The sequence below is a fragment of the Grampus griseus genome (assembly GCF_964374135.1).
Source record: "Grampus griseus genome assembly, chromosome: 1".
NCBI classification, from domain to species: domain Eukaryota; kingdom Metazoa; phylum Chordata; class Mammalia; order Artiodactyla; family Delphinidae; genus Grampus; species Grampus griseus.
In genome coordinates, this window is record NC_139017.1 from 22,738,030 (window position 1) to 22,878,381 (window position 140,352).

General features: G+C 51.6%; 5 protein-coding genes and 2 pseudogenes across 10 annotated transcripts in view; 1 reads left to right on the forward strand and 6 right to left on the reverse strand.

Annotated features, from left to right (window-relative positions):
* Positions 1–3,283: 3,283 nt before the first annotated feature.
* EPHX1 (epoxide hydrolase 1) lies at positions 3,284–43,709 on the forward strand (the record flags this gene model as incomplete). Of its 2 annotated transcripts, XM_082673504.1 has the most annotated exons (9): positions 3,284–3,403; positions 23,385–23,572; positions 26,258–26,438; positions 34,059–34,286; positions 34,868–34,997; positions 35,512–35,717; positions 38,048–38,156; positions 42,185–42,301; positions 42,913–43,707. In XM_082673504.1, the coding sequence occupies 8 exons, from the start codon at positions 23,390–23,392 to the stop codon at positions 43,112–43,114; spliced, it is 1,356 nt and encodes a 451-aa protein (XP_082529630.1). In that variant the 3' UTR covers positions 43,115–43,707. The 2 variants fall into 2 exon arrangements, with proteins under 2 accessions (XP_082529630.1, XP_082529631.1); XM_082673505.1 differs by lacking the exon at positions 3,284–3,403 and having other exon boundaries at positions 23,390–23,572; positions 42,913–43,709.
* Positions 10,898–11,703, reverse strand: LOC309819420 (small ribosomal subunit protein eS19-like; annotated as a pseudogene). The gene has a single exon. The product of its transcript is annotated as a small ribosomal subunit protein eS19-like (transcript).
* A 228-nt stretch (positions 43,710–43,937) lies between the features above and the next one.
* Positions 43,938–76,832, reverse strand: TMEM63A (transmembrane protein 63A). 2 transcript variants are annotated; one of them, XM_082665828.1, is made up of 23 exons: positions 76,725–76,832; positions 71,411–71,610; positions 68,395–68,474; positions 66,405–66,468; positions 65,418–65,455; positions 61,842–61,984; positions 61,062–61,113; positions 60,555–60,663; positions 59,694–59,764; positions 57,630–57,710; positions 57,320–57,443; positions 57,094–57,227; positions 55,680–55,817; positions 54,126–54,279; positions 51,871–51,977; positions 51,642–51,728; positions 51,119–51,181; positions 50,008–50,170; positions 48,989–49,094; positions 47,389–47,556; positions 46,554–46,669; positions 46,141–46,203; positions 43,938–44,902 (listed from the first exon to the last, which is right to left on the reverse strand). In XM_082665828.1, the coding sequence occupies exons 2-23, from the start codon at positions 71,594–71,596 to the stop codon at positions 44,729–44,731; spliced, it is 2,421 nt and encodes an 806-aa protein (XP_082521954.1). In that variant the 5' UTR covers positions 71,597–71,610; positions 76,725–76,832; the 3' UTR covers positions 43,938–44,728. The 2 variants fall into 2 exon arrangements, with proteins under 2 accessions (XP_082521954.1, XP_082521955.1); XM_082665829.1 differs by having other exon boundaries at positions 71,411–71,766; positions 76,725–76,822.
* A 2,874-nt stretch (positions 76,833–79,706) lies between these two features.
* LOC309834061 (left-right determination factor 2-like) lies at positions 79,707–82,717 on the reverse strand (the record flags this gene model as incomplete). The annotated part of the gene is made up of 4 exons (XM_082672674.1): positions 79,707–80,070; positions 80,439–80,681; positions 80,923–81,169; positions 82,468–82,717. The coding sequence occupies 4 exons, from the start codon at positions 82,715–82,717 to the stop codon at positions 79,707–79,709; spliced, it is 1,104 nt and encodes a 367-aa protein (XP_082528800.1).
* Positions 82,718–111,793: 29,076 nt separating this feature from the next.
* On the reverse strand, positions 111,794–115,938 carry PYCR2 (pyrroline-5-carboxylate reductase 2). 2 transcript variants are annotated; one of them, XM_082658607.1, is made up of 8 exons: positions 115,911–115,938; positions 115,675–115,794; positions 115,304–115,374; positions 114,118–114,297; positions 113,802–114,023; positions 113,492–113,584; positions 113,143–113,306; positions 111,794–112,491 (listed from the first exon to the last, which is right to left on the reverse strand). In XM_082658607.1, the coding sequence occupies exons 2-8, from the start codon at positions 115,739–115,741 to the stop codon at positions 112,326–112,328; spliced, it is 963 nt and encodes a 320-aa protein (XP_082514733.1). In that variant the 5' UTR covers positions 115,742–115,794; positions 115,911–115,938; the 3' UTR covers positions 111,794–112,325. The 2 variants fall into 2 exon arrangements, with proteins under 2 accessions (XP_082514733.1, XP_082514732.1); XM_082658606.1 differs by lacking the exon at positions 115,911–115,938 and having other exon boundaries at positions 115,675–115,900.
* Positions 115,939–122,522: 6,584 nt separating this feature from the next.
* Positions 122,523–125,932, reverse strand: LOC309830652 (left-right determination factor 2-like; the record flags this gene model as incomplete). The annotated part of the gene is made up of 4 exons (XM_082667291.1): positions 122,523–122,886; positions 123,872–124,114; positions 124,336–124,582; positions 125,683–125,932. The coding sequence occupies 4 exons, from the start codon at positions 125,930–125,932 to the stop codon at positions 122,523–122,525; spliced, it is 1,104 nt and encodes a 367-aa protein (XP_082523417.1).
* Positions 125,933–134,824: 8,892 nt separating this feature from the next.
* LOC309819492 (deleted in azoospermia-like) overlaps positions 134,825–140,352 on the reverse strand; it is a 5,685-nt pseudogene continuing 157 nt past the window's right edge. The window contains exons 2-4 of the transcript in view: positions 135,746–136,211; positions 135,119–135,581; positions 134,825–134,878 (exon numbers count right to left, since the gene is read on the reverse strand). The product of the transcript in view is annotated as a deleted in azoospermia-like (transcript). The remainder of the gene's footprint in view (positions 134,879–135,118; positions 135,582–135,745; positions 136,212–140,352) is intronic.

Consider the following 140,352-nt stretch of genomic DNA (forward strand, 5'->3'; position numbering starts at 1 on the left):
ATAATTTCAAACTTACAGCAAAGTTGTTGCAAGAATAGTATAAGGAATTGCCATATATGCTTTACCCAGAGTTACTAGTTGTTAACATTTTGTTGCATTTGCTTTGTAATTCTCTCTCTCCATATATATATATATATATATATATATATATATATATATATATATATATGTAGAGTATCTATAGTGTATGAAATGAAAGGACATTTCAGCCCTGACTCCTTAAATAATTCAGTGTGTATTTTCTGAGATCAAGGATATTCACTTAGAAAGAATTCATTCTCAAAATCAAGATATTTAACATTAATATAATACTATTATTTAATTTATAGATTTTCTTCAAGTGTCCCCAGTAGTCCCAATAATATTCTTCATAGAAATGGTGTCTGGTCCAGGATCCAGTCTAGGATAGAGCGTTGCGATTTGTTTTTATGACTCTTTAGTCTCCTTTCATCATGAACGTTTTTATCTGCCTTTCCTTTCCTTTCATGACATTGACTTTTCTGACATTGACATCTTTGAAAAGTACAGGCCAGTTATTTTGTAGAATGTTACTTAATCTGGTGTGTTTTTTTTCCTGATGTTTCCTCATGATTAGATTTATATTATGCATTTTTGGCATAAAAGATGTTTCCTTCCAGTGAATCAGGAATTGATCTACAATTTTTAGCCAAGATTGTTCCCCCCAACACATTATTCTTCATTCTCCCTGATGTACCTGGAAACTCTCCAGAAGTTTGTACAGAAGAACAGCCTTTGTTCTGACTTTTAAAAATACATAATTTATTCTAGAGATCACTTTATACCCATTCTTTCACTCCATAAACCTTTCAACAGCTTTTGACCAAAAGCTGAAATCTGATTGCCTAAATTTTGCCCTGCTGAGTTGGACTCAGTGCCTTGTTTATTTACTGACTGTGTATATATAGACTGTACTTTGAAATATCTTGTACTGTCCTGGATTCCATATTCTAATACTGGAGGAATATCTAACCAAGGAGGAGGATATTAAGATACAGGAGTGAGGAGTGAGGTTACAACCTCAGTGCAGTTTTTTTATATAAAAATAACAGTTTTCTTGAGATATAATTCACATACCATAAAATTCAATAATTCACATACCATAAAATTCATCCTTTTAAAGTGAACAGTTCAGGGCTTCCCCGGTGGCGCTGTGCTTAAGAATCTGCCTGCCAATGAAGGGGACACGGGTTCGAGCTCGGGAAGATCCCACATGCCACGGAGCAACTAAGCCCATGAGCCCGCGAGCCACAACTACTGAAGTCTGCCCACCTAGAGCCGGTGCTCCGCAACAAGAGAAGCCACTGCAATGAGAAGCCCGCGCCCCGCAAGGAAGAGTAGCCCCCGCCTTCCGCAACTAGAGAAAGCCCGCGCGCAGCAACAAAGACCCAACGCAGCCAAAAATAAATTTTTAAATTTATATAAAAAACTAAAGTGTACAATTCAGTAGTTTTTAGTATATTAACAGAGTTATGGTGATACACCATCACCAATATCTAATTTTAGAATGTTTTCATCATCACTGCAGTTTGAAGAGTAACAAATTTGAGTCCCTTGGTAAAATGGCCAGAGGCAGAGCAGCTTCTGTCTGAAAGATGTGGGGGAGGGATGGAGGGATCTCACAGGCTGCACGTTTTCAAGAAGCACAGAGATGCCAGACACTGCAGGGATGAGAGAAGGCTTTTGTAGGAGGGTGTGGAATTAAAGAACAGTAGGATTTCATGTTTGGATGCAGGAGAGCATCCTTTCCAGGCATGCTGCACGAGCAAAGGTTGGAGATGTGATTGAATTGAGTGTGTTTGTTAGCCAGGAACAGCCTCTCTTCACTGAAATGGAGAGTTCTTGGGCCAGGGTGAGCAGTAAGGTTGGAGGCCAAGGGGGTGAACTTTATCCTGAAGTTGTATACAGGGTGACAGTGAGAAGTTTAATATCCCTGTAACAGGCCCTGGTTCTGGTCTGCTGGCTGTGATCTTGAGGACGCCGGGTGTTGAAACTGCATCTGTGAGCACATAAAAACGGTGTCGGAGGAGTTGTGAGGCGGTGACGAGGAGCGATGACAGAGGTGACAGGGTAGGTTTTCTAAGGATGAAGGTCTGGGGATTAAACGCTTGTTGCAGAAGTCAAGAGCCAAGCATCCACTGGCCTGAGCGCCCAGCTTCTGCTGAACTGAAGTGGATTGATTAAGCGCTACTGTCCAGGGGTTGAACTACCCGTTGTAGACCTAATCCTCACCACGAAGACCTCTTTGGGTTTTGTTTGTTTGTTTTTGGTTTTGTTTTTTTTTTTAATTTTTTTAAAATTTATTTATTTATTATTATTTTGCGGTATGCGGGCCTCTCACTGTTGTGGCCTCTCCCGTTGTGGAGCACAGGCTCCGGACGCGCAGGCTCAGCGGCCATGGCTCACGGGCCCAGCCGCTCCACAGCATGTGGGATCCTCCCAGACCGGGGCACGAACCCGGGTCCCCTGCATCGGCAGGCGGACTCTCAACCACTGCGCCACCAGGGAAGCCCCTTTGGTTTTGTTTTTACATCTTTATTGGAGTATAATGGCTTTACAATGTTGTGTTAGTTTCTGCTGCACAACAAAGTGAATCAGCTATATGTATACATGTATCCCCATATCCCCTCCCTCTTGAACCTCCCTCCCACCCTCCCTATCCCACCCCTCTAGGTGCTCACAAAGCACCGACCTGATCTCCCTGTGCTATGCGGCTGCTTCCCACTAGCCATCCATTTTACATTTGGTAGTGTATATATGCCCATGTTACTCTCTCACTTCGTCCCAGCTTACCCTTCGCCCCATCCGTGCCCTCACGTCCGTTCTCTACGAGTGCGATGAAGACCACTTTGAATGTGTCGTACTTTCACCCAGACTAATGCTTCTCAGACTCTGTGTGTTGAAAGACAAATTTGTTTGTTTTTAAATTTCCCAATCTGTCCTGGACCAATACATGTGTAAAATACAATAGCAATGAACGGCTAGAAATATGAAACAAGTCATACAACGTGCAACCTTCGGGTTTGTTTTCTGATTCAGTGGACAAAGTTACTGCCTGAGTTACTAAACACTTCGGCTTCGTTTCTGTCCTCGGGTCCGCGGGCAGCACTTTGAGAGCCCTCTTCCAAAGCAGAGGCGGAGCTTAGGCAGGTGCAGAGATTCGCCCGGGTCGCTCAGGTTCCAGGGGCGGAGCGCGACTGAACCCGGGTAGCCTCGCCGCCCTGGGCCCGGCCCCGGCCCGCCCCTCTGGGAGGCCGAGCCGGGGCGGGGTCAGCGTGGTGTTGGCAGGGGACGCGCGGATAGGGAGCAGGGGAACCCGGGGAGCCAGAGCCGGAGGGACCGCGTACCTGCTGCCGCCGAGCCCGGGAGCCAGGAGCAGACGACCGTAAGCGCCCGGGGGCGTCGTGCGCAGTTTCCGGGGCCCGGGCGGCCGTGACCGCGCTCCCGGGGTGCAGGGGCGGATCGCGATCCCGCGGGCTTGGGGACGCTGTCGGCCGGCGCCGTCCGGCCAGGGCTCCAGGGAGACTTCCAGACAGGCCTCCGCTCCCGCCCGCTTCCCCGCAGCCCGCAGCTCCGTCGAGACCTAGGCTCCGAGCGCGCCGCTCGGCCCCCGCCCCCTCTGGCCCGCAAGCGCTCCGGGCTCCGGGAGAGGCCCGCGTGAGCCCTGCGAGCGGGCTCGGGCCAGCGGGGGAGAGCAGCGGGACCCCGTTGCTTGGCTCTCCTGGAGAGTACCGCTTCCACGTTGCGTCTGGGTCACGCAGTGCAACTGCACTTGTTTGTCACCGGAGTCCTAAAACCGATCTCAGGTCTCTTAGCTGAGACGTGCTCTCTCGCCATCTCCGTGCGCCGCTCCAGTGTTTCTCTCCCTCCCCTTGCTCTTCTTTCGGGAGAGAAGGCCAACCTGCTCAGCTCAGCGCAAGGGAGAGGAAACCTGGGCCCGGGGTTAAGAGTTCACCATGTAGCAGGAGCCCAGGGATGTGATCAGTGTAAGCGCAGCAGAGGCCCGAGTCTCCTTTAGCCTCCCTCCCCGCAGGAAGCTGGGGAATTTAAACCTCCGGCCCCTCACTTGCCCGGCCCTTCTGACGCCTAAGGGGTGGAGGCGCGGTCAGACTCTAACAATGTTGTGATCCTAGTTTTGACTTATTTTGAAGCTTCGTCCCCCACCCTCTTCGCTCTCCTCCACTATATAAACTTCAGGCTCCACAAAGCCTGGGTGGGCCCCTGGCGCCCGGATGCGCAGACAGCCTTCTCTCTGCCCTGCCCCACCTCCCCGCGCTGTAGCTCCGTGCCGGCTCCGCCGTGGAGTAGGGGGGACTTCTGCATTCGGCACCTCAGCACCCAGTACATCGGATTCACGAGCTGTTGCGGGAAATTGCTGAGAGCATTGGGATTTATGCCTGTCTCAGTGCCGCTCCGCAGACTCCTCTGAATTCAGCGTTAAAAATAAACTTCGGCAAGAAGCGGCACCGCTCCGCGAAGTAGCATTGTCTTCTGGCATGGTGGTTGCTTCCTTCAGGGAGTGGGGGCTTGGGGACGTTGTAGGAGCCTTTCACTAGCCCCAGCAGGTCTGATTTAGCAAAAAGCAGTTTTTCCTTCCCACATGTCCACACCTAGGCGTGGGCAGTGCGAGCGTGCTGACCACTGTGTGTAGGCTCTGCCCCTGCACCGGGGCTCAGCAGGGAGCATGCCTTCACGGAGTCTACCGTTCTGCTGGGGGAAAGATGGACGATACGCACAATAGATTTGTAAAATATAAACTATGTTAGAAAGCGATGTGGGAGCAAAATACAGCACTGAAAAGAGAAGTGGGGGGCGGGTAAAAGAAGGCCCCCCTGAGAGGGGATATTTGAATAATACTGAGGAGTAAGGGGGTGGCAGACTGCTATCTGGAGTGATGGTGCACAGGTCAAGCAAGTGCAAAGGCCCCATGGCAGGCGTGTGGCTGGCATGGATGAACTTTATATCTGTGTTTGCTGAGTGTGGGCCAAGCTGCCACCAGGGTCCTTTGGTGTGAGTGGGCTACTGGATAAACTTAACTGGCTCAGCCTGAGAACAAGAGGCTCCCCCCACCTCCAGTTCCAGGAAAGGAAAGTCTTGCATGGGAAATAACTGCTCAGCAAGGCCGCCAGGGTGAACTTCAACACCACCTGCTCCCACCACATGCTCCCTGTGTAATCCCACCTGCCTCCCGGCTATCCCTTAAGTGCATGGGCTGGTACAGACTTATGGGAGTGGGATGTCCGTGGTAAGAGACTGAATGGGGCCTCTTTGGGCAGAGGGACCTTTAGAGAAAGGGCTTCGGATCACTGGAGGAAGTGGAGTGCCTCCCCCAGCCCCCTCCTGTAGTGTCCTCGTTCATGTCTGAGGTCTAAATCCAGCACCAGCTGGAGGGCACAGGGGGCCCCCATGTTATCAATACACGGTGACCCTCCCATCGACATAACCTGACATGCCCAGGCTTAGTGATTGCTGACTTGCACCTTGACTTTCCTTCCAGCATCCTGGCCTAGCCCAGACATGGGAAGGCGGGGGCTGCCCAGATTCCAGTTTTCCATCCTTGAGCTGAGTTACTCAAAGACATGGAACCCAGCTGGGCTTACAAAATAAGGCAGGGCTCAGTGTGAGCTGCTCACTACTGCCGAAGAAGGAGCCCAGAGCATACCCACTCAGGCTGGAGTGGACACAGACAGAACAGGCCTGTGGTGACTTGAGGGGTCTCTAGGATCCCATGCTCAAAACCCACCTCTGATAGGACCCTACATCCCATCATAGTGATTCATTCCTTTGAGAGGTGATACAGTGATGTGGAAAGAGAATTGGCATAGGAAGACTATCTGGCTGGTATCCCAGCTCTGCCAGTAAGTTCCCCTCTGGGGACCTCATCCATGAAATGAGGTTGGGGTATATAATCTGCAAGGCTTCTTACAGATCTAATATGTGATGATTCTGTAGTTAAGAATCCAAAGGGATCTTCAGAAAAGGAAAGAGGTTACTGGGAAGCTGTCAGTTTTGATGGGGCCTAGGTGGTCCTGCAGCCTACGCCGGGTTCGCTGCGGGCCGCGTCAAATAAGAGTGAAGGGCCTGGCCAGGGTGTAGGAGGCAAGACCCCAGGCAGAGGTCGAGGGCCCAGGGTGGAGGCAGAAGAGTCACTACCCAGGTCAGCTGGCCCCACGGGTCACCTGTGGGCTGCTGGTGGGTGGTTCTTGGCCCGAGCCTAGTGGTTTAGGAGCAGAGGCTCCAGGGGCCGTACGGTCAGGTGGGGAAGTTGCAGCAGGGAGATGGCACCCCAGCATTTCCCCCAAGAGGGAACCAAAGCTTTGCCAAGGATCCAGCCCCCACCCCCACCCCCTTCCCTGAGGAGGGAGTGCTGGACGCTCTCTTATCAAGGAGAGAACGGCACGATCCTGCCCTTGGTTGCCTAAGTGAACACGCCATTGTGCAAACCAGGTTCAAACCGAAACTGCCTCTTCTGCCATCAAGGTTACAGTTGGCCCTCCGTATGCCTAGGCTTTGAGGCCGTGGATGTGGAACCCAGCCGTACGGAGGGCAGACTGTACTCTGCCATTTTATATATGGGACCCGAGCATCCACCGATTTTGGTATCCGGAGGGTGCTGGGACCAATCCCCCACGGATACTGAGGAATGACTCTATGTTTACTTCCTGAGGGAGGTCATCGTTCATCCTTTGTCACCAGAGAGCAGCTATTTTCACTGTCTGAAGTCTAGCCTGTGAACATTCCTTTAGACAGGCTCAAGGACCTGCAGTGGAGTCTTCCTGTCCACTGGACCCCATGGTCTGTCTTGGCCTTGCTGTCAGGCAGCGGGTACCGTTCTCATGAGGAGCCATTTGAGTGCACAGTCCAACTACTGCTAAGCCACACCTGTTAGGCTCAACTGAAAGTGCTTGCGGTAGGAAAAAAAAATGCTCTTCTATTTGGGGATTTCAAGGACTTTCTGGAGGAATCTATAGCTAATGGGAACCATGGGTCTTGTCCCGAGTCAAGAGCAGGAGTTTTTACTACCTTTAGCGTTTGGGAAGATTGATAAACAGACTGAATCGAAATATCTTCTTGGCCCTTGCAAGCTGGGTTAACTTGGGCAAACTGTTTAGCCTCTTGGAGCTTCATTTTTCAATCTCTTTAAAACAGAAAACAATTACGCCTTACTTCTTAGGGTTATCGTAGCACGGGGAGATGCTGTGCTTACGGAGTCTTCCCACCACCATGTCCAAGTCCAGGGCTTCTTTGGGCTTCCTCAGAGGAGGTGGTGCTGCCCAGACGCGTCCTCATGTTCTGGAAGGGTTCTGAGCGTCCCCGCCGTGGGCCTATCGGGCTGGCTGTAGCCAGGGTGTGGCCTGCGCTGTGAGCCGTGAGGGCTGCAGGAAGCCAGTGACCAGCAGCGGGAGGCCAGGTGCCTCTGAGTCAGAGACCCGTGTGGTGCTTCTCAGTGGCTGGGCGTGGGCCTTCCCCGAGGACCACCATCTCAGGGTGTCCCCCGGCGGCTCAGCCTGCCACTTGGCTTTCCAGGTGGCATGAGTGGCCTTTGCGATACTGGGTGCGACTTTCTGATTGTACTACCCTTCTTGTTAGAACTGGAGAGACTTGGACCTTTTGGAAAGTAAGAGAAACACTGATTCCAGCACCAAGCTCCATGATTAACCCCTGAGTGCCAAGGGCTCAGGGAAATCTGACGCTCTTACCAACTCTTTAGGAGAAAATGGATGTATTTTCCTGCTTTCCGGGTTTTCTGCCTGTGAACCAAGTTGTCGCTGTGAGGACGCAGGAGCCGGCAGGCTGGCCACCAGGTGGGGGAAGGCGGCCCCCTGCCCTCGGCCGGGTCTGTGCCCCCTTCCCACAGGTGGGTCTCAGGGTCACAGTGATACTGTCAAGATGGAACACCTTAATTTCAGAGTTGCCCCCTGGACCTTTGGTTGAACTTCAGAAGTACTTTCAGCCTTTTTTGACTTTTTATTTCTTTTTGCAACCTAGACATTTCCACAAGCAAACCAACCTCACCAAGACACCAGCAACCCAGAATATTCCTCTGAGCTCAGACTCTAGTCCTTAGGGCTGCAGTACGTGAGGCACAGGGACCCTTTCAGTGCGTTTCAGACAATAAAGCCAGCTCAAATGACTGTGCTGTGGCCCAGCTCGCAGTGCTATCCTGTTACACACTATTGAGGAAGCTTCCAGACTGGGAGCACGTCGCTGAGGAAAAGCAGACTTGGGGAGGGGAGGGAGGAGAGAGAGTGTGGTTAGTGGTGGAAAGGAAATCAAATCGGTGTATTATACACCTATATAATAGGCCCACGCCTATTATCTCCTGAAATAGGAGTCTTTCTCTCCTCAAATAGAGAATGTCACGTATTGAAATTCCAGGAAGGTAATGTTTTTTCCTCATAGGCAGTGAACTGTGTTCCACTTGGGTTTTTTCCCTGGTAATTTAAACCAGTGGACAACTTGACAGAATGCGAGATGGAAAGGATTCAAATGAAACTCCCAGAGCATGAGTGTGTGAACCCTGCAGGGTGGAGAGAGTCTGCTCCCCACTTGTGTTGTTTAACTAAAAGTCTGCATGGCAGCTTGTGTAAATGAGTTTGTGGTGGCCCCTGCTCCCCCAGCTCAGGGGCGTTTAAAATCTGTGGAGGTCAGCATCCCCTCTCTGAAGGTGCTCTGGGCCAGGCAACCCACCCATATGATTCCCCCCCTTCACCCATCCAGACCCTCCTGGCAGGTGCTGAGGCTGCCTTCACTCAGGCCCCAGAGCCGAGAGCCCCCTCCTTATCCTAGGCCGTGCTTCCCTCACTTTCTGCCTTCCAGCCACACTGGCCTTCAGGCATCCTATCCGCCCTGGAACCCTCTGCCTTTCTCTCTTTCAAGGATCGCTCCTAACTTCCCTTCTTGGTTCAGATAACACTTCCTCAGGGAAGGTTCCCTCAGCTTCAGGGTAGGCCTCTCTCCCCGACCTTTAGTGTCCTCAGGATTTAAAAACAAAAAGCGAATGCCTGTGACAGCTGTTCCCTGTGCGGCCACTTTCCCTGAGTTCATTCAGTAAGGGATGTACTTTATTCCACCCATTTTGCAGGTGTGGAGACTGAGGCTCGGAGAAATGAAGACACTGGCCTAAGTTTACCTAGGCTATGGCTGGTAAGGGATAGGGCCAGGATTCAAAGCAGGCCCTGAGTGCCTGACCACCAGCCGAGCTGGCTCCTGAGTCCATAAAGATTTTCATCAGATCAGATCAGCAGTCAGTAATTGTATTCTTTCTGTCTATACAGGTGTGTGTATGTGTGTGTGCATATATATATATATCTCGTTGGGGGCATGGGGATGGGGGCAGGGGGCGGGGGTGACCCTCCAGGTCATACAGTGATGTGCCTTCACTCAGGCCCCAGAACAGGGTTCCCCATAATAAGGCTGCCCCCCCACACTGTTTTTACTTTTTTACTTCCCCTTGTTTTTGCCTACAAACGACATGTTTCTTTTCCTGCCAGGCTGCTCTCCCGGGGCTTGGTTCCAGATCTTTCAGGGAGATAAACATGGCCCTTGTCCCAAGTGCGGAGCATTCTAATCTGTCCAGCCCAGCTGACCTTGCCCATGGGCCTGGCCCACCCCAGCACCGCTGGCCACTGAGGTTCCGAGAAAAGCCTGTGGGTGGAGAGGCTGGTCACGTGCTGGGCTGTGCAGGGTTGGGGAGGCCCTTCACGTAGGGTATTCCCCCATCTATCCTGGGCCAGAGCGGTCTCCGCTACAGTGAGCTTGCCTGGGAGTTTTGGGCATCGCTGTTGGGGAGCCCCTGGGAGCCCCAGGCTTTGGCCAGCCTTCGGTGCACGTTGCTTGGAGGGACGTTCCTGGTCTGGGTGGCCTTCCTTGACATGCCCATCTGGAGTGGAAGGGAAGCCATCTGTTTTCCCCTTTCTGCTGGATATGTCTCTCCCCAGGGAGGAGCAGCAAGGCTGGGTAGGGCGGCGAGGGGCCGAGGCCGAGGAAGCACACAGACCCCAGCCCTGCCTTTCTCTGGCCTGGAGTCGGGGGGCACACAGTGTACCCCTCTGCCCCGCGCTTGTGGACCACTGGCCGACTACTTCCCCAGAAGGAACACAAGGTTATTACGCTCCTGAGTCTGAATCCCTGTCAGGAAGACATCAGACAACAGGCTGGAGGGAGGAATCCCCCGTGCAGGCCACAGCTGGGCCTTCTCCTGGGGCTCAGGTCTGTGTCCACCCTCTCGACCTCTTCTCTCTCTTTTTTTTTTTTTTTTGCTGTATGCGGGCCTCTCACTGTTGTGGCCTCTCCCGTTGCGGAGCACAGGCTCCGGACGCGCAGGCTCAGCGGCCATGGCTCACGGGCCCAGCCGCCCCGCGGCATGTGGGATCTTCCCGGACCGGGGCACGAACCCGCGTCCCCCGCATCGGCAGGCGGACTCTCAACCACTGCGCCACCAGGGAAGCCCTCGGCCTCTTCTCTTGAAGGACATTTGGGCATCCAGCCCAAGGCCAGGTACATGGTAGGAGTTGGAGTTAGCTAGTAGCTTTCTATGACTTGGGGAGCATTTTCAGATTGTGAGTTTCTCACCACCTGCCTGGGTCCGAGGGAGAAGACTCTCCGAGGGCAGGCTGGCTGGCCCACCCCTCCCCCCATCGTGGTCAGCAGGATCCTGAGGCTGAGCCTCATCTTTCTAGATCCCAAACCCTGACATTTACAGTGCGCCTGGGATACCGGCCCATCTCTACAAACTAGGCTCAGAAGTAGGTCGTCTATAATTCCTCAAGGAGAATTCAGCCACTTTTTGCTCAAAAGGTCTGATCATTTTCAACGCTGTCATTCAAAGAACTTTTAAATTCATTCATTCAACAAATTTTTTTTTTATCACAAATTGTCAACAGCACTTCATTTTGTTCGAATGCTTCTTGTTGGCAGCTGCCACCCATCCAGCTTTCTGTCCAGATCTCTCTGTCCCTGAGATGTCAGTTTGTAGCCCCCATCTTGGTCCTTTCCCACCTTTTTCAGCCCCTCCAGGGCTTGGAGAACCCGACAGACCACGCTCTTGGAGCCTCTGCCGAAGTGGCTGGGCATGACACCGTTTCCCTGACACCCACCATAGATCTTGGTCACGGAGCCCCCGCCCCAGCCCCGGGGCTGCCCCAGAGATACAGGTGCCTTGCTGTGGAAGCAGCTCGTGTGTAGAGCCCGTTCTTATCGTAGGGAGTGAGCTCTTTATGCTTGGCCGGCTTGACAGTGTCCACCCATTCAGGGGCTTTCAACTTCCTGGACTTTCTGAGGAAAGCTGCCAGCACTCTGACGAACTCCCGCTGGTTCACGTCTTTTACAGTAACTCCAGGCATCGTGCAGCCTCCGAGCTGCCAGCCAGGGGAAAAGGCCATTCAACAAATATTTACCGAGCATCCAATAAGTGCCAGGCACTGGGGACACAGGGGAGCCAAAGCAGCCCTAGTCTCTACCCTCAAAGAGCTTCCTTCCAGTGGGGGAGACCCCTACCAGTCACATAACGTCATGGACAAACGTGACAGTGACGAGGGGTAGGAAGGAGAGGTGCGTGGTGCTGAAATAGGCTTGGAGGAGGGACACGATCCGAAATCGGAAGGATGAACGCAAGTTAAGGAGCTGAGAAGGGACGGGAAGAGCGTTGCAGACAGAGGGAACCAGCATTTCCGCGAAGCCCTGCAGCTGGAGGGAGCAGGTGAGCACACACGCCTGAAAGGACATGGGGGTCAGGGCTGAAGCCTGGGAGGGGTGTGGGCAGGTCAGACCACACAGGCCTTGAAGGTCACCTTAACCAGCGTTGCTTTGTCCCCAAAGTAGCAGGAAGCTATTTAAGAGTTTTAGCAGGCGGTGCGACAGAGTCAGATTTGCATTGCCAAAAGATCGCTCTGGCTACAGAGTGTATTGGGGGGCAGAGCAGGGGTGAGTGGACCGGCTATAGTCCAGGGAGAGACGGGCACCTGGGCACCTGGGCGGGGTGGTGGTGGTGGAGAAGGATTGGGGATATAAGTTGGGAGGTAGAGCTGCCGGAACTTGCCGAGAGATTGGATGTGGATGAAATGGAGGAGGGGTCTTTCAAGGACATCGCCTGGGTTTTTGGCTTGGCAGTTGGAAGGTGGCTACTGCCAGCTACAGTGAGAGGGAACCCCAGAGGAAGACAAAGTTTAGGGAGACAAGTGCAACTTCAGATGCACTGGAGGAGGTTTTGAGACATTGAGGAACTATCGACTTGGCAGGTGGGTGCCTGGGTCTGGAGCTCAGAGGGGGTCTGGGTTAGAGATGCTCATGTCTGTCATCTGTCCAGAGGTGGCAGTGGGAGCCATGTGCACAGAAAGGACAGCCCCGTTTGGACACCCGTTCTTCGGCAGCCAGTGTTTCTCCCACAGCCCAGCCAGCTTTCTTTACCCTGTTTCACATGTTCGCCAGGCCCCCGGCCCTCAGATGCCCATGGGTTTCTGAGTTTCCGGATTCACCTTTGTCTCCAGGGCTTCTTGGCCACTGGGAAGTCACACCTCAGCTGCTGAGTGCGTTTGCGCAGTTCTGGTGCTGCGAGGTGTCTGACTCACTGTTGGAGCTGGATCACAGGGAAGACTCACTCTTGTGGTTGTCCATATTTTTTAAATGTATAATTATTTTGTTTTGGGGTAGATAGTACATGCATTTGGTAAAAAGAATTTTTTTTTTCAACATGCAAAAGCATATTCAGTGAAAGTTTGTTTCCTCTTTGCTGTCTTTTGAGAACATACCTTTATATGATTGGGGCAGCAGGAAAATGTTTATTTATCATATAAATGTTCCAGAGATGGAACAGTAATAGAGCACTGAAAATTTTGAAGACTGGGCATTTGTTCTTAAGAGTGTGCGCCCTGGGGGAACTTGATATATTTTCTTTCCGCCCTGACTTTCTCAATTAGTTGGGATTATGTTAGGCTTTATATAATAGAAAACTCAAAATAACAATGGATTAAACAATATAGAAGTTTATTTTCCTGTCATACAAAGGAAGTTTGGGAGTAAGCAGTCCAGGCCTGGGCTGGTGGCTCCATGGTGAATGCAAGATCCTTCCATCATCTCTGATTTCCATCCTCAAGATCACTTCATGGTCCAAAATGGCTACCAGAGTCCAGCCATCATGTCTGAGTCCCAGGAAGCATGAAAAGAAAGGGGAAGGGCAAAAGGGTGTGCTTCCCAGCTGAGTCAGGGCTCTCTACATAGTTTTCCACACACATGCAGGACCCATGTACTCTTGTGTAGGTTGTTTACTGGACAAGGATGCCATTCATATCATCAACATCATGGATTTATATTTTATTTACAAGTGCTTTCTAGCATATGGCAAAGCAGTATATTAGATTCATCTTGTGATGGTATTTTGAGGAATGGATGCCTTTTCCTAATCACACAAAGGTACTGTCTGGATCACAGATGGCTCTGCCTCAGATACACTTCCAGCTCTTTGTCAGCACCTAATCACCCTGTCATACTGAGCTGCAAAGAGGGCCAAGAAATGTAGTGTTTAGCTGCGCTTCTCCAACTAAAATAAAAATTCCAGTGCTGAGAACGAAGAGGAAAACATAGCTGGCAGTCTGCCACACTATCAGTCTCAGGGCATATTTGCTGAAGCAGCCCAATCACTAAGGGCAGCTGGGGTGGAATGTTGGTTTTGAGTAATCTCTTGCCCTGGCCACCTTTTTCTCATGCAACCATGAAATACTCACCTCCCAAGTATATTTCCTTTCCTCACTCCCCTTGGCATCTAATTTACAGAAGGGTCATCTGAATTGCAAACACAATTTCTAAGTTAAACTCCTGAGTCAGCTTCAACATGATGAAGTAACAATTCATAAAAGAGATAAGGCAGGGACTCTTTTCAGCTAATATAGAAATTAAATGACTGCACTCCAAAGTTTGTAATCGTCAGCTCTACACTGAACATGGATGTAGATTCTTGTGGTTCTTTGCTTACACCATGCACTTTCTTACTTCCATGCCTTTGCACATGCTCTCTTTTCTCCCTAGATTTATCCCCATTCCACCATTATTTTCTGCCTGGTAAACTCCTATTCATCCTTAAAAACCCTACTCAGTGACCCCCTCCTCTGTGAAACCTTTGTGGCAGACTTACCACTCTAACTTTGCACACTTCTCTTCCATCTGTGCAGATATATTGTATCTATCATTAGAAAGGTGTTATTTGTTCATCTGTTTGTCTGTCCTACTAGAGCATGCACTTCAGCAGGTACAGGACTCTGTCTTGTTCCTTGTGCCTGCAAAGACCCCAGCTCATAGTCATAGGTAGCGTCTACTAAACCGCCCTTTGATCCAAAAGCAAGTTTATACTTACTTTTCCAGCACCAATACAAATCTCTTATTTACTTTAAAAGAACAAAATGACTTCTTGATACTTTACATATTCAAATTACAAGAAAAGAGTTTTCACTTGAACTTTCAGTATCAATCTAAAAGTGAATTGTGGGCTTCCCTGGTGGCGCAGTGGTTAAGAATCCGCCTGCCAATGCAGGGGACACAGGTTCGAGCCCTGGTCCGGGAAGATCCCGCATGCCACAGAACAGCTAAGCCCGTGCGCCGCAACTACTGAGCCTCCACTCTAGAGCCCACGTGCCACAGCTATTGAGCCCGTGCGCCTAGAGCCCATGCTCCGCAACAAGAGTAGCCCCTGCTCGTCGCAATTAGAGAAAGCCTGTGCACAGCAACAAAGACCCAACACAGCCAAAAATAAATAAGATAAAGGAATCGTATGTTTTTCTTTTTAATTCCATCGGTATTTTTATTTATTTATTTATTTATTTATTTATTTATTTATTTATTTATTATTGTTGGCTGCGTTGGGTCTTCGTTGCTGCAGGCGGGCTTTCTCTAGTTGCGGCAAGCGGGGGCTACTCTTCATTTTGGTGTGCGGGCTTCTCACTGCAGTGGCTTCTCTCGTTGTGGAGCATGGGCTCTAGGTGTGTGGGCTTCAGTAGTTGTGGCATGTGAGCTCAGTAGTTGGGGCTTGTGGGCTCTGGAGCACAGGCTCAGTAGTTGTGGTGCACGGGCTTGGACCAGGGCTCGAACCCATGTCCCCTGCATTGGCAGGTGGATTCTTAACCACTGTGCCACCAGGGAAGTCCCAATCGTATGCTTTAAAACTTGTGTTTTTGCCCCAAGCATAACAGAAACACTATACATTCAGTGAAATTATTAGACTGGGTTTCCTTTTAGCAATCCTAGAGAACTAAGCACCCTTTTTACTTGATCTCCTATAGTTAAAATTGTCCTTTTCGAGTAAGACCCAGAGAGACAAAAGAAAAGTAAAATAATAAATTGCTCTATTTGCCTCTTTTAAGGGTAAAGGTCACCATATTGCACAACTGACTTCTTCAACTTGAACTAATTCCTAATTTTTTCCCAAGTTTCAGAAGCGCATGCTCAAAGCTTCAGTATAGAATGTGGGGACTTAAACTTCATATAATCCCATTTCTTATGAGTAGTCAACTGCTGCTCAGATTTACTTCTCAGCTCAACATTTTAGAACTAAATGACCACTGTCCTCCAGTTACTGTGTCTTTAAAAAAATTAGGCTAGTTTACAACAAAAGCTGCATTTTCCTTACTAGACAAACTAATCATTTTTTAAGGAAGGGTACTGTGGCTTCAAGAAAAAAATTGCTTTCATTCTGAAAGGCTACCACCCACTCTCCCGTTCTCTCAGCAAAGTGTTTTGCCAGTATTCTGGAAAAGTGCATTACAAACAAAACAAAACAACAACTTAATCAGATAAAATATATTCTCTGAACTTTTGGAGTAGATGAATTGCCTTCCAGTTTCGGGTGCTAGCATAATAAAGCAGGCACTCTCGTTTTGCATTGTATTACTTCTGAATTTTTCATGGTGTCTCCTAAATATTGATGTTTTGAAGTAGATAGAATATTTTCTACACCAGCAGGAGCTGACCACACAGAAGAGATAAATATAGCTTTCCTTGGAAACGGGGAGGCTTGGTAAACAGAATTCTGCTCCCTTACACTGAGAATGTAACTTCTCAGAAGAGCGGGGACTACCCAGGTGCACGGACTGCAAAACACTGGTAGCCAAGATGTACGTGACCTTGTGCTTTCCTTATCCTTCAAGTCCGTCCTTGGTGAGGGCACATGGGGAGGCCAGCAGATGCCCACGCCATGCACTTTCCTGCTCCCAGCCTGCTTATCCCTAAGTCATCTCATAGGGATAGGGGTCCTCTGGGGTCTCTTCCTGCATGAAGATTCGGCACAGTAATAAGGGCTTTGGGGGAAGGGGAAGGAACACACATCGGTAGAGTACCTGTTTTGAGCCTATGAGATTGGCGTTATCCCCATTTTAGAGAGGAGTCCACAGATGCTCAGAGCAGTTTGGTAACTTGTCCAAAGCCCCCCAGCTGGTAAAATGGCAGAGCTGGGCTTTGAACTACTCAAACAGGGAAGCAAGCTAGAAGATCCTTTACTGTAAACTCCAGAATGTTCCCGGTTCTTAAAGTCAAAGGTAGTCCGAGTTGCTGTTGATGGGGCGATGTCTCATGGAACGGGGGTTCTACCAGGAAAGCCAGGCTGGCTCTTCAAATGGGAACACCCAAGTGGGCCACCAGGCTTCCCCAAACTCACAGGGTGTTTGCATTTCCTCGATGTATGGCGGGACGGGGTGACACTTTGTTCCCAGGGACCCAGTGACTAGGTCTGCCCTCTAATGTCCCACCCTCCTCCAGGAATCAGGCTTACCCGCGGCTGACTTCTGAGTCAGTAGTTCTCACTGAGTAGAGAATCAGAGCCCGGGTGGGGTGCCACAGTGGAGGGGCAGCACACAGGCTTATAGGGAGGCCTGCGACCGTGGTCACCCCACACTCGTGACTGCTCAGCGCACCCCTGCATTGTTAAGTCACACGCCCCAGTCTCGCTCTTGAGGCCTCTCTTTTCTGGGCTACATGCGGACCTGTCCCCTGTCTGCACACTGTATTCACTGGGGAGTTGACAACATAGCGCTTGGGCTCCAGCCCCCATACCAAAGGAAAGAGCTATCCTCAAGTCTCTTACTACAGATTCGGTTTGCTTGTCTATGTCCTTTATATAAGTGGAGTCATGCGGTGTGTGCTCTTTTGTGTCTGGCATCTTTGGCCCAGCACTGTTTGTGGGATTGATCCCTGTCACTGTGTGTAGTTACAGATCGTCTGTTCTCATTGTATGGTGTTCCCTTGTGTCAAGAGACCATCATCTGTGGTGGAAGGACATCTGGATTGTTTCTAGTTTTTGGCTTCTACAGATCGGATCGGATCGTGCTGTTACGGACATTTCTCATTTGTGACTTTTGGTAAACACGTGGACACACCTTGGTTGGATCTATACCTAGGAATGAATTGCTGAGTCATAGCGTTTGTATCTGCCCAGTTTTAGGAGATTCTGCCAAACAGTCTTCCAGAGGGATTTTACGAAAGTCTCCTGTTACATTTTGATTCATCCTAGTTTCTCTCTAGCACTGTTACCTCAATTCCAGTTTTGAGGGGACCCTCCACAGACCCTTCCATCTTAAAGGTCAACGTCTTACCTGAGTCCAGTGGTAGGACTGAGGCCCACCAGCCAGAGGTGGGCCTGAAACCCCAGCCCTGCAGCTTCAAGTGTGTGCCTGCACTGACACTGAGCGCCTCCGTGGGCAGAGCCCCGTGCTTGGAGCCACGGGGAAGACAGAAGAAACAGAAGATCGCAGTCTAGCTGGAGGGGGCGGAGGGGTTGGGGCAAGATAGGAAAGACGCCTGCAAGGAAGGTGACTTGGATGGCGTCTCCCCAGCTTCCTTCCAAGCTCTCGGCAGTCCCCCTGCCCCAAGCAGCCCTGGTGACCTTGAGCAGAGCCATGTGGTCTCCCTGAGCCTCCGCCAGCTCTCTGTCACGACGGGCTTGGCTATTACAATATTCAGTTCTGTGGTTGTTCGGCCACCTGTTACAAACAAGCCATGGTGGGTGGGGGTTTGGGGCTGAAAAGGACAGAAGCCTTTGAGAAGCACACAGTTTCATCGTACAGAAAAATCCTCCCCAAGTAACAAAGCATAAGGAATAGAGGCGGTCTGGGGAAGGGGGGGTTGTGGGTCTGGCTGTCATTATTAGAATCCTGCCACATTTCCTCTCCAACCCCACCCCCTTCACTGGCTGTGATCTCAGCCGAGTTACACAACCTTGGTTTTCTCATCTGTAAAGTGGGACTGTTGTGAGGATTAATGGGTCCAATGATACAAAGTGCTCACAGCAGTGTCCGAGGAAGCCCTCCCTAAGATGCCTGTTACCCTCAGGCCTTGAGCCCACTGGGGTGAGAGTTCAGGGGTGAACATAAATAGACACTGCCATGGGGTCAAGGGCGGCTCACGGACAAGAGATTTTGCGGGCTCCTGAGGGAGGAAGAGCAGGGTTCTGATGGGGGAAATGGAGGGTTGTCCCAGGATTTGGAGGTCTGTTTGTGGGGGACAGAGAAACTGCCTTGTATGGCTTCAGGCTCCAGAGTCGGGGTGCCTCCTGGGGCTGGCTAGGAGTTTAGCCTGTAGCTTGCAGGCTGTGAGAAGGACAGATTATGGAATTTCTCCTCCCTAGGAAAAGAGGGTTGGTAAAATGTGATAGTTAGGCTGCTGAGACTTTCACAGGCCTGGCTGTGGGGGCAGCAGGCCCCCCTGGAACTGTAGCATTTTCTTCAAATTTCTAACTGGGATCTTGGACACCATGGATGTGGAGTCATGGGTCCACCCTTCCCCCTGAGAGTTACAACCAGGAGGGCAGCTTGGGGAATCCAGCTTTCTGCACGGGACCAACTTACCAGTCTGTGTGCAGAGAGAGGCTCTGGGATTGTCTGCTCACCTTGGAGATAGCATTTTCTCTTTGCTTCTTGATCCTATAGAAGGGCCACAGTCCCTCCCACCTCGGTCAGGCCCAAGTGTTTATTCAACAACTGTTGGTGAGATTCCTGCATCTGCCAGAACTGGGCTCGGTGCTCACTGGGATACCTTGGGGAGCAAGACAGCCAGCCTTCTTAGAGTTTATAATTCAGTCTAGAGCAAAGGTTCTCAGAGTGTGGTCCCCGGACCACCAGCAGCAGCATTACCTGGGAACTAGTTAGAAATGCAGATTCTCCGGCCATACCCCAGATCCCTTGAATCGTTTAACAGCTTCTCAGGTGATTCTAACACATCCTGAAGTTGGAACCGCTGATCTGCAGCATGGGTTCTGCACTGAGGGCAATTTCCCTCCCAGGGAACATTCGGTCATATCTGGAGATATGTTTGGTTGTCACACGGGGCGTGGTGGGGTGGGGGTGGGGGTAGGGGAGGAGGTGGAGCTGGTATTACTGGGTAGAGGCCAGGGATGCTGTTAACACCCTACAATGCACAGGACAGGCCTCATAACAAAGAACTATCTGGTCCAAAATGTCAGTTGTGCTGAGGTTGAGAAGCCCTGCCCTAGAGCAGTTACAGTAGAGGGCAGCGAGGGCAGTGGTCCTTTTCTCCCTTTGTTCCAGATGTGTTGCTCCCTGGCCACATGACCTGGGGTGAGTCACGGCCACCCCTGGCCTCAGTTTCCCCAGCTATGAAGTGAGGGGGTTGAACTCACGTTGCTGAGTTCCTCTTTAGCTTGGAGGTTCAGTGGTTCCAACCTAGCAACTGGCCGACCCAGGGAGGTTGGGCTGATGCAGCCCTACTCTTCGTCTCAGGTGCCAACTGGCCTAGAGAGGCCTTGGGGGAGGGGAGGCAGGTAAGGGCTCTGTCATCTGCCTAGTGCTACCGCCAACGCAACCCAGGCTGCGGCAGCCAGAGTGCAGCTGGCCTTGGGTTTCCCGGTGAACGGTGCTTCTCCCCACTGGGGGAGATGGGGAGTCCAACCCCAAGGAGCCCGCCCTGGGGAGGAGAGTCACCAGCTGGCTCCACGCCCTGGCCTGCACTGTGCAGGGAGCTGGGCAGGCAGAGCGGCGCCTTCCCTCCTGAGCCTTAAACTTCCACTTTCCTCATACTCTAAGTAAACCAGCAGTCCTGGCCAAGGAGGGCCGGAGGCCTAAGGGCAGCCGCGGCACCCGGGTAGCCGTCCCGCCGGCGCCCGGCACGCCCAGACTCTTCACGCCCCGGGGGTGGGCGTCTCGGCTCTCCCTCCCTACCAGGGAGCGTGGGGGCGGAGTTAAACCTGAGGACGCAGGGGGCCCCTGAACTCTGATTGGTCGGACTCTGAGGCCCCGCCTCTTCTCGGAGCTCGCTGACCTCCTTCCTCGTGGACCCCCAGCTCCTGTGCACCAGCAAGGGGAAGGTCTTGTTTATTATTTAATTTTTCGGAAAAAAAATGTGCAGGCCTGAGAGACCCACTCGGGTAGACGGCCGCGGCCCGCGTGCAGTCGTGGCTCCTGTGCTCTGAGGGTCCCAAAGAGCAGGTATGAAGGCTTGAGGCTGAAAACATGCTGAAGGGAGACAAGATGGGATGGGGGCGGGGTTGGCAGGAGCAACATGCCCAATGACAGACAGGGAATGAATGCTTTGACTACAAATTCTAATCCTCACAAGTGCGATGCGATTTGGGGCAAGTCCCTTGCCTGCTCTGACTCTTACCTTAAGTGAAAAGGAAAGTCAAGTTCAATGAATTTTGACTCCTTAGTGGGTGGATTTGTATGGGCCATGGTTTATCACATCCCTGGAAAACCCACCTGCAGACAGTCAATACCTGTTACACCTGGCTAACCTAGAGCGCCTTACTTTGTGTGCGTTAGTACCCACCATTAAATAAAGGGCGGTTAATAGGTGGCAGATTAACACACTGCAGTAAAGCTCGCTTTGTAATCCGAGATCAGTGGCTCTAAAGCGCCCTCCTTGAACCAAGGACTAATATTCTTATTATCTTAATTAGGATGCAAGAGAAAGGACTTTAAACTTTCTCCTTGAATCTGTTATGTTGCCCTGGGCTGTGGCCCATCATGGTGACCCTTGTCCTGGTTCCCTGAATTTAGATGCAGTGCTTGAACACTGATCATTTCAACATTCTCTCTCGTGGTTCTGTTTGCTGTCGAAGTCCGGGGACATAACTACGCTGCACACACATCAGATCTGCTAAGTTGGTAGGACCCAGTAATTGTTAAAAGGCAGTGGGGGGGCTTCCCTGGTGGTGCAGTGGTTAAGAATCTGCCTGCCAATGCAGGGAACATGGGTTCGATCCCTGGTCCGGGAAGATCCCACATGCCGCGGAGCAACTAAGCCCGTGTGCCACAACTACTGAGCCTGTGCTCTAGAGCCCGCGAGCCACAACTACTGAGCCCACATGCCACAACTACTGAAGCCCGCATGCCTAGAGCCCGTGCTCCGCATCAAGAGAAGCCACCTCAATGAGAAGCCCACGCACCGCAACAAAGTGTAGCCCCCGCTCACTGCAACTAGATAAAGCCCACGCGCAGCAACGAAGATCCAATGCAGCCAAAAAAAACCCTAAAAAACAAATAAATTAAAAATTAAAAAAAGGCAGTGGGGAGTGAGGGTGGCGCCTGCAGCCGCCCCACCTCTCCTGCAGGCCCCTAACTCCACAGCTCTGCTTCCCTGGCTGCTTCCCAAGTAGCTGATCAAAGGGTGAGAACTCAGAGCTCATGTGGACAAGTGAAAGCACTGGGATAATTCTATGCAGAAAAGGGAAAGTTGGGCATTTATATCCCAGCAGCAAGTGACAACTGTGCTCTTGGCCTCTCTGTGCTTGACAACATCCTGCAAAATTTATCTTATTTGCTTTTACCGTGTATGCTGATTTCACAGATATTGGCAAAGTGCCTTTCTGGGCAGGCATTATGCTGGGCACTGGGGTCAGGGCAGGGACCAGGATAGACACAGTCCTTGCCTTCCCAGCTCCAGACTATTGTGTCGTGACCCTCCCACTGGGTGAACTGTGTCCATCTGCTCCTGCTGCTGGGGGCAGCTGTGCTCTCTGCCTTCTGCCTTTTCCCACGTGCTCCCCAGTGCCCCACAATCCCTAAGCCTAGTCCTGCCTTCGAATACCACAGAGACTAGCAGCTGGCTTTTCTCCCTGTTCTCAAAGGGTAGGATTTCCTGGGAGGGACAGAGCGTCTCTCTGTGGGAGGCGGGAGAAGCCTGTGCATGTTTTCTTTTCTTGGCAGGAGCAAACCTCAGAGCCTCAGCAAGCCCCCAGCAGAGTCCTGTGGCAGATAGAGGGCACCCTAGGGTGGGTTTGCTAGCAGCGTCCTCCTCTTGCCCCAGTTTTCCAAGGCAGAGTCCGGATGGGCCTGGGAAGCGGGTCTGCTGAGGCCTCACCTGAGATCCATGCTTTCTCCTCCGGTGGGGTCCTGACTGCCCTGCATCCAGCAGACCCTCTGCTGGCTCAGGCCCGAGGACGGTGCCCGTATTCACGCACATTTCTCTGAATGTGAACCTTCGGGGGGTTACTTCCCCTGGGAATGTGCAAGATGAGGAGCTAGATAATAATGCTGGGCCAGTGTCAGCCTGGTATTGGTTTGCAGGAACTAAGTTCTTTCTTCCCCTTCTGAGAAAGAAGCAGGGGAATCAGACTAATGAGGGTTAAAAGAGCTGAGCTGATATGAAATGTAATAGGCAAGTCTGTAGAGGCAGAAGGTAGATTAGTGGTTGCTTGGGGCCTTGGGTGGTATGAGGGACAAAGCAGGGTGATAGCTAAAGGGTACAGGGTTCCTCTTTGTGGTAGTGAAAATGTTCTAAAATTGTGGTCATGGTTGCACATATCTGTGAATATACTAAAAACCACTGGGTTGTACACCTTAAACAAGTGAATTACATGGTATATGAATTATATCTCAATAAAGCTGTTGACAATCAACTGAGATATGTAGCCATGTTTGGGCCACTGAACACTCCCCCACCCCGAGTGAACTTAACTTCCCAGCTCTTCACACCTCCCCTCTTACCCCTATGGGTACCCTGAGGACAGACCCCCCCTCAGAGAGAGACAGCAAGGGGCAAGCATGGCTCTATCTCCTCTCCTGAGCCCACCACTCAGAGAAGTCCCTGCGCCTCCCGTTGGGGAGGGTGTCACGAGGGTGGAGAGAAGCTTCTCTGAAGCGTCTGGAGCCAGAGGCCCCTCAGAGAACCATGAGGCCTCAGAAATGCAGGCCCACCACCCAGGGCTGTGCGGAAGCCAACACAGCTTCACCTTTTCCAAATTTGACTCATGAATTTCATAGCTCAGTAGGATTATGGGTGATTTTTGTGTCTTTTCCTGTTGTTTTCCAATTTTTCCATACTATGCTTATAATATTATTTTTTTCAAGTCAAAAGTCGAGGGTTGGGTGGGAAAGAAGTCGGGGATCTGGCGTTTCCGGCCAGAGGTCAAGGTGATTCTATCCCCCTTGCAGGAGTCATGTGGCTGGAAATACTCCTCGCCTCAGTGCTGGGCTTTGTCATCTACTGGTTCGTCTCCAAGGACAAGGAGGAAACTTTGCCACTTGAAGATGGATGGTGGGGGCCCGGGGTGAGGCCCACAGCTGGGGAGGACGAGAGCATCCGCCCATTCAAGGTGGAAACGTCAGATGAGGAGATCAATGTAAGGCACCTCTTTCCAGACGAGGGAGCAGTGGGGAGGGCGGGGAGGTCCCTTCTGGGGCTGCGCCTCAGGCTGGGGCTGGGATGGGGAGGGGCTTGGGAAGTGCTCCTCTGGGGCGGGGGGTGTTTTTTCACCTACTCTTCTCCCACTGGGCTCTCCCGCTCTGCCCACCCATCCCTTCTCCTCCTTCCCTCCCCTGTTTCCGCCTTCCCCTTCCCAAGGCCCCAGCAGTACCCAGGCCGGCAAGTGGGTGCCAGCCGGACCCAAGGGTCACAGAAAGCAGCTGGTTTTGCCTCCTTGGTGCCCCACCTGAAACCCTGGGAGTGAGCTTGTCGGCTCAGGGCCTGGGTGGAGATCGTGAGTGAAAAGCAAGGCCGTGGTGACATAAATGCTGCTGCACAGAGAACCTGGCACAGGGCCAGCCGTGGCCAGGCACCTACTGTGTGTCAGCCCCCTTGTAGTCACGTGCAGTCCCTGCGGTCATGCAGAAAGTGAAGCTCAGAGAGGCAAAGCAACTGACCCAAGGCGACCGAGATAATAAGCAGAGGGTTTAAACTCAGATCTGTCTAACTCCAAAGCCTAGGCCCGTCCTCTGCACGGGGCTGGAATCAGGATGGATGGACATGATCGTGGGGTGGGCTGATCTGAGAGCGAGGCTTGAGCAGGGCCAGGAGGGTGGGTGGGACCTGCGATGTCCCTACTCATCCTTTTTTCACTTTGTGGGTGTGGGAGCACCTACTGTGTGCAGGCCCTGTGCTGGGTGCTTAGAAGAAGAGGGAGAGCCTTCCCTCAAAGAGCTCCTAGTCCAGCAGTTGAGAAATGTGGACAGAGAAACATTAATGATTAATAGAGATAAATGCGGTAAGAGGTGCCGATAAAAAGTCATGGGAGCGCTCAGGAGGATGGGATTAAAGAGCAGAGACAGCTGTACCCAAGAGAAGCCAGACTGAGGCTCCCTTGGTAGCACTTGACGAGGTGTCGCTATTGAGGACAGAGGCTGAGCCCTGTCGATACCTCCTTTAGTGGGTTCCTAGGCTCAGCGTCTGACATTCCTAAAATCTGTGTGGAGGTTACTGCAGTGCTTGGGAGGACACTCTGGGAAGGGTAACACTTGAGAGGCTCCGTGGACCAACTTGAACTTCCCCAGCTGGAGCTGCTCTTTCAGCTTGATGCACGCCTGCCCGTGAGACTTGTACCTTCTCTCCGGGTCTGTCATTTTTATCCTAACTGAGTTAGGATATACTGTATCGTTCAGTGCTGCGTATCAGAGTCAGCAAATCCATCCTGCCACCTGTTTTTTTTTTAATTAATTAATTAATTTATTTATTTATGGCTGTGTTGGGTCTTTGTTTCTGTGCGAGGGCTTTCTCTAGTTGTGGCAAGCGGGGGCCACTCTTCATCCCGGTGCGCGGGCCTCTTACTATCGCGGCCTCTGTTGTTGCAGAGCACAGGCTCCAGATGCGCAGGCTCAGTAGCTGTGGCTCACGGGCCCAGTTGGTCCGTGGCATGTGGGATCCTCCCAGACCAGGGCTCGAACCCGTGTCCCCTGCATTAGCAGGCAGATTCTCAACCACTGTGCCACCAGGGAAGCCCCACCTGTTTTTTTTTTTTAATTTAATTTTTATTTTATATCGGAGTATAGTTGATTTACAAGGTTGTGTTAGTTTCAGGTGTACAGCAAAGTGATTCAGTTATACATAGACATATATCCTTTTTTTTTCAGATTTTTTTCCCATATAGTTTATTGCAGAATATTGAGTAGAGTTCCCTGTGCTATACAGTAGATCCTTGTTGATTATCTGTTTTATATGTAGTCTGCCACCTGCTTTTGTACAGCTCCCATGCTAAGAATAGTTTTTACATCTTTAAATGGTTGGAAAAAAATCAAAAGAAGAATAATACTTTGCGACATGTGGAAATTACGTGACATCGAATTTCAGTGTCCATAAATAAAGTTTTTTTGGAACACAGCCATGCCCATTTGTCCATGTACCATCCACGGCTGTCTCCACACTACAAGGGCAGAGTGGAGTAGCTGCAGCTCAAAAAGCCTAAGATATTTATGATCTGGCCCTTTACAGAAAAGTTTGCCAACCCTTGCTGTATATAAGCCTCGATAAATTAAAGATCTGTATTGTTCATACATTTAAAAACTGAAAGATGAGAAGTCAACCTGAAGTCGAAAGTGAAGAACATATGTTTGGGGAACAGCCACCGCTGTGGGAAGCCAGGAGGTTTCTTCTGGGATAAACCTAACAACCCAGAGCACAAGTGTGCAGACCAGGAGTCTCCTCACCTTGTCTGGTGAAACTTTGCTTTGCCTCTGCTGTACATATTATATATAATATATATTAATATAATTATAATATATAATACATATTATATATCATATATATTAACTATATTAATATATAATTAATGTATTACATATAATATCTAGGATATAATAATATAAAATATATATAATATAAAATAAATATAAATATATATAAATTATAAATATATAAATAAAATATAATAATATAAAATATATATTATACATTTTATGTAATATAATAATGTTATAAAATATATAATATTTGGGTCTTGTGGCTGCAGGGTTTGGAACTGTCTTCTGGAAACAAACGTTCTCTTGTGCTCTGCCTCATTCACCTTCTCTACTTGGGGTCCTGCATTTTGCTCCAGGATTTACACCAGAGGATTGACAAGGTCCGTTTAACCCCACCTTTGGAGGACAGCCGCTTCCACTACGGTTTCAACTCCAACTATCTGAAGAAAGTCATCTCCTACTGGCGGAATGAATTTGACTGGAGGAAGCAGGTGGAGACTCTTAACAGATATCCTCACTTCAAGACTAAGATTGAAGGTATGTTTCCAGAACACCAGCTGGAGGGGGATGTATATCACAGGAACGGCCTTCTTAGGTACTGGACGTGACTTAGGGACTTCCCTGGTGGTCCAGTGGTTAAGACTCTGCGCTTCCACCACAGGGGCATGGGTTCCATCCGTAGTCAGGGAACTAAGATCCCGCATGCCTCCCAGTGCGGCAGAAAAAAAAAGAACCACCTTCCTTAGATACTGGACATGACTTAGATAAAGCCCAGAGACCCAGAATTCAATTATTGGTCACTGAGATGTATTTGGAAGGTATAACGCCACGAGGATGCAAAAATAATGCAGAACTCCAATAAATCCAATGGTCTTTAGAGCTAAACAGGAAAACATATAAATAAAATAAAAACCAAAGAAATGCACAGTCCACTTCAGTGATAGAACAATCTCTGAGAGGATGGAGATAAGATTTAGATCTGGGCGTGGCCTCGGTCAGTCAGCCCCTCCTTGAAGCTTTGGAGTCCATGATGCTGTGACTTTTCAAGGGTGCTCAGCCTGTCAGTCAAGGTCCGAATAAAAACTGTCCTGTCTCTGCAGCTCTAGATCTCCCGTCCCAACAGTATCACAGGTTGTCACCCAACTTCATCTGGAAGGGAAGGTATCTCTCAAAACGTTCTTGGGAAAGTAACCTAAGATCATTTGGGATGAGATAATAGTTTCCTAAGTGGAAAAACATTTTTTTAGCCCCAGAAAGATTTAGAATCAAATATAGAAATGCTTAAGAAAATCAAACTCATGCTGTTAATTTTTACAAATTTATCTGTTTTTAATTATAGTAAAATACACATAACATAAAGTTGACCATTTAAACCATTAAGTGTACATTGTTATGTGTAACGCCACAGTGGAGTAAGTACTTTTATATTGTTATCCAGCCAGCACAGCCATCTATCTTCAGAACTTTTTTTATTTTGCAAAACTGAAACTCTGGGGACTTCCCTGGTGGCACAGTGGTTAAGAATCCGCCTGCCAGTGCAGGGGACTCGGGTTCGAGCCCTGGTCCGGGAAGATCCCACATGCCGCGGAGCAACTAAGCCCGTGTGCCACAACTACTGAGCCTGCGCTCTAGAGCCCGGGAGCCACAACTACTGAGCCTGCGTGCCACAACTACTGAAGCCCGCGTGCCTAGAGCCTGTGCTCCGCAGCAAGAGAAGCCTCTGCAGTGAGAAGCCTGTGCACCGCAACGAAGAGTAGCCCTCGTTCGCCGCAACTAGAGAAAGCCCGAGCACAGCAATGATGGCCCAACGCAGCCAAAAGTAAATAAATAAATAATAAATAAATAAATAAACTGAAACTCTGTACTCATTAAGCAATAATTCCTCATTCCCTCCCTCTCCCTAGCCTCTGGAAACCACCATTCTGCTTTCTGTCTCTGAATTTAAATATGATTCTGAATCTAAGTATCTCATATGAATGAAATCATACAGTATTTGTCCTTTTGACTTGCTTATTGCACTTAGCATAATGTCCTCAAGGTTCATCCATGTTGTAACATGTGTCAGAATTTCCTTTCTAAGGCTGAATAATACCCCATGGTATAGATTTTGCTTATCCATTCATCCGTCAGTGGACACTTGGGTTGCTTCTGCCTTTTAGCTATTGTGAAAAATATTGCTATGATTATGAGTGTACAAATATCTGTTTATGTTTCTGCTTTCTGTTCTTTGGGTGTATACCCAGAAGTGAAATTGCTGAGTCAAATAGTAATTCTATGCTGATTTTGGGGGGGAACTTTAATACTGTTTTTCCTAGCAGTTGCACCATTTTAAATTCATCTTCTTAAAAAATGTTCAGAGAGGTTGTATTTACCTTCCCAAGGCTGAAAAGTGTGGGAATTGCCCAGTTTCCTAATTTTCCACCAGAGGAATATGTGAGTAGAAAAGTCCTAACTGCTTACATATATTGTGTGTGAGTATGTATAAAACTGCGTGTGAAAGAGCTGCATACTGATTTTCATATGAGAATGTTTTGTAATGTAAATGTAATAAATACTACATTATAGGCAAGGACCTCCCTGCATTTGAAGAGTAGGTTTTCATTTATATGTATTTGGGGATGAAAAATAATAAAATGAGTAAATATTTTTTGAAGTGTACAAGATTCCCAGTTTCTCCATATTCTTGCCAATACTTGTTATTTTCTGTTTTTGTTTTTGCAACAGCCATCCTAACGGGTGTGAAGTGGTAGTATCTCATTGTGGGTTTGATTTACATTTCTCTAATGATTAATGACGTTGAGCACGTTTTCATGTGCTTGTTGGCCATTTGTTTTTCTTCTTTGGAGAAATGTCTACTCAAGTCCTTTGTTCATTTTTGAATCGAGTTCTTTGTTTTTTGTTGTTGTTGTTGAGTTTTAGGAGTTCTCTATATAGTCTGGATATTAATCCCCTATGAGATAATGTGATTTGAAAATATTTTCTCCCATTCTGTGGGTCGCTCTACCAATAATTTTTCATGTTGAAGAAATTGCACGTGTTTGGAATTTTAGATATTTGTAATGTTTAAGAGAATTTGGCCTTTGTAAGTAACAGATACGACTTTTCAGTACTAATTTAAAGTGGGTAATTGAGTCATGGATTTAGACCTGTGATTTTATATGAAAATCTTCCTGAGTTTATGTGCAATATTGGAAGATTTAAGCCTCACCATATTTATAAATTTAATTTATTAAAATTCTGAGAGTTACTTAAAGTTTGTGGAAGATATACTGGTTAGTCAAATCAAGTAAAGTTCTTATAAAGGAAATTGAAATTATACAGTGTTTAAGGGAGTGTCATAAAGCAAGTATAGACATGCAGCCCCATTAATCAAAGGTTCCTGGGGAATGACTGTCAACATTTGCTAGATTAAGAAATATATAGAATAATATCTGTAAGTTGAACTCACATGCTTAATGAAGAGCTTTAAATTTGAAATTTGTAACTTCAGAAAGTTGAAGGATAATTTTTAAATCTGTGACTTCAATAAGTAGGAGAATACTTCTAAATATAAGCCAGTTGTTGCTGTGCACTTTAGAGGACTTTGATGCCTTCTGTCATGAGCCTAACAAGGGGATCTAAACCATTTTATCTAAGCCAAAGTACCTACAGGTCCTTCTATGTAATTTACGAAGGTTGCCTTTTGTTTTTTGTGGGGTTTTTTGCGGTACGCAGGCCTCTCACTGTTGTGGCCTCTCCGTTGTGGAGCACAGGCTCCGGACGCGCAGGCTCAGCGGCCATGGCTCCCGGGCCCAACCGCTCCGCGGCATGTGGGATCTTCCTGGACCGGGGCACGAACCCGTGTCCCCTGCATCGGCAGGCGGACTCTCAACCACTGCGCCACCAGGGAAGCCCCGAGGGTTGCCTTTTGGATCCCTGGTGCCAGAGGCCTGGCTCCCTTGGGTTTGACTCAGCTCCTTCTGTTACCCCAGCTCTTCAGTGTCCATCTGGCAGCTATTGACAGGGCACCTCCTGTACCCAAGCATTCTGCTTGTGACACACAGTCAGAGAAGACAAGGTCCCTGCCTTCCCAGCTTACAGGCTCTCGGGGGTGATTATACCATGTGGTAAGGGGTGCTATGAGGGAAGAGGCTCCGGGAACTTTGTGAGCCCCACATGCCACCTGGGAGTGTAAGGGAAGGCTTCCTGGAAGAGGAGGCATCCAGGCTGAATCTTAAAGGATGGATGGGAGTTTGCCAGGTGTGTATGGGGAAGGTTGTCCAGAGGAGGGAACAGCATGTTCCAAAACCCAGAGGCAAGAGGCATTAAAGGGCTGTTTCCTTCCTGGAGGCTTGCAAGCTTGAGAAAGCTTTACCCCACTGGACCGTCTCAGGGCTCCTCACGACATCACAGGATAGCAAGTGTTTATAGCACAAAACCTTCTCAGGGTACAAGTGCTCCAAAGGGGGTAGTTTCTTGCGTGGAGTTTATCACGGAAGCAGCCCACTGTGACTGAACCCGTGTGCAGTTCAGTCACTTCCCTAGGCCTGCAGCTTGGCCTTGGCCCTGGGCCCTGCAGTGTGGGTCCTCCTGCTGGACCCGGCTTCACGTGCCATCTGCCCCCGCCCCCCCTGCCACAGTGCTGAGCTGGCCACCTCCCAGCCCTGGGCCCAGCACGCCTTCAACGTGTCTCTTTTCCTGGCTCCCCAGCCCAAGGAAAAGCCTTCTTGGCCCAAGAAGGCTCCCTCGTCACTCTCTCTGCTGCTATCCTCCTCCCTCACTTTTGAACCTTTTTGGGGTCCTTTCTGTCTCTGCACTGACCCCTGTGCTCCAGGCTGCTCAAGGCTCAACCTCTGACCCCTCCCCGATGTTCTGTCCTCATCTCCACTAGCCTCCTTATTCGGCCTCCCTGTTCCTGCCACTTCCTTGTTCTGTGATGAGCTTCTGGCTCCAGCCCATGTCCTGGGCCTCCTGCCACAGACCAGTCTCTGTTCTCAGAGAGTCTGAGACATTCAGGGGCTTCAGAGGCCTCCGGGGAATGCAGCCCATCGCCTCCAGACGGGAGGGGGGAATCGCCCGAGTCGCAGGGAAGTGGAGGTTCAGGGCCAGAACCCAGCTCTCCAGCCTCCCAGCCTGTCTGTTCTTCCTTCACCTGTGGCCACGGTTTCAGCTCGGGCCCTAGGCTGTGACCACCGCCTCCCCTCACCCCCTGGCCAGGCCCAGTGCTACCCTCTGAGCCCAGTTTGGCTTCTCGATTCTGACCCAGCAGCTTGGGCACAGAGAACCTACCGGTACCACGTAAGGCAACCGAGAGAGTGTTTCCTCCCCAAAGGGAAGGGGGGCCCATAGGGCATATTTTAACATTTTTTTTAATTTTAAAAATTTATGTATTTAAAATTCAAAAAGTACAGAAGGAGACAGAGCTAAAAGGAAGTCTCCCTCTTGTCCCTCCCCAGGGACAGGGTCTGCTTCCGTTAAACACATGCTTCCAGGGGTTTCCCTGGTGGCGCAGTGGTTAAGCATCCGCCTGCCGCTGCAGGGGACACAGGTTCAAGCCCTGGTCAGGGAAGATCCCACGTGCCACGGAGCAACTAAGCCCGTGCACCACAACTACCGAGCCTGTGCTCTAGAGCCCGCGAGCCACAACTACTGAGCCCACGTGCCACAACTACTGAATCCCGCACGCCTAGAGCCCATGCTCCGCAACAAGAGAAGCCACCGCAATGAAGAGTAGCCCCCGCTCACCGTGACTAGAGAAAGCCTGTGTGCAGCAACGAAGACCCAATGCAGCCAAAAATAAATAAATAAATAATGAATAAATAAATAAATAAATTTATTAAACAAAAACATATGCTTCCAGGGATAGCCCATGCATACACAAGAATGGATGTATATGTGTGTTTTTTTCTAACTTTAAACTCAAATGATAATGTGATTGATAGAATTCGAATCAAAAATAATCTCACATCATGCTCTGTGTTCCAAAGGAGATAAAATTACCTACTAAAATAAACTTTAGGAGTAAATTTAGCAGCATAGAAGGACACCCAGGATATATTGTTAAGTGAAAAAAATGAGGTTCCAAAATAGAATGTATGTAGGGTTCTATTTTTGTTAAAAGAAAGTTATGTTCTCTCTTTTTAAAAAAGTCTTAACTGTCTGAATGGCCAAAGAGGAGCCTAAGGAGACATGACAGATAAATGTAATGTGTCCTGGATGGGATCCTGGAACAGAAAAAGGACATTGGGTAAAAACTAAGGAAATCTGAGTAATATTCCATTGTTTGTATGTACCAATATTATTCAGCCTTTAAAAAGAAGGAAATCCTGCAATATGTGACAACATGGATGAACTTTGAGAACATTATGCTCAGTGTTATAAGCCAATCACCGAAGGACAAATACTGCCTGATTCCACTCATATGAGGTATCTAAAATTGTCAAAGAGAGTAGAATGGTGGTTGCCAGGGGCTGGGAGGTGGGCGAACTGGAGAGTTGCTAATTACTGGGTACGAAGTTTCAGTTACAGGAGATAAGTAAGTTCTAAGGATTCGCTGAAGGACGTTGCGCCTGTAGATAATGATACTGTTCTATATATACACTTAAAACTTTGTGAAAAAACAAACAAACAAAAAAAAAAACAAAAAAACTTTGTGAAGACAGTAGGTCTCATGTTAGATGTTCTTACCACCATAAAATTAAAAAAATTAAAACTTAAAAATAAATAAGGAAATCTGCATACTTAAAGTATGGACTTTAGTTATTAATGTATCAGTACTGGTTCATGCATTGTAACAAATGTACCATCCTAACATGAGATATTAATAGTAGGGGAAATTGAGTAGTGGTATATGGGAACTTCCTGTACTAGCTTCACTATTTTTCTATAAATATAAAATTGTTCCCCAAAAAAATTTGTTGTAAAAAGTTGGACAGACAACACAATGTTCTCTTCAGATCATGGGGTTACAATGTGATTTTCCCCCCTTTTGATTTACCTTTGTTTCCTGTTTTCTATAGAAAACATGTATTGTTTGTATAATGAATAAACAACAGACCTTGCTATCGGTGCCAGCCCTCATGGTGGAGGGTTCCAGGTGTGCCAGCAGCCCTGGCTGTGTTTGCCTTGGACACCCAGGCACAATCCAGGCCACTTGCCTGGGAAGGGGCTGCTATCAAAGGGACTCTAGTGGGGCCTGGAATCCACTCACCTGTCCTTGGCCAGGATGGTGTTCCAGTGCCCAGCACTCTACCTTAGAAAAATTTTCTCCACTTAAAAAAAAAATAGTTATGCATATGTCCATTGTAGAAAAATTTAGTAGTTCCTATAACACAAAAAAGACAATAATTTACTTGAAATTCTATTGCTCAGAGAGGACTACTTCTTATATTCTTGTAGTTTATCTCTTCAGACTTTAAAATTCCTATGCACACGGTGCAAACATATGCATACATGTGACTGTTTATGAAAATCGGTCATACGATGGATATGGCTTGGTAGTTTGCTTTTACCACTTAGCCGTGTATACGGAACTGATTTCCATATTCAATACACGTCGACACTGTCATTTTATTTTATTTATTTACTTTTTGGCTGCACCGCCCGGCATGTGGAATCTTAGTTCCCCGACCAGGGATTGAACTTGTGCCCCCTGCAGTGGAAGTGCGGAGTCCTAAGCACTGGACCGCCCGGGGAGTCCTGACCGCCAGGGAAGTCATTTTAGATGACTGTGTTATATTACAGCATACTGTTAAACTATAATCTATTTCATTCTCTACTGCTGGATATATAGGGCTTTTTCCCCCCGCAATTTGTAAATTATTAAAGAAGTATTCATTGAGTGCTGCCACGAGCCAGGACCTATTCTGGCCTCTGGGAATCCAGCCGTGCGTGAGCAGCCTGGCCTCGGCCTTACAGACAGAGCTCACGTTCTCACGTGAGAGGGGCACGCTGCAGGTGGCCGTGAGGCCGAGCGAGCTACCCGGGTATCTGGAGCTCCGTGTAAGCACTCAGCCAGCACTAGCGGTGGCGACTGTAGTCAATACCATGGGGGCGCCGAGGGTGGCAGCCCTGCTGTGGCGATGCAGAGCCTGATTGGCTACCCTGAGAGCTGGGACTGTGGCGTCCACAGCCTCAGGGCCCTCTCCTCCTGATCCTGACTGTGCTCTGTCTCCCTAGGCCTGGACATCCACTTCATCCACGTGAAGCCCCCCCAGCTGCCCTCCGGCCAGACCCCAAAGCCCTTGCTGATGGTGCATGGCTGGCCTGGCTCCTTCTACGAGTTTTATAAGATCATTCCGTTGCTGACTGACCCCAAGAACCATGGCCTGAGCGATGAGCATGTTTTTGAAGTCATCTGTCCATCCATTCCTGGCTACGGCTTCTCAGAGGCATCTTCCAAGAAGGGTACGGGCTGCTGCAGGCTGTGTCACTGCCCCAGGGGTGGGGAGTCGGCTGGGACAGCTTCCTTCAGAGCCTAAGGTGGCTGAGGAAGGAGGGGTCTGAGACCAGAGGGAAGAGAAGCAATGGGGGCGATTTTATTGCCAGAGGGTCAGTGCATCTTCTCAGGATGTGAGGGGCGTGGCAGGCGGGGGACCGGGCCGAGTCACGACTGTCCAGAGCTGGCTCAGGGCCTGGACTCTCGTGTCCTCAGGAGCTGCCAACTCAGGGCAGGTCCACGTGTGGGCCCTGCACTGTTCCGGGCCAGCGAGGCCGACTAAGCCCCGCACGCAGCGTGGGCCCACGGACGCTCAGCCGGACCGGCCTGAGCCCATCACACGCCCTCACTGTCTCCTGCACCAAGGCCAGCACCAGGGGCACTGCCTTCTGGGCACCGGGCACCCCACCCTTGGGCTCCAGGATTCCTTCTCACCCCCTGTGAGCTGCTCTCCCCTCAGCCTGGGGCGGGGGTGCTGAGGAATCTCAGAGGGCCTGGGAGGACCCAAGGCGTGACCCCCACACGGTTCTTCTTTCCCCTTTACAACCAGGCTTCGACTCAGTGGCCACTGCCAGGATCTTTTATAAGCTGATGCTGCGGCTGGGCTTCCAGCAATTCTATATTCAAGGCGGAGACTGGGGAGCCCTGATCTGCACCAACATGGCCCAGCTGGTGCCCAGGTGAGGGTGGCTGTCAGGCGTGTGTGTACATGTGCAGGTGTGTGTGCACAGCCCATGTGAGGTGGATGTGCAGGGAGGCGGGTTATGCACGCCAGGCCCTGCCTGGGAGTAGTGTCTGAGCCTTGGAGCAGGGCCCACACAGGCAGGATATGTGTGGACCCAGGGGAGACAAGGGAGGGTCCCTGTCATTCAGCTCTGCCTGGGGCACTTCGACGTGGCTCTTCCCTCCACTTGATGTCACACAGGATTGGTGACTCTGGGCCAGGTTCCCAGGCAGAGAGGGCCAGTTAGAGGAGGGGAAAGTTGGGGAGTATACCTTTCTGATGGACCAAGTCCCAGGAGAGGCCTGACCGGGACCTGCCCTTCCACCATGTGGTCACCCCAGGGGGCAGACGCCGAAGAAGGCTGGCCCTGTGCTCTTCAGCCCTGTGGCCTCTTTCTCCTCCATCTCTGCCCCTGTCGCTTCCCCATCCTTGATGCCACCCAGCCTCCCCTGGCCCTTCTCTGCCCTCAGCCACGTGAAAGGCCTGCACTTGAACATGGCATTCATTTTAAGAAATTTCTACACCCTGACCCTTCTCCTGGGACGGCGTTTTGGGAGGCTTTTTGGCTACACCAAGAGGGATATGGAGCTGATGTACTCCTTAAAGAAGATCTTCTTCAACTTATTGATGGAGAGCGGCTACCTGCACATCCAGAGTACCAAGCCGGACACCGTAGGTGAGTGGGCAGGCGGAGGGAAGCCTGGCTCAGTGGTTCGGGTCGGGTGGGCTTACATCCATTCCATTCAGCAAGGCTCCCAACCGGGGGGAAGCCTCACCCACCCCAGGAACACGGTTCACGGGGTGAAAACCTCTTGTGAGAGACTCAGAGCTCCTTCGACCCTTACATGGCATTTCTCCACAGACACGAGTGATGCGTGGTCATAAAATTCCCAAACAACTCCATTGAGCGGCATCAGTGTTCCTGTTGGCTTTGACCCCTGGTCCCTCCACCCCTGAGCCCAAGTCCTACAGTGAGAAGCAGAGGGATGGACAGGGATGGAGGGAGGACGAAGCCTAGGGCTCTTTAGGCCTGGGGCTTTGGGGGCAGGAGGGTGCCCCAGGGCCTCGGGGGAGTGTCCCCAAGACACTGAGGAGGGCCCAGCAACCGTTTCTGCCATCAGGGCCCTGTTAAGGAATAATTTTTTTTTTTTTTTGCGGTACGCGGGCCTCTCACTGTTGTGGCCTCTCCCGTTGCGGAGCACAGGCTCCGGACACGCAGGCTCAGCGGCCATGGCTCACGGGCCCAGCCGCTCCGCAGCATGTGGGATCTTCCCGGACTGGGGCACAAACCCGTGTCCCCTGCATCGGCAGGTGGACTCTCAACCATTGCGCCACCAGGGAAGCCCAGGAATAATATTTTTTTTAAGATATTAATCACACAGCTATACTTTGTGTGTGGGAGGGGTATACTATATTTTTTGTCAATAAAGTAATTTACAAATGTAAATTAAAACCCCCCAAATATTTAAAAAGATAAAATCATATAAATAAAAAATAAACACGTGTCAAAGATTTTATTTAACTCATTAATTAATAAAGGAACTAGTAAAATGTAAAACAGAACAGTTTGAAGGCAACTGGGAACACTAAAGTAAATTTGCTAATAGATGCAAAACTTGTCAAAATCCACAGGGTAAAACTCAAGTAAATCTCCACGGGACAAATTTATTTTTCTTTTAGTTTTTTTGAGATATAACTGACATACAGCACTGTATACATGTAAGGTGTACAGCATAATGACTTGACTTACATCTGTTGCAAAATGATTAGCACGATAAGTTTAGTTAACATCCCACATCTCATAGATACAAAAAAAAGAGAAAAAAAATGTTGTTTACTATGTGATGAGAACCTTTAGGATCTACTTTGCTTCTCTGTGAACAAGAATCATTTGCATTCCTATCAGTTTTCAACAATTTACAGAGCTGTAAAAATAGCTCTAAGACAAGGGAAGAGGGATCCCCTTGACAATCACATGACCCCAGAAGGGTCCACTAGAAACTCTTCGAATTCCACTCAGAGGATACCCAGAAATTGTTTTGCCCATTTCCAAGTCTTTTAGAGTTTCCATGACAGTCTCATGCTCACACACGTTAGGCAGCTCATGATAATAATAACAGTGTTTTATAAAACCAGTTTTTTTCCTCTGATTATAAAAGTAATCCATGTTCATTGTCAAAAAATTGAAAGATGCAGAAAAGCACAAAATAGAAAAGACAGTCACCTGAAACCTCTCGTCCTTCACTACCTCTCCTCTCCCAGACCTGCAGAAGAACTTGCTAACATTTTGGCTGATGAATCTTCGCAAATGGGATCTGTCCATGTAACCAGCACGCACTCAAGAAACAAAGCATGACCAGCAGCCCAGAAGCCACCTGTACCCTCTTCTGGACACTGCCCGTCACGCCCAGGGCAGCCAGCCTCCTGACCTCTGACAGATAGATTGCTTTTGCCTGTTTTTATACTTTATATGCCTTGGAATCCTCAAATAGGTGCTCTTTTGAGTCTGGCTTCTTTTGCTGCATATTGTGTTTGTGAGATCCGTCCATGCCATTTTTAATGCTTGCTCAGTCTTTGAGCTTATGAGTGGATCAATATTATCTGTAACTGGTTCCCTATTTTGGACTTTTAGGTTGTTTCTAATTTTTCACTAATCACAGAATAGAAACCAAAAAAAGCCCACTTTTTAAAAACAGCATTCATATGTATTTCTCATTGGGATCCTACAAAACCTGGAGTCGTAGACCCTTCAGTTTGAAGGAAGTTGCCCATGTAGCGTATGGATCCCTAAGAGGTAGTGGGAGAGGTGTTACCCCTTTTGCCATGAAGGATTCCAAGGCCAAGGGTCAAGGAAGTGAGGTGCTCCTAGAGTTAGGGCAGGGCTGTGCTCTGACGCGGGCTTCCTGCCCACGGTGCCGCTCTGGGGGACCGGCACCGCACCTCTGTCCTGCTGGCCAGCTCCCTGGCCCCAGGCCTGAGCCGCTCGCTTGCTTCTTCCCGTGTCAGGCTGTGCTCTGAATGACTCTCCCGTGGGACTGGCTGCCTATATTCTAGAGAAGTTTTCTACCTGGACCAATCCAGAGTTCCGAGACCTGGAGGATGGAGGCCTGGAGAGGTGAGACCCCGTCCACCCCTGCTGCTGACACCGCCTTCCTTACCCACCTCCCTTCTCGCCATCTTCATCCCTGCTTTATCTGCTTTATCTGGGTGGGATGGTCAGCAAGTTCCATCTGTTGCTGGATGTCCCACAAATCCTCACCCTGTGGCCAGCCTAACCCTGATTTTTGGATAAGGAAGCTGAGGCCCAGAAAGGTCTAGCCTCACAGTGGAGGGGTCAAGAATAGGATGCAGGGCTCAAGACTGTTCTGGTTGCTAAGCAGCCTCCTCCTGGGACCGGGGCGTCCAGAGGGCAGCAAGAGCCTCTTATTGGCCAAGATGTGGGAGCAGCCCACGGCCCCTCCCCCCAAACCCCGGAAGAGCCGGGCCTCATGGCCGTAGGAATGCATGCTCTGTGGAAGCTGGTCCTGCAGGGTGGCTGCAGAAAGAGTGGGGAGGCCGTCCTGTCTCCCGAAGCCTTGGAGCCTGCAGCCTCGACAGCGCAAGATTCCTGGGTCCCTGGTCTGACCTAAGCTTCATCAAGGTTGGTCTTGACCCACCTTCTCCAGGGCCCATCCCTTTTGTTATTGCTTCAGAGACACAGAGAGTGCCCAATACAGTGCTAAGATGTGGAAAAGAGTGAATGGATCTGGCCCTGGAAGTAGGGACTTTGTCTAAGCCATGCCCTAGCCCCAGCACCTGGAACAGCACTGGGCATATAGTTGGTGCTCAATAAATACTTGTCTAATGAAATGAGCTCTAAAGATACATGCCAAGAACTGTGGGGCATAGAGAAAGGAGGATTCACTCTGTTTAAGGGACAGGGAGGGGTAATGACTGGAAGAATCTATTTGATCTGGGCCTTAAAGGATTAGTAGGAGTTTGCCAGGTGGAAAGGGCGAAGAAGGGAATTTAGGCAAAGAGAAGAGCAGAAGCAAAGGTTGGAGTGATTAAAATGCATGGTGTACTTGGAAGGGGTAACTTGTCCAGAGGCTGGAGCAGGTACAGTGGAGCCAGACCACAAACTCATTCCTACAGGCGGGTCCTGCAAGAGCCTCACCCTGGGATCTGTCTCCCCTGCCCCACACTGGGCAGCACCCAAAGGTCGATGGAGTGCCACCGGGAGCACCTTGGCGAGGGGTCCGGCCCTGCTTCTTGCACACAAGTGCCTGGAGCCAGATGTGAGGCCGGCCAGACCGCCTGCGGGCTTCCCCCTTCAGCTTCTGCTTGGCTGCATACCAGAGCACCAAAGCTTTGAGCAGGGGACAGACGTGATCAGATCTGTGTTCCATAAGGGACACAGATCTTTTTGCAGGAGGGTGGAAATGGTTGCTGTGGTAGTTTTCAAGCTGTGGTCAGAGCTGTAGGGGTGATGGAAGCACTTGGCCAACTTGCCAAAAGCCAGTTCACCAGTTTATTTATTTTTAAAAATTTATGTATTTATTTTTGGCTGTGCTGGGTCTTCGTTGCTGTATGTGGGATTTCTCTAGTTGTGGAGAGCGGGGGCTACTCTTCATTGCGGTGCGCAGGCTTCTCATTGCGGTGGCTTCTCTTGTTGTGGAGCATGGGCTCTAGGCACGCAGGCTGCAGTAGTTGTGGCGTACGGGCTCAGTAGTTGTGGCACGCGGGCTCTAGAGCGCAGGCTCAGTAGCTGTGGCGCACGGGCTTAGTTGCTCTGCGGCATGTGGGATCTTCCTGGACCAGGGCTCGAACCCATGTCCCCTGCACTGGCAGGTGGATTCTTAACCACTGCGCCACCAGGGAAGTCCCAGTTCACAAGTTTAAATGCTTCTTTTAACTGTTCAGTTTCCATTGACTGGTTTTCATTTTGTTATCAAAATTGCATTTAAAAAGACGTTCAGGACTTCCCTGGTGGCGCAAAATGTGGTGCTAAGGATAAAAATGTAATTGACCAACTGCATCTAAATAGCTGAAGCAAACAAGTAAATTAAGCAAACTGACCATTTTGGGCCAATTGGCTTCTGATGAATCAACGAAGCTAACTGCATACAGCTGAGGAGCCTGACAGGCGGAGCAGCAAATGTTCTTTTTTATTTTATTTTATTTTATTTTATTTATTTATTTTGCAGTACGCGGGCCTCTCACCGTTGTGGCCTCTCCTGTTGCGGAGCACAGGCTCCGGATGCTCAGGCTCAGTGGCCATGGCTCATGGGCCCAGCCGCTCCGCGGCATGTGGGATCCTCCCGGACCAGGGTACAAACCCGTGTCCCCTGCATCGGCAGGCGGACTCTCCACCACTGCACCACCAGGGAAGCCCGCAAATGTTCTTTAATCCAGGCAGCAAGGATGGGGTGGGAATGCAGGAGTGAGGGCAGCAGGGCTTGGCGGGGACACAGACAGGCTGAGCTCATTTTCGTCACAGACATGCCGAGCGGGGATGCTGGCAGGATGCCCGGACGCAGGTGTCCACTTGGTAACTGGGCTCACAGATCTGGAGCTCAGGTGGGGGGTCGAATTGGAAGGAGGTATTTCCACTGTCCTCTTGGTGAGTTAGTAGCTGGAGCCACAGGGTAGATGTCCTCAGACAGAGCGCAGCAGGGCAGCATCCAGGGATGCTGGGAGGAGCCTTATTGGCTGCTGAAGGACCAGAAGTGAGAGAGTCTGGGAGGACAGACCTGGTGAGAGGGCCCTACCTGCGAGGCCTGGGCAGCAGGGACAGTTCCAGTGTGCAGGGTCAGGAGGCATGGGAGAGATGGCAGGGGCGGGAGAGAGGGGCAGGGGTATGGAGCGAGGGGAAGGCCTGAGGGCATCCGGGGTTGGGGGGGCGGGTGACTGACGTTTGGGCCTGAAGAGGCAGATGGAGGCATTTAGGGCCCAGGACAAGGGGCGACAGCTCTCCTAAGCCCCAAATCTGGACTCAAGCAGGGAAGGGTATGGGGGGTGGGAGCTGCTGCCCCATGAACTTGGATTTCCTCAAAGAGGCAGGCAGGGCAGGCGGGAGGCTGTGGGTGAGCACACGGCCGTCAGGACCTGCTGAGGAGGTGGCAGCTGAGGTTGGAGAGCGTGGCGTCAGTAGTGCTGGAGTCCCCTCACGTCTGTGGACTGTTGGGTGGGCTCAGGGTGGCAGAAGGCCCCCAGGGTGAGGGTACTGAAGGGGTGAGTGATGGCAGGGGAGCGAGAGGGCAGGGGAGGCCATATGGAGGGCTCCGGGGGCTCTGGACGCAGGCCGGGCTGAGGGAGCCCAGCAGCAGGAGAGAGAGGGGGCCGGGTGGGCCCAGGAGGAAGTGGGGCTTCCAGAGTCTACAGGCCACGTGCTCCAACATTAGGTACCAAATGATTATTTCCTTCCAGAGTGTGGGGCTCTGCAGTCTGGGTGGGGTTCACCTGCTCAGCAGTTCCCAGGCTGGAGAAGAAAAGGGGTGTCCCCTGCTGAGTGGGTGTGGCGGGTCTCTGCAGGAGCCCATGGCTCCCTCCTGGAGTGACACAGGTTTGGCGGGAGGCAAGCTGGGGGCTAGTGAATAAAAATGCCCCAGGAGCTGCTGACCCTGCCCTGCTTCTCCTGGTGCCCGGTCAGGGCAGGATCGGGGCTTCTGAAGCCTGCCTGGAGATCAGGTTTGGCTCAGGGCCTGGCAGGGTGGGCCCCCCTGAGGATGGTCTGAAGGTGGCCTGCACTGAGGTCCCAGGAGTGGGCACCACCTCTGAGCAGGGTTTGCAGCATCCTACCCACCGACCTCCTGGCTACCCAGCGGTGACCAGCCAAAGCCTCTGGGTTCAGTTGACCTCACCTGCTTCACCCCTTCTGGCCTGAGCCGTTAGGCAGGTCAGGGAGGGGGCTGGCTGACACCACCCAAGATGACAGCCTGCCTTGTACATGGCCATCACTCTGCATTACCTGTCGTCACGGTTATGGTGACGCTGGGCCAGGCCTGCCTGTGGCACGGGGATAAGATCGCCAAGCTGGCAGTGAGGCCTGAGGAGGGAAGCCAGGAGGGCATAGCGCCTGGCGTACAGCTTGAAAGTGGCGGCCCTTATTTGTCATACAACTGCACCTGGCACTGAGAGGGGCCTTCTGGTCTGCTTTCCCAGGAATTTCTCCCTGGACGATCTGCTGACGGGCGTGATGCTCTACTGGACGACAGGCACCATCACCTCCTCCCAGCGCTTCTACAAAGAGAACATGAGGCTGGACAATAGGCACGAGGGGTAAGTCCGGCTGAGCCCGGAGCGGGGCTTCTGAGGAGGGTGCCTCCGAGGCAGGGAGCAGGGGAATGGCCTGGCCTTGGACTCGAGGGAGGACGTTTGATGCGGTAAAGTACAGCCTAGCCTTAGGTGTGCACCGGGAGTGTAAGATGAGAACACAATTGAAAGGCCAGGGGCGTTGGGAGAGATTCCTGTCATTAGAAGTAGCTCATGGAGGGAACACCAGGCCTGGCCCCCAGACATCCCGAGGGGCTCCCGCAGGGCCGGGAGGCTGTCCTAGGGTGGCGGTGATGGCTCTGGGACTTCCCCGGAACCCTTTCCTGATCTCACAGGGAGACTCTCAGGCAGCAGCAGAGGGAAGGGGGGGGACAAAGGTGGGAGTTAGAGGCTGTCCCACCCCACCTCGGTGACGCTGTCCAGCTGGGGCAGCCCTTCCAGAAAAGAGGGCCCCAGAGAGGGCTGGAATTGAGGCGGGCGGTTAAAACCCTGGGTCTGTCCTTCTATGGCTCCACGTGGGCGAGCGAACTGAACCCCCAGCCCCCTGAAGCCCTGCCTTGGGGGAGAGGGGGACCAGGACACAGCTTCCCCCTCAGTGGGATCTCTGTCTCTTCCAGGATAAAGGTCCACGTGCCCATGGGCTTTGCTGCCTTCCCTTGTGAGGTAATACACGTCCCAGAAAAGTGGGTGAAGTCCAAATACCCGAAACTCATCTCTTATTCCTACATGCCCCGTGGGGGCCACTTTGCTGCCTTTGAGGAGCCAGAGCTGCTCGCCCAGGACATCCACAAGTTCGTGGGGCTGCTGGAGCGGCAGTGACCCCGGCGGGGACCGGCTGTCACCTCGCAGGCAGCCCCTGCCCTGGCATGGCAGGCTTCCTCCCGACACCCACTGTTTTCCCCGGAAGCCCCCGGTCTCCCAGCCCAGCTCCCAGTAGAAGTGAGGCTGGCAGGGAGGCCCCCTCCCAGTCCTCTGTTGGCGGAGTTGCCCCTTTCCCCAGGAATGTGCTTGCTTCCATCCCCTGCCCGTGCTGGGACCCCGTGCTCACCCCTCCACACACACTCCCCACACACTTTGTTAAGCAACATGGCTTTGATGATAAATGATTTTCCTTCTAAGAGCGGCTGGAACAAGTGACATGTTGAGCCCCTGCCCCACGTGGGGTGCCCCTTCCAGCAGAGCTGCCAGGTCTGCACTGGGGCCCTTGCTCCAGCCTGGCCAGGAGAGGCAGGATGGGCCGCTGGGGCCGGCGGGAGGCCACTCTGTCTTCCCAGGTGCTGCCCGAGGCAGCTCTGAGCAGAGGCAGTGAGGCTGAGTGACTGCCGGGGACCTGCCCACCTCGCCTGGGCGGGGATGGAAGCGACCTCCCAGCTCTGCCCACCGGCACCCATCACACCAGCTTGTGCCTCTGGCAGTAGGGAGGCAGCTTCTCTGGCAAGTGCCCAAAGGTGCGTCCCAAGCCGCGGGATCCCGTGGGGCGAGAAAAAGCAAGAGGCGGCGCCCCTCCTTCTGTGGCCATAGCTCTCCCTTGGCTTCAAGGAGGCCCTGAGCACTGCTCCCTTTGGAGGGAACAGACAGATGGAATCAAGGGCTGGAGGCTGAGCCCCACGCACTGGGCCCCGAAGAGGCGGCATCTCACCAGTCTGGCTGAATGGGCATTTTATTAGTGGTCCTCATTGTCTCTGCCAGCTGCAGGGGACCCTAACCCAGCCACAGTGTCACTGGCAACGTGACAGAAAAACACAGAACCATGGCAGGGACGTAGAGGAGACTGGGGCAGCCCAGCACCGGCCCGCTCCCGTCCTGCGCCCTGCGGCTCGCTCCTGGGGGCCAGGGGCAGGGGTGTGAAGGGCCTGATAGCCAGAAGGGGAAGCTGGGATGGACCTGGACCATCATCTGGCACCCATCTCAGGCCTGTGGTTGCTGCAGACTCTTTGGTTATCAGTTGCATGTGTGCCCGGAGGAGGGGGGCAGTGTCTGAATGCTCAGAGGGAGAAGGTCTTCCACATGGTACCTCCCCCTCTTGCTTGATACAGTCACCACACTAATGGGTTGGAGGAACACAGTGCCAACACACGATCCTGCTGAAAAGCGTCAGGGGCACCATCCCAGCCACAGAGCTGAGCACTGATGCAGAAGGGGGACTTGGAAATAAACAGAGCCTCGGGCAAGCAAGGGAGAGTCCAGAGCTGCACATCCTGCCCTTACCACTGCTAGGACTGGAAAAGACCACCACCTGATGGCAGTCCCGCACTTCCGCCTCAGCCAGGGGCCAGAGTCCCTTTCTGCTCCCATCTTGTTAGAGCTGTTGTGCTTAAAACAGGTGGAAAGAAGTCCTGACTTGGTTGAGGTTGGAGTCAAGCCACTTCTCCACCTGTGTCTCTTCCCCTCCCCACTCCCCGGGTCTGGACCAGCCCGGCAGCTCCCCGGCCCTCAGGCCTCCTGGCGGGCGGCCGCCACGCCGTCCGCAGGGCTCTGATCCAGGCACTGCCGTGGGACGGTCCCACTGATGTTGTGGATGGCGATGGCACCGTAGGTCTGCTGCTGCTGCGGGGACAGGGCTGTTTTCTCCGAGGACAAGCTGTTCAGAATCCGGGGCACGTAGGACTGCCAACAAATGGTGGTGTTAGTGCTTGGGTGGGGTGGGCACGAGAGTCCCTATCCCGTTCCTCCCCTACCGCCCCGCCTCCCTGCAGCCGGAAGACACACAGAATGCTCGTGAAGGACACATAAAGAAATAACATCAACCTAGGACATCAGGACCTAAACTACGCCAACTGCAGATTTTCCTAACAGCCAGAGCAAATCAGAACACACAGTCACAGTTCTCCTGGTCATAGAGAAGAAAGCGCACACACCAATTTCTCAGAGGAAACAAAACTCTTCCTGGCACTGGATTCTAGAAGAACTTCTCACTCTATGTAGGAAACAGCTCTGTCTACACAGGGCAGGCTTAGAATGCTGTCAGCGGGACTTCTGAGCAGCTGACCGACTCTGCAGGTTCTGTTTCCTCTTAATCCCAGACTCCAGCTGCCGACCTGAACCAGGCTGGGAACGAGGGATCTGCATCATCCCCCTGCCCTGTCTGGCAGGCACAGTCACAGGTGTGCCTCTGGGTAATGAAGCTTCCTGAAACCTCCTCTGGGGCTGGTCCAGAGACAGACACTGACACCCGAGAGGGAGCCACTGGAAAGAATGCCGCTGCTGATCTAGATCGGCGCTGTCCCAGCCCTGTCTGTCAGGCCGGGCGGTCACAGCTCCGGGAGCCTGTGGCTCCACGCTCCTTTCCCAACCCCACCCTAGGAGCAGGACCCTGGAGGCCGGAAGCAGGGAGAACCAGGAAGGAAAGGAGTCCTGGTGTCTCTCTAACACTGTGCCTCCCCTCCATAGCAGGTAAAATGTTCATTTGTTGAATTCAGAGGGGAGTTAGTGTGACACCCTCTAGGTGCCTAGCAAAGGACCTCACACAGGCAGGTGCTGGCGAAATGCTCTGATAAAGCTTCATCAAACCGCAGGGCCTTGCCATATGGCTTCGCTAAAGGCCCAAGCTCACCAAGCATTAAATATGCAGAGAAGGAAAGTGAGCAGGCAACTGAAACCGAGGGAGATGGGTATACATCAAGGCAAAACTAATTATCTTCTGGTGATGGGTGTGGCTTCACACATGCAAGAGAAAACATCCGGAGGGACCAGGGATTCCTTCTCAAATGACGTTAATTCAGAAACCCGCCTGGCACGTGATCAAGGGACTTCTGTCTTAACAGGAGAGGATCAGAGCAGGTTTGCAGGGCCCATCTGGTCGGGGCCGGTGCAGATGCTCACGCTTGGCTAAGAACCGCACTTACTGTGAACGGTGATGGCACGTGGGCCCCTGCCTCACTTCCTTTGTCACTTGCCGATTCTTCCGTCTGCAGACAACAGCAAAAACTTGCGATGATAAACAAAACCGATCTTCCTGAACTAACACCCTCTAAACAAACAGACTATTAACACCCAGAATAATAGTACCAGCTGGCACAAAGCTCCCCGCGGCAGCCCAAGAGAGGATGGTGTGGGCAGTGCAGGGAGCAGGGAAGGGGGCAGGGAGGGAAGCTACACATCACACCCAGCTACCCACGCCTTGCCCGTGGATAAATAAAATCTGGAGAGGGCCGTTGATCTGTTGATCTGGGAAGAGGTGGAGACGGGATGGAGAAAGAAGCCACCATCTTCTCCTCCCAGACCCTGGCTGGGCAGCAGGGGGGGAGGGGCCCTTTACCTTGTAGTTCAGAGGGCTGAGGTGCTTGAAGCATCCAAAGCAGGTGTAGGCCAGGCAGACCAGGATGGTAAGCAGAAGCACCAGGAAGGTGAACACGGTGAGGGGAGCCTTCAGACCTGCGGACAGAGAGATGCCAGCCTTGGCGGGGGGGAGGTCACACCTGGTGCAGGAACCGTGTGTGGCTTCTCCCTCAGGCCGAAGACGAAGAGAAGGCATCAGCCACCCCCTTCCCACCATCTCCAGCAGCTGGGATGGCATCTTCACAGGCAGGGGCACAAAGAGTGACCCACTGAACAGCTGGCGTTATCCCTGGTCGGATTTCAGGTACTGGGGCACCGGGTCAAAGGCAAGTTGCCAGCTTCCTTGCCGGGTCAGTTCCCTCCAGTCTCCAGTGCCCTCGGCAGAGTCACACATCTCTTCTGCCTCTTCCTTTTTCTCAAGAGTGGCAGTTCTCCCTCCTGCGTGTCCCCACTGCCTCCACACCGTGAAGTGTGAGGACCTGGGCCCATCCACACCCGCAAAGAGCATCGCGGACGAGCTTCCCCCTCTCTGGTTCAGCCCCTTCATAGCTGGTAAAGGGACCATCTTCTCTGTCAGGCTGTCTGGGGCAATCGCCCTGGCCTTCACCAGGTTACACCTGACCTCAGGATAGCTTGGAACTGGGCTGTCGGCGCTGTACCCAACCAGCCCTCACCCTTGGGGTACCACCTTCTGATTGGACACCGAGTTGATGCTCTTAAAACAGGAAGGGATTTGAGTGGCTGGTGTGGATGCGGGAATAGGAGGCTGGGTGTTGCCTCCTGCCCTCCACCCCCGCCCTAGTCAGGCCACTCACCCAGGCGCAGGAAGGAAAAGAAGTAGAGCCAGAAGAGGCACAGGATGGGAGCGGCCAAGGCCTGGTTCACAGCTGCGAAGTGGATTCTCTTCTCCAGCTTTGCCGGGAGGTAGGCAAAGTAGAGGTTGTGCCGGTCGACCATGTGCTTGAGCAGGATGTAGATGAGGCCTGCAGGGCCAGGGCTGTGAGCTGGACGGTGGCTGGGCCGCAGGGGCCACTCGACGCCCTTCCTCCTGGAGGTGGCTACTTGTGCCGGGAGCTGGGCTGGGGCTGCGGCTGGGCTACGTGCACACGTGCACGTCCTGGCTCCTACTGCTTTTTCTCCTTCTCTTTCTCTCCCCGCCCCGCCCCGCCCTGTCCACCTCTCCCCCTCTCTCCTTTCCCCACCTCCCCTCCCTCCCTCCCAGCCTCTTTCTGACCCAGGGAGTAGAGGTGTCTGTGCTGCTGTCCCCACGGAACATTGAAATTCTAGGACCATTTTGGGGAAAGAAGCGATTTTACACCCAGAGGCCTGGCCTCAACTTCCTCCCACGCTGAGCCCCCCTCCTCTTATCCCTCAGTGCTCCCATGCTCCTTTCCTTCTCCCACCCAAGCTGACCCCCTGTACCGTCCCTGCCAACAGATGCCCAAGCGTCTAAACCCAGGGATGGCACAGGAGGTGGGTGGGTGCTGCCTTTTCTATCATGTCAGGTTCTTTAAAAACATTTTTTGTTGTTGTTTTGAAGGAGTAATACTATCGTAGATCTTTAAAAATAGTACGAGGGCTTCCCTGGTGGCGCAGTGGTTGAGAGTCCGCCTGCCGATGGCAGGGGACGCGGGTTCGTGCCCCGGTCCGGGAGGATCCCACATGCTGCGGAGCGGCTGGGCCCGTGAGCCATGGCCGCTGAGCCTGCGCGTCCGGAGCCTGTGCTCCGCAACAGGAGAGGCCACAGCAGTGAGAGGCCTGCGTACCGCAAAAAAAAAAAAAAAAGTACAAGAGTATACAGGGAAAACTAAAACTTCCTCCTTTCCCTAAACCACAGCTATCACTGCCAACAGTCTCCAGGGTGTTCTGTTTCCCTCCAGACGCTTCCATTTGTCTGCCAGCTCCTGATGGTGTATTTTAATTGCAAGACCTTGACCTTGTAAGTCAAACAGTCCTAAGTTCATATCTGGGCTCTACTCCTCACTAACAAAGCGTTAAGTGCTTCATCTGTGAAAAGGGGACAGAAACAAGACCTGCCTTGAAGGATCGTGAGAGAATTAAGTGTGACAGTCCACGTGGAGAGTGACAGTGGCTGCTAGAGCCAGGACACAAACACGAGAGCCTCCACCAGTGCTGCTGGCACTGTGCTAGCCGCTGCCGGAGGGTCAGCCAGGAATGAAGTGGTCAGCCGGCAGAGGCCCTCAGACCAGGAGGGGTACTAAGAGAGCTCGCAGTTTGGAAGGCCCGCGGAAGGAATCCACGGGAAGTGAAATTAAATGTGGCGTCCCCTGTGGCTCCCTGGCAGCTTCTGGTTCCTGTGGCCACAAGAGGCCCTCTGTTTGTGGGGCTCCAGGACGCCCTGCTGATGGCTGTCAGCCATCCGCCTACCCGGGGACCGGCCCCAGGGCCACTCACCGAACGGCACGATGATGGGGCAGGTGATGCTGTAGGCCATGATGACGGTGAAGACGCAGAGCATCCACGCGTACATGGCTCCAAACTCGTACTCGAAGGCCTGGTTCTGGGAGGGGGAGGTGGTGAGGGGCTTAGGGGCTTGGTCCACACCAGCCCGCCTCTGTGCACTCCAAGTGGGCGGGGAGAACACAGTGCGGGAGGACTTTGGAAGTGGGAGGCTCACCGCGCCCCTCACCTCTCAAGGCCCCTTCTGTCCCTCCACAAGCCTCCTCCAGCTTCACCTGGCTCACGCACAGACCTCGAAAGGCACAATGACTCGTGTTTTCGTAGTGTTTCTCTTGTTCTAATCCTGTCTACACAACAGGCCTGTGAGCCCCCAAAGGGCAGAGGGGCTACATCTGACTGTAGAATGATACTCCACAGACTCTGTCAGACCCAACATCACTCCGCCCCTTCCAGCCGTGTGTCCCGGGCCAAGCACTTGACCTCCAGGTGGCTTAGTCTGTGCGTCTGCAAAGCAAACTCCAGTAGCGCCCATCTCACGGCGGGCTCTGAGGATTAAATGACAGGATGCAGGGCTTCTCCTCTTATGGTTCCCACAGTGGCAAAGGAGAATAAAAGAGAACCCCACACACCCAATTTAGAGAGTCCTGGAACAAATGCCACCAGCCCAAAATGCCTTGACCTCTGTAGTAATCTAAGAATTTATGCAAATGAAGGTCCATGGGAAAGGTTTGTGTGTGTGTGTGTGTGTGTGTGTGTGTGTGTGTGTGTGTGTGTGTGTGTGAGATCAGCCCGGTTAAAATGCAAAAATCCCCACTCTCTCCTCCAGCCCGAGTCAGTGTGGAGGATGACCTAGCCAGGCCCTCACCCAGGCTCCTTACACCTCCTCTCCTCACAGCCCTGGGCCCAGCTGAGAGGCCCTGAGCAGAGTGCCCGGCACTTAGCAGGCGGCTGGGTGAACGCGGGCGGCGGGGAGGCTCTGGGACGAAGGCGGCGCCCACACCCAGCCTCTGTACCTGCTTGATGTTTCTGCGGTCGGCTGCAGTCTTGGCCATGACCATGCGGAAGGTGTAGAGGATGAGGCCGGGCAGCCGCAGCAGCTCCATGCCGTTGCCAATGAAGGCCGAGGCGATGACATAGTTCACAAAGAAGGCGCCCTGGTCGGGCAGGAAGACGCACCTGGGGAACCACCGGGTGGGCGAGCTGAGCGCCCCGAGAGGGAGAGGGGCCCGTGACTGAGCAGAGACAGGACTCAGAACTGACCACGGATTTGGCCATCTGGAAGTCACTGTCAACCTAGACCCGAGCTGGTTGGGTATGGGTGTGTCTGTCTGTGGCTGCCAGCTCCCAAGTCCTCAGTTTACCCAGCGAGAACCCATTTAAGAAAATTCACTCTATCCTTTCAGATAGGCACGGCCAGGCTTCCCTGTGAGCAGTCCTTTGGAAAAGTCTATCTTGGACATTCGGGCCTACATTAGGACTTAAAGTATAGTACAGTAGGGGCTGGGAATGAATCCCAGCTCTGTCTCTTAACTAGCTGGGTAGCCTTTTTTTCTTCAGCATGTCTGGGCCTCAGTCTCATCTGTAAAATGGAAATAGTCAAATTTCTGACTCATAGCTTGTTTAAAGATTAAATGAAAGAAAGAATCAAGCATTTAGCATAGCATCTTCTTAAATAACCGCTATTACTATTAAGTGGGTTCGGTACAAGTTGAAAATACTAACGAGGACACACATTAGAAATAAGTTCAACTCCTCTCTCCTAGCAAAAATAATCCTGGACCAGACAGTCATTCTGGTTGCAGTGTTAATTATTATTCTCCTTCCCCCTTCCCTGGCACCACTGAGACCCAGCAGTTCCTTCTCCCCAGGCGGTTCTGTTCTCAGTAAGTAAGTTTCAAAGAATGAATGAGAACGCCACTAATTGAGTTTCAACCTAAAAGATTAACCACATTTCTGCACTTGTAGCACAAAGTGGGTCAGTTCCCCCGGTGCAGCCCCGTCAGGAACCTGTAGTGGTGCGGGGAGTCCACAGGCCCTGAAGGACAGACAACCCTCCCCCCACTGCAGCCCCAGCCCCAGCCCCTGGGGGACGTGGCTCCAAAACTCAGCGTGGCCGATACTTACTCCAACCTGACAGAGGCCTCCGAGGAAGTTTTATCAAAGAGCCACCGGAAGAAAAAATCCAAACTGAAAGAAAAATGAATCCCGTAAGAACTTATTTCCAACAGTCCATGTGATCACTGCATATGTTTTCATTTTCTTCTGCTTTTTTTTTTTTTTAAAAAAGGCCAAATCTCAAGATCTACCCTGGTTCTCTAAGATGCTACTTATTATACCATAACTCATCAGGGCCTGCTTTGACAGAAACTTCCTTCCTCAAAATAACCAAAGCCATGATGAGACCCTCTCCCTAAGTGGAAGGTCCATGGTAAGTTTCATTTTCAAGCTTTTTTTTTTTTTTAAGGCAGAAAGATCATATCTCTGGAAGAATCAGTGGGCCGGCACAATTGCATGCCAAGTGAGTGTGACAGGTTCAAATGTCGTCAGGAATTTGCAACCACTCCCAAAGCATCTGCATTTTCTTGAGGACAGTGTTCTCTGTTGTGACCCTGGTTCTGAATTTAGAGCAGGAGGTGGTAATATGTACCTGGTGAGGCCCAGGGAGGGCAGAATCAGCACCATGAAGATCAAGAATATGTAGACCTTGGTCATCATGATTCGGTTTTCCCCTGACCTGCAGGAAGTCAGAGGTGAGCCGTCACAGTCCCTCAGGTGCACCGGGCGTCCCCAGTAAGGCCCCGGCTGTATGCCCATCGTGCTGGCGGGGAGGGGGCATCAGAGACACCCACCTCAGGGGCGAGCCCCAGGGAACTCACTTGGTCCAGTGAGACTCCAGCACCGTAGAGTAGTAAACGACGGTGGGCAGCAGGGCTGAGAAGGACCACAGGAGGAGGGTTGGGAAGAACTGGCTGATGATGGGGTCCTAGAAAACAGTCCACAGCAGAGAGAGCTGTGAGCCCTGGGGGCTTTGGGCCATGACCTGTTGGCATGGTGACTCAGTGACCTCTGGGATTTTGGTCACTTTTGTCCCCCAGAAGCAACACTGTACCTGGTACAGGGTAGATAATGTCGGCTGAACAGACAATAACAGCACCTGACATTTGTACAGTGCTTTCTTTTTCTTTTTCTTTTTTTTTTTTTTTTTTTGCGGTACACGGGCCTCTCACTGCTGTGGCCTCTCCCGTTGCGGAGCACAGGCTCCGGACACGCAGGCCCAGCGGCCATGGCTCACGGGCCCAGCCGCTCCGCGGCATGTGGGATCTTCCCGGACCAGGGCACGAACCCGCGTCCCCTGCATCGGCAGGCGGACTCTCAACCACTGCGCCACCAGGGAAGCCCCAGTGCTTTATTTTTCTTATTTTTATTTAAAGAAGATTTTTGGCCACGCTATGTGACATTTGGGATTTTAGTTCCCCCACCAGGGATCGAAACTGTACCCCCTGCAGTGGAAGCATAGAGTCTTAACCACTGAACCTCCAGGGAAGTCCCTTTATAGCTCTTTAGAGTGAAGAATGCAACTTCACATACAACTGAACTCCACTTGTCTTACTGACCAGAGAGATAACCTCCTCCATTCCCTATAGAAAGCCAATGACGGACGCCAAAGGAAGACAGAGCACTGACGGCCAGGGCCCTTCCCCAGCCACCTGGCCCAGTCGTAGCTTCCCAGAACTGCTTCGTGATTGTTCCCAATCTCATCTATGCCTGTTGTACTTGTTATTGCAATTACATGGTTCGATTAACTTATTACCTTCTCTGATAAAATGAGCATAGCAATAGAGAGATTTCTTTGAAAACTAAGTTGGGTACATTGGAAAGACTTGATAAAGGCCAATTTCTCAAAAACGCTGCTGAATTAGATGAGAGTGAATTAACTGTAAAAGACCAAGGGAAATGAAATCTAGGAGGGTTCTATACTTTGAACGGCTTTGCAGGTATCTTTAAGTTCTTGCTTGACTGTGAGAAAGCAAAACTAGAATCACAAACAATGAAATAAGCGTGTATTTTATATAAAATACACAAAGGGGAAATCCAGTCAGCAGATCCTTCCTCAAAAGAACAGGCCTTGACCATACATCAAAAGACTGGCAAAGGAATAAACATGTAGATGCTTTAAATCTAAACAAAACTTACATATTTTTTATTATCTATTGAGTCATTTGATCATCACAACGGCCCCATGGGTATAACGTAGCAGAGTGTTATAGAGGACAAAGCCAGTTTTTAGAGGAAAAACCAAGGCTCAGAATTCCTCAGCTAGGGAATGGCAGAGCGAGGACCAGGCCCTCAGGCCCCCCAGCCCACTGTGCTCTCCCAGAGTGTGATTAACCAAATGCCAAGTGGAACTGAAGGAAAAAGAAAGGATGTGGAGTGATATTTCAGCAAAGCCAATTGTGGGAAACCAAGTTGATGCCATTTTAGGGAGTGTTCAGCTGTTATCAATTCATCTAAGGTCCTTAAAAATCATTCATTACCTATCTAGAATAAGGACCTTTACAACAGGATTATCAGAAACTGAAATATAAAAAGAAAACTTGATTCATGACCCTGCCACCCCAACCAGAGAAGCGCTTTGCATTCTTCGCTACCCACTCCCCGTAGCAGCCATCCTGCACACACATCACTGGCACACCACTCTAACCACTGCTGAGAGAGAATTTCATATTCTGCTTTTATCGTAAAACCCCACGTCTGCCACAAAGTCTATACAATTTTTTAATGGATGCTTAACAGTCTGTCAGACTGAATATACCTCATTCAACTCCTAATTTTACCCCTACTGTTGAACATTTAGATTGATTCCACTGTATCTATGTCTCTATAGTTAACACATATACACACACACATACATACACTTACATGTACACATAAAGTATATACACACATGTATATCTACATAACGTTACTATAAAGACATTGTAATAAATGTGGCCACGCCTGCTCAGGGGCTTCAAAGCACATGAGCCGAGTGACACGGCCTCTGGCTTCAGCGGCCCCCGCGGCTCTTGGTCTCATTCCTCCCGCACCCGCCATGCCCTCTTGGCAGAGGCCCTGCAGAGTGGTCACTCACATTTAGCGCATGGATGGGTTTGGTGACGTTGAACTTGTCCATGGTGGACAGGATGATGGAGGGCGTGGTCAGGAAAAACAGCCCCAAGAAGAGAGTGAAGTTGATGCCCAGCCATTGGAACCACCAGCGGAGGCCCTGGATAGAGAGGTTCTTCCTGCAGAGGGGAGGACACAGGCCTTGGAGGTTTATCTCTCAGGCTCTGGCCACCTATGACACCTACAGTGCCCACGGCTTGGGTGAGTCAGAAGGTCAAATTTAGGCAAGGCAAGAGACTAGACTGAGGGCTCTGGCTGAGGGCCCATCTTGACCTTGGGAGCACAGGCAAGTGTCCTGCACTGACCTTCAGCTATAGGAAGGTCGAATTTGGGGTCCCTATGAGCTCAGAGGGAAAACAGGTTATCTGCAGCTAGAGTCTGGGAGCCAGAACCTACTCGAAGAGATGCCATGAGCCCCCCAGCAGACCAAACAGGCTGCAACATGGCACTTTTCAGACACACTAAAGACACGTGACTCCCCACGGGGCCATGAGCTGTGGTGTGAGCTGGAGGGAGGCGGGGGACAAAAGCAAAAGGCGCAGCTGGAACCCGCCCTGGCTTCTCACCCCACCAGGAGCAGACCGACAAACCAGTCCCAAGTTTAGAAAGCTCAGTGAACCAAAGAGCAGAACTGCCAGGGGCTGAAGTACAGCCCGGTGGAGATGAGCGCCCAAACCCTGCTCTGGACCAGGAACTGAGGCCAGGCCGGATGGCGAGCCATGCTGGGGCCTCTGCGGGGCTGTCCTCACCCTCGGCATCGTGCTTAAGGCTCCTGTGAACACAGGTCGGCTCACCAGCTTGGGGCCCAGGCTAGAGAGGCGGCTGGCACCTAACCCAGGGCTGCACTGTCTGTTACAGCAGCCTCGAGCCACAGCAGGCTACTGCGTGTTGAAATGTGGCTGGTGCAAACAGAGATGGGCCAGAAGTGGCACATACATGCTGGATCTCAAAGACGCTACGTATGAAAAGGAGACTAAAACATCTCAATTAAAAAAAACTGATTACATATTAAAATGATAATATTTTAGATACAGAGGGAGAACTCTTATTAAAGTTAATTTTAACAGTTTCTTTTTTTTTAAGACCTGTTTTTTTGTTGTGGTTTTTTTGGTGTTTTTTGGCCTCACCGTGCACCTTGCAGGATCTCAGTTCCCTGACCGGGGACTGAACCTGGGCCATGGCCGTGAAAGCCTGAAATCCTAACCACTAGGCAACCAGGGAACTCCCCAGTTTCTTTTACTTTTTTTAATGTGGCTAAAAGGAAACTTAAAAGTACATACATTGCTCCCATTATAATCCTACCAGACACTGCTGATACCGGGGAGAAACAATGGAGTGAAGTCCTGGCTGTGGACACACCACCCACCCCCATCACACCCTCCACCCCCTGCCCAGAGGGGTGCAGGAGAGTCTGAGTGTCTCTCTGAGTGCCAGGTCACACCTGTGCTTCCAGGTGACTTGGGCAGCCCTGCAGGGCTCCCAGGCCCCATTCCCACCCCTTGCCGGCCTGGGGGCTCACCAGCAGATGTCTTCGGGGTAAGCGGCGAAGCTGACCGTCCACTTGGAGATGCAGAGCTCTCTGCTGTGGGAGGATGGCTGCGGGTCACTTTTGCACTGAAGGCCCTGACACTTGCAGGCGTTGAAGTCCTTCAGGATGCTGCCAGGAAATGTAGAAATGGCCAGGGTCCAGACCCCTCGGGGTACCACGTACCCACACAGCAAACAGGACCGTGTGAGAGTGGGAGCCCCATGGCACAGGACCTTTGCTTTATTATTAGTTTATTATACTTACGCTATAATTAGTGCTATGAAAGAGATGCCATTCTTAGCACATTATGTGCAGAATTTTGCTGAATCCTCAGGACAACCCTCTAAGCCGGGGATTACCATTCCCATTTTACAGATGAGGAAACTGAGGCTCTCAGAGTTAGGTTTTGCACCCTGTCTGTCTGACCCCAGCTCCCACGCTGTTGGCATTGCCCCAACATAGGGTTCCTCCTTGCGGCCCCCCTCTGCCCTGCCCATGAAGCTGGACATCCCGCTGCCAGGCCCGGGGCCTCACTTTTCCACTCCCTCACCTCTTCCCAGGCCCCATAGCAGCATTAGACTGCATCACCTACGACTCCAAGATGCCCCTCCCTAGGACTCCCACCCCCACCCTCTCCACACCTTCCCTCTTTAGTCTCCCAAAAAGAACCCACCAGCACCCCTACTCCTGTCTCAGAACACTCTTCCTCTTTCCACCGGCCTCGTCCCCACCCCAGCCTCACTTGAGAGTCTGCAAGGCACAGCCAGGAGTCTGTTCCCAGGGTTCACGATGCACAAAGCAGGGAAGGCAGGGGAAGGAGCATTTGCTGGGCCAGCTCCTTTCCGTCTCCCTCTACCGACCCCATCCCCTGCTGCCCCCGAGGCGAGACGACATGGAGATCCCAGGCATGAGAGCGTTTTAGGAGCTAGAGCTCATGCCAAGGTGCACTATGAAAACCCACTCCCTTGGGCCAGGCTCTCAGCAGCAGTGAGCATCCTGCAGTGCCCAGAGGTATTCCCCCACAGCAGTGCATTTGTAGGCAGATGGGAAGGCCACGCACAGAAGGAAGATCTGTGGTTCCAGAGTGGGTACATGAAAGAGGGTGGCATCCACCCCACCTGGTGAAATGCTGGCTCATAGAGGCAATGGGATCCCTGGGGCAGCTGGTGAGAGCTCGGCAGTGGGGTAAGGCCATATCAACCCAAGAGGGGCTCAGCTGGAATCACAAACATCAGCCAGGCTCCCCAAGGGAGTGGGTGTGGATGGCTGCCCCCAATCCCAGCCACACCGGCAGAAGGAGATGGAAATGCTACAAATCCCAGCAGTGGCGGTTCAGCAGCTCTGTCTCTATCCAAGAGGGACAGCAATTTAGCTGGAGGCAGACAAGGAACATGCCCACACTCACTAGGTGGCCATGGACTTTTCCTGGAAGGTGACGAAGGCCATTCCCAGGGGCTGGTCCTGGACCCTGCATTCCTCTTCTGTGATCCTCTCCGTCAGCCTGTCCTTCATGCGCGTGTAGTAGGCGATGGCGTCCTCCTACCAGAGGACACATCCCCTTGTGATGACATGGCCCTGTGCAGGTCTCGGGAGACCCAGCGCCCATGTTCCCGGGGGGTGTGGGCCCTCACCCACTCACACCCCTTCACTTCACAGCAGCAGAACTGGCCACAGGGCTTGGGGTTGATGAGGGTCTGCTGGCCTGTCTTCATCTGCAGGTTTGTGTAATAGGTCAGGCTCTTCTCTGTCTTTTTTCTGCAGTGGGAGGGACAAACTTCAGACTCGCAATCCTGTGGTGTGACTCACAGAGCCACTCCCCTCCTTTCCTCCCTAGCGGATCCGAGGCCAGCAAGGAAGGAAGATGGCATCTCAGAGGGAAGGAGTCAGAAAGGTGCAGGCCAGCTCGGCCCATGCCCGCCCACCCTGCCAGCCCTCCCTTACCTCTCCCTGCACAGGTAAATCAGCTTGGCCACGTTGTAGCACAGCTGGACCTCCACCACTTCACACGTGGGATACGCGTCCCTGTGCCCAGGGCAGATCAGAAGCAAAAGATAGCCATTGGAAAAGAGAACCCCCCCAGGCAGGAGAGACCCCCAAGACTCCAGGGGTGGCAGAGCAATTACACTGCTCATTTCTGTGCCAGGGGAGACCTCTTTCCTCTTTGTCTTTTATCAAAGGGGGAAATTTTGAAATGTAATACAAAGAGGTCCTTTTAAATAGCGTGAAAGTAACTGCCTGAAACTGACAAGTTTATACCCACTTGGCTTTAAATCAGTCAGTACTTCTCCTGAAGAAAAAAAATAACACTATTCATTACCTCCTCTACCCATGCAAAGGAGCAAATTTACTGTTTGCTCTAGGTCATTTGTACTCTGGACCATCACTGAAATCCTATTCAGTTTGTGACCCTTTTGAAGATCACAGACCTTTTTGGTCTCATGAAAGCAAAGGACCCTCAGCCCAGTAAATGCATTAACTTATTTGATCCTCGCCATAACCTGTGAGGTTTGTGTCCCCATTTTACAGATGAGGACAATATGTGTCGGAGAGGTAAAACGACTTGTGCCCAAGATCACACAGCTAGTGAGTGTCTGAGCCAGGAAGTGAATCCAGGCGGCCCAGCTCCAGGGCCCATGCCTGTACCCAGCGTACGATGCTCCCTCACCATATACGCAAAATCCTATGTGCAACTCCTGGGCATTCCTGAACCGTGTACATCCCCACCCACTACTTGCTAGGCACTGGGATGGAGCCTGGATAAGTTTACATTTTAGTGAGAGAGAGAGAGACAGCCCATAGACATGTCAGGCAGACAATTTCAGGTCCCATTACGAGCTTTGCGGAAGAGAACAATGGCGTAAGCATCCCTTCTACAAGGCAGATTCACACATCAATCCCCATGGATTGCAGCAGTGTTCACTAAAAGGGCTGCCTGAAATAGGAGAAAGTGTGATTCAGTGTTTGTAATGGGAATGAGAGGACTTTTTTTTCTCTTTAAGGTAATATATTAAGTGGAGCTACTGTTTCCAAATGTTGCCTAACAGGAAACTTCGGGGAGCTGTTTCAAGGAATAGAGAAAAATGATTCCAGTACCCAATGTTTATGTATAGAAAAATATTTCTAAAATACTTAGAGTTTCTAAAAGAGAGGTTCGTCAATAAATTTTAAACATTCATTTTGCAATTCTGTTTATACTAATAATTTGCTTCATAAATAGTGCCAAGTCAAGCCACAGCCAGCCCCTAATCCACACTACAAATTAATGACTGCTGATGAGGAACGAATACAGCCTGAAACCTCAGCTCCCTAGCCCAGGTGCAAGTCCTCCAGCCCAGGGTCCTGGGAGCCTTCCCGGCCTGCTCTCCCCCGACCATCCCCTTTCCCGAAGCTCCATGAGATGCCCTGCATTCATCGCACCGTACACACAATTTCCTTCTCACAGGAAGGCCCTTCCTCTAGCCTCCACCTGCAGGTATCCCCGGTGCAGGTGCTCAGAGGAGGCTGCTGGAAAGGAGGTTCTGCTGGGAGAGCTGTGAGAGAGCTCTGTGAGGACAGGGCTCCGGACCCGGAGTGCTCACTCAAGAGACACGTGCTGAGCAGAAGACTGAACCACGAAATGCAGAGCGGGGCCCGGGTCCCTCCCCGCCTCCGAGACTGCTGTCTCTCGGGCATCTCTTACTCTGCAAAGCCGACGCAGAGAAGCCCAGGGTGAATCCTTTTCTTTTTTTTTTGTTTGCAGGGAATGTGTGGGCGTGTTGTTTCTATGAATCTTTTTCTCTGCCCCTGAGCTCTCAAGATGTTTATCTGCCCCACACCCTGGCCTGTATTCTGGCTACTGCGTTCACGTGGGCAGCCGTGGCTGCCGGCAGAGGACGTGCCGCCCCAGCCCAGGTCCTCACAGCCCCAGGAGAGCCTGCCCAGAGCAGCATCCGCGGCTCTGTGGCTGGGCCAAGTCCTCCTAGGGCGTCTCTCCCCTTCCCTCCCAGTGTAAGCGGCCCTGCTCACCGGAAGTGGCTCTCCACAGTCTCCTTCTTCGCATCTCTGGAGAGTCCTGTGATGAACAGGGTCCGTCTCACCTGCGGGAGAAACACACCAGGGAGAAAAGTCACCAGGGCAAGCCAGTCTGCCAGGGGGACACACCCTGTTCAAGCCTCCTCAAGGAAGACGATGGGGACTCAGAGGCTCAGGTGCTTGCCTTCCTGGCCTGACAGAGCCTTGAAGTCTCTTCTTTACATAGCATCTTCTTCTAGGCAGTCAAGAATAAATTTCCAGGGAATTCCCTGGTGGTCCAGTGGTTAGAGCTCTGCGCTTCCACTGCACGGGGCACGGGTTCGATCCCTGGTCAGGGAACTAAGATCCCGCATGCCACGCAGTGTGGCCAAAAAAAAAAAAAAAACATTTCCAAAGCAATTTCGATGAGCCTCCTTTGCATGACAAGAGACTGAGAAAGAACCCAGAAAGGGGAAGTGACTCAAATGAGGTCACACAGCAGATCAGAGGAGGCCCCAGGCCTGGAACCAAGTAATAGAAACTCCCTCTCCCCCCATCAAGTTATGGGCTGCAATGAGAGAGGGAGCTGCTCTCAATTCAAACTTCTTGGAAGTTACTTAGAATCCGTAACTACACGCCCAAACCCCACAAATCTAAAGGCTAGTTGGCAAAATGGGGGGAAATAGCCAAATCCTAAAACAATCTACCAGACAAAAATTTTAATGCCGATTCTGAGCACACATTTGCAAGCCTGAGGCCCCTCCTTACCCTCACTGCCATCGTGGTGCTGGGGAATGAGCCTGGTGCCACGCCTCCCCAGCTCCCACCTGAGACCCTCCCCAGCACGTGTCCAGCCCCCCACCGCCCCTCACTCACCAGGTTCTCCTCTTTGTACTTGATGGACCGGGTATGGTGCCGCATGAAGCCCACAGTGAGGATGAGGTAAAGGATAGCGAAGACGGTGTGCAGCCAAAGGAGGTCATTGCTGCGGGGGAGGGAGGGACACCACCTGCCATCAGGGCTGGGCTCCCAGGCAGGGAGTGAGGGTGCAGGGCTGGGCACTGAGCTGAGGGCCAAAGGCTTCAGCACAACAGATTCCTCCAACAGAGGTTGAGCGGCCAGTGCCCTTTAGAGAGGGCACTGTCCTGACTGATGAACCCCAGCTCCACGGGGCCCTCTATGTTTCCTAAAACCCGCTGCAAAACAACGGCGGCCTGGGGTGTGTCCATGCCTATAGCCCAGCAGCGGGCACCAACGGCAAAGAGGCTTTCAGACATTAACTCGCTCACTTTGGACGACCTCTGGCCTATCCCGGGCTCCAGAATCCGCCCTCTCCTTGGTTTCACCCATCAGCACCCTCACGCCCCCCAACTTCGAACTCACTCTGTCTGTAGGTTTGCGATGGTCGTCCTCCCAAAGCTGTAAGGGTCTTTGTCTGCAGAGAAGCACAGATACTCAGTTGCAGGGTCACACTAGGGAAGTGGGAGGGGGGCAGCACAGCCTTGGTCTGTGGAGCTCTGAGAAGCAGCAGCATAAGATGTCCGAGAAGTCAGAGGACTGTATCCGGTCTTTTCAGAGCTACACCAACCAAGGCCTCTGCTTTACTCCAAGATGCTTCTGGCAACTTCTCAACCTACCAGGTGGGTAAAGTCAAAGTCTGAATTCATCTTGCTTTGAGAGTCTTGTGGCATTCCTTGAGAAATCTAGAAACACCCTAAGCTGTTCCCAAAACCAAGGCTGGGAATCACTGGGCGTAAGAAGTGGATTCGTGATGGGGACGCTGGATTCCTGTGGGTACTTGGAAATAGAACGCCATGCTCTGATTTTCACTTTGAACATCACAGACATCTTCTGGATCCACGACTTGTGGCCTCCTGATTTGGGTGGGGGCAGGAAACTACAAAACACACTCTGAAAGCCCCCGATCAGTCTTGGGGTCTTCCTCCTACTTAGATATTAGGGGCCCCAGCTCTTGGCCCAGGTTTGGGGTGGCTTCTTCTCCAGATCTTTAAGCAGATGGAAAAGTTCAGAAAGTCACCCTGAGACCTTCTCACATCTGAATTTGAGCATGAATCCTAGGGTTCTGATCCACCACAATGAGGCCCTTTCCCCAGGGCTGCTGCTCTGCCTGGGCCCAACTCAGGCAAGATGAGGAGTCCTTACCCAGCAAGCTCCCCGAGAGGTTGACGGGCAGGATGACACACAGAGACAAGAAGCTGACCACCACCAGCAGGAAGATGATGTGTCTCTGGAACGACAGGTAGTGGATGGCGTCCTCCCCACACCACTCCAGGATCTGGTCATCTCTGGCCAAGACACACATGGAATCCTAGTGAGTAGTGGTAACGGGCTGGGATGATCTCATTTAACCGTCATGACCGTCCGTGAGGTAGGTCCCAATTTGATCTCCACTTTTTTAAATATGAGGAAACAGGTACAGAAACAGCACATTAACTTTTACAAACATCCAGCCTGTAACAGCAGAGCTATGACGTGAACTCCAGAGCCTGGAGCTCTCAGCCCTCGCCCCACACTCCTGGACGAAGGAACCTGCCACCGCTCCACTTTAGGTCTCTAGAAACATCTGTGCCCACGTTTGTGTGTAAATACAATTATCCCTCATCCCTTTCCTGCACCCGTGGACAAGCAAAGCCACTGATAAGAGGGCTGCTGAGAATCTCCCGAGCAAAGCTGTGTGTGTCCAGGCTCACGGCTCCCACCCTTCCTCCCGTCTCCTCCTCAGGGAAACTGGGAGACAGAGGAGGAGCCACTGCCTTATTTTATTTATCTTTGAATATTTATCTATTTATTTGGCTGTGCCGGTCTTCGTTGAGGCATGTGGGATCTCCGTGACCGCGTGCGGACCTTCATTGCGGCACGCGGGATCTTTAGTTGCCGCGTGTGGGATCTTTTAGTTGTGGCACGCGGGATCTAGTTCCCTGACCAGGGATTGAACCCGGGCCCCCTGCATTGGGAGCGCAGAGTTTTAACCACTGGGCCACCAGGGAAGTCCCTGGAGCTACTGCTTTAAACATTCTAAGGCTCAGTCCATCCCGCTGGCCCTGCCTCTTCCCTGTGTCCCTGCTGTGGCCCCAGAGGCGGGGGGCGACCTGCTCCACCCTTTCCCACCCTCAGTGCTGTATTTGGAGGCTCCAGGTCATTTGGGGACCCAGAAGATTCTGGGTTCTGACAGCCAGACTTCCATGCTACAGAGGGAGAAGGGGAGGGGGGTGTCTCCTGTTTTCCTGTTCTCCTGACAGGGAGCTACCCTGAGGATCCTGCTTCCAGAAGACAGGGAAAGCCCTGCACTGGGAAGAAGAGCTCAGGGAAGCAAGGGCCACCGCATAAAAAGGCAGGTGTGAAAGGTGTGGTGCGAGGGCTCTGCAGCCAGCCAGCCAGACCACGGTGGACTCCAGCTCAGCTGCCTCCAGAGAGGGTCACAGCGCCCACCTGAGGCTGGGACCTAAAGCAGGGAGGCTACGACCCGCTAGCTAGCTGGTCACTCAGCAGGTGCACAGGAGGCAGTGAGGATCCAGGCCCAACGCCGTGCCTGGTGCCGGGTGGACGCTCGCAGTACGCTTGCTAATGTTACCCCTTTTTACTGCTTACCTGGAGGACAAAGTTCTGCCACTGACTACACTGTTTTCACTTCTAAATACACTACCAAAATGCATACACTTTGCCACAATACGTGCTTACTAAACAAACATTGGTGAAGATTAAAACCCATAAGTGGGACTTCCCTGGTGGGCCAGTGGGTAAGACTCCACGTTCCCAATGCAGGGGGCCGGGGTTCGATCCCCGGTCGGGGAACTAGATCCCACGTGCACGCCGCAACTAAAAAGATCCCGCATGCCGCAACTAAGAAATAAATAAATAAATAAATATTTTTAAAAAATAAAACCAATAAGTGAGTAATTTTCATCAACAATTTTTTCTTGAGATACACCTCGAATTTCCCTATCTTGCTGGGAAAGGCAATCTGGAAGGAAACTGAGAGGCCTCTTTAAATGTCAGTTGTAACGCTGGGCGTGAGCAGCTGTTAAAATTTAATTGCAGGGCTTCGCTGGTGGCGCAGTGGTTGAGAGTCCGCCTGCCGATGCAGGGGACATGGGTTCGTGCCCCGGTCCGGGAAGATCCCACATGCCGCGGAGCGGCTGGGCCCGTGAGTCTTGGCCGCTGGGCCTGCGCGTCCGGAGCCTGTGCTCCGCAACGGGAGAGGCCACAACAGTGAGAGGCCCGCGTACCGTGAAATAAAAAAAAAAAAAATCTAATTGCAGCCTTAAAAACAGTCAAAGGGTAGTCCTTTCTGTGGCAGGAACAGAAGAGAAAAAACAGTGGGAGTTGAAATGGAAAAATATGTCTGATACAGCATTAAAATGACAAAGCAGAATACGCAACTGTACGGGTATGGCCTCACTCAATGAGAAGTGAGGTCCTCGCAGAGAGGGCTGGAAGGGGACATGGAGTGATAGAAACAGTGGGTATGGACTGCGGTGCAAACCGTCAGCAGCCTTTGCTAGTTAACGTGAAGATGATGAGTCAAAGTTTCTGGCTTTGCCCCACCCGATGGAGGCAGAGAGTGGGGGGCACAGCCCAGGGTAGGGGAATGGCCTAAGTCCCAGCCAGCGGTGCCATGGGCAGTGGCTGAGCAGAGGGAAACATGCCGAGGGCATCTTTCAGAGGTAGGGGTAGGGGTGACTTAAAATTTCTTCCTACGAATTCTGTTCTGTACGTGATGGATTTTTGCACAGAACATGCATGACTTCCGACACTTCCGGAGGAAACGCTGACATGATTTTGGAGTGGGCAGGGAAGGGCGAGGCTGGCAAACCTACCTCTCCCACCTCTGTCCCCTCCTCCCTCCCAGAAACCTCCCCTCCTACTCCAGACCAGAGTTCACTGGTTTCTTCTGCACAACATGCCTTCTGCCAGTTCCCCTGGGAACAACTCTCACCAGCCTGGACTCTTCACAACACGCTCACGCGTGTGAATGCATTTGAACTAGACAGAGCAGGTGTTATTCTCAGCCTGCTTTTATAGTTGGGGAAACTGAAGCCCAGAGAGAGGGACTTACCCAATGTCCTAGAACTGTCACATTTCATCACTTCTAAGATGGCATTTCCATATTTCAACACCTCTGAAATGGGGGGCACCCTGGGATCATAGCCAATCACAGCACAATAGGAAGCATTTTCTCATTCTCGGTGCTGTGCGTCTTACAACGGCGGTTTCTCAGATAGGATGCAATACGGCCGCAGGCAGCAGAGCTGAGACTCGCAGCTTGGCTCTCCCACCACATGCAAGGGGACTAACCGGCTTATAATCACCAAGCGCCTCTTTCAGGATTTCTCTCCAAGGGGCCCAAGTTTTAAGGAAAAAAAGAAAACTTCTAACCACGTGAGCTGAATATATTAAGCAATCATTATTTCTCCACTTTTCACTAATTCAAAGACATGACACTGCCTAGAAGAGCTTCCACCCAAATATATCCGTGTTAAATAGTACGTAGATATAATTCCTGCCTAAAGCAAAAAATTAGCTTTAATTAGCTTGCACAGGGGCTCCCTGGGCCACCTTTATTCTCAGCCCCCAAGTATAGCTTTGGGTCTGAACTGGAAAGTATCTGAGAGACTCCAGCTCAGGATCAGGCAGCTTGGCTCTCTCCTGCTGACGGGCCGAACACCCAAACAAACCCACCCAGACAAAGACACCTCCAGCCACGCGCGCTGTACTCACTGCAGGCGGAAGACCGCAGTCAGCCAGGGGCAGCATCCCTGGAAACGGAGAACAGGGATTAGCTTCCAACAATCTCTGTTTTTCGGAGGCAGACATAATCATCATCTTTGACTTTAAACAACCACCTAACCTCCCGTTTTATAAAAAGCAGTGCTTTTGTCCTAAATTCAGCAAAGCAACCCTCTTGTCCAAACGCGACAGAGTCGGTGTGTTCCCAGTCCTCTGTCACATGCATCCTGTGCCTGGAGATCTTGTGAACGTCTCTCAAGTTTTGACAATTTGTGGAATTATACAGGCTCCTGGGTCAAATGGTGCAACTTGAATGGAGAGCTGATGAAAGTTCAAGGCCGCTCTGGAGAAGCTGATGGGGGCTTCTGTTTGTTTCAAGATGACTGAATGAGATGCAAGACAAAAGCAAGGAACCAAGCCCACTCAACTGGACAGTTCCCTGGGGCGGGGTTTAGAGAGGGAAAGGGTTTCACAGGTTTTAGTGTCCATCGTATCTCTTCAACTTGATACCCCTTCAAGCTGGACTACCAGCTGGGAAAAACAAATATTTGCTCGTCATTCATTTGACAGTCACTTAGCACCTACTGGGTGTCAGGAGGTGGGGAACAGGGCTGGATAAGATTCGGTTCCTGCCCACAGCTGGCTCATAAGCTAGCAAGCAAGTCAATAATTAACTGTCACACAAAGCCGTTAAGTATGATAACACAGACAAGAGCTGTAGCCAGGTGCCTGAGAATTAATCAAAGTCTCGCGATCCTGGATCACGCAGCTGCCACCTTTGCTGTGGTATTTCCCAAGTTCAGGTGTCTTTGTCAAAGCAGAGAAGAGCTCTCACCAGCATGTGCCACTCAAGGTCAAGGGTATAGAGTTAGCGGCTCAGCAGGAGTACAACTGCCCTCTCCCTGCCAATTCATTACTGCCCATCCTGGCAAGCCCCCATCCCGCAGCCACAACCATACCTGCCCCTTAAATACCAACCAGCTCGCTTTCAAAGTCCTGCTGCCCTGAGGAGGAAGATGACAGTCTCTGGAATCTGGACTCACTAGAAACACAAAAGGGAAAAATGGCAGATAATCCTTTTAAAAGGTCTAAAAACTTATGTCTAGTATCTCGCTGCCTCTTAGAGCTCAGGACCAAAGCTACTGGTGCTCGGTGGCTGGAACAAAACATAACTCATCCTGTGAAAAATACAGGCAAGGGCATCGACCGTTCCAAGGTTTGGTGAGACGTCAAACTCTATGTTACGCGGGATGAATAACAGAGGGTCAGGGTATCAGTGGACCATCCTGTGCTCCACACCCTTGAACGTCAGCCCTGTGACTGGTCTACGTAGAGTGACTTCAAAGTGTTGCCTGTTTACGATATATTTCCCAATAGAGCAAATAAAACTTGGAATAAATACTGTATTTTATCAAATCTAAGACACCACTGGTTGTAAAGGGCCCAATTATTTTTTGAACCACTAAGGAGTAAAGGATGCTGTCAATTAACCATGATCACCATCGATAATAAGTTGCACCCAATTTCATAGATGAGAAAATGCCAAACATGAGCATTTTAGACTTGATGAACTGGGGCATTTCACATTGCTAATTCGGGCAGATCCTTGCTTCTGAGTAACCCATAAAAACACCCCGTGCGCTGTGAATTTGAGGTGTTTGCAATATGCTACGTTTTGCTTTTCTCTCTGTTTTCCTACTCCTGGCTTCACCATCCCACTTCTCATGGCATAAGGCCTGGTGAAGCTCAACTTTCAAAGCCTTTCCAGAGAACTGCCTCAATTGACCTTCATGGTAACCCTACGGGCAAGAAGAGGCAAGAGGAAACAACCGAACGAGCTCAGCGTCCTGACCAAGATGACACAGCCACGGAAGTGTGGAGGCCCCTGATTTCCAGGTGCTCTAGTCTCTTGTAGTACTCAGCCCTCCTAGGAGTGAATGTGCCAAAAAGGCACCAGGTGTTTCAAACGTTTCCCCCCAAACAGTCCAAGGCTGGCGCACAGCTGAAGCAGAGGCCCCAGCACCTTACCCCAAGGTTAATACCCTTGGGCTTCCGCAAACACCAGGGTGGAGACTGTGGGGAAAGAAGGTGCATTTACAGACACCCCCATCGCCCTCCTGCACAGACTGCATGTCAACACGGGAACCCCCTGAGGAACAAGGGTGGGGGTCTGCCCGCGGAGCCCCCGGGGAGGCTTGGGCGGGGCAGCCCGGGCCAGTCTCTGTTTCCCCAGTCGCTTCCTATTGCTGCATCTGGCACAAGATCCTGGGGTGAGGGACAGCTAGTTGGAGCTGGAAATTCCAGTTGTGCAGACCTGGAACTCATTCTCCCCCTTCAGGTGACATGCGTAGAGAGCCCAGGGTGGAGGTGGAAGGACGTGAGTCCTGGCCAAGGCAGTCTGTGCTGTGTGACAGAGCGTCCGAAGCGGGTGGATTAGGGCCACTGGCTGACCCTGACCCAGAGGAGAGGAGCAGCTCACCTACGGCCCTGCTGCCCTTCTCAATCCAGCTCGCCTCATCCCCAGCCCCGAACTAATTAATCTCAAAGGAGATACACTTGAAAATGTCCAAGGCGAGAAAGCAAGCTGGCGTCCTCCTCAGCTGATGATGAAAGCCTTAAGTATCTAAGGCAACTAGATTTCTTCCGTAGCCCGAAGCAGCTGGCTCACCGTGGGCCAGCTCCGAGCCCCGGGGGAAAGCTGGGTGTGTGGGCAATGGTTTTCTTACCGCCACCAAGAAGGTACCAAGGCTAATCTCACAGGTCTGTGGTGAAGAGCAGAGAGAACAGTTTCTGGTACAGGCCTGGCAGACACACTAATGAACACAATCTAATATGAGCATCATGTGTGGGCTGTGCCTGGTGGGCCTCACAAGCCCCCAGCCCCATCCCAGCCTCTGTTTCTGTCTCTGTCTCTCTCTCTCTCTCACACACACACACACAGACGCTTGACGTAATGAGTCTTTTTTACCTGTTTGCTTCTGACACCAGGGCAATGCGGCCATAATCCCAGAAGTTTCTTCTTATGATGGAAAATACCAATACTAAAAACTAAAAGTAGAAAAGAAATCAGGTCTTGTAAAAGCATATTGGATGGCTTCTAATTAGGGGCAATTGTCTTAGGGGCAAAGCCCACCCCTCCCCCAACACCCCCCCCCACACCCCGACTCAGGAGGGCTAAAAGGGCCAGAGAAGGCACGGAGCTGCCCCAGGCCGCACAGCTCAAGGGCTCAATGCTGTGCTCACCCCCTTCACTAGCTCCTGTCCCCTGTGCCCAAGCCACAGAGGCTGTCAACACTGACACGGAGCTTGCCCCAGCAGCCCCCTAGTCAAGCACTCAGGTCCTGCTCTTTTAGTCTCAAGGCAGCCCTGACAGACATGGCCTTCCTCAGCCCTGGTTTGCCTGCAGGGTCTCCTGAGCAGGAAGGCCCTCACAGCAGCCCTGGGGACCAGCTCCCTCCTTCACTTTACATAGAGCTGCATTTTTCATTAGAGAACAGAGGTAGCAGAGCTCCTGGAAGCTGAGCCAGAAGTGGTCAGATCTTTATCTTGAGTTTGGTTCTCCTGGAGGCAAGCCGTGGGGACGCCTGGTGCAGAGCACGCGGGGCCCTCGGCAGGCCTGTGTGCCCAACAGCAACGCCAGGCGCTGGACTCAATTCTAACCCCCTTTCCGCTCTAAGTCTGCCGATTCTAGACTGTCTCCTTGCTCCCTCCGTGTCCACCTTTGCAGGTCCTCTGTCTTGCTCCTGCCTGTCTCCCCTCCCTGGACAGGCTCCCTCCCTTCAGGGCTCAGCGTTTTAATCAGTATATCCCTGCCTGCCCTAGTCAGGAACTGTGGTTTTAAATGTGGGTTTTGCGTAAAATAGCTAGTGGGAAGCAGCCGCATAGCACAGGGAGATCAGCTCAGTGGTTTGTGACCACCTAGGGGGTGGGATAGGGAGGGTGGGAGGGAGGGAGACGCAAGAGGGAGGAGATATGGGAACATATGTGTATGTATAACTGATTCACTTTGTTATACAGCAGAAACAAACACACCATTGTAAAGCTATTATACTCCAATAAAGATGTTAAAAAAATTAATGAATGAATTGGCTAAATGGAATTTATAATAAAGAACATTGTATATTTAAAAAAAAGAAAGAAAGAAAGAAAGAAAAAGAAAGAAAGTTGTTGAAGTTAATGAGCACCCAACGCTGCAGTGAATCAGGGCCTCCTACGCTGAGTTGCACATGCAGAAAGGAAACGTGGAAACTGGCATTTTCTCCGTCCTATTTGTCCGTGTTGGACATTCCCTTTATTCACGTCATGATACGCTTTCTGGTATTCCTTCATGCTTAAGCACAAATAAAATTGCTCTGTTTCTCAAGATATAAAAAAAAAAATGTGGGTTTTGGACCCCAGAGGGGCTGAGTTCCAGCAGAATTTTCTCAAGGTGAATCTGGAAGTTGGTGATATATTTTCAAAGGCAGGTGAGTCCTGCTGTCGGATAAACATGAAGGCGGCTTGGCAAGCGCCTGCCCTCTGCCCTGGCTGCTGCTCCCTTGGCTCGAGCGGTGTGGACATTTCCCACGCATCTCTCTCCTCCAGGCCCCTCTGGCTCTTTGGTGGGTCCCTTCCTCCACCCCATCCCCAATCCCCGTAACTTCCTGCAATACAAATCCACCCCCACCAGCACACTCCACCGGAGAGCTACTCTCTCTTCTCAAACCAAGACATACCCACCCCAGCCTGCCTCTCCGGACTTCTCTCCTTGGCCCAGACCCTCCCCTCCCTGGAGACGCTGGATGGATCACAGCTCTAGGGCCACCCTCCTCCATGAATCCCACCAACCCTCACATCCATCACCACTCTCCTGCCTCCTCCCTCCTCCCAACCAAGGCTGGTAGATATGACTGTTCTCAACCTACAAATGGGTTTTGGCTCCAAGACGTGGGTTATTCGGCACTTAAAGAGCCCTTTTTCGTAAAAGCAACATGAGTAGCACACGGGTTCCCACATCTGCCCTTAGAGGACCAACAAATGTAGCAAAAGTCTAAGGCAACAATTTAGACTTTAATCCTAGGGAGGAAAATGCAAAGAGGAGTTAGGACTCCCTTTCCCTCTTCCTATGAACATTTTTCCCCCCAAGCAAACTTGGGTTGGATACCCGCCTCCTTCAGGGACGGGGGCCCTCGGGCTACCCTAACCCCCCTCCCCCAGGCCCCCACCTAACCTCTGGCCCAAAGCAGTCCAAGGGGTCTACTCCCTCCGTCCCCTCTTACCCTGTTTAATCAGATGGCCTCCACTACATGGGAGGAGAAGGTGACAAGAGGGACCAACCATCCCATGGGCACTTGTCAAAAGAAGGTGCCCCTGAGCCCCAGTAAATCTCACCTAGCATGTCTGAGCCAGTCTAGGGGAGAATACGGCATATTTCAGATTGGGTTGGGGGGGCGGTCTTTGGGAACAAGGAGGTCTGAACTAAAGAAAGGCCACCTATGAGGGTCGGCACTGAGCTCACCTTTCCCCAGTTTTCTCCTTTTCTCGTCTGATCCTCTAAAGGCCCAGGGACCCCAGCGGGGAACAGGGGGGTGACATTTATAAATTGGGAATTGCAGCTGCTCTAATGCTCATTCACATCTCTCATCCCTGTGGACTGACCCTTCCCAGGGGCCTTAGACACATGACGGGCTGGTAACTCGGTAACAATGGTAATAATCAAAGAATCGTAATGTGTATTCTTTACACACATTGCCTTATTTAATCTTGTCCCAGAATCTTCGAGGTAAAAATTATTACCTCCATTTACAGAGCAAAAACCTGAGGCCTAAACAAGCTACGTAACACGCCCAAGGTTACAGAGCTGCGAAGTAGCGGAGCTAGGACTTCAACCCAGGGATGTCTGCTGGCTCCTCACCTGAGTTTCCCAGAAAGCCCTGGGGTGGTGGGGAGTTGGGGGATGGAGGTTAAACAAACAAATAACTGACACGATTCCCAAGGAGTCTCACCAGGAAGCAGCTGACGTCTATGAACAGGACAGTGGGGATGCCACCGAAGGTGACCCCCTGGAGCACGGTGCTGTTTTTGGCCGAGTTGTAGCAGTAGGAGTCATTGGGCTGGTCCCCGATGCCCAGCCGCTGGCGGATGGCCACCGCCCTGGATTGCCACAGCTCCAGGAATGGGGAGTCAGTCATCGTGCTGGTCCTCCCTGGAGAATGGGACCCGGCGGAGGGTCAGCGCTCCAAGTCTCCCGTGGTTTCCCAGGCCAGCGCGGGCAGAGCCAAGGGCGGGTGTCTCCTCCAGGGGCTGGTGGGGCACAGGGATCGGGGAGAGGCAGACACTGGCCCCGAGCGCCCGGCAGAGCCTACAGAGAATAGCTCCATTGTGGGAACAGCCCGGAGGGTCAGATGGACCGGGCGGATGGCTCACCCAGGACACAGCTGGCTGCCTCCCCAGCGGGGGTGAACAGGAGGACAGGGGAGGACAGGAGCTGCTGTGGTGCCTGCCTAAGGGGTGCCAAGTTCCTCCAGCCTCAGGGATGACTGCCGGGAAGTCATTCCTGCAGCGGGACCCTGGGAGGTCCGGAGGGCAGGCAGGGGAGACCAGGCAGGGCACAGGAATCAACAAAGGAGGAGGAAGAGTGTCCAAGTGCAACAACTCTTTTTTTTTTTTTTTTTGCGGTACGCGGGCCTCTCACTGCTGTGGCCTCTCCCGCTGTGGAGCACAGGCTCCGGACGCACAAGCTCAGTGGCCATGGCTCACGGGCCCAGCCGCTCCGCGGCATGTGGGATCCTCCCGGACCGGGGCACGAACCCATGTCCCCTGCATCGGCAGGCGGACTCTCAGCCAGTGCGCCACCAGGCAAGCCCAACAACTCTTGAACATCTGAGCCACAGACAAGAGTTCATAGGATGTCAGGCCGGGGCCTCAGAGACAGGCCCACTCCATACACTTGGAAAGCGAGGCTCAGAGATTAAGATTAAGGAGCTGGTCGGGGCAGAACTGGGTCTCAGACCCAGCCTCCTGGGTCCCAGACGCCAGCTCTCTTTCCACTACACCACACTCCTTCTGCAGCCGGCTACACACATGGGTTAGTTTAGTGAGAGATTAAAAGCCAGGAAAGGGGTAGCGGAGAGGAGACAGAGAAGGCAAAAGGGGGTGGTCTAGGGTGAGGAGGATGGGGTCCCAGGCCTCCTCAGGGACCCCTGAGTCGCCCACCGTGCACCGCTGGAGCACTCCCCAGGCTCTGCCCTCTCATTCCTACACCCCTAGCCTTACTGGAAGGTCCAGCATTTCCAAAGCAAATATCGCTCCAGGCTGGTTGTTGACTTTTTCTTCGAGGCTCCTGGTAACCCAGGTGAAACTAATGGAAATCTCCAAACACCAAAGGCCCCAGAGTTAGTAGCCAAGTTCTGGCCTGCTTTTCACACTGTGTGTGGCTGAAGAGCCTGGAGAAGTGCTCAGCAACACCTTCCTCTCAAGGTCCCACCTCCTTAAATCTGGTTAACCTAGATTCCCAGGGGACTTCGGCTAAGTCTGGTCTTTCTACCTGTTAGAGGGACAAAAATCTTGGGGACAAGAAGAGGAGGTACAGAGAACAGACAGATATTTGGACTACCCGGGAATACTGGCAGGATGTGTGTTGGGAGAAGGTGATTCCCAATTCTGGCCCCTGGGACGGCTGGGTTGGGGACAGTCTCACACACACACACACACACACACACACACACACACACACACACGACAGGAAGTGCAGGGTGGGTGGGGGGAGGTGGCAGGTCAAGGGCATGGGAGGACTCCTCAGAAGGCCAAGTCACTCTCTCATCCCTATAAGAGACTGGGCAATGGCCAGAGGACGTGATGGCAGAGCCACAAAAGCTGCCTCGGGCAGACAGATGGTCTTAGCTTCCCTCCTTTAAACCCCACCCCCTGGCACCACCCCAGCGGAACGCCCAGCCTGACACTGATTGGCAAAGGCTTGCCCCTCCTTCCTGTCCCCCGCACTTACCAGATGCCAGGGGAAGGAAGTGTGGATGAGGACCTCAGTTGATGCAGGCTCTAGCAAAGGCAGTGGCAGCCCTGGCCACCCTCCCAAGCTGCCTCAGGTCCGCCACTCATTTCCTGCAGGGCTTTCCTGACTGGGGTCATGGGCCACCAGCCTTTACAGACTTCCCTGAAGGAACACAGACCGTCAGAGGCACGCGGGAGCTGCCCTCTTCCAGTTCAGGGCTTCTGGTCTGAAACCCTGCAGCACACTTCCCCTGCACTCACACGTGCCCCAGCGTGTCGGAACTCAAACGCTCGTGCGGAGCCTGTGGTTCTTTCCAATGCGCTCCCTCCTGCCCTGGCTCTCTCCCCAGACTCCTAGCACTACGGAGGGTCCACGCTCCTCTGTGCTGCCCTGCTCCTCTCTCCTCTCTCTTCCCCAGCACCACCTGAGGGTCCAGCCTGCCCCCTCTTGTCCAACGGCTCAAGGCCCTGCTGAAGCCAGGGCAGTGGACCTCCCCCCACAGAAGTACTGGCAGCTGTAGGCTCCAGGAAGACTGAGTCCAGGACCTCATACAGGCCCCAAGAGGCTTCCCCAGGGCCCCCAAAGGCTAGAATCAGGAAAAAGGAATGCAGCAGAACAAACAAGGAAGGCTTGAAAAGTGAAGTGGAAAGAAAAAAACCACCCCCATAAAATGGTCACAGAGGGAGCATTGTTCCTGGAAAGGGGCAGCTACTGCAGTGGTGCTGGGGCAGGATGAGCCCCACCAATGCTGCTTTGTGTTGAGCTTTGGGAGAGCAGAGGCCCCGCGGGAAGCAGGTACCTAGGCTCCTCTCCCCCCTTCAGCCCCAGTCACACCTCTAAGTCAAACAGGCTCCCCTGGGTGGTTTGACAAGGTTTGATAAGAAGGACTCAGTGAGGTCAGCCATCAGGTCCCAGCAGCCTGGGATGGAACCTCAGGGCTCCCCAGAGGTGGCCTGTCTTGCCTTCCCCCTCCAGGTGAGGGCACGGCTTTGGGGGCCCGCATTCTCCCTCAGAACTTCCTGCCTCGTTGTAGTCTGTTACCCATGGAAAGTCCAGATTCTGCTGAACCATGACGGTCCCTCCAGGGCCAGCCCCCTGCATCCTCCCAAACGGGCACGCTCTGAGAGGGCAGCTGGAAACACACGCACCACAGGGCGGCCCCGCCAGGCTCAGAAGGAACGGGACGAGGAGAGAAGGGAACTCAGCTGGTGGTGACCGGGAGAGAGCTAGCTCAGTGGGCAAAAGACTGGTAGTGCTGGGCAGGGGCCAAACCACCAAGTAGGCCCTGTGGCCAAAGGCGCCCTGCCTGGCGATGTTCACTCATCCCATATTTGTCAGATATGCATGTGTGAATGCCTAGTCTTGTCCATGCCTTTCAGAGAGCTCTCTGCTCATCACCTCATTCAGGAAAGGCAAGATATACTGCTGAGGCCCGGGCGCCAGGTGAGCAGCAGGTGACTCAGGCCCCAACGCAAAGTTCAGCCCACATACACCGTACAGTCTGGTTGTGGCCAGTGAGACTGAGAGCTCAATGCCATGGCTGGTCCCGAAGTTGCCAAAGAAGTCAGCCGCCAAGGCTAACCCCCTGCCCACCTGAGCTGGTAGCTGCTGGCCCCTGTAGCACACCTGAAGACTTTTACGCCGCCCCTGCCAGGAGTGGCAGCACAACGCTGCAGGAAGCGTGCGAGCATCGTCAGCTCTTGCAAATTCAGGGTATTTTTATCATCACCAAATTTTCCGACCTTGTTAGGATGACAAGCAGCTCCAGGCCTTCTGCCACAGGAGGTGACTCTGATGTTCTAGATGGCAGGTTGCAAACCTCTCCTTAAAGCCCCACCAAACAGGGCCCAGGAACCTGGACAACCCTTTACCTCCACAGACACGAGCCCTGGAGCGCCAAGGAAACGGCACAGGGTCTGGCTGCAGTGGGAGGCGGGGGCAGCCGGCAGTCACCTGAGCAGGCTCTGGAGTTAGGGTCTCAGCACCACGTGCCTTTAGACAAGTGGCTTAAGCGCTCTGCGATCTGGCTTCCTTCTCCATAAAATGGGCACAATGACGTCTCTCCTGCAGGGCTGGTGAGAGGCAACGTCCATAAGGCACTGAGCCTTCGTGGGCACTCAAAACCTCCTCTTATTTTGTCACCTCTCCAGACAGTGGGAAAGACAACATGAGGGATAGCAGGACCCCATCTGATATTTTTCCTGTTACAGCCCAGTGAACAGCCAAGGGAGACCTTTGCCCCCAAACTAAACAAACAAGAGGTGAATGAAGGCAAAAGGAGGCCTCTGCTTCTGTACACATCCACCTCAATGCAGAAGCAGACTCAGGACTACCTGACAGCTGTCAGAGGAGGGGAGAAGGTAGAGACAATGGGCGTGCAGAAGGGAGAAGGGAAATATGGGTCGTTTCTCCAATAAGCGACGACCTGGAGTCTTTCCTTCTTGCCAACGACTGTCCACAGCCCTGCAGGAGCCAGGGCCTGAGAAAGACCCCAGGATGCCGCCTTGTACACACTGGGCTGGAGTGGTGAGCACAGTCCACTGGCTTAACCTCAAACCCTGCACGCTGTGGGGCTGGGACACAGCCACACAACTTCAGCGTGGAAGGAAGCTGGCGGGTCATTCTGCGTACCGCTGTGGCCTGCTGCCCTTCAGGACACCGCCTGAGCTGAAAGACAGAGGCCACGCCAGAGTCTCAGGTGGCCGGGCTTCTCAGGTACTGGCACCTCTGCGTTTTGGGTTTCCTGGCAGAGCTCTCCTCGCCCTCCCCACCCCTCCCCAAACCCCCAGCTTCCCTCCTCAGGACTCCACCAGGGCTGCAGGGAGCGGTCACCGGGGAGCAGCCCCAAGGTGCTTTCTACCTTCCCAGCAGCAGGTGACTCAGATGCCTGGCCCCTTCCCAGGCCCACCTCGCAGAGTCGGAGAAGGAAGGGCCCCCAGCCTGCGCTCCGGGTTAGGCTGGGAGGTCGACACCAGCTGAGAAAACCCCAAAGAGAGGGGTGGGAAGAGAAAGGGATCAGCCATAAAAGCGAAAAGTTGGAGCCTTGGAGGGGGAAATCCCGAAAAGTCGTTAGGAAAGTGGAGAGGCGCGGCGCTGGAAGAGGGGCGCGGGGTCTGCGTGGCCCAGGGACGGACCTTCTCCTCCCACCCACCCGGTCACCCCCTGCTCCGGAGTCGGGGCTGCGGAGGCCGGAGGGCCGCACCCCGGAACCGGACACTAGACATGGCACCCTGACGTAGACCCCAGGCCCTGCACGTCCCGGGAAAGGCGGAGGGCGACATTCCCCCCTCCCAACGCTTCTTCCCCTTTACCTGCGGCGGCGGCGCTGCGGCCCGGCGCGGCCCGGGGAGGTTGTCTGGCTCCACCTGGCCGGGCGGGGCGGCGTCCAGACTACTTACAAGTTACAAAGTGAAACTCCGGCACTCGTGCACATGCGCAGACCCGCGCCCACTGCTTGCTCAATTTGCAGCTTCAGCGGGACAGGCGTCTGCGCTGCCGCCGGCTCCCGCGCCCCGGACCGTGCGCCCCTCGGCGATCCTCCGCCCTGGCTTGGCCCCGGGGCGGCTGCTCAGCCCGCGCAGCTCCTCCTGATGTTCTGCAGACCCCGGCCGGGCCGGCTCGCATCCTGGGACCGAGGAGGGCGCCGCCACGGCTAATTCCTCTCCCCAGTCCCCGGCGCGTCCCCCTTGCCCCGGCACCTCGGGGAACCCCGGGCCTAGCACAGGGGGAGGCGCGGGGAGAGCATCAGCAAATGTTCTTGGTTGTCCTGTATTGCACTGAATTTCCGCGACTGGCTCCTCGGCCCGCCAGGGGGAGTGGGAGGATGGGAAGCTCTGCTGGGCTCAGCCCGCACCTCGGCTCCACGCAGTCCGCGGTCACCCGGATCCCAGTGTGAAAGGCCGCGGCTCCCCCACCGCTCTGGGCAGCCGGACGGGGAACGCCCTGTGGAGGGTGGGTGGGTGCGTCCTACGTTTGGCCCCAAACGGAGGTCGCAGTATTTTCAGCGGTCCCCTGGAGCCAAAGCGGGTACTGGCAGGACCAGGCCGCCGGGTGCCACCCATCTAGCCCAGCTGTTTCCTATGAGCCAGCGGCCTCTGCAACTGGACTGTAAGCTCCCCGGGTGCGCCGGGGTGTGCGCTGGGCCACACGCAGGACGGGGTTCAGTGAGGACTCCGCACCCTGTGAAACCGAAGACCACCGCCTGCCTGCGGCACCAAACTGCCCTCTTCTGCAGGCCTCGGTTTCCTCGTCTGCAACACGAGGGGGTGGGACCGAAGCTTCCCCTCAGGTCCCTTCCGGCACTAGAAATCAGTAAATCTTGAACAGGCCTTCACTCCGCACGTGTGCGGCTTTGCAGGGCCTCTGACCTGTCTTCCATTTCTGGACCTTCCTCTTTCCTGGAAATGGTCAAAGTGCTCTCCTTCCCTCCCTGCCCACACCTCCAGCACCAGCCTGGGGCTCTCTGGAGTGGGGTGGGGTAGGGGATGTCTCCTGCTTCTCTAACAGCTCCTTTTGTCCCATCCGGCTTCCTCCCTCTCCTCCACCCCCAGCCGCTAGTTATTTCCCACAGTTTGCCCTTGGCCCCTGCGCTCAGCTCAGCCCGGCCCTTGTCCTTCTGCGCAGGTGCCTGACTATCTCATCTCTCCTGCTCTCACCTCCGGCTGCCAAGGGCCTACGCCTGACCTCCAGCAGGTTCCTGGGTATGGCCGCCGGACTTGCCCCTGGCTTCTCAGACTGCCTCTGTCCAGTCTCTGCCCCCCCCCCCCCGTACGCCCCACCTGCGTGTCCCTATTCCGTCCCTGCCTCAGTTAATGGAGGCCCCCCTGCCTGGTCTGTGCCCTGGGGCCCAGGGAAGTGCAAAGTTCTAACCCCTAACCTGGTGGAGCCACTGACAAAGAGAAAGTTAGGATCCTTGATTTCAGAGAGGGAAGGGATTTCTAAATTTGACTTTCCGTTGGTTATTTCAAAATCAAGAGAAGGCCAAGATAGATCAGGATGTGAGTTGAGATAACCATAGCCCCCATTATGTGTCAGGCAGTATGTAGAGTGCTTATAAAAATACTATTTCTGGGACTTCCCTGGCTGCGCAGTGGTTAAGACTCTGTGCTCCCAATGTAGGAGGCCCAGGTTTGATCCCTGGTCAGGGAACTAGATCCCACAAGCATGCCACAACGAAGGAGCCCACCTGCTGCAACTAAGACCTGGCACAACCAAATAAATATTAAAAAAACAAACAAAACAAAACACTATTTCCTTAAATCTCCAGTAAAAGTACAGGAGTCAGGGACTGTCTCTGATAGACAAGAAAATGAAAATTTAGAGGATATAGAATTTATAGCTAATAAGAGCTGTGCAGCCTGGCTGGCAAGGAATCTAAGACATCCACGCCCCAGGCCCAGATCCTACATCAAACTCAGTTTAAAAGCCAGTGTAATCTTGGCATTCAAAAATCTTATATTCACCATTTTATCATTTGCTCCCTTTATCTGCCCCCAAATCTAAAGGAGTGACCCACATTCTTGTAATACTGATGATGATTTTGATCACAGATTTTTAAAAATTTTGTATCAAGTAGAATTGAAACAAAGCCCACTCCCTGTGCCCAGAAAAGTAAAAATGTCAACAACAATGACCAAAATAAATTCTGCCTTAATCCTAAGAGGACAGGCACCTTAGAATCAATGCGTTTTGATCCTAGCACCCTGTATCACTTAACTGAGACCTCGAACAAGTCTTTTTAAGCTTTTCCCTTAGTTTTCTAATCTGGTTGACCTAATCCCTATAGATTCTGTTCCCTCACAATTTGCAGGATTCTGGGTAAAACACAGCAATACCGAATAAAATCTGTTTTATTTGTTTCTTGCAGAATACCCTTATTATCTGAGTTGGGAATGCACAACCCATACTTGACCCTAGGTTTTAAGTCCAGAGTGGCAGCTGCATCTCCCACCCATACCACAGAGCTCAGCCCAGATCCAGTGACAGGACAAGGAAACAATGAATGACAAATTGTGGTTTCTCCTCTTAGGTTACAAAATCTACACAGATAAGTGCTTAGGATACAGTGCAGTGAATAATGTCAAGAAAAGGTAGACTGGGCAGGGGTTACCCAGTGGCCAGGGAGACTTGTTCCGGGGAAACAAAAATCAGAAAGTGAGCTGACTGGTCAGAAGAACTCAGGAGAGAGCACAGAACATGTGCCATCCACGGTTCAGTAACCCCCATCTCTCCCGGTACCTGGAACACTTCTGACACACACACAAGCCAAGTCCCTCCATGGCTGCACCCCACACCTACGGCTCCAGCTTCCTTGGTACAGGCGCCCCATCCGAGGCACAGCTGCACTTCTGCACCCTCATGTTGGGCAAGCTGACCACCTGGGGCCTGGGCTTGCCTCCCTCCGGGATGCTGACAATCATGGGCAGCGAGGTCGTCTCTGAGGCGATGCACTGTCTCGGCCCCAGAAATGGCCACTTGAAGGCCAGGGGCTCTGGGGACTGCTGGCAGGTGCCCACACACTCATAGGCCAGGAAGCCTGGGGGCTCCAGGACCCAGTTCTCAGCCCACTTCATCCCCTGCAGGTCAATGTACACCTCCCGGCGGCAGCAGTGGGTGCCCTCGGTCGCTGGTACCTTAGGATCACAGTTTCCCTGAGCTCTGTGGAGGGCAAGGAGAGGCAGAGTCAGAGGTCAGCTGGGAGGGCAGAGGTCAGCTGGGAGGGCAGAGGTCAGCTGGGAGGGCAGAGGTCAGGGAGCCCAGGGCGGGGCTTCGTGGGGCATCTGGAGGGAGATTTATGGTCCATCTCTTGTTATGTTCAAAATGCTGGATATTTGTGTAAGGATGGATAACTAGAAATAACCCCCAAATAAATAATTCGATCTGATATTACTCCTAAGACTGTTAGGAGAAATTTTATATATTCATCCATTCCCATAGCACCCTGTAAAGTTGCCCATTTCAAAATAAGTTTAATTCCGCCATTTGCCTCATTATTCGGGTTCACCCATCTGACCCACAGCACCTACCCGTAATCCCTGAGGTCCAGGGTGTGCAGCTCCAGCTGGGGCTCCCGCTGCCCGGCGCCCGACGGCCCCTGCGAGGCGAAGCGGACCAGCGTGTGGGCGCTGGAGGCCAGCGGGCCCAGGTGCTCCCGCTGCACCGACACCTGCAGCAGCAGCGGCTGCCGGGGCCGGCGCAGCTGCTGCCAGAAGTTCACGGCATCCGTCACGTCCAAGGCCTTCCAGCCGCTCTCGTGGATGGACACCAGCCTGCGACACCACACGGAGACACGGGCCCGCGCTGAGGGGTGGGGACTGGGACGGCTGGGGTGGCCCCGGGGGGGAGGCCCTCTCCCTCCCCCTCCCCTCTCCTCCCCCTCCCCTCCCCGTGCAAGGGGCCCGGCCAGCCCGGACCGCGCTGCCCCTTCTCCCCCAGGGCACCCCTCCTCCCGCGCCGGGCCCAGCCCCCCTCCTCATCCCCCGCCCCACACCCCAGCCGCCACCTCCCCACCTGGAGTCGATGAGGGAGGTCCGGTTGGAACCGTCGTCGCGGACGTGCAGCCACTGGACGGTGACTCGGGCGCGGTCGCTGCGCGGGAAGAGCCGCTCGTGGCTGCGGAGCGCGGCCTTAGGAACCGGCTCCTGGAAGAGGCGCAGCACGGCCTGCACCAGCTCGCTGTGGGGCGGCAGCCGCTGCTCCATGTCGAACACCAGCAGGTGCGAGGAGACCTCGGACACCAGGAACCTGCCGGCCACCTCTGGGGACACGAGCGGGGTCAGCGGGGCCCCTCCGGGCACCAGGGGAGCTCTGAGGGTGGCAGGGCCCAGGTCCAGTGAACAGGGTTTCCCCAGTAATCCCTAGGGAGAGTTTGGGGGCTGGGAAACTGATGGGCCAGGCCAGAAAGAGAGCACCTCCACTCCTAGAAAAACGGTTAGGGCCAAGCAGGCTCTCCCCCATCATCTGAGGTTGGGGCTTGTTTACTAGTGGCATCTGCCCTCACCTGGTAGGGGCAGCTTTGAGACATCCTGCAAAGACTGGTGCTTCCAGTGAGGACTACAAACCCACAGCCTTCTTTAGGCAAAGGGGCAGGAGGGGGAATGGAGCACGGGCGGCAGAAGACCCAGCTAGTGAAAATCTATGGTCACCGGCTGAGACTGGCTTTTCCTAAGAGCCAGAGGAAGAGCCCAGAATTTACTCTCATTTCCCTGCTTATGCCCAGTGAAATGTCCCCCAAAGGAGGAAGAGTAGCCAGGGGCCTGTAAACAACTTTTGTGGGACTGCTGAGCCCTGAGGGAAATGGTGAGGATGGGTACAACAGCCTCCTCAGAGGCACCAGCAACAGGTCCCCAACACCTGAGGCTCCGGGTGGGCAGCACGATCACCTGACCAGCCAGCCCCGTGACCACAAGCAGTCACCCCCCCCCCACCCCCAGGTGTCCAGGTCTCCTCATCTCCCCAGACACCTGGCCGGGTCTATCTCTGGGCACTGAGGAGGAGAGCCCCAGCCCCAGGGAGGTGACAGGCTGCAACAGGATTCAGACCTGGTACCTCCCGTCTCATAGAACAGCCACAACTCTGGGAAGCAGTCAGAGCTGCTTTAATCTCACTTCCAGAAACGCAAATAGGCTAGAGTTGTTCGGTGACTTGTACAAAGTAAAACAAATATCACAACTGAGAACTGAACTCAGAGGTTCTTTCTCTCTGAGGCAACAGTCTCTGCTGAGGCCAGCCTTTTTGTCCACCAGCACAGAGTCCCCTTGACAGTCTGTCTTCTCTTCTCTGTTCTCCCCTCTTTCCACTTTACTTCCCTACCCCATGATATCTGGTCTTGCCTTGGCCTTGGTAGCGGGTCCAGCCTGGCCCAGCTCCTGCTGGCCCCGAGGGGGGGGGCCCTCAGTGCAGACAGAGACCAGGGGCCCGGGCCCAGCCTTCCTCACAGTCCATGGTCCCTCCTCATTGCCCTGTGGACCCTGCGCCCCCAGACTGCCTCCCCAGAGCAGCCCCCCCACCCCCACCCCGCGAGGACCAGGCTGCAGCAGGGAGGGAGGGCCTCACCTCGGAAGTTCTGGCTGAACCTCTTCCCCCGGGAGCGGACCCCGTGGCTGCGCTGCAGCAGGGCCACGTACTGGGCCCTCACGTGGGCAGGGATGATCAGCCTCTCCACATCGGCCCCGTCCAGGACGGGAGCCTCGCTGAGGCGCAGCTGCCGCAGCAGGCTGCCCAGGACCCGCTCCTCGGTCAGGGCCGCCCCGGGGCCGGCCAGGGGCAGTGCCCAGAGCGCCCAGCAGAGCCAGAGGGGCCGCATGGTGCTGCTCGGGAGACGCAGGGGCAGAGCGGACGTGTCCCCGGACGAGGCTCCGGGAGGGTCCCAGCTGGGTGTGCTGAGGGCCAGGCTGGGCCAGCTTTATAGCCAGGCCTGGGCTGGGCCTGGGTGGTGGGAGGGAGGGAGCCCGCGAGGGAGGGAGGTCACACCCCTCGGACCTCCTGGGAGTTCAGCGGCCAGACAGGTCCCTGAGCCCCGAGGAGGGGGCTGTCTGGACTGTGGACAGATGGCTATTGTTGTGGGTCAGAAGCCTCTACCTTGGCTTGGGGTCCCTCACCAGTTAAAGTTAAAAGCTTGTTTCCTGAAGCAGAGGCAGGGATCTCATTCTGTGCTAGCTCCCCTGTCCCACAAGTCAAAGAGCAAACTCCCATCCCTGGAGTGTGGACGTAGAGGCCTGTTCCTTGCAGCAGCTAAACCGCCAATTCAACACCGGGACTCTCTGCCTAAGGACCGATCCTGCCTGCCGGGATGAGCGTCTGAGCCTGGCGTTCAAAGGGCTCCCGGGAGCTGTTGAGCTCCTGGGCTGTCCGCGGTTGGAAAACCCATTATTCTCCCCGGTGTTCTGGGGGGTCTTCCTAGGCAAGGGAGCCTGGGATAATTTAGTTCCAATGGGGTTTTGTCCAATAAGGAAGCCCATCCTCTCCCTCTTCCTGGCTGTTCATGGATTCAGAGGTCAGAGTCGAAAAGACCATCCAGTCCATCCCGTCCTCCAGTTTTTGAGCCAAGAAAACCAAGGCTCAGAGAGGCAAGTCATCCCCAGGCTCACAACTGTTCTCGATGGACACCTGCGTAAAGTCAGGTCTGCTGATTCCCAGCACACAGTTCTTTCCACAGCCTCAGCTATTTCCAGCCAGAGTCCTGCTCAACCCCCTGAAGCTAGCCAAGTGGACGCAATCCAGGTGATCAGGGCTGGGCAGGGGCAGGGGACATGTCCCCCAGTTTCCTGAGACTTCCCCACGTGAACGTGGATTTGCCTGGTTGAAGAGTTTCACTGGGGAAATAAAACAGTTGGGCAATCAGCCAGGGATTGGGCTTCCAGATGAAATACCCAACACAATTTGGGATGTACTTTAACAAATGATTTGTTGTTTATCCGAAATTGAAATTTCACCTTTCACCGGGAGTCCTCTATTTTTAGTTGCTAAATCCGGCAACCCTAGCCAGAGGTCAAAAGAAGAAATCGAATGTGGATTGGGAGACTTTTGACAATGGGCTGATTAGCGGTCGGGCGGGAGGGCAGCCCCCATCCTTTGTCATGCAGAAGAAGGAGCCAGGCCTCCCCCACTTCCACCCCAACCTGTGTCTGGCCTAACACCCTGCCAGGTCAGGACGGCTGGAGATGGTTAAGTGGCCCCTTAGCCAGATCTTGAAGGGAGGAGAGGGGCCAAGGGAACAGGGCGTCACTACCCCTGATTACGGGCCAATCTGGACCTGGCCCACAGCCGAGGGTACCCCGGAGGGCAGTGGGCCGGCCGTCTTGGAGTGTGGGCAGCAGAGCTGGCCCCCAGAGGGTCCAGGAGAGATGGATGATAGGGACTGAGGCAGGAGGGCAGGTGAGGAGCGGGGCCAGGTGCCCACTACCACCCTCTTGCCCCTAATAGGGTGGGATTTGACCCCAGCCCGAGTCCAGACTGCCAGCTGAGGGCCGTGAGAAAATGTGAGGTCAGAGGTCATCCTGCAGACTCTGCGGATGGAGACAAACTGGACCAGAGCCTGGGCTTGGAGCTAAAGTGAGCTGTGAGGTTGATGAAGACTGGGGGCCGGGAGCCAGTTCACCTGTGGATTAGAGCATCTGGGGGTCTTTGGGGGAATAGGGACTCCTGTCCCCTTCCTGAGCAGGGCAGGCACTGCTGTGGTGCTTCTGAAATTCCCCGAGGCCCAGCCCCAGGTGCCCTGGGCTGCCCCAGCCCTGCACCTATTATCCTCCCCGACCCCAGACCTGGGGGCCCATGTGGCTCCTTGGGGTCTCCAGACACGCCTCTGGGTGGGCAGTGGGCCTTCCCTGTCCTCCCAGAGCAACTTGGCCTCCGCGTTAGCAGGGCCAAGCCTTCCCTGGGGCTCCCTGGGCTGAGAAGGGTGGGGAACAGGAGAGGACTAAGGACCCATGTTTCTGTTTATCCACACCTTTCCGGCAAGGGTGAGCCCTGGGTTCAGTCCTTGCTGTGCCACTAATCAGCTGTGTGGCCTTAGATGGGTTTTCTATCCCCTTCAATGTAAGTCTCCTCCTACAAAATGGGGATAATGTACTTTTTTTTTTTGCAAAGAACCTGTCAGTATTAGTGAAGATGTCAGCAAAGTGCCTCTCACAAACTCACACACACACACACACACACACACACACACACACACACAATAGGTGCTCAATAAATGGTAGGGGTCTTTCAACTGATACTAACTTACCACGTTTAACTTTTTAAATTTTTAAGTTAACAATGTTTCTTAATTATTTTCTAGTTAATACACATAGTACAAAAGTCAAAAGGTGCAAAAGATGTTCATGAAAAATATCAGCCTCAGGAGTTCCCTGGTGGTCCAGTGGGTAAGATTCCACGCTCCCAATGCAGAGGGCCCGGGTTTGAGCCCCGGCCCGGGAACTAGATCCCGCATGCATGCCACGACTAAGAGTTACCATGCCACAACTAAGAAGTCCACATGCTGCAACTAAAAGATCCCACATGCTACAACTAAGACCCGGTGCAGCCTAAATAAATATATATATATATTTTTAAAGTCAGCCTCCCTGCCTTTGCTACTCATCTCCCACTTCTCCTCCCCAGAGACAGTCTGCTTACAAAGAAACTCAGATATTTTTCCCACCGTATGAATCTTACTAATCTATCATCGTGATCCATACCCCCTTTTCAAAATTATAATTTTATTCTGTAAATGGTACAGTAAAAAGTCTCTCCCATCCCTGGCCCCAGTCTCTCTATCAACCCCCCACCCCCACCCCAGAGGCACCAGTGTTGTTAGTTCAATTGATTCAAAGGGGTTTATTGCTGTCTCTGACACGCTGCCTCTTTGAAATCAGAATTTGTCTCATAATCACTGACAGACAGGTGGCAGTTAGGACACTCTTGTGCAACCACTTTCTGATGACATTTGGTGTCTCAGGCTGCTCTGGCGGCCATAAGAAAATGTTAGTGGGGAGAGGGGAGGGGGCAGTCTTAAACAGCAGAAATTTATTTCCTCACAGTGTGGAGGCTGGAAGTCCAAGATCAAGATGCCAGCAAATTTGGTTTCTTCTAAGGCCTCTCTCCTTGGTTTGCAGATGACCACCTTCTTGCTGTGTCCTCACATGGTCTTTCCTCTGTGCACACACATCCCTCGTGTCTCTCCATGTGTCTAAATTTCCTCTTCTTAGGACACCAGTCAGATTGGTTCAGAGCCCACCCTAAGGGCCTCATTTAATTTAATCACCCCTAAAAGCCTCCTGCACCACCATCTCCAGCTACAGTCACGCTCTGAGGTACTGGGAGTTAGGACTTCAACATATGAATTTGTGACACAGTTCAGCCCTGGTCAGATGAAGGAAGGTCCAGCATCAAAAGCTCTTAGGTTTGAGGAAATACCATAATTTCTTAGGTATCCTTCAGAGATATTCTATGCAAATATATGCAGATACATTTTTTCTTTCCTTTTTTAACTCAAAGATTAGCATACTACACATATTTCCTACAGTTTTCTTCTTTCACTTAGCAATATCCCTCGTAGAATCTTCTATATAGTACTGCCACATTCTTTTATTTTATTTTACGGTTACATAAATTTTTATATAGATGTACCATAATTTATATAACCAGAATCTTTTGAGTGAATATTCAAATTCCATTTCAATCCTTTGCTATTACAAATAATGTTGCAATAAATCACCTAGTATAAATGACACTTTATACATATAAGAATGTATCTTTTGGATAAATGTCTACAAGTTGATACACTGGGTTACAGTGTATGTGTAGTTTTCATTTTGATAGATAGTTAAATCAGTTACTGATAGTTTATATTTTTTATGGTAGTTTATAGTAATAGTTTATACTTTTTGTTTTTGAAAATGGGATCTTTTATTCCACAGCACTGCCAATTATTGTTTGTATCATTGAAGAATGTTGATTTCTATGTACCAATTTTGAACCCAGCCTCCATACTGAATAGTCTTATCATTTGTAGTAGTTCTTAATTGATTCTCTTGCATTGTCTAGGTACAAAATCTTTTTTTTAAATTAATTTTTATTGGAGCATAGTTGCTGTACAATGTTGTGTTAGTTTCTGCTGTGCAGCAAAGTGAATCAGTTTTATATATATATATATATATATATATATATGTATATATCCCCTCTCTTTTTTAGATTTCCTTTCCATTTAGGTCACCACAGAGCATTGAGTGGAATTCCCTGTGCTATACAGTAGGTTCTCATTAGTTATCTATTTTATACATAGTAGTGTATACATGTCAATCCCAATTTCCCAATTCATCCCACCCCACCCCCCTTGATAACCATAAGTTTGTTCTCTGCATCTGTGACTCTATTTCTGCTTTGCAAATAAGTTCATCTGTACCATTTTTCTAGATTCCACACATAAGCGGTATTATTCGATATTTGTCTTCCTCTTTCTGGCTTACTTCACTCTGTGATCCTCTCTAGGTCCATCCATGTTTCTGCAAATGGCACTATTTCATTCCTTTTTATGGGTGAGTAATATTCCATTGTATATATGTTCTAGTACACTTTTTTTTTTTTTTTTGTCCACGCTGCCCACAGCATGGAGCTTAGTTCCCCAACCAGGGATCGAACCCACACTCCCTGCATTGGAAGCTCAGAGTCTTAACCACTGGACTGCCAGGGAAGTCCCTAGGTACAAAATCTCAATGTTTGTTAATAATGATAATTAAATTCTTCTTTTTAAAAATGTATTCCTCTGAGAAATGCAAATCAAAACTACAATGAGGTGTCACCTCACACCAGTCAGAATGGCCATCATCAAAAAAATCTACAAATAATAGATGCTGGAGAGGGTGTGGAGGAAAGGGAACCCTCTTGCACTGTTGGTGGGAATGCAAATTGATACAGCCACTATGGAGAACAGCATGGAGGTTCCTTAAAAAACTAAAAATAGAACTACCATATGACCCACCAATCCCACTACTGGGCATATACCCTGAGAAAACCGTAATTCAGAAAGAGTCATGTACCACAATGTTCACTGCAGCTCTATTTACAATAGCCAGGACATGGAAGCAACCTAAGTGTCCATCGACAGATGAATGGATAAAGAAGATGTGGCACATGTATACAATGGAATATTACTCAGCCATAAAAAGAAATGAAACTGAGTTATTTGCAGTGAGGTGGATGGACCTAGAGTCTGTCATACAGAGTGAAGTAAGTCAGAAAGAGAAAAACAAATACTGTATGCTAACACATATATATGGAATTAAAAAAAAAAGGTTCTGATGAACGTAGGGACAGTACAGGAATAAAGACGCAGACGTAGAGAATGGACTTGAGGACACGGGGAGGGGGAAGGGTAAGCTGGGACAAAGTGAGAGAGTGGCATGGACATATATACACTACCAAATGTAAAATAGAGAGCTAGTGGGAAGCAGCTGCATGGCACAGGGAGATCAGCTCGGTGCTTTGCGACCACCTAGAGGGGTGGGATAAGGAGGGTGGGAGGGAGATACAAGAGGGAGGGGATATGGGGATATAAGTATGCATATAGCTGATTCACTTTGTTATATGGCAGAAACTAACACAACACTCTAAAGCAATTATACTCCAATAAAGATGTTAAAAAAATGTATTCCTCTGGTTTCTTTTTATTGTCTTATTTCATTAGCTAGTATCTTCAGAACAATGCTAAATAAAATTGATGATAATAAATATCATTGTCTTGTCCCTTGTTTTTACAGGGCTACTTTACTCTTTCCCCATTAAGTATGAGCTTTACAGTTGAGATAAACACATTTTGTCATATTAAGGAAGTATCCGAAGTAGGAGTTTCTAAAAATCAAGAATGGATCTCGCGGAAGATTGGTGAAGATCTAGAGAAGCAAGAACTCTCCTATGTTGCTAGTGAGAGTGTAAAGTTCTACAACCACACTGGATAATTCTTTCCCAGTATTTACTACAGTTCAAGACACCAAAAAAAAAAAAAAAAAAATCACATTACCCAAAGACCTAGAAATTCCACTCAGTTGGACAGAGATGCACGTGTATGGGTGATTATAACAGCATTGCTTGTAAGAGCCCAAACTGAAGCAACCCACCAAAAACATCCATCAACAGTGTCACGGATAATAGAATGTAGTGTAGTCCTGTAATGGAATATACTGCAGCAAAGAAAATGAACCAAACTATAGACAATATCGGTGCTGATCACAAACAGAAAACTGAGCAGAAGCCGCCAGACCCGAAAGACATATGATACCATTTATTTAAATTCAAACCAGGCAATACCGTAGTGTTTAGAGATGTATTCCTTTGCTCTCCTAGGAAAGAGAAAAAGAGTTATTTGCTAAGAATGATAATTTTGCTCCTTGTTTCTAATATTTACCTCTGATTTCTCTCTACAGTCACTCACTTGAGTATTTGCAGTCATCGTGTACAAACTTTTTAGGAAATACCTTCAGGCTAGCAGTGATTTTTGACTTATCAATTTCCTTCTTCATACTTTATACTATAATTCTATGATACACATACTGTACCACTGTTCTCTTACCCTCTACCCACCAGTGGCCTGGAGAGAAGAGGGGAGTCAGCCCTATGAAAGCCCTGAACCCCATACCCATCTTCTGTCCATGGTCTACTAAGAACCAAGCTGTTAGCAGTTGTGGTGGGGCCCCATTCCTCGTATATCACTGTCCTCTTGAGGCCCAGCTGAGGGCAGGCCTGGCTCCTGGACGGTGAGTGACACTGGTCCTGCCCTGGTGGAGAGCCTTTATCCTAAGCTGAGCCCCCAGACACAGAGGGTTTAACCCTGGCACTTGGCAAGAGGGGTGGTGAGCGCCCTTCACATGGCATCCAAGACCTTCTACTGAAAACCCCAGGCCGCCCTCCCTCTCTGCTCCACTTCTCCAATATGCTCCCACAATTCCCCATGGAAAGCAAGCTCTTGAAGAAACAACCTTGAGTTGTTCACTGATAGATCCCCAGGACCCAGCATGGCGGCACGCAGCAGTAGGGGCTCCATCAATATGGAGTGAAAACATGTCCTGCCCTCTCCTGCCTCCAAACATATGCTACCATTCTCTGTGAGTCATGCTACCATGGACTGTGTGAGTCATATAGGCCTGCAATTTAAAAACTGTACATCTTCCAACTGAAACCCCACTGTCCTGCATGGAGCAGGACATGCTTCTACCAGGGGACACATCAATGGTTCCACTGAATCCTCAGATGTGACATCTACTTGGCCATTTTAGGCTCCTTATCACTGAACCACCAGGTCAAAAAAGGAGTTACTCCCCTGGCTGGTATGACTGATCCGACTACCAAGGGGAATAGGGGACTGTCACACAGTGATGGCAAAGAAGACTATGTCTGAGGGCTTCCCTGGTGGCGCAGTGGTTAAGAATCTGCCTGCCAATGCAGGGGACACGGGTTCGAGGCCCGGTCTGGGAAGATCCCACATGCTGCGGAGCAACTAAGCCCGTGCGCCACAACAACTGAGCCTGCGCGCTACAACTACTGAAGCCCGTGCGCCTAGAGCCCGTGCTCCGCAACAAGAGAAGCCACTGCAATGAGAAGCCTGTGCACTGCAACAAAGAGTAGCCCCCGCTCGTTGCAACTAGAGAAAGCCCACGTGCAGCAACAAAGACCCAATGCAGCCAAAAATAAAATAAATAAATAAAATTTTTTAAAAAAGAGAAATATGACATTAAAAAAAAAAAAAGACTATCTGAGATCCAGGGAATTCTCTGGGGACCCACTTGGTACTTGCTTCCCAACAGTAGAGGTGAGTTGAAAACTACAGCAACCCCAAAAAGGCAGGATAACTGAGGACTCAGACCTTTGGGGAATGAAGGTTTGGGTCACTCCAGAACCCAAAGCAGCTGAAGTTCTGGCTGAGGGCTAGGGAAACACGGCATGAGTCGGTGAAGACGGAAACCATAGATACCGACTATGACCTGGTGACTGTTACAGGAATGAGCATGGTGGTAGCTTTGTCTCTCTATGCTTGTTTCGTGCATGTACTGATCTGTAAAAAGTAATCCTTCTCCTCTCTCCTTCATCCCTTTTCAAAAAATTGTATACATGAGTTATTGAAGGTCAATTTTGCAATTTAGTGGGAAACAGAATATTTAGTGAGACCATCACCAAATTGGAGGAGGAACTAATAGAGCCCGTGATGGATACAATAACTATTGGGATGGTGGGTCTTCTCATTTTGGAGCTGAGAGAGAATTGCTTCACGGGTAGGAAAGACAGGTGGATCCTGTTAGGGAGAAACATACAGTCGTGTTCTTGTTGTCAGGCGGTTCCCATGTGTAGAAGGGGCACATGGAGGCTGAGTTACAAGGGGTGGATTGTGTAGTCATCAGTTTATCGCCTCAGCTCTGGGTGCAATCTTCAACAGATACTCTGTGATGAACAAAGGAATTTCATTAAGCATTTCCTTGAAAGCGAGCATGATGTTCAGCTCATTGAGAGAGGGCGCTGGAGGGACCCTGCAGGAAGAGGCTCTCCTGCAGTTTCCAGTGCAGGCCGAGGTCAGCGGTGTGGGAGTCCACCCGGTAGAACACTGCCCCAGCCACAGGCCCAGAACAAAGCCCCTCTGTGACCTTGTAGCCTTGGCCTGGCAACCACCTTTCCGCAGCCCTCTCACCAGAAGGCAACCATGGAGGCCTGGAGGGAGAGCATCCAGGCCACAGGACCCAGGCCCTCGCTGAGTGAGATGCTGTGCCCTGACCTTGGGAGTCTCAACAGCTACAGGGGCAGTGGGTGGAAGCTCACTCCAGCCGGAAGGCGGGACCCACATCAGACTAAGCGAGTCAGGGGCACCATGGAGACGCGGTTGTGTGGTCATCTGGGCACCCATTTTCCAGGACCAGGTCTTCCAGTAGGGCTGGGCAGGCTGGGCAGCTGGAGGGGGCGGGTGACTGTGTCACAGGGAGATGTCCAGACCCAGATTAAAGCAATGGCATCTCCTTCACTGCCGGCTGCTTCTCCCACGTGCAGGGAGCAGTTGTGTTGTTTTTCCCCAGCACGAAACGTGTCTCTCAAGAGTTCATCTTTTCCTTTCTTTCTTGGGAGCCTTACTGGGAGAGCTCTCACGCCTCTGCAGTTTTTAAAGCCAAGACATTCCCGGATTCAGAAAATCACAATTGTGATTGTAACACAGGTTGTTTCCTTCCTTCCCCTCTCCCTCTCTTTTCTTTTCTTTTCTCCCCCGCCCCAACCTCCACCAACCTGCCCTGAGGGAGTCGTTAGCAGTATTAGTCTCTGATTTGCCCCCCAAATAAAAAACAGCCAGGGCTTCCCTGGTGGCGCAGTGGTTGGGAGTCCGCCTGCCGATGCAGGGGACACGGGTTCGTGCCCCAGTCCGGGAGGATCCCACATGCCGCGGAGCGGCTGGGCCCGTGAGCCATGGCCGCTGAGCCTGCGCGTCCGGAGCCTGTGCTCCGCAACGGGAGAGGCCACAGCAGTGAGAGGCCCGCGTAGCGCAAAAAAAAAAAAAAAAAAAAAAAAAAAAATCCGAAAAGAAAAACACCCACATAGACTATCCTCAAATCTTGCCCTGAGGAAGGACCTTCTAGAAGCCCTACGTCTCCAATGCTCCTCTTCCTGCCTCTCTTTCTCTTCAATTAATTAAGCAAATGTGTATTGGTGATTTTGCCTCTTCTCTGAAGCCTGGGGGCAGCTGAGAAGACAAAGGGGCAGCTGATACAAGAGGAAGCTTGAGTTCAGTGGGGCTGGAGGCCGTGGGCCAAGGGCACCCTAAATGCCATGCTTTGGGTGGTTCCACAGCCTCACCCCTGCCCCGGTTGGGCTCTCCCTTTGCCTCCCTCGCCTCCCATTTCTCCCTCCCTCCCCCTCTCACCCTTGGGAGGAAGACATTGTTGACATTGCAGGAAGGAGGCTCAGAGCAGTTAAGACCCTGGTCCAAGGTCATAGATCCTTAATGAGAGCACGGAGCAGGGCCAATCCTGGCCGATGACCTTGGACAAGTTCATCACCTTGCCTGCGCCTTGGTTTCCTTATCTGTGAGGTGGGAACACTAATAATATGTATTCCACGAGCTCACGGTGAGAGTTCAATGAGGTACAGGCCCAGAGTAAACACCCCATCCAGATCAGCTACTGTTACCTGGCTGCAAAGGTGTCCTTCCTGGCCCTCTTTCCAGAAGACAGGCCTCTCCTTGCCTCACCCAACTGACCAGCAGACAGCTGTCAGAGGGCTCAGTGATCCTCCTGAGGCCACACAGCCGCCCAGCAAGGACTGAACCCAGGACCCAGCCTCGCTGGGAAGGTGTGGATGAACGGAAACGCGGGCCTCCGCCACACCCTCTTCAGCCCAGGGAGCCCCGGGGAAGGGCCGGTCCTGCTGATGCTGAGACCAAGCTGCTCTGGGAGGGCAGGGAGGGCCCACCTGTGGGCAGGGGTGTATCTGGAGACCCCAAAAAGCCACATGGGCCCCCATGTCTGGGGTCGGGGAGGCCGAAGGGTACAGGGTTGTGGCAGCACAGGGCACCTGGGGCTGGGCCTCGGGGTGTCTCTGGGGTTCCCAGAGTGGTGTCTGCCCCCGGCTGGAAAGGGAACAGGACCCCCCTGGAGCTCCCAGATGCTGGGCTCTAATCTAGAAGGGACCCTGCTCCTGGGCTCCAGCCTTCACTGACCTGAGTCCTCTTTGGTTCTGAGCCCAGGCCCAGGTCCAGCTCATCCCCACCGATGGAGCCCATGGGATGAACTCTGACCCTCATCTTTTCTCATGAGGCCTCAGCTGGCAGCCGGGACTCTAGCTGGAGTTGAATCCTGGCCTCTAGGGGCAGGAGGGTGGTCAGGGCTCCCACCATCCATCTCCCCACAGCGTTCTCAACCTCAGGCCCACGGCCAGGCCCGCAGTCAGGGGTGTTGAGCTTTCCCCCTTCTTCCCCACTCCCTCCCACCTCCTGTCCTCTGGGAGGACAGCAGATCTGGCTTTGGGATGAGTTCACCACCTCTGGGCCTTTTAGGACAAAGCCAGTCTGCAGAGGGCCAGACTCTCCCCCAGACCCACAGCCGGAAGCCAGGCTCCTTCCTCCGCATGACAAAGATTACCCCAGAGGGCTAATCAGTCCATTGTAAGAAGCTTCCCAATCCACACTGACCTTCTTCTGGCTGATCGCCCAATTATTTTACTTCCCCAGCAAAACTCTTGAACCCATGTGAAATCCACATTCAGGAAAGGGGCCTGTGTTTGCAGAGGGATAATAGGTCTGGGGGATTTGCTCGTTGTCTGGTTCTACTGATCAGCTTCCCAGGTCTGCACTCAATCAGTCCCCTGTATTAATGGCGTCTCACCATCTCTCTGACCTCAGGCCAGAAGGGCCCCGGGGCTGACCTGCTATTACAAACAGCCTGAGGTCATGGAAAGAACCTGCTGCTCTTTCTTCCGAAGTGATGCGGTCCAGTCTCCTGGCTTCTGTCGCCATCCAATCGCTGATGGCTCTAGGCTCACACCTTGAGCCTGCCCACTTCACTGGGTACCAGAACCACATATCCAGCTGCCCTTCCACCCTGACCTGTTCCCATCTCAGTAAATGGCTCCACCCTACACCCAGCTAGACCTCCAGACCTAAGGGTGATTCTTGATTCCTATCCCACATCCTTCAGAGTCAATTCCCAGGAAGCCCCGTTGGTCTCACCTGCAAAATAAATCTTGTATTTGTTCGTGACCTTCCATCACTTACCTGAGCGACTGTCACTGCCATCTCCCTGCTCCCATTCCCCAGCCCCTAGTCAATAGTAATCTTAGGCAAACTTTAATCAGATGAACTCTATCCATTAAAATCCTCCAAAAATTAACTCAAAATGCACCATAGGCCTAAATATAAAGCCCTAAACGATAAAGTTCCCAGAAGATAACATAAAAGAAAATCTAGATGAACTTGGGTTCGGCAATGACGCTTTGGACACAACACCAAAGGCGAGATCCATAAAAGAAAGAATTGATAAGCTGGACTTCAGTAAAATTAAAAACTTTGGCTCTGTGAAATACACTGTCAAGAGAACAGTAACATGGGACTTCCCTGGTGGTCCTGTGGGTGAGACTCCATGCTCCCAATGCAGGGGGCCCAGGATCGATCCCTGGCCAGGGAACTAGATCTGGCATGCATGCCGCAAGTAAGAGTCCGCATGCTGCAAGACCCGGTGCAGCCAAAATAAATAAATAAATATTTTTTATAAAAAAAGAGAGAGAGAGAACAGCAGCACAAGCCACAGACTAGGAGAAAACATTTGCAAAGACACATCTAATTAAAGACTATTATTCAGGGACTTCCCTGGTGGCGCAGTGGTTAAGAATCCACCTGCCAGTACAGGGGACACAGGTTCGAGCCCTGGTCTGGGAAGGTCCCACAGGTCGCAGAGCAACTAAGCCTGTGAGCCACAACTACTGAAGCCCGTGAGCCTAGAGCCCATGCGCCACAACAAGAGAAGCCACCACAGCGAGAAGCCCGAGCACCGCCACGAAGAGTAGCCCCCGCTCTCTGCAACTAGAGAAAGCCGGGCGCAGCAACAAAGACCCAACGCAGCCCAAAATAAATAAATAATTTTTTTTTAACTATTATTCGAACTATACAAAAATCCCTTAAAACTCAGTAAGAAAATGCACAACTTAATTAAAAAATAGGCAGAAGGTCCAAACAGACATCTCACCAAAGAAGATATACAGAAGGCAAATAAGTATACGAAAAGATGCTCAACATAGTATGTCATCAGGGAAACGTAAATCAAACCACAATGAAGTACCACTCCTCACCTAGTAGAAGGGCCAAAATCTTGAGCACCAAATGCTGGCGAGGATGTGGAACAATAGGAACTCTCCTTCATTGCTGGTGGGAATGCAAAACGGTCCAGCCACTTTGGAAGACCCTTTGTCAGTTTCTTTCAAAACTAAACATACTCCCTTGCCGCCTGATCCAGCAATGGTGCTCCTTGGTATTTACCCGAAGGAGGTGAAAACTTCTGTCCACAGAGAACTTGCACATGGATGTTTACGGCAGCCTTATTCAAAATCACCAAAATTTGGAAGCAACCAAGATGTCCTTCAATAGGTGAATGAATAAATAAACTGTGGAGCGTCCAGACAATGGAATATTATTCAGCGCTCAGAAGAAATGAGCTATCATGTCATGAAAAGACATGAAGGAAACTTAAATGCATATTTTACCAAATGAAAGAAGCCAATCTGAAAAGGCTACATGCTGTATGATTCCACTATATGACATTCCGGAAAAGGCAAAACTATGGGAATAATATAAAGATCAGAGGTTGCCAGGTTGGTGGGGGAATGAATGGGGGAGCACAGAGGATTTCTAGGGCAGTGCAACTACTTTGTATGATATTGTAATGGTGGATACATGTCATTCCTCATTTGTCTAAACCCACTGAATATACAACACCAAGAGCGAACCCTAATGCAAACCATGGGCTTTAGGCGATTATGATGTATTAGTGTAGGTTCATCAGTTGTGACAAATGTACCACTCTGGTGGGGGATGTTGATAAAGGAGGAAGCTGTGCATGTTGGGGCAGAGGGAGGGGATTATAAGGGAATTCTATTGTGTTTTCCACTCAGTTTTACTCTAAAATAAAGTCTATTTCAAAAACCAAAAACCAAGTAAGCAAACAAAAAACCTCCAATGAGTTCTTACTACCCTTTGAATAAAATTCAAATTTCTTACCATGTCACCAAAGTCCAGGCTGACCTGGGCCGGGTTCATCTTCCCACCTCAGATCCCACCACTCCTCACGTGCTCCCCAAGAGCCAACCACACAGGCCTTCTTACTGTCCCCAAACATGCCATGCTGGTCCCACCTCAGGGCCTTTGCACTAGCTGTTCCCTCTGCCTGCAAGGCTCTGCACGCAGACCTTTGCAGGGTTTAGCTACCTCTTATCATTCAGGACTTAGAGCAACTGTCACCTCCTCGGAAGGCCCTCTCTTGCCCATTCATGGATACCTGTGCAACCCTTCCTGTCTCTTCTAGTCACTATCTCTCCTTTCACCCTGGTTTATTTTTTTCATGGAACTTAGTACTATCTAAAGTTACTCTCTCCATCCATTTGTTTAACTGTTTATTGACTGCTTCCACTTTAGAATGTAGATTCCAGGAGCTCAGTGACTTGGTCTACTTGTTTACTGCTGTGTCCCTGTGCCGAGAACAATGTCCAGCCCTTGTGGTGGGTACTCCGATACTTTTGGATGAATGAGTTAATTAAAAAGTGGGAGTTTTAGCTGTGCAAGCTTTGTTTTTTGTTTGTTGTTTTTTAATAAATTTATTTATTTATTTTATTTTTGACTACGTTGGGCCTTCTTTGCTGTGCACAGACTTCCTCTAGTTGCAGCGAGCGGGGGCTACTCTTCGGTGTGGTGTGCAGGCTTCTCATTGTGGTGGCTTCTCTTGTTGCGGAGCGTGGGCTCTAGGTGCTCGGGCTTCAGTAGTTGTGGCTCGCAGGCTCAGTAGTTGTGGCTTGGGGGCTCAGTAGTTGTGGCATGTGGGCTCTAGAGCGCAGGCTCAGTAGTTGTGGCACACGGGCTTAGTTGCTTCACGGCATGTGGGATCTTCCTGGACCAGGGCTGGAACCCGTGTCCCCTGCATTGGCAGGCAGATTCTTAACCTCTGTGCCACCAGGGAAGTCCCTGTGCAAGTTTTGTGAATGTCTCTGGATCTTAATTTCTTTGTAAAATGAGGGAGATAAACTAGATCTTCCTTCCAGCTCCAAAGCACTGGAAGAGAGAAGAAGGGTGGATTGGGCATCTTCCTGGACAAACAGCCACCAGTGTAAGATGCTGCCAGACTCCTGCCAAGGCTGGTCTCCCCAGGACCAGGAAGGGCTGACCATGTCCCAGCTGTGGGCTTCCTGCCCGGCAGCCCTCTGAGTGTCAGGCCCGTGCCCGCGGGCAGGACTCTTCCTTGAGCAGTGAGCCCCGCTGCTGACGGGGAAGTTTCTGCACCTGCCCAGGGCTCAGCTCCAGCAAGGAATGGAGCTCAGCTACACACAGTGGCCCCAGTTGGCTCTGTGCTGTAAAGCTGACCCGGAGCCTGCAGGATGTTTCTGGTGAGGAGGTGGGCTCAACTTCATCTCCTCAGGAAAATAAGCTCTTCATTTAAGTGGTTGGTCTCCCTGGGTCCAGGAAGGACTCTGGCCACCCGGGACCTCCCAGAGTCACCCTCCACCGAGGCATCTCCTGACAAGAGGGCACCCTGTGCTATTTGTGGAGGCCTCGCTTGGTGAGGGAGACAGCATCGGGGGCCTGGCCTCCCTCAGCCCCAGGGTGGCAGGTCCTGCTGAAATCCGTCTGTGCTACAGCCACAGAGAGCTCCCTGGGCCTGAGGTGGTGAGGGGCTGGGGACAGGGCATGACATGGCATGTAGAGCAGCCCTGGACACCCCAGGGGCAGGAGTCTGGAGACCTGGCTTTGACCTGACTCTTCACCAGCTCATAATGAAGACACTTCTGCGCTCTGGGCCTGAGGGACAGACATCCTGGAATTTCAAAAATAAGTATCTGTTCCCACCTTTTGGAGCAAGAAAGCTGCACTGGGCACAGAGAAAGGAGGGGGGTCAAGCGCCCGTGAGAGGGCGGGGAGGAGGGGCCTTCCCACCCTGCGGCAAGGCCCATCCTCCTGCACTCCCTGGGCCCCAGGGCACAGACCAGGCAGGGGGGGCTCCATTAACTGAGGCAGGGACGGAATAGGGACACGCAGGTGGGGCGTACGGGGGGGGGGGGGCAGAGAGTGGACAGAGGCAGTCTGAGAAGCCAGGGGCAAGTCCGGCGGCCATACCCAGGAACCTGCTGGAGGTCAGGTGTAGGCCCTTGGCAGCCGGAGGTGAGAGCAGGAGAGATGGTCAGGCACCTGCGCAGAAGGACAAGGGCTGGGCTGAGCTGAGCACAGGGGCCAAGGGCAAACTGTGGGAAATAACTAGCGGCTGTGGGTGGAGGAGAGGGAGGAAGCCAGATGGGACAAAAGGAGCTGTTAGAGAAGCAGGAGACATCCCCTACCCCACCCCACTCCAGAGAGCCCCAGGCTGGTGCTGGAGGTGTGGGCAGGGAGGGAAGGAGAACACTTTGACCATTTCCAGGAAAGAGGAAGGCCCAGAAATGGAAGACAGGTCAGAGGCCCTGCAAAGCCGCACACGTGCGGAGTGAAGGCCTGTTCAGGATTCAGAGTTTTAGTGCAGGAAGAAACCTGAGGGGAAGCTTTGACCCAATGCCTTACTTCACAGATGGGGAAACCGAGGCCTGCGGAGCCAGGCTGGAGTCCAACGTCTAGGTCACAGAATCCCCCGCATCTCCAAGCTGCAGGCTGCACTGAGCCCCTCACTCCGTGTTCCATGCAGTGGACCCGCAAGGCTTTCCATCAGGAGAATAGAAGTCAAATTAGAAAGCTTACTATTTCTGGCTCAGCCTCGGAGGCTTTGCTGCCTGGCTCTGTAATTAAAAATGAAAGAACAGGGCTTCCCCGGTGGCGCGGTGGTTGAGAGTTCGCCTGCCGATGCAGGGGACACGGGTTTGTGCCCCGGTCCGGGAAGATCCCACATGCCGCGGAGCAGCTGGGCCCGTGAGCCATGGCCGCTGAGCCTGCGCGTCCGTCCGGAGCCTGTGCTCCGCAACGGGAGAGGCCACAACAGTGAGAGGCCCGCGTACCGCAAAAAAAAAAAGAAAGAACATGCGAAGTGAGGAGGGAGCCGGTCCCCAGGGCTGCCGGGGGACCAGCCTCTCATTTCCTGCAGGGGAAACTCCCTCCCGGGCCTCAGGGCCTCCCGAAAGAGGTTGGAGGCTGTGTGGGAGGCTGGAGTCCTCACCTCGAATCAAAGAACCAGGCGGGAGCACCCCAGCATCTGTTTGTGGGTCAGCGTTGACAAAGGTAGACTTGGGGCTGGCCTTCGTGGCTTGAACTCAAACCAAGAGGGCCTGAAAGAGGGAGTGGACGCAGGACAAGCCTTCCAGCTGTGTGATCTCGGGCAGACCAAGACCCTCTCTGGACCAAGAGGCATTTGACCTACATAATCTTCACATCCCTTCAGACACTGGCTCTTGACCATGGCGGTGTCCTCTAGTCAGGAATCATCCAAGATGTGTCTGTTTTATTTCCACTCCAGTTTTACTGTTGCTGTTTTTCACAAGAAGATCCTGAGATGTGTTAGTTCGGCGTCAGCAGCAATTGGGGAAAAGAGAAGCATCCTCTGGGTGTGCACGTGTGTGTGTGTGTGAGTGTGAGAGAGTGTGAGTGTGTGTGAGAGAGTGTGTGTGTGTGCATGGGTGTGCAAACCCCTCCCTGACTACAAGCTGACCAAGGGCAGGACCTCGCGCTCTGTAACTGCACGATGACCACAGAGGAGCTCATGGTGGTCCCAGGAAATGTTTTGTTTGTGTTTCAGTGGGAAGGCCGGTTGCTCCTGGCAGGTACCCCTGAGGTCCCCAGAATGCGTCTAATAACAAGGCCAGGGTCCTTTGGTCTCCACATGGGAGCGGCTATAGGTAGATTCTAGACATGGACAGGATGCGGAAAGAAAAGGAACCAAACTGGCCCCTTCGGAAATGGTGAACACACCTGGGTTGGGCTGGCGTTCTGGGTCCTGTAGTCAGTAGCTCAGCGGCTCAGTGATGCTTGGACCACCTTTGTCCCAGGCTTGGGCTGTGCTTGAAGCAGACTGCGTGCTGATGGGAGTGGACACACCTGGAGAGAGCCTGCTTCCCTGTGGCCTGGCTTTGCAGCTGGCCACGCCAGCAGGGGTGTGGTCAGTGCAGCAGGCGCCCCTGGCCCCCAGCTCTGGGGAGTGGTCTTCATCCCCACTGATGAAGACACCACAGTCCGCAATGGCAATTGACCAGAGGTGCCTCCACAACTGTGTTGACCTTTGTCTGAAGCAGGTCTGACTGATGCTTTAGCTGGAGGTGTGGCCACTCCAGCCACTTCCTCCTCCTCCCGAGAAGCCTCCCATTTCTCAAAGTTCTGGGTTCAGGAACACAGCCCCGGTCACCCTGGTCCCCTCTCCCTGGATCACCCGGGGCCTCCGTCATTTGCCAGCCTCAAGGCTTCTGTTCCACCCCTTCCTACGAGCTGCCACTACACTCCCAGGATGTCCTCTCCCGCCTCCCAGGCTGTCTCTGGTCTTTCTCCCCTCAGCCTTTGAACCTTCATGATCCCCAGACTGTGCTTGCTATGGGCTGAATTGTACCCCCAAATTCACATGTTGAAGCCCTAACCCCCAGTGCCTCAGAATGTGACTGTGTTTGGGATCTCCAAACACAGTCAGGGCTTTTATTTATTTATTGTTTATTTATTTTTATTTATTTATTTATTTTTATTTATTAATTTATTATTTATTATTTATTTATTTATTTTATCTCCAAACACAGTCAGGGCTTTTATTTATTTATTATTTATTTATTTATTATTATTTATTTTTATTTATTATTTATTTATTTATTTTATCTCCAAACACAGTCAGGGCTTTTATTTATTTATTATTATTATTATTTAAATATTTATTTATTTATTTGGCTGCACCGGGCCTTAGTTGCAGCACGCGGGATCTTCACTGCCGCACGTGGGATCTTTAGTTGCCGCCTGTGGGATCTTTCAGCTTCAGCATGCAGGATCTAGTTCCCTGACCAGGGATCGAACCCAGGCCCCCTGCACTGGGGGCACGGAGTCTTAACCGCTGGGCCACCAGGGAAGTCCCAAGACAGGGCTTTTAAACAGGGAATTAAGGTAAAATGGGGCCATTAGCGTGAGCCCTAATCCAATCTGACTGGTGTCCTTATAATAAGGGAAAGTAGAACACAGACACAGGGAAGACCCTGTGAGGACACAGTGAGAAGGCAGCCGTCTACCAGCCTAGGAAGAAACCCACCCCGCAGACACCTGGATCTGGGGCATCCGGCCTCCAAAATTAGGGGACAGTAAATGTCTGTTTCTAAGCCGCCCAGTCTGCAGCGTTTAGTTAGAGCGGCCCTAGCAAACTACTATTCTGCTTTTCCCACACAGATGCCCACAACGCTCCAGCTCTGCTCAGCTCTAAAGCATGGCGCTGGGTCGCAGATCCACACCTGGCTCTAAAGGCTTCTTCTGAGGCTGCACCTCAGGGGTCTCCACCTAACCCTCACTTCACCCCAAGTGGAACCCCTGACAGCAGAGTGGGGTGAGCACAGGCTCTGGCCTCCACCGCTGCCTGCCACAGCCCCAGGGCAAAGGGGTGAGCCTCAATTTCCTCTTTGTAAAAGTGGGGATCGAAACACCCACTCAGCAGGGTTGCTTGCAAGGATTTGGGAAGATTGTGCAAAGGCCCAGGCCTGGGTCTGACCCTTACTTGGGACTCAACGAATGGCATCTGTTATTTTTATTATTTCTCTCAAACCTGACCCAGTATTTCCCAGGTCAGCTCCTGGAGCCACCAAGCTGGGAGCCTCGAGGGACCTCCACACCTGCAGCACCCTGCCTGCCCCCGCCTCCTGGATCTGACCTGTGTTTGCTTCAGTAACTCAACAGTCCTCATCCAGCACCTACGAAACAACAGCCATTGTGCTCTGCTGAGCGCCGGGGCCTGAATGAAGCCTGTGGGCAGGGAGGAGCTTCAGCTTATCTGCACATTAATAAACAAATTGAGTTTTAAACAATCGATTACTATGGAGGGCGGTATGCTGGGGGAAGAGGGGGAGGGGTCCTTAAGCCAGTGAATCACCTTCTTTGGCTGGCTTGTCTTTTACCCAGATGGCTGCAAGACTCAAGCTACTGTTCCCAAAGGCTTCCAGAATTTCCTTTCTTAAGCAAAAATAGACCCGATCCTTCCCAGCTTAAAATCTTCCCTGGCTGCCCCTGCCTTCAGTGGGCCCTCCTCTACATGGTGCAGCCTCACCTGTCTTCCCGCCTATCTCCTCCAGCACATCCTTCACTCTTTTTTCTTTTTTAAAATTATTTATTTGGTTGCACTGGGTCTTAGTTGCAGCTCGTGGGTTCCTTAGTTGTGGCTCGCCAGCTCCTTAGTTGTGGCATGCAAACTCTTAGTTGTGGCATGGATGTGGGATCTAGTTCCCTGGCCACGGAGGGAACCCGGGCCCCCTGCACTGGGAGCATGGAGTCCTAACCACTGTACCACCAGGGAAGTCCCACATCCTTCACTCTTGCCAGATGAGAGACACTGGCCTCTGTCCACCTCCAGACCTGGGCACAGGCAGTGCCCATCACCTGGGTGTCATTCCTTAGCGCACCTTTGCTCTTAGCTACCTCTTTCTATCTGAAAAACTCCCCTTATCTTTCAAGAACCAGCTCCAACATCACTTCCTTCACCAGATCTTCCCAAACACCTCCTCTCGGCTCCCAAGGCTTTACTGTGTCCATCACAGCATTTATCACCTTGTAGTGTGGAGTTTGCAGCGATTTCTTTCATATCTGTTTTCTCCACTAGATCAGGAACCCCATCAGGGGAGGAAGAGATCAGGTCTGGTTACATTTGCTGCTCCAGTGCTCGCCACACAGGGGCGCTCCACATGTGCAGAGTGAATAAATGACTGACAAAGGCGGGCGAGTCAGACTGAGCCAGATGCTCCTTACACCTCCTCCCATTTAATCCCCACACAGCTGAGGAAGTACAAGGTTACAGGAGAGCCAGCTTCCCTCTCTGCCCTGAATGGCTCAGGATACTGACACCAAACCATGGAGAGTCCTGGTACCTGAATGATTTGCATTTCATATGCCCATAATAAGCTCTAAGTGATACGTGTTGACTGGTGATCATGCAGCTATTCTTCTCTGGTCGTCGTCTTTTTTTCTGGTCTATCTCCATGGATACCCGGGAACGTTGGCTGTGGCCACAATCAGCTCAATTCAACAACCATTTGTCAAGTGCTGGGCTGTGGCTCCCACACTGGCTGAGGCTTGGAATCTCTGATTCTGAGGTTTTAGTGGGAGATGAGGATCTGCCACATTTAGAGAAGAGAAAAGAGAGGGAGAAGGCATTTCCAGTGCAGGAAAGGGGATGAGCAAAAGCAGTGGAGGGCATATGGGTAAGGGTAAGTCTGGGCTCCAGATTTTGGAGAGTCAAGAGTAATAAAATTAGAAATGGAAATTAGAAAATGCTAGTTTCCTCTACATTTCCCTTAGTTAAAAAGGCAGGTGGGGCTTCCCTGGTGGCGCAGTGGTTGAGAGTCCGCCTGCCAATGCAGGGGACACGGGTTCGTGCCCCGGTCCGGGAAGATCCCACATGCCGCGGAGCGGCTGGGCCCGTGAGCCATGGCCGCTGAGCCTGCACGTCCGGAGCCTGTGCTCCGCAATGGGAGAGGCCACAACAGTGAGAGGCCCGCGTACCGAAAAAAAAAAAAAAAAAAGGGCAGGTGACCAACTGGTTTGAGAACCAGGTCTGGAGTCAGTGGTGCCAGGGAACAGGGGCCATGCGCACACCCAGACCTGAGCCTGACTCTGGCTCCGCCAGGCCCTGGCTCTTGGGCCTGTTCTCACGCTTAACTTCTCTGAGCTTCAGGTTCCTGAACAATTTTAGTAAAAACAACAGCACCTCCAGTCATTAGCACTCACCTCCTGCCAGACACCAAGCCCAGCCCTTTATCTCATTTAATCCTCATCTCAACCCTTCAAGGTGGGGACTGTTATCATCCTTATGCAGCAGATAAGTGCCTGGAGGGTAAGTAACTTGCCCAGGGTCACAGGACCACTAAATGATCTGACTCTCAAGGCCGCTTGTTTTTCTCCCCAGTTTTATTGAGATATAATTGGCATATAGCACTGTGGAAGTTTAAGGTGTACAGTGTAATGATTTGACTTACATACATCATGAAATGATTACTACAATAGGCTTAGTGAACATCCATCACCTCATATAAATATTAAATATATTAAAGAAATAGGAAAAAAATTCTTCCGTGTGACGATAACTCTTAGGTCTCTCTTAACTTTCATTTATAACGTACAGCAGTGTTCCCTTTATCACGTTGTACATTATATCCCTAGTACTTATTTATTTAAGGCTTCTTCTTGAGCAAGGCTGGTGTGTATTGACTGAGATGACCTATGAGAAGCCTGGACACAGGGGCCCTCGAGAAGGCTCCTCTCCCTCAGCCCAGGATGCCCAGGGGAGGGACCCCGGTGTGGGCAGTCAGGTGTCCCGCTTTTCCCACCAGGGATGATGATGCTGAGGGGAAGAGGGCAAAGGCTGCTCAGAGGAAGATGATTCAAGTGCTTCCCTCTGTAACCAACACTAAGCTGCTTTGTTATGTGAATACATGAAATCACCTGCTGCAGCTGGCACGCGGGGCACCGAGCTGGATCCGTGTTTCTGACCGAGTTTCTCCCCAGGGCACAGGCGTTCCGCGTTTTGCAACTGGAATCAGGCGGCCTGGGTGCTCAGCGGCTGGCGCCTGGCGCCCTCTAGTGGCGCGATGGAGCCTTTCCTCTGCAGCTGAGCCGTGGGGGCCCCGGGCAGCCAGGACAAGCTTTCCTCAGGGCCTACTGTGTAAAGGGTATTTTTAGGAGCCACCCACTGTCCCTGAGAACCCATCTGTGAAATGAGTGGGGGAAACCGGAAAGAGGACTTGGAATCCGAAAGCTGGGACCTAAGGCCCCCGGTTGCTTTAGCTCTTCCTGTGTGAGATGGGGATGCTCATACCCTCCCCACCTGCTTCCCAAGATCTTGTGAGAATCCTATGGGATGTGATGGGTGACAGCAAATTACTGCGTTCATAAGAAAATGACCAACAGAGTGACGTCCAGGATGCTAAGGACCAGTGAAGGGCTGGGGCAGAGGGCTGAGGAGAGGGGAGGCAGTCGAGGGATGGAGTGAGCAAGACGGTGGGGGGCACGGGGTTCAGCAGAGACAGGCACATGTGTGCAAGGCAAGGGGAGACTTTGGGGGGAGATGTGGGCAATGGCGTTGGAAAAGGAGATGCGTAAATACTCATTTCTCATTCCTTTCTCTTCATTCAAAATGATGGTTATATTTGCTTCCATACTAAAATGAAAAAATTAAAATATCTACTTCTCTGAGTGGCTTTCCCGTGGCTTGGTACCCTCAAAAAAAGGTCCCTACCCCCGCTGAAGGCTGTAATGAGGCCAGTCCTGACCCCGCCTCTGTTCCAGGTCTCCTTCCCGGGCACCCGCCAGGGACCCCTGTACATTATCCCCCGTTTGCATCCCCCCTCAGCCTAGTTTTCCGGTCGTTCCTTGTGTTCCGGCAGGAGGGCCCCTCAGTTAGAGCAATGAGGAGGGCAGCCATGCCCGCCTGAGGCAGGACATTCAGTGCTTCAGAAAAAGAGTCTTGGTTTCTAGCATCCAGGCTTTTCCCTTCATTGGCTTTGTTCCTAACATCTCCAAACCTCAGTATTCCCATCAGTAAAATGGGGAAATAATAACTACATCATAATTACTCAATTAAGATTCAATGAGATCATGTATATTGCATATATAATATTGTGCCTGGCACTTAGGAAGAAAATACATGTTAGTTTATTAAGAAAGTTTCTATGTTTTAGGTTATAAATGAGAAGCTGCTTGACAAGGAATGTCAGCCAGGCTTCCCATCTCAGGAAAGAGGAAACCTTGCGGCGTGGGATTGCAGAAAGGGTTGGGGGTGGGGTGGGGTGATGGGAGGGAGACAGGAGGGAGGGGAGGGGGGAGGGGTGGGAGACACACCACTGTGTCCGGGCAACACTGTCATCTGCCGAGGTGCCACCTGGCTGCGCGGTGACTCAGCCTTCACTAAGGCTTTACCCAAAGCAAAGACCACCCTGGGAGAAGCACATGCAATTATTATTATTTTTCCATTTTAATGTAATAATAATAAATTGAAACCAAAGCAGATGAATGACTTGTACGAGGTCACCCGGCCAGTGAAGATTAGAACCCAGACCTTTGTTCTTTCTGTTACCAGAAATGCATTAACCAAGCTGGCAGAAGGAAAACAATCTTTACTGTGATGTAATTGAAAACATACTACAAATGAAATTCCAGTTCAATATTCAGGTCTTACAATTCAGGGTGACCAGTACCCGAGAGGTGCTGGGGTTTCTCAGCTTCTCCAGGTCACCACTATCGACGTATCTTGATTGACAGAAGAAGTCTCTGATGTCTAACCAAATATATTGCTGCTCCAGCCCACCGAGTGCATTCCTGGTTGTTTTTATCTTCAAGGAAGAGAGAACACTTATCCATGTAACCCTTTCTAAAATTGAAAGCTGTTATGAAATTGATTTCCATCCCAATCCCATTTTACCTAAACATTCCTGAGGTGCTTCCCTCTTACCTAAGGAACCCCAGAGCTGTATGAAATTACAGATGGCTTTGAGGTGTCCACATGCTGAAAAAGCTCTCAGGCAGCCCTGAGGGAGGAACAGGGTGAACTATTAGAGATGCCCCCGAGACAGAGTGGCCAGGATAGAAATTCACTAAGAGTTCCCCACAACCCAGCCAATCTAGCACGAGCACAGCATCTCAGAAGTGCTCAGCAAACACTGGCTGATTGAATAAAAGAGTCAGAACTCAACAGTTGAGGGTCAGGCTGGGAGCTGCACAGGGCTTTCACCCCAGTAAACCAGAAGCTTCTCGAGGCACAGCAAGTAAGAGCCCAAACTGACATTTAAGCAGAAGAGTTGTCATTCATTCATTCATGACTGTATGCATTCATTCAGCTGTGTTTACTGGGTATCAAGCATTAGGACCAGGAGGGATGGCCTACAACCCAGCCTGTTCCCCATACCTGGAAGCACCCAAGTTGGTGGTGGAAACAGACAGGAAAACAGATGATTACCACACGACGTGGTCAGTGTCACTGGGGAGGAGTCCCAGGTTCCACAGGAGCCCAGAGCTGGGCTCCGGCCCACAGTGACACAGAAGGTGGGCCCAGGTGGAAGGAAGAGGCTGGGCCCAGAGCACCCATTTGTCCACCTTTGCCAAGGAGGACACACTCATGCCCAGAGTGTTCCTGGATGAAGCGCAAGACCAGAGTAGGGCACTCGGGTCGCTCCAGCCCTGACTGACCGCCTTGGGGCAATGCGTCCTGCTAGAGCACTGCACAGCCAGGGCAGCCCGGCAGCCCCCTGAAGGTCTACAGAATGTATTTGGTGACTAGGTAACACCCTCGTATGATTCCTAAATCAGTACACTGCAAAAAGGTTTATAATGAGATGTTACTCCTGTCCCTGTTCCTGTCAGCCTCCTTCCCTCTGTCCCCCCACAAGTACCCCTTCTTGGTGTCTTGTGTATCCTTCTAGAGTTTCTTCATCCAATTTCGTATTTCCTCCTTTTCTTACATAAAGGTAGCAAGCTATCCACACTGGCTTGGACCTTGAAAAGAGGTGCATTTCATTTTCAAAACACTACTGATCTCAAGTAGACACGATATCCATTCTGCCTACGTTCTGGTTTATTGGTAAACCAGAGCACAGGTCAAGGCTTTAAGTATTTGACTAGATATGCAGAAAGGCCTGTCTATACCATCTCGAACGGTGAGGGAAGAAGCACAGTCAGGCTCTCTGGTGTCCCTCCCCAGAGCGTTGCTTAGTAATGGTCACGTGCGGACAAGGATGAAGAAGGGTGTGTTTGTGCCCCACGCGGCCTGCCAGTGGGGATCAGGGGAAACATTTTAAAATCTTTTAACTATGGAGATCATGCCTGCTTATTGCAAGCAACAATCTAAAGCAAAATAAACAGAGAAAGAAATCAACTGAGAAGTCAACCTCAATCCCACTTCCCCAAAGTAACTATTGCTAACTTTTGGGCCGGAGGTCTGTGCCCCCATTTCACAGGAGAGCAAAACTGAGGCAACAGATGAGGGAGTGTTTGGGGGGTCCTGAGAGAAGTCAGTTATGAAACGAGGGCTGTGCCTGCTCTAGGCCCGGCTGCCCCCAGAGTCCAGGTGGAGAAGCAGAGAGTGGGGGAGGGCGGGCAGGGGGTTAGCTGGCGCCCTTCCTCACTCTTACCCATCTCCGTGCTTCCTTTTCCTCTGCCTTCCCGTGTTTTCCACTTCTCCTCCCTGTGTCCACATCTTTCCTCGGCCCTTGTGCAACTCAGAACAAGGACCAAGTCTTCCTGACTGCGGCACACCCCGGCCTCACAGGGTGCTCGGCGCAGAGGGAGTGCTGCGCAAGTGTTTCTTGGGAAGGCTGCCCTAGCCTCTCACACCAGCTTTTACTCCTACAAGGCGTCAGGAAGCATTCACGGGCTTTCCTGGTGGCTCAGGCCCCAGCCGCTAGACCCTCTGTCCAGGGTGTCCTCTGCAACTCCATCCCCCGCACCCATCAGCCCTGTGAGGAGGCGGGCAGCTGAGAGGGGCCGGCCTGAGGCCCCGCAGAAAGGCGACCGGAACTGGTTTCCAAGGGGGGGCCCTCTTCGCCTACGCCCTGGAGGCCTGGGGCCGCAGCCACCTTGGGTGAAATCTAGTCCTGACCACACCTGGTCAAAGCTCAGAAGCAAAGGGCAGGGGGTCCTGAGCAGGTGGACTCACCTGAGCCAGGTGGACCCTACACACCAAAGCATGAGCCAGGGCCTAGCAGTTAGTAGGTCCTCAGTAAATGTATGTTGGTGGATTTAGGCCTGGGAAGGAGGTGGCCTTGCAGGGGGGCGGAGGAGAGGAGATGAAGGGCAGTCTCCTGTCACCTAAGACAGCTTGCCAGCAGGCTAGGTGCAGAAAGGACAGAATTTGGTATCAGACTTGGATTTGAGTCCTGGTACCACTTCCTAGCTAATTAAACCAGGGACTGAACTCGGGCCACAGCAGTGAAAGCCCAGAATCCTAACCACTATGCCACAAGGGAACTGCCTATTTCCTTTTTTTTTTAAGTTTTTTTTTTAAAATAAATTTATTTATTTATTTTTGGCTGTGTTGGGTCTTTGTTTCTGTGCGAGGGCTTTCTCTAGTTGCGGCAAGCAGATGCCACTCTTCATCGCGGTGCGTGGGCCTCTCACTATCGCGGCCTCTCGTTGCGGAGCACAGGCTCCAGACGCGCAGGCTCAGTAGTTGTGGCTCATGGGCCCAGTTATTCCGCGGCATGTGGGATCTTCCCAGACCAGGGTTCGAACCCATGTCCCCTGCATTGGCAGGCAGATTCTCAACCACTGCACCATCAGGGAAGCCCCTTTTTTTAAAGTTTTATGAAGTGTAACTTACATATCCTAAAATTCATGCACTTTAAGTTTACGATTCAATAACTATGTCCAGAGTTGTGCAACCATTGCCATAATCTGATTTTAAATCACTTCATCACTCCAGAAGAAACCCTGTCCTTGTCCCATTCCCACCCCAGCCCTAGGCAACCAGTCTACCTCTGTAGAGTTGCATTTTCTGGACATTTCATGTAAATGAAATCATATAATTTGTGGCCTTCTGCAAGCAACCTCCTTAACATGATGTTTTTGGGGTTCGTACGTTGTACCATGTGTCACTACTTCCTTTTTATTACTGACATAATATCCATTGTGTGGGTATAACACATTTTATCCCTTCACCAGTTTTTCAGCATTTGGGTTGTTTTCACTTCTTGGCTATTTTGAGTAATGCTGCCACAAAGAATCATGAGCAAGTTTTTGTGTGGACATCTGTTCTTCTCTCTCTCGGGTAGGTATCTACAAGTAGAATTGCCTGGTCATACGGCAACTCTGTTTAACCTTTTGAAGAACTACCAGCCTGTTTTCCAGAGTTGCTGCACCATTTTACACCCCTACCAGCAATACACAAGGGTTCTAACTTCTCCACATCCTTGCAACATTCGTTATTATCCTTTTTATTTTTAACTAGAAGTCACACAGTGGGCGTGAAGTGGTATCTCACCGGGTTTTGGTTTGCATTTTCCTCATAACTAATGATGTCGAGCATCTCATTTGCCATTTGTAAATCTTCTTTGGTGAAATGTCTATCATCTTTTTGGGCCACTTACTTAACCTCTTACTCTTAATTATACCCAGCTCCTAAGGCCATGAGACTTTATGTAGAGGGTTTGCAAAGGGGCTGCCATATAATGAGGGCTTAAAGATGACAGCTTTTAGTATTGTCGTACTCGTCACTTTGGTCCCCTAGGAATACGCTGGAGTTGGGGCCCAGCTGCCCTCCCTCCTCAGGGGAAGGTGAAGGATGAGCTCCACTGGCACAAGGGTCCACATGTTCTAGATGTTCTGCTGAGCAGCTCCACACGATCTCATTTCATACCCACCAGAACCTTTTGATGAAGCATGACCTCCATATTTCTAGGGATGAAACCTTGAGGTCCAAGATATTCAGTACCTTCTCCAAGGTCGCCTAGTTGAAAGCGGTGGGAACTAAGATGTGAACTCAGAGCTGATGTTGAAGCCAGTGCCACAGGCAGGAGCTGGTGGGGGCAAGCACCAGGGACACGGCCTGCAGGGGGAACCTCCGGGCTCAGTCCGGCTGTGTAGACGGCCCCACGACTGATGAACAACTCAACTGGAGTAAGTTGCTTATCCCCTTCAGGCCTCGGCATCCTCTATAAAGTCAGAAAAAGAATAGTTCCTCCCTCGGAGGGCACGTGTCTGGATCCGATGTAGCGCCCGGCCCAATACAAGCAGGCAGCTTCCTCCTTTGTGGCTGGGCTGCGGCCAGCCCCCCACCAAGGCCACTTGGCTCTTCTTTGCCCTGAGCTTTGGCCCATCCTAGAACACAATCTCCTAACCCTGACCCTGACCCTAGGGGCCGGGCTGGAGCAAGGTGTCATTACAGCTCTCAGGGCCTGGCCCCTTATTTCCTCTCATCCCTACTTCTTGCCTTTAGGCAGTACTCTCCCGAAGCTGGAGCACCTGGAGAGGGCCTCGAGTTCTCTAGAATGATGACTTAAGATAAAGCATAAGAAAAGCAGGGTAATAAAAAATAAAGCTTTATTAAAGCAGCTAAGCTTAGCAGCACTGAATAACACACTTTCAATGGTATACCTCGGAAGCAAGAGTTAAATAGAACAGTCTAATAGGTGCATTTCTGATTAACTGTGATCATTCTAAGTCACTCTCTTCTTTTCCATTTACCGATTCAAAGAGAAAAGCTCTTGTCATGTTTTGTACCTCTTACCTCCTTGACTTGGCAACAAACTGACCCTGCCTTGGGCTCCAGCCAGAGGACCCCAGTTGAAGGGGTCATCAGCTGAAGGTCTCCAGACCTCCCTATGGAGCTGGGGCTCTGACTGGAGTCCCAGCCTCTCTCTCCTGTAACCGTGTGAGGTGTGCAAGGCTGCATCTGGTTTCCAGCATCCACCACCCCTTCAGAGCACCTTCTAACCAGAGACAGGAGGGGAAACTAGTGCTGCTTGGTCTGAACAGACTTGAGGAGGTTTTATCACAAGGACCTGAAGACTGACTGAGTCTACCCCTGCACTACACAGCGTCCCTCATCCGAGGGCTCCAGTCACAGAGAGAAGGGCAGACCGAGGCTGCCTTAGTCTCTTTTGCCTCCTGGGACTGGGCTTCTCGTGAGGAGCTTCCCTGAGCTGGAGGGGGTCAGTGAGGTCACTGTGCGGGAGTCCAGCTTCACTCTGTCCAGGAGGGTCTTCTTGAGGGCAGCTGGGGAGATCTTTTCTTGGTCGGCCATGGACTGCAGCTCTCTGCAGACAAAGCCCCAAGAGGTTGAAGGAGGAGCCAGAGCTGCATGAGGCTTCCCCATTCACTTAACCCCCAACCCTTGTTGACTTGGTACCAGCCAAACTTAGAACCCCAAACCAAAAACTCCCCTAAGCTTCCTAGAAGTGCTATTTAACTAAGTAGGGTTACTACATAGATGTAGAGCTTTAAGTGTTATCTGTGATCAGATGGGGAGAGAGTGTGGAAAAATCACAGGACTGGAGGTCAAAGACTTGAGGTCGAATCCTGCCTCCATCACTTACTAGCTGTTTGACCTTGGGAGAGCTGTATCTCTAAGCCTCGACTTCCTCATCTGTAAATCAAGCTAACGCCAGCTATCAGAACTGTGTGAGAATTAAATGAAGGCCTACAAACCCTTACCTAACAAAGTCTAATAAATCGTGGTTATTAACAGAGCACATAAAAATAAATAAATTTTAAAAAATTTTAAAAATTAAAAAAATAATAATAAATTAAAAAATAATAATAAATTCAAAACAAAACAAAACAAAACAGAGCACAGACTCCAGCATTGGTAATGGGACCAAAGATGGCAGATTCTGCAAGATGGTGTGCAGCCCATACTGGGGCTGGCAGGGAGTAGAGGGCCTGGGCAGAGGAGGAGAGAGACCCACCGTGTTTGGATGCAGGAGGCCTCAACTGCGTTGATGAGCAGGGAGCGGAAGCCCCCGCTCTCTAGGACGTGCAGGGCGTGGATGGTGGCCCCCCCAGGGGAGCAGACATTGTCCTTGAGCTGGCCCGGATGCTGCTCTGAGTCCAGCAGCATCTTGGCAGCACCCTAGGGCAGGAGGGAAGCATTAGAGCAGAAAACTGCTGGTGCCCCTTGAGATGAGCTTCTCCACACCCACTGCTCCTCCCCAATCCTTATCCCAGCTTCCCAACCAAGCCGTGCCCCGGCCCAGTGACCCCTAAGAACCCCATCCCCACACTGTGGTCCAGAACACGCAGGCGGAAGATACTGACCAGCAAGGCCTGGGCCCCCAGTCGGACAGCCAGGCGCCTCGGCAGGCCCATCTTCACCCCACCGTCGGCCAACGCGTCCAGGGCCATGAACGCCTGTGGAGACACTCACTGAGCCCTGGGGCAGCAGGCACTCAGGGGCACCCCCTAGGGTCTACTTTTCCTGATGACTGGAACTAGCTCCAAGGGTTGACCTCCTCCACCAGCCTGCCTTGCCCAAGAGGTGGGTGATACCCCCAGCCCAGGCCTGCCTGCCAGCCCATCTTGCGCCCCTGGGTCCCCGGAAGGCTGCGTAAGTATATGAGGGCCTCACATAGGCAGGCCCGCTGCCGCTGAGCCCTGTGACGGCGTCAATCAGGTCCTCCTCCACCTCAGTGCAGAAGCCCACGCTGCTCATGAGCTGCTCCAGGAGCTGCCCATCCTCCACCAGGGCATGGGTGCCCGTGGCATACACTGTCGCGCCCTCTCGCACCAACACGGGCGTGTTGGTCATGCAGCGGATCACCTTGGGGGCCGGTTGGAAGGCCATCAGCTTCTGGGGTTAAGGCAGAGGGCCGAGTGAGTGGCCAGTCCCACTAGCACCCACCCCTCCTCCCCTCACACAGGACTGCCAGGGCTGAGATGGGCACCTTCTCGACAGAGCTGATGGTGACACCTGCCGCGCAGGAGACCACAATGTGCCTGGCCTGAATGTCGGCCCCGATCTCGTCCAGGATGAAGGGGATGATGTGTGGCTTCACGGCTAGGAACAGGACGTCACTGTGCCTCACTGTCTCCTTATTACTCCGGGTCAGGTTCACACCCATCTTCTGCGGGAGGAGACCACTGGGCTCACAGTGTGCAGCCTCACTAGGCCCAGGAACTCCCAAGGAGCAGCTGAACCCCGCAACAAGCCTGGAATTCCCTGCCCCAGCCCCTCAGGGTCTGCCCCTACCGCCACCGGCACAAAGTCTTCCAATGTTGCTACCGGGCAAGTGAGCATAGGTGCTGGATGCGGACAAGCTTCCCCATGGCAACCAGGAAATAGCTGTCCCCCATCCCCACTTCTCTGGCACCCAAGGCACCCCTCTGCCAGGTAAGAAGTCTCCATGGCTGGAAAGTGGCAAAGGGAAAGGTGAAATGCTAGTAGTGCCCAATGGTCGGAAGCGAGGCCGTATTCCAACTCCAGACACTTGTTCATCAGAGTGCAGTCTCTGTGTGGTCCAGGGGTGGGCTGGAGGATACCCATCTCTCTAAGACTCCATACGGAGAAACAGGGCCCTCCAGTGCTGGTAACATCAGCCATCCCAGGCACAGACACTGCCTGTCGCCCGCCTCATTAGACATCCTCTCCCACACTGCTCAGGTTTGGGGTGAAGACTTGGGATATTCTTTTTTTAGACAGAGGAACAACTAACCTGCCAGGTTCTTTCCCAACACGCTCTTTTATGCCTCAGAATAATTCAGCTACGTGGCTATTGTGGTCTCCATTTTATAAATGAGGAAACTGAGTCTCAGAGTAGCCGAGGACCGTAAGGCCACTTAGCCAGTGGATGAAGAAAAGTGAGTATTTTATTGGATACCTACTATGCGCCAGGTGCTTTCCATACATAAAACCTCAACTAACCTTCTAACCACCCCAGTATCTGGATTAGAACCCAAGTCTGTCTGCCTGGGTGCTCCCACCACCCTGAGCTGCCCCATGTAAGGTGTAGGATTATGCTCCTGGTGGGTAGGTCAGCGCCGACCATGGACCAGCACAGGGGCTCAGCTCATCAGGCCATCCTTCTCCTGGGCCTTCACCCTCTTCCCCAGTTACCCCCCTGCCCCACCTACCCTGAGCGCGGACACTGTGGGCAGGTCCATGTCCGGGGAGCTGGCTATTATCTTGTGAGCCGACAGGATGCCTGGAGAAGACAGGGCTTTTCAACTGGGGATCATGGCCCACCCGGTTCCCATGCTTTCCCTGGGAAAGCAGAGTCAAAACCCACGACGTTCTGACCGATGTGGAGACGGCTGCTAGTGTCCTTCTCCCCGCTCAATCCCTTATGCGGGCATGACTCTCTTGCTGCTTAAGAGGAGTTTCCTCTCCCCCAGCAGACACAAATTCCCCTTTCTTCATTCATTCACGTTCGTGGGGTGGAGGGCGGTTCACAGGGTAGGCTAGGAACCGTCCGCACATCCGCCTCCCGCCTCCCGGCGCTTACCTGCGGCCGTGAAGCCCCGCGCCAGGGCACAGGCCAGCTGGCCAGCGCCGATGAAGCCCACGCTCATGGTTCCAGGCTCTGCGTCTGCCGGGCCGCCGCAGAAGTCGGCTCAAAGGTGCCCTAAAAGAAGAGTGGAGAACGGAGGGCCCAGCGGGCGCAGAGCCCCGGACCCGAATCCCGGTAGCTGCCCGCAGCTTCCGGGCCGGATCCCGCCACCCCTCCTCATTCACACTCACCGACTGCGCCGCAGGAGCCCAAGTGTCCCCGCCCCTCCAGGGCGACCAATCCTCGGCCGGGACGAGGCCGTGTGCCCGCCTCCTGCGCACGGGATTGGCGGGTGGAATCTCGGACGCGGCGGATGAAGCCGGGATTTCCGCCTTGTGTGGGCCCCAGCCCTGGAGGCCCGAGAGCCCAGCCATTGGAAGCTGCGTGGGGCTCAGCGCTGAGGCCGGGCAGAGGTCTGGCTAATGTTATTCTTGGTGCTGGCCATGAGCCGCACCTCGAGGGCAAGAGGAGCTCTCCAGGTTGCTGATTTGTGGGGACGAATGTGACGCTCTTGGCGGGGCTTCAGACAGGAGCTTGGGGACCTGTGGGCTCCGGCCCGCGCGGGGAGGCAGCGGGGGAGCCGCGGTTACTCACTTGAACTTGCGTGGTTCACGCGATTGGTCTTATTAACTATATTGCGAATAGGGTCAGTTCCTCTGTTTAGGAAATGATGGGCTCCTTAGAGCCTGACTAAAGTAACCCCGACCACCGCCACTTGCTTTAAAACGCTCCACAAATGTGATGTTTACGTTTTCATCAGTAGTAAATATAAGTAGTACGGGGGACAGGTGACAGAGGAAGGAGATGGCATCTCAAGAGGGAGGCGTCTCAGAACAGCAGGAGAGACAGTTGGTTCACCACCGCCTCTCTCAGTTTTTCTACAGGCCTTTCCGTATAATCCACACCCCACCCCCAGGCTTTCTGCAATGTTCCTCCAGTTGATCACGTCCAGGAGGACAAGTCCCTGGTTCTTGAGTTTCTGGACCCTTAAAAGTGAGGACCAGGGACTTACCTGGTGTTGCAGTGGTTAAGAATCCGCCTGACAATGCAGGGGACGCCGGTTGGATCCCTGGTCCTGGAAGATCCCACATGCCCACATGCCGCGGAGTAACTAAGCTGGTGTGCCACAACTATTGAAGCCGCGCGCCTAGAGCCCGCGGGCCACGACTACTGAGCCCGCGTGTCACAACTACTGAAGCCATAGCAATGAGAAGCTCGTGCACTGCAATGAAGAGTAGTACCCCCCTTTCTTTGGCAGCAAAGAAAACCCAACGCAGCCAAAAATTAATTAATTTTTAAAAAGTGAGGACCAAATATTTACTGTGAAGCAAAATTACATTTCTATAACTTTCTCTGATTAGGAAAGTAATACATGCATATTGAGAAAAAATTTAGAAAATACAAAAAAAGGAAAAGTCAAAATCACCCATAGCCATACTTCCTAAGGATCATTTTCTGCAGACATTTTTTGTGTGTTTCCTTACACATTATTTTGTATGCATACATACCTTTTCCATCGTTGGAAATAAATGATATACATGTAGTCTTGAAATTTCTATACTAGATATACAATAGTTTCCAATGTCACTGAAAAGTTATTTAAAACAAGATTTTAGTGACTACTTAGCCTTCCATTAAATGGATGCACTGTACTAATTTAGCCATCCTCTCAAAGATCAGCATTAGGTTTATTAATTCATTCAATATATATTTATTGAGCCAGTTTCTGGGGATCCAGCCATGAACAAAACAGACAAAAGTCCTTATCTTCATAAAACCTATATCAATTTTTAAAATTATTGTTCATACTACTGTGAGAACGTCTTTGCCTAACTCTTTGACTATTTCCTTAGCTTGGATCCCTGAAAGTGAGATCTTGTGGTTCTGTGTGTAGAAGCCTTAAATGCTTCCCGTAGTGGCCATGTTGCAGCCCAGCCTAGTTGTCACCAGCGTGGGCTCTGACACCAGAAACCCTACAGCTCACACTAGCTGAAGGAAGAGGGGGACTTATGACACAGCCCTTAGGAAAGCTGCCGAGGAGCTCACTAACCAGAAGGAACACCTACATCACGAGGACCTTGGGGACTGGAACCAGAACTTCCTAACGGTGCCTGTGCTTCTGAGGGATGCTCGGGTTCCCCACGGTCCACTGGGAGGCTGCAGGGCCCCCTGGCCGTCTGGTTCTGGCCTGCAGTACAGAAGGTTGTGCGCCGAGTGTGTGTGTGCGCGTGAGTGTGTGTGTGTTGGAGTGGGGTGAGGTGTAGGAGACACCAGTATCTCACACCTGTCAGTCCCCTTACACACATCCATCCCTTACCTGATTGCCTTGGTAACTCCTGCCTCGGCTTCCAGGAGTGGAGGTGAAATATGAGGAGGACTGGAGAGCCTGGGAAAGGAGGCCGAGTTGGTGGCCCCCAGTGCTGGCTTGATTCCCAGCCAGGGCAGGCCACGTAAGACAGGAAGCAGCCAGAGCACTTGGTCCTCCTGACTAAGCTTGAACATGTGAACTCCTGACCAGAAACTGGCTTTTTTTTTTTTTTTTTGCGGTACGTGGGCCTCTCACTGTTGTGGCCTCTCCCGTTGCAGAGCACAGGCTCCGGACGCGCAGACTCAGCAGCCATGGCTCATGGGCCCAGCCGCTCCGCAGCATGTGGGATCCTCCCAGACCGGGGCATGAACCCATGTCCCCTGCATCGGCAGGCGGACCCCCAACCACTGCGCCACCAGGGAAGCCCGAAACTGGCTATTTTTAGTGGTACTTTGTGATCTTTTTTTTCCCCAAAGTTTAAAGTTTATGCGTACAAAGTTTTAAATATACATTTTAATTGTAGGCAGTCCCATTTCATTTTCTTGTAATGACCTTGCTGATTCTAAAGGCTCATTTCGTCTGCACAGCGGCCCCTGCTGTGGCTCCCATGGCCATTACGTTTGATGCCTGTGAAGTTCCTTTGGGTACAAGTGTTGGATGGATGAGATGAGATGAGATGAGAAAAGACCCGTCCTCCCCACCCGGCCACTTAGGACATACCCTCAGGAAGCCTGGTGCTGCCATTCTGCCATGGACATATACTCTCCTTCTCTGCCACCTGCCTTCTTGGGTGCCTACTCTATCACTTTACTCCATCTGAACAGACAGAGAAGTCCAGAGAGAAAACGGGGAGTTCACTAAGCTTCCAGGACTGCCCACCTCACTCCTCTCCTCTGATCCTCGCATCCACCAGTCAGATGGGTTGGGCTGTTCCTGCCCTTCCTCCCTTCTCACCCCCAACCCCACGGTCCTGCCCCCTCTTCACCTCCAGCTGTCCCAACAAAGTGGACAGTGCTTCATTTCTGCTTTCACTTGTCCAGGGTCTTCACTCTCAAGGCTTCAGGACATCCTTCCTGGTCTGTCTCTGGATAGCAGGCTCATCTTCCTAAGAACGGAGATGATTCAGGGAATGAGGGCGAATCCTGAGCTGCTCCCAGCCAGTCAAATGGCAGGTCCCCTTGACTCCTTCCCGATATAGGAATCTCCAGGGAGTCACACTTTGCATGCATATTTGCCTTGTTGTTGTTGTTCTTATACCAATAATCCATGTTTACTGTAGAACAATTAGAAATTAGATCAAATGGAAAAATGAACACTGCCTTTAATCCCACCACCTAAAGAGAATCAATGTGACTCTTTTGGAATATGACTGTACACCTCTTTTTCATATGCGGTAAGGCACACCTTAACCTTGATTTTTCTTTTCTTTTCTTTTTTTTTTTTGGCTATGCCACGCGGCTTGCGGGATCAGGCTTTTTCCCCGACCAGGGATCGAACCTGGAGCCCTTGGCAGTGAGAGCGCTGAGTCCTAACCACTGGACCGCCAGGGAATTCCCTTAACCTTGATTTTTTAAAACAGGTACGTACTCCTGTTGTATGTAAACAGGTCAGGTTGTGTATGAACAGGAGATTCAAAAACCGAAACTATTTTGTTTTAGGATGGTGGGATTATGGGTAGTTTTCAATTCATTCAAAATTAGCTGTAATGTTGTTACTTTATTCAGTGGAAAAAAATTGTAATTACAGCTCACTTCTAATGGGATTTGGTTCACTGTCTGTATTAGTTTTCTGCTGCTGCCGTAAGAATTCACCACAAAGTTAGCAGCTTAAAACAAAACGGATTAGTTATCTCACATTCTGTGGGTCAGAAATCTTAGTGGGCCCAACTGGCTTCTGTGCGCCAAATCAAGGTGTCAACTGATCTGGGTTTTTATCTGGAGGTTCTGGGGGGAAATCGGCGTCCAGTCTCATTCAGGTTGTTGGAAGAATTTGGTTCCATGTGGCTGTAGGACTGAGGTCCCTTTTCCTTGCTGGCTGTCAGCTGGGAGTCATTCTCACCTTCTAGAAGTTACTCACGTTCCCTGGCTCATGGTCCTTTTCATCTTCAAACCAGCATGGCAGATTGAGTCCTTCTCAAGCTTTGAATCGCTTTGACCTCCCCTTCTGCCTCATCTCTCCTGCCTCCAGCTGGAGAGAGTTCTCTGCTTTCATGTGATTAGATCGGGTGCACCTGCATAATCCAAACCAATCTCCCTATTATTTTTTTTTAATTATTATTTTTTCTTGCGCTACGCGGGCCTCTCACTGCTGTGGCCTCTCCCGTTGCGGAGCACAGGCTCCGGACGCGCAGGCTCAGCGGCCATGGCTCACGGGCCCAGCCGCTCCGCGGCATGTGGGATCTTCCCAGACTGGGGCACGAACCCGTGCCCCCTGCATCGGCAGGAGGACTCTCAACCACTGTGCCACCAGGGAAGCCCCAATCTCCCTATTTTAAGATCTGTAAACTTAATTACATTTGCGAAGTCCCTTTGCCATGTAACAGAACATACTCACAGTTTCTAAGGATTGGAGGGCATGGACGTATTTGGGGAGAACATTTAGTCTACCACATTGTCTCCCTGTGCTGATGAGCACATCCTTACTTTTTGAAATGAAGCCGATTTCCTAGGTATTTTTAGCTCGCATGGGATGATGTGAGCAGGCCCATCCTTGCCACTGATTTCATGTGACTGGTTGGGAGTCCACAGACCTTTTAGAGCCACAGATACGTCACTGAGAAGCTGGTAGAATTCTTTAGATGATTTTGATAACATTCTTGTAGAGAAAGCGACTGTATGCCCTGGTACTCACAACATGCCAAGTGGCAGTTCTTCATTTTGATGTCTTATAGAGGTAAGATAGCCATTTACAAGTCAGAGACAAATCTTCTCTCCCCATCTCCAACAATATTCTTGCCAAGTCCTCAAGTCCTGGCTGTCCACAGACTAGCTCCTTTTCCCCTTTGCTATTCAGTTGCTATTAATTAGCTTTGTACACCAAAATAGAAAATCCATGAACTTCAATAAGTCAGGCATGAGGAAACCCCGTTGAGCGGGAAAGGTAAATGTAGGGGAGTTGCCAGATGTGGCAGCTTCCAAATGACATGTTAACTAATGCCTGTGTCATCAGCAGAGCATGGGGCATGCTGAGCTCTACCCCATAGATTTGCATTGCCTCAGCCTTGATTTCTTCATCTGAAAAATGGGAATAATAATACCTACCTCAAGGAGTAGTTGCAAGAATTAAGTCGTATAATGTATATGAGGTTGCCTAGCATAGGTCCCAGGTTCAGAGTGAATGCTCAGTAAACATTCGCTTGCCTTCCCTGTCCCCAGAACCACTAATACAATAATTGTTTACAATACTATTTTTGGAATGAGAGTTGGAGGGATATAAATATTACAAATAAAAGCAGAATCTAAACCGTTATTACAGTCTTCAGCGCCACCTAGGGGTTGGGGGACCTTGGTCACGCCCATTCTTCAGATCCTTATGTCGCTCTCATTCCCCATTATTGCTCCCTCTCTCCTACGTCAAGGACACTACAAATTAAATACAGAGACACAGAGTGAAACATCACTTTTATTTCAGCAGATTATCTACATTCGATTGTTTTCTTTTTGCTAAGTTAAAAGAAACAAACACGTAAATACACGTGGGTTCTGGTGATAAGTTCTCTAAAATAGTGGGGGAAATAACCTACATATGCACAGGCAATGCTCTGTCTCTGGAGGAGCAGAGGAGTGGGTGAGTTTAGGGCTGTCTGATCCCCAGGGCAATGAAGTCCTAGAGCTGAATCCCAAATCCTCCTTTTTAAAAGGAAATGGTGGCCCAAAGGCGTCTGCATTTGTTTGAGGTCACAGTTTATGGCCCTATTAGATCCAGAAACCAGGTGTCCTGATACCCTGTCCACTGTCCCTAGCCTAAAGCCCTTCATCCTCCCTTCTAGCACCCTCTCAGGGGACTGGGGACCCAAGTATATGTACAAAAGCCCAGAGCGGATCAACATTTTGGTGAATGGGGCTTCTTTTTAGACCTCCTCCCTACCTAGGGGAAACAGAGGGATTTTTTGTTTTGTTTTAATTCATCGTATAATAGAGTAAATCAGTCTGTTTTCCCACTTCTCATTGTGGGGTCTGTTGTCCCATACTCGGTTGAGAATCTGCTAGAGAACAGAAGCTCCTAGCTGACAATCTGTCCCTGCTCAGCTATATCCTTTAACAAGTAGACTGGGATTTCCCTCTACAGCTCTGCAATTGGGTTGCATTAATTACTCATGTAAGTGCTTAGGGTGGGTGACGGACAGGAGAGCAAGAAATGGAAGAACACACGAGACAGGTAAAATAGGGGCACTCAGCTGGGGCAGGGGTAACTTGCTAAGTAGAAAATTAAGACCTATGTTAAGACCTGCTTTGTGCACGTGTCTAGTCAGAGCCTCCATGGCTGCACCCCACACCTACGGCTCCAGCTTCCTTGGTACAGGCGCCCCATCCGAGGCACAGCTGCACTTCTGCACCCTCATGTTGGGCAAGCTGACCACCTGGGGCCTGGGCTTGCCTCCCTCCGGGATGCTGACAATCATGGGCAGCGAGGTCGTCTCTGAGGCGATGCACTGTCTCGGCCCCAGAAATGGCCACTTGAAGGTCAGGGGCTCTGGGGGCTGCTGGCAGGTGCCCACACACTCATAGGCCAGGAAGCCTGGGGGCTCCAGGACCCAGTTCTCAGCCCACTTCATCCCCTGCAGGTCAATGTACACCTCCCGGCGGCAGCAGTGGGTGCCCTCGGTCGCTGGTGCCTTAGGATCACAGTTTCCCTGAGCTCTGTGGGGGGCAAGGAGAGGCAGAGTCAGAGGTCAGCTGGGAGGGCAGAGGTCAGGGAGCCCAGGGTGGGGCTTCGTGGGGCATCTGGAGGGAGATTTATGGTCCATCTCTTGTTATGTTCAAAATGCTGGCTATTTGTGTTAAGTGGTGAATGAATAAACACATCCAAAACATAAATTATAAATCAGTTACTGTTCACTAAAGGTTTCCTATTATGCTAGGCACTGAACTAAGTACTTTACATATATTATCTCAGATGATACTTGCATATCATCCTCAGATGAACCTTGAAGAGGTTCCAGTATCATTCCCATTACACATGAGGACACAGAGACCCAAAGGTGTTAACTGACATGCCAGAGTTCCTGCAGCAGTAGAAGGCAAAGCTACATGGACCCAGACTGTACGATTCCAAAGCCCTGTTATTAATCACCCTACTACACAGCTCCATCCACTCCAAATAGCTAACTTGTCCCAAGAAGAAAGAATTCACCAATGCCAGAGGAAAGCTGTTTAACCCTAGTAACCGCTAATGCTAATATTTTTCAAAGAATTAATCAGGGAAGAGGGTGGAGTGAAGACAGATGATTACAATAATGTATACGTATCAATGACAACATAAAGCTCGTTGAAAATACCTGAAGTTTTTTGGTTTTTGGTTTTCAGTTTTTGGTTTTGTTTGTTTTCTTTTTGCCAGTTGGTTGGCTTACGGGATCTTAGCTCCCCGACCAGGGACTAAACCTGCCCCCCCTCTCCCCCCGCCCACAGTGAAAGCAATGAGTTCTAACCACTGGGGTTCCAGGGAATTCCCTGAAGATATTTTCAATAAAATATTTGAATAATAAAAATTCCTACCATTAGAAACTCTTAACATGTAGTGGGGAATCAGTTGCATCCTGGGGCTATCTGCATCTGCCCCCCAGCTTGTCCCCGCCACAGTGGGCCTGGACCACCCAGTCTACTAGAGTCCTGGCCCTGCACCTACCCGTAATCCCTGAGGTCCAGGGTGTGCAGCTCCAGCTGGGGCTCCCGCTGCCCGGCGCCCGACGGCCCCTGCGAGGCGAAGCGGACCAGCGTGTGGGCGCTGGAGGCCAGCGGGCCCAGGTGCTCCCGCTGCACCGACACCTGCAGCAGCAGTGACTGCCGGGGCCGGCGCAGCTGCTGCCAGAAGTTCACGGCATCCGTCACGTCCAAGGCCTTCCAGCCGCTCTCGTGGATGGACACCAGCCTGCGACACCACACGGAGACACGGACCCGCGCTGAGGGGTGGGGACTGGGACGGCTGGGGTGGCCCCGGGGGAGGGCCCTCTCCCATCCTTCTCCTCCCCCTCCCCTCCCCCCCAGGGGCCCCCCGCGCCGCCCCTCCTCCCCCAGGGCACCCCTCCTCCCGCGCCAGGCCCAGTCCCCCTCCTCATCCCCCGCCCCACACCCCAGCTGCCACCTCCCCACCTGGAGTCGATGAGGGAGGTGCGGTTGGAACCGTCGTCGCGGACGTGCAGCCACTGGACGGTGACTCGGGCGCGGTCGCTGCGCGGGAAGAGCCGCTCGTGGCTGCGGAGCGCGGCCTTGGGAACCGGCTCCTGGAAGAGGCGCAGCACGGCCTGCACCAGCTCGCTGTGGGGCGGCAGCCGCTGCTCCATGTCGAACACCAGCAGGTGCGAGGAGACCTCGGACACCAGGAACCTGCCGGCCACCTCTGGGGACACGAGCGGGGTCAGCGGGGCCCCTCCGGGCACCAGGGGAGCTCTGAGGGTGGCAGGGCCACTGAGGCGGTGGCCAGGAAGGGAGAGACCAGCCCCTGTTCTGTCTCCCTGGGCCAAGCTCAGTTACCTGAAAATCCCCCTATGTGTCTGGGCCTTGTTTGTAACAATCTCCGCCCAGCAGGAAGGCTGGCAGGGCTGACAGGGCTACCTCAGCTGAGATGCTGAAGATCAGAATCCTCCCCTGGGGGCACCTGGCCTTGGGTCTAGCTCTGGGCACTGAGGAGGTGAGTCCAGGCCCAGGGAGGTAAGAGGCTGAATAGGACTCAGGATGGCTGCATCCCTGACAGCTGAATAGCTCGGCGTTACGCTACAGTGTTGTCCCGACACCTTTTCATCCACAATAACGCACTTTAATATTCACAGCGCTGGGAGGTGGGTCGGCTACAGTCACACCAGTGCTCCGGAGGAACAAACAGAGAAGCAAAAAGATGATTCTAAAACCATTTGCTCGGGCTTCCCTGGTGGCGCAGTGGTTGAGAGTCCGCCTGCCGATGCGGGGGACATGGGTTCATGCCCCGGTCCGGGAAGATCCCACATGCCGCGGAGCGGCTGGGCCCGTGAGCCATGGCCACTGAGCCTGCGCGCCCGGAGCCTGTGCTCCGCAACGGGAGAGGCCACAACAGTGAGAGGCCCGCATACCGCAAAAACAAACAAACAAACAAGAAAAACCATTTGCTCAAGGTCAGGCTACTGGTGGCAATGTGAAAACGGTACCCCAGAAGCCCTGACTCTACGCCTCTCCCTGAGACTGTGCCAGGGTTCTTGCCACACCCACACGCTCCCATTGGCTCTGCTTTCTCTTCTCCATCCTCATCTTCTCTGATGCCTTAGCTTTGGCCCAGCTCCTCCTGGCCCCGAGGGGGGGGGGCCCTCAGTGCAGACAGAGACCAGGGGCCTGGGCCCAGCCTTCCTCACAGTCCATGGTCCCTCCTCATCACCCTGTGGACCCTGCGCCCCTAGATTGCCTCCCCAGAGCAGCCCCCCCACCCCCACCCCGCGAGGACCAGGCTGCAGCAGGGAGGGAGGGCCTCACCTCGGAAGTTCTGGCTGAACCTCTTCCCCCGGGAGCGGGCCCCGTGGCTGCGCTGCAGCAGGGCCACGTACTGGGCCCTCACGTGGGCAGGGATGATCAGCCTCTCCACATCGGCCCCGTCCAGGACGGGAGCCTCGCTGAGGCGCAGCTGCTGCAGCAGGCTGCCCAGGACCCGCTCCTCGGTCAGGGCCGCCCCGGGGCCGGCCAGGGGCAGCGCCCAGAGCGCCCAGCAGAGCCAGAGGGGCCGCATGGTGCTGCTCGGGAGACGCAGGGGCAGAGCGGACGTGTCCCCGGACGAGGCTCCGGGAGGGTCCCAGCTGGGTGTGCTGAGGGCCAGGCTGGGCCAGCTTTATAGCCAGGCCTGGGCTGGGCCTGGGTGGTGGGAGGGAGGGAGCCCGCGAGGGAGGGAGGTCACACCCCTCGGACCTCCTGGGAGTTCAGCGGCCAGACAGGTCCCTGAGCCCCGAGGAGGGGGCTGTCTAGAAAGGGCACAAAGGGCTGTCTGGATGCCACACGGGCCTGGGGCCTCTGACCGCTGCTGTCTGGCAGCTCAATAATAATTTTAGTGCCTATTGAATTTGCCTGACCCCACCTCAGTCCTAGTCTATGAAAAAGTGAGCCTATTCTGTGGAAACGAGTGTCCCATTAGCCGGCTGCTTAAATCTCTTCCCTGCAGGCCAGTCTGGGTCTAGGTTTGCTCACTGAGAGGAAGGAGGGAAAGTGTTCTGCACTCCTGCCTGTTCTGGTCCAGGCCCCGTTCAGGGCACTTTCACAGAAGCCCCTTGAGTCGCCTCCCTCCATTCTCCAGTCCCTGCAAGCCCCCTCCTGCTCATCTCCACAGTCCCTCAGGTGACCCCGTCCTCCCCGTGACAGAAGGAAGCTAGACGCTATCAGGACAGGGAAGCTGGCAGCTCGGCTCTCTGCCAGTCCCAGGAGAAGCGATTTCTGCACATGTCTTTGCAACCACAGGACTGCAGTGAGGGAGCCCTCAGGTGCAGCATCCTCCTGGAGAGCCAGCCCTCTGCATGGTGAGCCGGCCGCAGGCTCACAGCAGCAGCGCAGTCTGAGCCCAGGTCATGCCCGGATTCAGAACAACAGAGCTGCCCAGAGTCACGTTGGTGGGAGCCCCCAGTGCCTCCTCGCGCACACATCTGAGGCTGGCTGGGCTCAAGTAGGGGGCCTGCTGCTCGCTGGCTATTTGGCCTGCTAACAAGTCCCCCAACTTCTCAGTGCCTCAGTTTTCCTCTGAAGGAGGGGGCGATGACAGGTCTACTTCACGGACCAGTGTGAAGATTGAGTGGATTACACGCGTAAGAGGCTGGGTGCAGCGCCTGGTGTGGTGAGCACCCTAGAGGGTTTGCTCTGGTTACATCTGCCTGCTCTTGCAGTCTCGGGGGCACCTTTCTAAAAATGACGATGACAAGAAGAGCAGTCATTTCCTGAGTGTCGCTCTGTGCCAGGCAGTGTTCTGGGCCCTGGACGTGTTTTCATAACAGCCCTAGGAGGCAGGTGTCAGCATCTGCAGATCTTCCAGATGCGAAGTCAGAACACTGCGCAGCGAAGGAACCTGCCTGCGCTCGCTCAGCAAGTCCCCGACGCCCCTCCTGGCACAGGGGATTTGAGTATGCGCAGGAGGAAGCCTTTCCCGAAAGGAGACAGCCTCACCTCCCCGTGTCCTGTCACGTGGGAGGTGAGCAATGACGGTGGAAGAGGACGGTGGTTGGGGGCCGAGGGGTCCAGTGTGCAGGGAGCACCCCTGAGCCCTTTCCCAGCAGGGGGCACTCTGGCCTCCTCTGTGGGTATGCTGTGTCACTGACAGGTCTCTCATGCCATCCCCCTGCCTCTGTGCTCCTCACATGTCCCAGGCAGAGGAAGAGAGAACCTTCTGCTGCTCGAGGGTGGAATTCCCCATGGATGAGAGCACAAATTGCACCATACGCCTATGTGCGTACATATATATAGATAGATAGATAGATGTATGCATATACCTGCGCATGTGCATTTGCTTGGGTTTTAGTAGTAAGGGGGGGGCTTTGAATTCGAGGAAGGGAGAAATAATAATAACGCTGATAATAATCATAATGGCTAATATTGTTTATGGGCTGCACACTGTTCTGAGTGCTTTATATACATTAACTCTTTATCCTCACAATTTGCCATGATTGTTCCCATTTTATAGATGAAGAAACTGAGGCATAAAACTGGGTACCTGACTTGCCCAAGGTCATACAGCTAGTAAGTGGCAGAGCGCGGGTTATTTGAAGGGAAGGAAACAAGGATTCTGTCAAACATGCTCACAGGACAAGGTAAGAGGAAATACAGAAATCCTGATAGTTGAACGGGGTAGGAAGGGTAATGGATGGGGGAGGGCTGGGAGCCTCTCAGGGGGCAACACAATCATGACCTTTACTGCTTCTCTGCTCCCCTTTCCTTCTCTTGCACCTCTGTTTCCTCAGCATTTGTGTAATTCACAAGGCAGAATTCAAATCCCATCTTGGAGTTCATATATCACGTTGTTCTGACACCCCCTGAAATATAAGGCGCCACCTCTGGGTCCGGCCTGAGGGGGCCCTCCTGCTCTCCCTGTGAAAAGTGTAGCCTTCTTCAAAAGGAGAGCTGTTGCCTTTCTTTGCAAGTGATTAGCAAGGAAAAGACTTACTTGATGCAAACATTTGGGCCTTAAGTCAGGCCAAAAGGTGCAGAAGTGTCACATTTACAGGAGACCCAGGACTTGTGGCCCTCAGTCCCTGGAAGTTGTTCCATAAATATGCAGTAGTCCACCACCCTCGCTGCTGGGTGAGAGGAAGAGATGTGGCTTATCACTGGCCAGGGTGGTGCCAAGGATATAACACCCAGGCTGCCCTTGCAAGCCGAGGCCCCCTCTCCAGGCCCCCAACATCTAGACCCCCCGGAGCTCCCCGGGGCTGGAAGCTCATGATGAGGCCTTGCAGGGCCCCTGTGCTGCAGCTCCCTGAGATCCAGTGCGCCGAGGAGATGCCTCAGGGCTGAGGACCTCTGGGAGTCCCCCTGGTCAGAAGCCGCTTCTGCACCTGGAGTAACTGACCAGTTAAACTGAAACTTAGTTTTTCAGATAAGAAAGTAAAGTGGAAGCACCCTCCTCTGCTGGATTCTCTGCCTTTCCCAGGTGTCTCACTGGGCTCCTAGGCTGGCCTCCCAGCACGGAGCCGACTCTAGACTGAGTCCTTCATGGGAACTGGAACTGACCAGGACCAGTCCTGCCTTCGTGGATGGGCTTCTGGGGTCCGGTGCTCAGGGAGCTCCTAGGGCCACTGGTGCCTGGGTAGATGGTCCACGGTTTGGAAACTGAGAATCCGTCCCAATCTCCCTTAAGGCGCGAGAGCCTGGGAGCATCTGTCACCCTCAGAGGATTTGTCCAGCAAGGTGCCCCATCCCCTGCCTTTTCCTGGCTACTTTGTAGAATCAGAGGGCTTAAGGCTGAAGTGGACCACCCCATCCATTCTCTTGCCCCCTGGTTTTTAGAGCTAAGAAAACTGAGGCCCAGAGAGGTGACAGCATCTCCAAGCTCACACAGGTAATGATGGATGCCTGCATAAAGCCAGGTGTTCCGATTCCCAGCCCCAAATCTTTCCACACCTTCAAACTATTTCCAGCACATGGTCCTGCAGGACCCCCTGAAGCTGTCTGGGAGCATCCATAAGCCCCAGGCAAGCTGGGGACTCAGTCAAGCCAGGGTCGAGTCTGGGCTGGGCAGGGGAGGCAGACAGACAGAGGGCAAGTCCCCCAGACTCCTGAGGCTTTCTGGACACAGCTTCCTAGTCCTGCAATGTGGATTCCAGGCGGACTGAAGAGTTTTGTTGGGGAAATAAAATAATTGAGCAATTAGCTAGTGGTGAATGTGGATTGGGAGACGTTTTTCAAGGGACCTATTAGTTGCAGGGAGGAAGGGCAGCTGCCCTTTGTCATGCAGAGCTGGGAACCAGGCCTCCCCTCCGACTGTGGATCTGGGGGGAGAGTCTGGTCAGGCAGTCTGTGGGGTCAGGTTGGGCTTGAAAAGTGGAAAAATTGTAAAATAGCTTCCACTGACCTTGTGGGAGGGGAGACTACTTACAAAGCTGTCTGATTTCTCAGGTAGAAGGAGTGCATACAGTTTACGAACCTGTGTCGTTAGGGGTTTGAAAAGTTTGTGAAGACTTTTTTTCCCAGAGATAGTACGTTGTGAATGCTCTAAGTGTAATCGTGTGAATTCTGTACAAGCATGCAATTACTCCACCTCCGTCTGTTTTGTTGGCATGTTGTTGGCATGCACGTGCGTTAGGACTGGGGACATTTACGACCAGTCTCCTCCCCGCCCCCGGTGGCCTTTAGATAACCTAGACTGGCAGGCTTCCTCTGTCTTCCCCAGACCAGAGTCCACAGCTCCTGCCGCTTCCCCTGACCTGGCGTCACCCGGCCCGGCCACCCAGCACAGCTTGGCCATCATGGGGCCACAAAGCCCGCAGCCCCTGAGTGTTAGGAGTGGCGTCCCCATGCCTCCCCTCCCTTCAGCCCCAGACAGCTTCTCTACAACTCCCGTTCGGGCACCTCCCACCTTCCGCCAGGTCTGGGTGTTTTTCCACAGGAGACTCTTGGGGGCAAATCATCTGAGGAGCTGGTGTTAACTCTGGATTCCTGGACCCCAGCCCAGACCTCCTTAAGGGCTCGGATGGGGGTCCGGGGCCAGGAATCTGAATGTTAGAGCTTCTGCGCGTGCACATGAGGGTGCAGCAGAGCAGGGTTGGGTGGCAGTGCGATAGCAGTCCTGTGGGAGAAAAGCATCCCATCCTACCATTAAGGAGAACCATAACCCAGCCCTTTCCAGAGGGTTCCTCAGCTTCCTGATTGCCTGTGATGAGAGGGAATAAAGTGACCAGAAAAAAAAGGGAAAAGAATTTTTTCCCTGAGGTCTTTTCTGGGCTTTCCCTGAACATTTGAGAGTCAGAGCAGGCAATCAGAAAGGTTTTTTTTTTTCTCCCTCTGGTAAAAAGCCTTTTTGTGTCTTTCCCCACAGCTTCAGTACTTCTGAATATTTTCACATTCAAGGACCGTTACATAGGACACAGGAGCCCAGGGTGCTGATTCTGAACCGTGCCTCTTTGCCCAGGTGACGCCTAACTTGTCACTCTCGTGGCCACACGGAGCACAGAGGTTCCTCCCCCGAGGCCCAGCCCGCTTTCCCACCCCCGCGTCCTGCCCCTCACATCACCCTCCACTCAGCATTCAGGCCTCTCACAGAACACCCCCTGGAGGGTCATCTAGTGGCTCATTCTTCATCTCTCTTTTATCTTTGAAATGTTCTCATCTGGCAAGTCTCAGCATAAATTTCACTTCCTTTATGAAAACGCTTCCTAATGTTCTGAGCACCCCCATCTCTCCCTGCCCAGTTCATCACTATGTTCTCTGGATGCCCTTGGTCTCTCATGAAAACAGGGGGATGACACTCCCTGTGACATTCTGGAAAGAGATGCTGGGGTGCAGCTCTCCCAACAGAGCACGTGCTCAGCGAGGGACGGACACCCCTCTAGGTGTAATCATGTCTAACATGGTGCCCGGCAGATAGTTTGTGCTCGAACTGCACTTGCTGAAAAAAGAGAGAGGCAGGGGGTGGGCAGCAGGGGAAAAAGAGAAGAATAGATGAATGGAAATTAGACACATGAGATCTTACTCCAGATTAAGGCCACTATTGATTCAGGAAACTAATAGCCAACACATACAACGTTAAAGTTGACAAACTTGGCAGATGGACAGACAATGAGAGGCGTCTCCTGTGCTCACCTCTAACCTCAGCTCTGCTTCCCCAAAGCAACACTAAATCTTGTATGAGCTCCCAGAACGGCTGGACCTGCACAAGCCCAGGTGTGTGACAACATCCGTGTGGTAACATGTTCTCCTGTTTTCACCTGACAACACATCCTCCGCCGCCTCCCTGCCCTTGGAGACACAGCCAGGAGTCATCAGGGCCGGAGCTGGGTCCTGTTTCTCCTGCTCTCACGTGATTCCCTTGGCCTTTTCTTATTTTTTTTTCAGTGTGGCAAGACTTGCTTTTATAAACTAACTTGGCCAGATTAAGAGACTGAACAATACTTACACTTCTGAACTTCAAGGATCTAAATCTTGTCACATACTCCCCACCCAAATCCCCACCATCTTTTAAGATAATATGACATGAATAAGTAGGTCAAAATGCTTTTGAAAAAAATTTTTTTTCTTAATTTCTATTTATTCATTTATGCAAAGACAGTATCAACATAGGTAGTAGGAACACACTTTTTTTTTTTTTTTTTTGCGGTACGCGGGCCTCTCACTGTTGTGGCGTCTCCCGTTGCGGAGCACAGGCTCCGGACGCGCCGGCTCAGCGGCCATGGCCCACGGGCCCAGCCGCTCCGCAGCATGTGGGATCTTCCCGGACCGGGGCACGAACCCATGTCCCCTGCATCGGCAGGCGGACTCTCAACCACTGCGCCACCAGGGAAGCCCCCCCACCATCTTTTTAGATAATATGACATGAATAAGTAGGTCAAAACGCTTTTGAAAAAAAATTTTTTTTCTTTATTTCTATTTATTCATTTATGCAAAGACAGTATCGACATAGGTAATAGGAACACACTTTTAAGTTTAATTTTCCATTTTGAAAGGTTCAGAATTTTGTCTCTTCTTTCTACCTTTTTAAATACTTCGGTCCAACAAAATAGCACACAAATAAAAAGTTTATTCCCTTACTTTTCTTAAGGTCATATTGGGATAATTAGAATTGGCTCTTTAGAATTTAGGTATTATTTATAGTAAACTTGAAATTTAATCATAGAATAATACATGTAAAATGTTATAGCACACACACACAAAAGTACAGAGAATTTTAAAAAGAACAAATTTCAGGGCACTTTCAAATTCTGAGGCATAAGAAAGCACTCTTGGGCATCCTTAAGTTAAAAGACTCTTCCCTTCAGATTCAGAATGAAGATTGTTAGGAATTGTAAGACAATGGGCACTGATGATATGGCCGATGGAAGATTCATTAGGCTAGGGAAAAATGGAGTTTCCATGTTTTAGTGAAGGGGCTGGCCAATGAAAGAAAACCCAGGAAGCCACTTTAAACTCATGTCCATGGCAGGTCAAATGATGCTGATACAAGTGTTTCCCTTAGAAAGGTATTATCCCATTGCTACCTTTCCAAGGCTTAGTCCTCAAATTGTTTATACTGATACTTCTCTTCTTCACATCACCTGTTCTAGGAGCAAACCTCCTGGAAGAATGGTGCTACAGACAGGAAAAGCAAGACTGTGGGTATAGCAAAGGGGCTCTGGATCTCTAGTTATTTGTCACGGTTTACACTGTCTAACGAGGAATCTAGCTGATCTAAAAATGGACTGTTAACTCTAAATCTAGTATATTTTGGGGATATGCTTATTGCTAAACAACTTTTTTGGTTTAGAAATGCCAAAACTTCCTTGACTCTCCTGGACATATTTTACTTTAAAAAAGGAAATATAATAGGCTAAAAAACAAAAATCTATCTGTTCTTTAACAAATAACTAATATTTTAATGTTTTTATAGAAACAATTCCTTTCAGGTGCTCTGAGTAACGTTTAAGTGACATTAAAAAAAGTTTCAGGGCTTGCCTGGTGACACAGTGGTTAAGAATCCACTTACCAATGTAGGAGAAACGGGTTCGAGCCCTGGTCCGGGAAGATCCCACCTGCCGCGGAGCAGCTAAGCCCGTGAGCCACAACTACTGAGGCTGTGAGCCACAGCTACTGAAGTCTGTGTGCCTAGAGCCCGTGTTCCGCAACAAGAAGCCACCACAATGAGAAACCCGTGCACTGCAACAAAGAGTAGCCTCTACTAACCTCAACTAGAGAAAGCCCGTGCACAGCAACGAAGACCCAACACAGCCAAAAGTAAATAAATTTAAAATAACAAAAAAAAGTTTCAGCCTTCTTTAATACCAATATTTTGCACAATTTAAGATATAGCCATTGAGTTTAACATTTCAAGGGAAAAAAAGTAAAGAGAAAAAGGAGAATGGTAACTTATCAAGAAGCTTATGTACTTAATAAAGTTTAGTTTGTTTTGGAGTCTTTACAAAAAATTAGGCCCAGAATTTAATCATCCTAATTACCATCCCAATCGGATATCTCTATGTGTGGATTCTAGATAAGATAAAATATTTTGAACTAATAAATGTAAGACCCACTGATTGGACTGTTTGTTTGGAATCTGTTTTACTGGGTTTAGATAAGGAAAACTTCAATAAAGCTAACTATATACTGAGTTCCACTGATTAAAAATGCAGTTTTAAAAACTCTGCTTTTGGACTTCCCTGGTGGTGCAGTGGTTGAGAATCTGCCTGCTAATGCAGGGGACACGGGTTCGAGCCCTGGTCTGGGAGCATCCCACTTGCCGCGGAGCAACTGGGCCCGTGAGCCACAACTACTGAGCCTGCGCGTCTGGAGCCTGTGCTCCGCAACGGGAGAGGCCGCCATAGTGAGAGGCCCGCGTACCGCAATGAAGAGTGGCCCCCGCTTGCCGCAACTAGAGAAAGCCCTCGCACAGAAACGAAGACCCAACACAGCCAAAAATAAATTAATTAATTAATAACTCCTACCCCCAACATCTTCTTTAAAAAAAAAAAAAAACAACTCTGCTTTTGTGGTAAATTTCTGGACAAATCATCAAAGCACAACATCATAGAAATTGTACTCTTCACAGTTACTTGTTGCAGAAGTGAAGTGCTTGTATTTAAACTATCAAAATTCTGACCTTTCAAAACAGGTTTTCTAAAACAATTTTTTTTGCAAATCAGCATTTGCTTTTAAACTCTTAAAATGTCAATTTAAAAAAATCCTTACAGATAAATCTTAAAGTTACTCCTTTCAGTCTCAATCAGTTTTTTACTTTTAACTATATATTGAACACAGAATCAGTTTCTAAGTACATGTCTAATGAAAAACAGTTTCACTGTAAAATAAAACTAGGCAATCTATTATAACTGGTATAGAAAAGTCTGAGTGTGATTTATCAAAATTCAGAATTAAATTTCTATAATAGTTGAAACACTTTCAGTCTCTTCTTCCTATTCAAAACCTGCAACTTCCTATGAGACTAGAAAGTCAGCAGAGAAGATCAAACAGACTTAAGCACTGCCCAACTTCTTCTAAAGTGATGAACTCGGGCATCCCTGGTGGTGCAGTGGTTGGGAGTCCGCCTGCCGATGCAGGGGACACGGGTTTGTGCCCTGGTCCAGGAGGATCCCGCATGCCGCGGAGCGGCTGGGCCCGTGAGCCATGGCCGCTGAGCCTGCGCGTCCAGAGCCTGTGCTCCGCAACAGGAGAGGCCACGACAGTGAGAGGCCCGCGTACCCGCAAAAAATAAATAAATAAGTAAGTAAATAAATAAATAAAGTGATGAACTCTTAACCTTGAAGTAGTCATCTTGAATAACAAGGGAGTTTCTCAGTCTGTTCTCTGGATTAAATAGACACGATTCCACCGTCTGTATGCTTCAGCCCACAGATTTCTTTTGTGGGCCATTTCCAGAGGATGGAGTAGCTTCATGAATTGAGCATTCACTTGGCAAAACTTCAGCTCCTGGATCAACTTCATTACAGTGGTAGTTAACAGCTGTATAATCCAGAGGAATAACGTAAATCCTTTGTTCCCCAGTAGGCCACTGAGGTGGCATCTGATAACTATAAACCCACAGCTGATATCCGGTCATAACCTGAACTGGTGAATTTGGATAAGGAGGATAAGCCTGAACATACTGATTCATCGTGGTTGGAGGCTGCATGTAAGTTTCAGTGTTGGGATTACTCCAGTGTCTGGATTACACTGAAACTGTGGTAGAGGAGGAGGATTAAAAACCAAAGGACGGGGCTTCCCTGGTGGCGCAGTGGTTGGGAGTCCGCCTGCCGATGCAGGGGATGCGGGTTCATTCCCCGCACCGGGGGCATCCCATGTGCCGCGGAGCGGCTGGGCCCATGAGCCATGGCCACTGGGCCTGTGCCCCCGGAGCCTGTGCTCCGCAAAAAAAACCCCAAAGGACGTGGCTGTACATGATAAGCACTTAAATTTTGTTTCCTGATTGCAGGGCCCAGTTTCAGCTTTTTACCATGGAAATTTATCTGTGATTCTACTGTCTTCTGCACATCCATGTCATTATAAAATGAAACAAGTCCATAGCCTTTGGACACACCAGTTCAGTCCGTGATTATCTTCACTTCTTTTACTGAACCATAAGTAGCAAAGAAACTTGTAATTTCGGTTTCATCCATCCTAACATCAATTCCACCACCACCAAAAAAAAAAGGTATTTGGCATGATTTTGCCTTCTGGTAAAACATAGCCTTGGCTGGTCGTAGTGGATGAAGGCTGGGTGCTGGCCTCTCTGGAGGCGGTTGAGTTTGGAGTCTCAGGATTTGCAGCCTCAGGATGGCGGCAGCCAGGGTTCCCGCAGAGGGGTTTAGGAGGAGCAGGGGCTGCTGTTAGGCCTGCTCGTGCCCCCCGCCCGGCTTGACAGGGCGCAGGCGGACGAGCGGGGACAGTCAGAGACGGGTGGTGAGGCCGAGGGGCACAGGCGGACTCCCTTGGCCTTTTCCTTAGGATCACCTGTTCTAGATGGAAACTTCTTTAAGGCCTGGATCAGATCATATTTTCTAGACTGTCAGTACTAAGTTCATCCTAGTGGAGCCAGAGTTCTAACCAGTCCGGGGGAGAGTGTGAATGGAGGGCGGTGGTATTGACATTTGACATCATTAATTGATATTTGCTATGGTAATCATTATTATGGTACTGATATCATTATCTTATTCTCTACCTGATTCTCTACCTCTCATACCTGATAAAGCAGGGAGGAAGCATTTGCACATTCTGACGGGTAATTGGAAAGGTGGCCTGAGTAAACAAAATACATAATAACGAGTGTGGAGTCATTTGGGAATCCCTAGGATTAGCTCTGTCCTGCTGAGCCAGATCCTTTTCCCAGATACTTCAGCATTTTGTTAATAGCTCAGCACTGCAACTGTCATGGAAAGGAAACGAGCTTTTGCCATCCACTCTGGTGAGAAGCTACTGGCGTGTTTTACCCGCTTCCTGCATGTTCATTAGGGAATGTGACACTCCAGCCACCAAGCAGCCCCGACACCTCCTGGAAACACTTTTTGCTTCCTCTGCAATGCAGCTCTAAGCTGTCCTTTGAGCATTTGGCCTGCTCTTGGAGCTCTGAGAGTTTCCTGGTGGGAGCTGATGAGTTTTCTGAAGAGCTGTGTGTGTGTGTGTGTGTGTGTGTGTGTGTGTGTGTGTGTGTGTTCAAGGACGTATCTATGGTACTAAATCAAATAGCAAAGAAAGATTTATAATGAAAAGTAATAGTCTCCCACTCCATCCTTCCCCACTCTTCAAACGTCACTTCTGACAGTTTACCTCCCAAACCATAAACAGTATGCTTGATTTCTTACCTTAGACGTATCTGTTGACTCCCTGCTACGAAAAACAAGGGTTTAGCTCTTTTCCCCCCTCATTCTGGATTCCATCCTCCTCTCAAATTTTTAATAAACGCATTGGTAATTTTAGTTATTTTCATCACTTTTGCAAATTTAAACAATATACGAAAACCTCTATTTCTCGCTCCCTGAGCTGCAGACAGTGTCTTATTTTTGCATCATGTAAAACTAGACTATGAAGCGACCGTGTCTTGCACCTCCTCACCCAGCCTGGTCTCCCAACCCTGTACTAGCTACACCTTGGCATTTGCGATGTCAAGATGGGTAACCGTAACATTCTGTTTAGTCCTTTGTTTATAAGTTGATTTTAAATGATGAAAACAAGTAAGTGACATTTATGTGACCATTATTATGTAAATATTCTTTATTGTAGAGCCAAAAAAAAAAAGCTATGGGTTCAAAATAAACCCTGGGCCACTCATTCTAAGCGAAGTAAGTTAGAAAGAGAAGGACAAATACCATATGATATCACTTATATGTGGAATCTAAAATATGACACAAATGAACTTATCTATGAAACAGACTCACAGACATAGAGAACAGACTTGTGGTTGCCAAGGGGGAGGGGGTGTGGGAGAGGGTTGGACTGGGAGTTTAAGATTAGCAGATGCAAACTATTATATATAGAATGGATAAACAACAAGGTCCTACTGTATAGCACAGGAAACTATATTCAATATCCTGTGATAAACCATAATAGAAAAGGATATATATATATGTATATGTATAACTGAATCACTTTGCTGTACACCTGAAACTACCGCAATATTGGAAATCAACTATATATTCAATTAAAAATCATTCTGAGAATACTAATTATAATTTTTGAGCATTTTATGTTCCCAAATAATATTTGTTTGCTCTAGAGTCAGTCCTTCAAAGGGGACCAACCTAAGGTATCACCTATTACTTTGGAGAAAGTAGGGCTGTGGGTCTTCACTACCAAAATTTGTTCTTTGGCAAAGACCTGAGGCCATGTCTCCTCATTGTGAATTTAGGTCAGCGTGCTTCTTGTACGAGGATGCATGTATTTCAGCCTCGTCTTCAGTGAGAGGCTGACCAGCGCTCTGTGAGCAAAAGAGACATCCCTGGACATCACCCAAGTCCCTTGTCCAAGGGCAGCTTCTAGGCTTCCCCAGGGGCACTAACCACAGAACTGTGCAGCCCCTTGACTCTTTCCTGAGGAAGATTTCTCTAAGAAAAGGGTTCCCCTCCCCAACTTTCCCCAGAGCCTGGAGAAGCCTCTGAGATGGACAAACTGAAGGACTGGGATGTAGGAGCCCAACACTTTGCCCAAAATCCTGCAGAAGGAAAGCAACCGGTGTGCCCCACAGAAGCCTGAAGAGGCAGTGAGATTGCGAATGGGACTCGGGGCTGAAGCTGACATGCTGTTTGCAAAAGAGCACAGCACAGCCCTTGCCCCTTAAGCTGCTTGCGACCACTTACAGCGGGCAGCCTCTCAGAGGAAGATGTTGCTATTGCCCTATGTTAACACGGCCTGTTACTGGGTGTCTATAAACAGAATAATACTTTTTTTTTTTTTTTGAAGCCTTCAGAGTCCTTGCAAGAAGGAAGGCTCCAGCTGGAGTGGATGGGATGACCTCTGCCAGGCGGTCTGGCTACAGGACCCTAAGGCCAAAGCCCTAAGGCGGGTCTCTCAGTCCTGAGGACTTGTTTGCCTCGTCCTGGAATAAGAAGCCATCTCCCTCTGAGGGAGGCCAGAGGAGGGAGGCTGAGGGAGGCTGAGCCCTTGCCACCCCTTTGGGCCTATCTAGGAGAATGCTAGGAAGGAGAAAATGGGGAAGGGTGGAGGGAGGAGTTTCACAAAGGATGCAGCAGAGATGGGCCCTTGCTTCTGTGGTACCCTATTCCTTCCTCTGCCTTCACCACATCACTGTGGCCGCTTCTTAATTTGTTAACAGTGGGAGGGAAGTTTAGAACTTCCTGGAATCCAGCCTCAGCCGATGTGAAACGTGTCCAGCCAGACCCCAGAGGTCTTGGCAAATCAGCTTCCTGCCTCCCAGAGGCTGAAGCCGTCAAGAGGACAGAGCCCCCTTCAGGAAAAGCATTTATGAGTAGGGCAGGAAGGTCAGCCCTGGAACCCCTAATGGTGCCACCTTTGCTACAAAGGAGCAAGACAGAGCAGACCCTGTGGCTCCGAGGTCCCCGTCCAAAGGCTCAGCGCCCATCGTACATCTACCTGGGTCTCCTTGCCATCACATACACTCCATTTCTACCCTCACAACCATGGGGGCCTTTGGGAAGGAAAACTGAGGCCAAAATACACAAACTAATATCACCCAAGGCCATGAGCCTGAATGTCAGGGACACCACTGGGATTTGAACGCAGGCCCCCTGACCAGGGTAGGCCGTGCCCGCAGCACCTTGGTCTCGTGGGTAAACAATCTCTTCATCTCAGTAGGTGGGCCACTTCTGGTCAGCCAGCTCATCCCATCTGCAGTTCGCTCATTCAATCAGCATTCACTGAGCACCTATCAATCACCAGACACCTCAGGGCTGGGGAGACAAAGACAGGGTCCCAGCAGTAGGAAGTCCACCCTTAGTAAACAGACAGCTGCACGGGGTGATAAGTGTGGCTGGGCTGACGTGAGGCAAATGTGGATTCTCCCTAGCTTCCCAGTGAGCTGTCGATGTCAGATTTCCCTTCCTCTGGGGTTTGGGACACTTCCACGCTGACTGGCAGAGGTAGCCCTGCCACCCACTGAGCTTTGGGGTTGCAAAAGGCCCTGGCACAGTGACTCACGGCTGTGATTCCTTATGACCTGTCTGTGCCACAGCCTTGACTACAAAGCAAGTGTCATTCTTGACACCCCAAGGACACTGGCCAGGCTGCCTGTAGGCCCGTTAATGTGACCAGGCTTGGCAACAGTGTCCATGAACTGGTGCTCAAGGCACCTGAAGAAATAAGACAGGGCCTAAAAGAAAGAAGGGTGATGAGTCAGGGAATGTGTGGCTGAGGCCCAAATCAGAGGTGCTGGCTTCTTCGTGCAGCAGGAACCCTTCCCTTCTTCTGAGTGGCCCCAGCGCCTGCTCCCAGACTGAGCCCAGCTCTACCTTGTCACAAGTCAGGTGGCCTGGAGCTGCGCTCTGTGCCTTAGTTTCCACATCTACTGAATAAGGAGGATGACAG

Coding starts and splice junctions, on each gene's coding strand:
- PYCR2 (XM_082658607.1), bottom strand. CDS start 115,741: ATGAGCGTGGGCTTCATCGGCGCTGGCCAGCTGGCCTGTGCCCTGGCG. Junction 114,024..114,117: donor CCATCAGCTCTGTCGAGAAG/GTGCCCATCTCA, acceptor CCTTAACCCCAG/AAGCTGATGGCCTTCCAACC. Junction 112,492..113,142: donor GCCTCCTGCATCCAAACACG/GTGGGTCTCTCT, acceptor CTTTGTCTGCAG/AGAGCTGCAGTCCATGGCCG.
- TMEM63A (XM_082665828.1), bottom strand. CDS start 71,596: ATGACTGACTCCCCATTCCTGGAGCTGTGGCAATCCAGGGCGGTGGCC. Junction 57,711..59,693: donor ACTGTGGAGAGCCACTTCCG/GTGAGCAGGGCC, acceptor CCCTGGGCACAG/GGACGCGTATCCCACGTGTG. Junction 50,171..51,118: donor GAGGCCTCTGTCAGGTTGGA/GTAAGTATCGGC, acceptor GTGGTTCCCCAG/GTGCGTCTTCCTGCCCGACC.